Source organism: Notechis scutatus, chromosome Z (genome assembly GCF_049901735.1).
Source record: "Notechis scutatus isolate UNSWTSFEM ecotype Mainland chromosome Z, rNotScu1.2, whole genome shotgun sequence".
In the NCBI taxonomy this organism is placed as follows: domain Eukaryota; kingdom Metazoa; phylum Chordata; class Lepidosauria; order Squamata; family Elapidae; genus Notechis; species Notechis scutatus.
The window spans coordinates 94,610,376-94,754,554 of NC_142025.1; the positions used below are offsets into that span (position 1 = coordinate 94,610,376).

Below are 144,179 nucleotides of genomic sequence, written 5' to 3' on the forward strand. Positions count from 1 at the left end.
AAATTAAGCCCAACCACATAGTTTCATAGCAAAGCACGGGTATCTATCTAGTTACAGATAAAACTTCTCCCAAAGCCCAGTCGGATGTCATGTCATAGGCCCTAGCCATTCTGTAACTCTTATCCCCCCCAAAATTAATAGACATCCTAGTTATCAAATAATTTCTGCCTCTTCTATGCTGCAGGAACATGTGACTGTAATCTGTATATATATCTATACTCCAGAATTCTGCATCTATTGAGGTGTGCCACTTACATGTAAATGCTACAAAATATGTATCAGAGATGAAACTATGTGGATAAAGTTCTTTTATATAACTTTCTTTGAAATTTATCTCTCCTCCATAAACAGTAACCTATCATGTCCTATATATACTTCTAAAATCTGTATCAGGACTTCTGCTTTGGTTCCTGATACCAAACAAGTTATTCTTAACATTCCCTCTTGAGCAGACATCTTGTCTTCTAATGACATGAAAACATTGAGAGTAGAGAAAATGTTAGCAAGTTTGTGACAAGTGATAGATTTGTACATTAAAAATCCCAGTGAATGTGCCTTGTATAGGAGTCACAGTGTATAAAAACAATCTCCTGGGTTAATTCTGCTTGTTGCAGAAACACTCTGAAATATCAGTTTCCTACAGCACATGCAATTATTTAAAACAAACTTTTCCGACATGGTACCTTCCAGATATTTGAGACTGAAATTCATAACCTCCATTGTCAAGCAATGGTGGCTGAAAATTCTGATTTTTTTCTACCCCTCATCCTATATGGACTATGTAAACTATAGAATTAATAAGATGAAACAGCTTTTTTCATCTAATGATATATACAAACTTTCTCTGAAGTAATGGAATAGGATAGCAATTTTTTTCTCTTCCTCCAGATTCTTTGCTTTTCTCTACATTTAGCTCACCTCCTAGTTTTACATAGGCCAAAAGTTCTGTAATTGTTTTCTAGCAAAGAGAAAGTATCAAACATCAACATAAGCAGTTTCAGTGTTGATACTGTACTACTAAATGACCTTGTTCTCTTGGAATAAAGTTTAGGGAAGTAGACCTTTATACTTTTCCTCAGGTTTTTATTCCCCACCCTCACCCGTGAGATTCATTCTTTGGGTCTACTGGAGCAAATTGTATTTTTAATACCATCCCACAAGCCACTAATCTTTCTAGAATAACAAATGAAAGGAATCGGGATCAAAGGGATCTAGGAAGCAAAGTTGCTTCTGTATAAACAATGCCATCCAATGTCAAGCCACTTACTTTCTCATGCCAGCTTACTGGTGTGAATTAAATTTGATTTTCCAGAATTAGACATGGTATAATCAAAAGTAGGAGGAGAATAAGGAGAGTAAGATGGATAATAGAGTAAAGGGAAGATTAGAAGAACTTCACAGTTTTCCTTTCCAGCTACGGAAAATCTACTTAAAAGAGATCATAATGCTGACTGGGGTCTTTTCTTTATTTCTGTCTATCATGCTCCACCAGTTGCAATTTTAATGAAAACAAGAAGAAGCAACACAGTAGATCTGAAAGCAATATTTTCCTCAGTTCTTTTGTCTACCAAAGATCATGCTGACATTCTGGCTGTAGAATTATTAAAACCAACAGTTGGCTTCTACTTTTATGACTGCCTGGAAAGATAAATGCACAAATGATAATTGTTAGATGGTCAGATAAGATTTTGGAGGGGAATACTTTTGTGTTATTCTTGGCTTCTCTTTGATATATAAAATCTAACCAGTGATTGTACACAGAGAGGTTTACAAAATACTAATCCTAAATCTCAATTACATCACAATATTGTTACATTCAAGTTAGCTTGCTGTCACTGGTTTGTGACTAACTTTACTGAAAATCCACCCTTTGAGATATTTGATAGAAAATGGGAGGCTTCATTTATTTACAATTTGCTTGGTTATAACCAACCTCAGTTGAAAATGACAGATCTCAAAGTTGCGACTATGTCAGCAATGAGGGTGCTCCCTCAGTGTAGCAGGGGTTTAGAGTTTTGTTTGTTTTTTAGAATCAGTGGCTTTTTCTTTAGCAGAATTTTCTTTGCCCAAGGTAAATATGCTTATTACTTCAAATTATAAGACCTAAAACATCTGTATTCACCTGTATTCACCTTCAGTGTAGATTTCAGCTTATGTTAGGTTATGCTTCTGTTACTGATGGGCAATGTTTTGTACCCCAATATCTACATGCAAAATAATTAATAATAATAATAATAATAATAATAATAATAATAATAATAATAATAATAATAATAATAATAATAATAATAATAATAATAATAATTAATAGCTCCCTTTTCCATACTACCAATAATGAGCTGATATGAGAAATTTGAATAATCTGGAACAGAGGTGTCAAATTCATGTCATCACGGCGGCATCACGTGACATATCAGGACCTTTTTTCCCTTCACTAAACCAGGCATGGGCGTGGCCAACGTGTGATACATGTGGCCCATGGAAGTTCTATTTATGGAAATAACCCACAAATTTGTAAAAATAGGAAAATACAAATGTTAGTTTTACAATTATGTGATATGTAATATGAACAGGAAAGTGGAGAATATGAATTAAGATTATTGCAATGGTAGAAATGTTTTGGGAATATAATTTTAATTGTATTGCTTTGAATATCATAATATTCCACTTTTAGTGTATGGTGGGTGATTCAACACTAAGGTTGTTTTTATGTAATGGAACTTTTTCATAGTTCAACACCTCTATTTAATTTTCTTCAGATGTGTTAGATGACATATCCTATAATTCTTTAATAGTTTATTTTAGATATGACTAGGTGGGGTAAATTGTCCTTTCAAAGCCTTTGGATTAGCTATTAAATGAAACAAATGAAAGCTTTTGCTCATTAAATCAAGAAATTTCTTACATTTTAAAGGAAATATTTTGCCTGTACATACTTATTTGACAATCCAGTTTTGTTTTATAAGTGCAGGCAAAAAAAGTTCCTACATGCATCAATAACTCAGGATGACTATATGAACTGTCTACTGAACAACATTGTGTCTATAATTGTTGGAAAATTTTGCGTATTGTGACTGTCTCTTGATGAAATATCTATTAGTGAAATTCATGTTCATGCATCATTGCCATTAGCTGAAGAGGGTGCAATGCAAATGAATTGTGTGCTAGCACTATAATTTGTGAAAGAACATGCTACAGTTATTTTGCTAAAAGCTATGTCTCATCAAGAGAGGGTATCTCCATCAGTTCTTCTGGGGAAAACCATGGTTCCCAGTAGTCCAAAGAATTTCTCAGCCTTGGTCATTTTAAAACACGTGGATTTCAACTCCCAGAAATCCTCAGCCAGTGTGCTGACTGTTGAATTCTGGGAATTGAAGTTCACTTATCATAGAGAAGCTAAGGTTGAGAAACATTATCATTGACATACACTGGAGCTGATAACTTACCCTGTGCATTCTGTTCCCCATATCTCTGGCAGAGATATGGCCTCATCTATTAATTCTTCAACATTCTCTGAAGTCCCCATTGTGGCATAGCTTTGCTGTAATTGGCTGTCTATAACTTGATTCTTGAGACTTCTGCATTGCAAAATCAAGGGGTTGTGTTGAGGAGCAAGAAGGCATTATGCCAAGTTCTCCCATAAACCTCAGATTAGTCCTGATTTCATTAGCAGCTGCATGAAACAATTGGGAGATAACATATTTTTTACAAATTGTAATATTCCTGTAACATAATGTATTCTATAAACATGACAGATCAGCAAGAATGTACAGGCCTATTTGTTGACTTTCCCACTGCTTGTCCTGACAGTAGTAATTTATAGCTTTATCCAGAACTGTCCTGTGTTTGCATCAGTATGTTTCTCTGCCTCTTGTTCTAACTTGACCTGCCAGTTATTACCTTCATGTTCTCACCTGAGCAACAGGTCTTGTCAGTTTCATTTACTCAGGTGGTAGCAAGAGAAATAATTATTTTTGATGCCATCAGCAATATGTTATCTTGGCTGAATCAAGATGCTTCCAGCTTCTGTGCAAAATATGTTGAAAAGGAAAGTTCTAACATTCCTGGATCTGGCTCAGCCATCTTGCTGTTTCTATTTCTGCTCCTGTGGACAGACTGGAAATTAAATGTTGCTGGAAGAATCCTTTGAGCTATGTATTCATTTTCTACTTATTCGAATGTATTATTCCTATAATTTACGAATCTCTGTTTGCAAATACCATATATAACCTAACTATTTGTATTATTTTTCTTCCTTAGGTGAAACTGAAATACAACTTCTATTTTACCTTTTTATAAGCATAATCTTTCGTTTTAGTTTTTTCCCCTTTTTTATTAACGGTCACTGGTCTATAAAACAGGATTGGTCATTGTATATTTAAGCTAGATTCAGCTATTATGTAAAATTTGGCATGTGAAATATAGCTATCCATCACTTTTCAAAGCATTGTTCAAACTTGTCAAGGTAATACAGTCACATAATGGAGGAGCCTGAGTTTCCATCTCTGAATTAGGAAACAGCTCCATTATTTCAGAATTTCGACTGTGGTATGAATTCTAATATAACTTCTTACTTATGCTGCAGCGTATTGTTTCGATAATGTCCTTTTCCAGTTATGTTTTGCTTTACTAACCGAATAGATATTTGATTCAATGTACTCATTTGCTGTGAGATTTGTTCCAATAAGTGTGATATTTTTACTATCTGGTAGGTGAGCCTTTCTCAACCTGGTGCCCTTGGTATATGTGGGATGTCAAATCTCATAATCATTAACACAGGCCCCGTCCTTGGTGTTTGGGAATGATGGGAATTGCAGTCCAACCCCTCTGGTGAGTACCAAGATGGGAAGGCTTCTGTAAATCCTGACACATGAAATTATTGTTATGGTTTTTTTTTTGTTTTACTTGAGAAGTCTTAGTATTGGATTCACCACTAGTTGACACTGGTAGTATAGAGGTACAGGAAGCCCTTAAATTACAACCATTCATTTAATGACCATTTGAAGTTACAATGACATTGAAAAAAAGTGACTTATAATTGTCCTTGCCTATGACTGTTACAGCATCCCTATGGTCATGTGATCAAAATTTGGTTGCTTAGCAACCTACATGCACTTATGACAGATGTGGTGTCCCAGGATCATGTGATCACCATTTGTGACCTTCCAGCAAAGGTCAACAGTTAGATTTGTATAATAATCACAGCAAAAAAGTTGTAAAATTGGGGGTGAATCAATTCTGCTTAGCAACAGAAGTTCCAATTGTAATTATGGTTGTAAGTTGAGGACTATCTGTATATTGGTTTTTGAGATATAATCTTGTAATGGATGCTCTTAAATTCCTTGAGAAAGGCAAAAAAAAAAAGGGAGGGGGACAAATTTTCTCTGAAATATTGGTTCATGCATAGCATGCTGTTGCCACACAGTGGCTGTTTTGTAACATAACAGTAAAAAATATATCAAATTCTGGAGTCTGAGCTTTGGAAGTTTTTGAAAAGGATCTAAGCAGCATTACACCGGGTGAGCAACTGAGTTCCAGCCCATTTAGGCATTGTAAGATAAGTTGGAGAAAAATGTATAGGAGCACAGCTTATTCGGACCCAATTGGGATCTAAGTGACTTAAATCACAAAGAATGTAATTAATCAATGAGTAAGAGTCCTTCCACACAAAACTCTTTCCATAACCAATCTCTGCAAAGGATTTTCGAGCCAGCAATTATGATGATCAATCAATTGTTATCTTTCCTGGTGACCTATGGAGGATGAGAAGAAGCAGAAAGTACCATAAATTCATTCAACTGTCCAATAAGAGAAGGCAGAAATTGGCATTCAGCTACTGCCCTCTGACTATGTCATAGCAGCTTCTGGAAAACCATCCTTCTTGCCCATGACTCCATCCAGAAAGAAATAAAAATAACTTCTTGTTTCTGATAAATGTGGTATTCACTTGGCAAATTTATGAACTTTCTGATCATCAAGACTTCACATTTCTTGCCAATAAATTCTCATTGAAAGTTGTGATGAGGGCAGGACACTGCAGTGTTGCAACTGGAAACTTTTTCAACAGCTTCAGCACACCACCATTATCTATTGCTTGGAGAGATGCAGAGAGAGAAATGACTCACTTAAGACCAAAGGCCAGGAGATGGGATAAAGCAAAATTTTACATAGACTGCTTATATAACCACGGAAAATCAAGCCAGTTTCTTACCAAATCGTGAAATTTGCTACAAGAATATGACTGAATTTGTTCCTAAGGTGTTTGTAAAAACCTACTGGAGTACTCCATGGAAGATGGGGTAAGTCAAGAGAACCCGAAAATGAGAAAACAGTACATATCATTCTGCAGAACCCAGGAGCATCACAGATTTAAAAATATGGCTTGTCAATGCCAAAAGCTGTGCTCTTACTGAACCAAAATAAACCTTAAATGTGAAGGTGGAAGTTGGCCTCCAATCCATTTTAATTTTGGCCTGTATTGTTTTTTGTAATAAATGCACCAGCAAGAAGCCTGAAATTTTATTCCAATCAGAATGGAATAATGAGAGAGAGTGGGATTCAGCTGAATACTCAACAGTGTTCATCTTTGTTTACTAATTTTCTATTTTGGTTCTGATTCAGCAGTAGTTTTTGTTTTAACTTGGATACTAGTTTAGACAGAAACATATCTTAAGTATGAGCCAGCACTGTGTTGTTGCTGCCAAAAAATAATAATAATGCAGTCCATTAGGTTGCACAGAGGAATAGATTCAGGATCATATGAAGTGGCAGCACCATTTTATACTGCACTGGTAAGACCACACTTTAAATACTGCATCCAATTTTGGTCACCATGATATGAAAAGATGTTAAGAATCTAGAAAGAGTGCAGAGAATAGCAGAAAAATGATCTACAGCAGGGGTGTCAAATTCCCGTTGCCATAGCAGCATCACATGACATATTGGGACTTTCCCCCCATTTCCTAAACCCAGTGTGGGCATGGCCATATCCATGGACATAGGATCTCCTATTGAGCAGAGGGTTGGCCTAGCCTCTATGGATGGCTTCTACTTAAAAGATAGTATATATCAGAGCTGTCAAACCCTGCAGATTGGATGCGTCACATACTGGTCATACCTATGCCCAGTTTAGCGAAGGAGGAAAAAGTCATGATAAATCATGGGGCGTTGCCATGACGATGCGAGTTTGACACCCTGGCATATATGAAATTTGATTGCAGCTGATAGAAATTGAAAACTCAGCCTTGGTAGCATTATGAGATGAAAATTCATTTCAACTGTCTTTGCTTTTATTTTTAACAAGACCCTGATGGATAAAAAACAAAAACAAGTAAAGGCCAATAGTTGTGTTTTTGTTTAATTCTCACTTTCTCCCTGTAAAGCAAGGGTCTTCAAACTTGGCAAGTTTAAGATGTGTGGATTTCAATTCCCAGAATTCCTGAGCTAACATGACTCTGGGAGTTGAAGTCCCCAAGTCTTAAAGCTGTCAAGTTTGAAGAGCCTTGCTGTAAAGGAATAGCTTCTGAATTTAATTCAAGGCCATCATCTGAGTCAGCCAGATGTTCCTGATTTCACTAAGTAGATACCTGACCAGCCACTCTTTGAATCACTTGAAACTGATATTTTTTTAATCATTCAATTTAACCTCCAGTTACTATGTTAGCTTTACTATTCCATTTGAGGATGGGGTGGTGGTGGTGGTGAAATCTGAGCTTGAGGTCAAGAAAATGGAGGCAGGAAGACTATTATTGGATCCAGAGCGCTTCTCTTCCATCTCTTCTGACCTTCAACTTTAATTGCCTTGCTGTGATATGAATGGCATATTTAGGGAAACGGAAAATATTCCCCACATTTCTGCCAGCTGTCAGTTACTTGTAATGCATATGAAATAGTCTGGAGACTTATTTAATAAACTACCTAGTTACATCTGTATCACAAATAGAGTTTGTGTTACGTTATAATTCAAAAAGGTTAAGCTGGTAACTGGTATGGTGAAATTGAAACCACACTGGCTCTCCAGAACTTACTGTATAATAGCTTAGCAGCTTGATAGAGCCAAGCCATTCTTTAAGAGTTCCACTTCTTGATTTGATATTTATTTTGGGGTCCGTCCGTCCCCCACTCAGTTTGGGATGAGTAGTGCTATTTTTTTCCAGACCCCACCAATATTAACCTTACCCACTGCTACATTCAAACCAAACATTATGGCCAGCCACTTAAAGGTCGCATCTTTTTTATTTCAACTAATTGCAGGCTGTGAACCACCTTTCAAAATGAATACCCTGTATAAAGTAATTTAAAGTTATATGAGCAATTGTAATTAAAAGCACAATATACATTATTTTAAAATAACAGATATCTAGGATCCTTCTCTCAGGGAAGCTGGTACAAATGGTTGGCTATGGGAACCAGGAAAACCAGCTCCTTTGGTGGTGATGGCTAATGGATTTTCCCATCTTTAGTGTTCCTCTTTCTAAAGTTACGGGAAAAAGATTGACCACTTAAGTATCTTTTGAGGTAAGGTTTAGTTTGTTCAAAGGAGATAAGGATTGCAATTTAGATGGACTATATTTCTAAGTGATAAATCCATTATCTTTTTTTTTTTTTTAATAAAAGGACCTCCGCCATTTTTCCTGAGAAATATTCAGTATCCACATGAAACTCTTACAGTAAAATAGTGTCAATACTTTGCAAAAAGAAAGAAAAGAAAGAAAAAGGGGCATATACATTTTCATGGAAGCAGTTATACTTTCGCCTGAACTACTTAGTAAACCTAAACACCAAAATAAAAACAGAATAAAACAAAATTTGTCACTGATTCAAAACCAAAATAGAAAAGAAATACAAGCAGATCTGAGTATCCACTAAATTCCAAACTTTGTAATCGGTGGAATCTAATTTCGGACCTCCCTTTACGATTCCAGGGTTAAGGCATTTATTACAAAAAACAATGCAGATCCAAATTAAAATGCACTGGGAAGTCACTTAAGGTTCTTTATCCACAATAGCTGTGTTGATTCAGCATTGTCACTGACTTGTGTGTCCACATTATTCCCCTTTGTCGTCTTACAATAGGATTGTTGTAATTCTTGCAAATTTCAGCTGCATTTAATAGCATTAAACTTCATCTGCAACAGCTTATTTATTTGATGGACTGTCTCACCACTGTCATGTTATATTACCTTTTCTTAAATTTTAAGAGGTCATTATTTTAATTTACATGCCTACCACATGGGTATTAGAATATAAATGTATTCTTTGTGCCCTTCCTGTGACCAAAACACTGATATTGCAATATTGGAAGGATAAATGTAATGACTCAATAGACTGAAGACCTGGTTAAATTTGCCATCTATGAGTAGTTTGTCTGTAGATGTAGAACTTTGTATAGTCAAGTATAATGAAACATGGAACTCAGTTTTACAAAATGGAGTTGTTTAAAGATGAATGATAGTTATATAAATGTATTAGAAATTAATATATGTGTGCTTGTGTATTAGATAAGTATCTATAGAATTGTAACTCTTATACTGCAATGATATACTTTGGTTTTTTTTCTGTTGGTATTTTTCCTTTTCACTTTTAAAAAATTGCTTTTTATGTAGCTTTTATTTTGAGAATCTATGTATCTCTATTATAATTATAACTTTTATTTTTTGTTATTTTTAAAAGCAATAATAAATAAATATTAGATCGTTGCTATGACAAGTGTGCTGGCTGCTGGTGTTTTTTCTGATAGAATACTTGATGCTTGGAGATATCTACAAAGCCCTATATAATTTAGTGTTTAGTACATTATCTGCCTAAGTTGAGTGACCAGAGAATACCTGTGGAAGGTTCCCCTTCTTTGAAACAGTTTCCCATTTAGAAACAAAAGTAGCCCTATTCTTAAGATGTTCCAAAAGATAGTGAAACCTGGCTCTCTGCAAAGTTTTTTCTGGAGGTTACTATATGCAACAATCATCATGGCTCTATGATTACTTTGCATCATTATTGTACTGTTTATATCACTTTGTTACTGTGTCTGCATTTTGTCCAAAGTCCTTCAGGATTAGTTTGTAAGATTTATAAGTCTTATAAATGACAAAAGGGGTTTCTTTAAATGTTATACCATTGTTTGTAATCATGGTCTGCTGAACAAACTATATTAACCAGCTACATATAATATCAGAGTCGTATACCTCCATATATAAATTAATGCAGTTTTCAAACATATACCTAGTTGATTTGGAAAGACAGACCATCTCTACTTGACTGGACATTTACAGTAGAATTTTATTTATGTGTAAAATTTATTAGCTGCCCATCTTACCACATGGTAACTCTGGGCAACTTACAATATTAAAATATAAAACTGTTTAAAAATCCAAAGATATAAATACAATATTATAGAAATCAACCTCTCTAAAATGATGGGGAGGGAGAGAATATGATGAGAAGGGGAGGTGGTGGGATCTGTTGTTAATCTATCAACTACCACCACCATTGAAAACCCCTCAGTTGGAGCTCCACGTTAACTGGCTGAGCCAGATCTTTAAGTTCTTATGGAAGGGGTGGGTGTGTTTGGAGCCATCGTCACTTGGGGTGGATGTAAGGTATTCCAAAGGGCAACTGCAACTGGAGAGAGAGCTTTTCTCTTGGACCTCAATGGCCTGAATACCCTGGCCGATAGAGCCCATGGCATGCCTCCTCTGCCAGCACAGCTGGGTCAGGCCAATTCCAGTGAGATCAGATGTCTCTCAAATAGCTTGGACCCATGCCAGGAAGGGCTTTAAAGGCTATTACCAGCATCTTGGATTTCACCTAGAAGTAAACTGATAGCAGGGCAGCTCATGGAACAGTGGGGTTACATGGTCCATCCTTGGGGCCCCCAAAACTGCCTACTCCACTGCACTCTGCACCAGCTGCAGCTTCTGAATGCTCTTCAAGAATCAAAGATTTCCAGAAATGTATCTCTCAATCCATCTGCAACCACTGAGTATTATGACAAATGCTTGGAAGATGCTTTAAGAGTTCACTAATCTTCAATAAATCTAGCATACCACTGTGTGTAGTCTTAAATGGGAAGATTCTCTTTAGTTAAGACATAGCTCTGAATGACAATATTGGTTCAGAATGGTAAAAAATCAGTGGTGGGATTCAAAAAAATTTACTACCAGTTCTGTGGGTATGGCTTGGTGGGCATGGCGTGGCTTGGTGGGCGTGGTTTGGCGGGCTTGGCAGGGGAAGGATACTGTAAAATCTCCATTCCCTTCTCACTCCAGGGGAAGGATACTGCAAAATCCTCATTCCTTCCTCACCCCACTAACCTGCTTTCCAGCTCTGTTCCCCTGTGCAGGGCAACAAAAGAAGAGACAGCCAAACAGCTGGAACTCAGGGGGCAGAGAATAGATGGGGGCGGGACCAGTCAGGTGGTATTTGCCGGTTCTCAGAACCACTCAAAATTTCCACTACTGGTTCTCCAGAACTGGTCAGAACCTGCTGAATACCACCTCAGGTAGAAATCGTTTAAATAAAGAGACATGGAAGAATATTTCAGAATAATCCCATATAAGATTAAGGATAGACCACTTGATATTTAAGCTTTTCAATTTGTGGGATTGGGTCCAGAATATCTGGCACAGCCCACTTTGCCTTCTAATTTCTGATGAACTTTTGTTGAAATTTATAAAGCTGCATGCATGGGTTAGCAATACATATATAGATTATATAATATGCAAAACATTGAAAGCAAGTTTCAAGCTGGAGTGTAGCAATAGTAATAACAATAATGAAGAGAATATCCAATTCATTATGCACTCAAAATATTACAATGATCTCAGGATGTCATAGATTATTCCTTAAATTTAAAATGTGTAGAAAGAAAAAGAGACACAGCAGAAAATATAAGAAAAAATACAACAAAAGAAGAGCTACAAAGCTTCGGGAACTTTGCAATGCTAAATGCATCTGTCCTGATTCAGACAAGTCATAGAAGAAATGTAAGGGGGGCGTGGGGGGGGGGGAAGTACTGAGAAAATACCAGCGAAAATGCTGGAGTGAAATTGGACTACAATTCCCAGCTGGCAATGCGGCCAGTCTCCCCGCCTTTGCACCTGCTGGAGGAGAGGCTTTGTCTAGACTAGGGAAACATAAGGAAGAAAAGAAAAAGAAAAGTTTGTCAGTGTTTCTTCTGGGCTGCATGTGCCGGTTGGTCTTAAAAACACGAAAAAAAAAAGGGGGAGAACAAGAAAAGTTCAGGTAAACAGATTTGGCTGCAGTTGCATAAATGACAAAACAAGTAACTTGAGACTTCTGCTTGGGGACGAGGGATCGGGGAGGGATGCTTTTTAAAAGCGGGGAAAAGAGTCCATTGCATTCACATTTTGCGGAATTCATGCGATCTCGAGTCCCTTTCATGTCGCCTTTTGCATTTTAAGTACGATGTCTCCTTTGAGTAGCTTTCAAAGGGGGACAGAAATGGTTACAGCTTTTTGAACTATAACTCTATCGGAAACCGTAAGATTCCTGCTTTTAGGGCAATTATTTTCGAGGGGGAGGAGAAAGTGTGACGGCTTCTTTTTTTATTTGGTATGGCTTTTGGGCTCGGTTATGGATATCCCTTCAACTTCACCAATTTTTCTTTGCAGAAGAAGAGAAGGCTGGGTGGGAGACGGAATATATAAACCTGAAAGGTTCAGCAGCGGTTTGGCTACCAAGCCTAAAGACATCATCCTTCTCTTCCCCATCTCCCAGCGCTTCGGATTAGCCTTTGTACTTCTCCCTCTTGTCCCGCGGAGAAATGGGCGCCAATAAAAACGGGAATGGATGGGTTCCTCCCCCCACCCCCAAGGCTCCAAACTAAAATGCTGCCTTGGTTTTCATTTGTCTCTTTCTACTTTTGAAAGAAGTCCAAGAAAGTGCTGGCCCTGCTTTGCGTTCGCTGTTTTAGCTAAAAGTTAAATTAGCCAGGGCTTAGTTAATAGCTTTTCATGGTTCATCAGCGACATTCATAAATAAATTATCTGAGAAATATAGGCAGGCTTGCATGGCAGAAGATGTTTCTCCAATGGTGGTACAAGAGGACTTAGTTAACTTTTGGTGGATTTTGGTGGTCTCTCTCTGCCTTAGCCAGCAACAGCTGAATCTGTGCTATTTGAGTCAGACTGAAAGAGAAAGTATAGAGTAGCATTTTACAAACCCCACAAAATAGTCATATCATTTGAATTTGCCCTGCCTGTATTCAAAGTGATGTTCTATGGAAAATTGTTTCCAATTCAACAAATAAGCAATGAAAATTTTAAACATGTTTATATGTAGCTTAATAGATTTTTCCACTAAAGGATAAAAAAACCTTATAATATAACTGTATAAAAATCACAACGTAGTTATAAAAAAACAAAATGTTTTAAAAAAACCATAGATTAAAATATTTCTATTTCCCATTCTGTTTCAGCATAGCTAGAACTAGGTTTGTGTAATTCTATTGTATCAATGTTCTCTTATTTTTTTTAGTCTATACTGTTTTCCTCTGATGAAATCTTCCTTTTCTCTGCTTTGCAAGCACAAAATTAGCATCATTTAATTTCCAACTGCATCGGTACAACCACTAGTCTCAGTTGTACATGTGCCATCCTTCCTGCATTAGGTGGATTTTGGACTGCATTAATGACAACGTGGAATCAATTTTCAATGTACATTAAATCTAATATTGCATTATTTATATTTGGACCAATTGTGATCTACTTGTAGTAAATCACAAATCATTATTGCGAGCTGCCCAGAATTGTTTAAGATGGCCAGCTATATAAATATCTTATACATTCATCAAACGCAGTTCATGTTAATCTGGATTTTGCAGGACACATGTGATGTTACTGAAACATATCTGGAGTCCTGAGACTTTCTGGTTTGTTTCTAGCCACTGGGGATGCCAGAGAATTGCATTACTGCAGTTAGGAAAACTAACAGAAATTCAGGTTGTGTTTTTAGGATTAACAAAACTATTATGGGATACATTTTGCAGATGAAGGTCCAGTTTATCAAATTGATAGAAAGATACAATAGCAACCTGGTTTGTACAAACTCAGAATCATAGTTAAGTTAGATCTTCAGCGGACATGGTGGGCTTTCAATGCACTATACAATCTATTGCCCTATTTTTCATGTTTGTTAGTAACTGGATAAGCGTATTTTCCCACTCATCCTTTATCCCATTATTTTGCTCCAAGTTTTGCTCTGGGTGTAATCAACTTGCTAATAAATATTAGGTTACTGAGGTTGGCACTGAGACACAGTAAATTTGGTTAAGATGATCGAGCCAGGCACTTACTGAAACATCCTTAGGCTTAGTATCTTCTTCAAAAAGTTAAATTTTGATTGCAGAAGAAAAATCAGCAATCTGGATTCCCCCAGGCGTGTTGAACCCTCAACTCCTTTCAACCTGCAGGCATTCATGGCTAATGGGAATGGACTGTGGGAAATGGAGTCTGAAATATCTGCCTGTAAATCTGCAAGAGTTGAAAAGACATAACAGCTATTTCAGTTGCTTCAATTGAATGATGGTATGAAATCTTATATTAGCACGTCCCTCAAGAGTATGGAGTACTGATTGATTGAAATTTCCTTCACAATTCTGGTAGCCTTTTGTGTTTAACTCATAGTATCCAGGAGTACATCAGTAAGCTGGCATTCAAAGACGAACTGCTGAGAGGCAGCAGCAGACGTGGGAGGAAAACCAAGCAGAGGAAGTGCAGGATAGGACTCTGGGTGGGATGTATCATCAACAGATAGTGGGGGTGGCTGGCATTGGGAAATCCTATGAGTGGATGGAAGAGCTGGACTAAAACATCACTGAGGCACTGAACATAGCAGCACTGGACTAAAACATCACTGAGGCACTGAACATAGCAGCACATGAATAGGCACGAAGCACCAGATCCACAGAAGCAGAGGTTTACCACATTAGACAGGACCTGAGGTGCAGATTTTGCAGAGAAGCCTCAGAGATGGTCCAACATAATGGCAAGGTGTAAGATGCAGGCAGGAATAGCATATACTGAATGGTACAACCAGGTAGCTGGCGATGTGTACTGGAATATGCTCGTATTGTCATATCATAATATGCACAGTGCATGAGCCAGAGCTTCCCAAGACCAGATGAAAGATTTCATGGAAGGTCATGAGGAAGAATAACAGGACTGGGATCCCAAGGGATCCTATGGGATTACCAGAGCCAGATGAACAGGAAGTTAATGGCTAATCAATGAGACAAAGATCAAGGCAGTGGTAGTGATAGACAGCAGTATCAAGTGAAATCAAGAAGGAGTATGTCCCAAAGGTGCTTTTTTCAAGAGGTGCTTTTTTCCTTGTTTTTTTTAATTGAAGACTTTTAGCTTCTCATCCATTCTCTGGCTGGATGGTGAAGAATGGAAGGATTTATACTCCTTGCAGACAGCTGGCATTTGCATTCTTTCAGCTAGTTGTTAAGGCCATCTGGAGGCTTACCTGTATCATCAGAGTCACCTGAGTGGTACAAAAGGGTGTGGAGCCTTCTTGAAACTTCTTGGAAGGACTGGAGATAAATGATGTCATATCCCTCCTCCTCTGTTGAGAAAGGGCTGTTCAGTTTTGACATAGATGCCTTATTTAACCTCTCTTTCAAACCAGGGGTTCTCTCTGTCCAAAATGTGGACTTTGCTGTCTTCAAAAGAGTGGCCTTTGTTTTTTCAATGCAGATTGAAATAAATAAATCCAGCCAGAACTGAAGAAGCTTCTTGGATGAGAAGCGAAACATCTTCAAAGAAAAACCAGAAAGTCCAGTGGGCTCTTGAAAAAGCACCTTTGGGGCAACCATGACCTGGATGACTGAGAATCTCCACAGGAGTATGAGAAAATAGAAAAATTCCAGGGCCAGAACGACAAACTAGAGAGGATGTGGAAACTAAAGGCCAAAGTGGTCCCAGTAATTGTAGGATCACTCAGGATTGTGACTCCTAAGCTGGGAGAGTGGCTCTGACAGACCCCAGGAACGATATTAGAACTCTCTGTCCAGAAGAGACCAGTGTTAGAAACAGCTAAGATAATTGTGCTGAACCCTCAAATTCCAGGCCTCTGGTGGAGAACCTGAGATTGAGGGAGACACATATCACCCATAGACATGAGAAGAGAACTTTTTTTAAAAAAAAATATATTGCATAAAACATTTGTTTTCAAATTAATTTTTTCTAAATTTGCATTCATTTAACTTAGCAAATCTTTTCTCTTACCCTCTTTGTAATTAATGATTTCTGCTTCTTTGTCCCCCCCCATCCCATCTCCCCCCCAACCTATTGGCTCGTTTTGACTTCTGGCTCATTCACTGCCCTCCTTCTCTCAGCTTCTTCCTTAGGAACTTTACAATAGTTAGCCCAGTGCTGATCTACTGGCAAAATCCTATCAGCAGCAAACCCCTGAAACTATCCAATATTAGCTTCAAGGGAGCTGTTGCCAAGTCTTGTTCACAAAAGTCTAATCTAGTCATCAAATAGGCAAGTCTTGGCCAAAAGGTTACGCCTTCTGACTAGATCAGTTTCGCCTAGTGTAAGTTTCCATAGTTTAATTGCCAGAGTTTGCAGCAACAACAGTCCTGATAACCAAGATGGTGAGAGTTCTATTTCAAATACCTGAAGAGCACCAGAATGAGACGGTGGCTGAAATAATCAATTTTTTTAAAAAAATTGTTAAAGGCAAATGGCTGTTGAAAATAAGCTTTGCTGGGATTTATTTATTTGTTTGTTTGTTTATTTATCCCCCCTCCCCCTCCCTCCCTCCTTCCTTCTTTCCTTCCCCCCCACAAGAAATATCTCTGGTTGAAGCTATTCTCTCTGCTTCTCATTATCAATGAAAAATGGTCTGGCCGAAGTCTTTTGTGAGGTGGCTTTTGAAACCTCCTGCTAGATAATGGGTATAAACCTGTGGAAAGTTTCCACAAGCGATATTCTGATAATGAAGAATCGTAAAAGAAGACTCCGTGTACAAAAAAAGGCTTTTTAGCTAAAGCTACAGAAGTAAGTCTTTCCTGCTTTCAACTTGCCTTAACTGTGCTAAATGTTGGCTACCTTTTCTTGCCTGCCCTTATGATAGGGCTGGCCCTTTTCCCAGACAGTTACTATGCCATGAGGGCCAGATCAAGAAAAGCTGCAAAGCTATGTAGCACCAATCATTGAGCTATGGAGATATACATATATATTGATATATGTAATAAATAATAATTACTATGGATTTGGGTGACTGTATAGGAATGATAGAAGCAGTTACAGTATGGAGGATGACGGCCCAGGCTCCTCCAGTTTTGAATAGCAGCCAAACTAGCAGATAAATACCATTCAGGCAAAGAATTGTGATATGAGTTGCCAGCAGTTAGCAAAGATTTGTAGATCCACACGAATCATTGGCTTCTTGCATTACCTTTCCAGCTCAATATCCTAAAATGTCCTGCGTCAAAAGAGACGTTAGTTGCCAAGCCTTCTGGTCAGAGATTATTTGGGATGGGCGTCAAAAACAGCTTTCTTTTTATTGTCGTGGCCATGTTTGGGAATTCAAAAGAATGCTAATCTGCTTGTTGCTTTACGGATCCCTTCCTTGTGCTCCCTGATCGTCTTGGAGGCTTCTCGCTCTTGAAAAGATATGGCTGCTAAGATCTAGATCAGGGGTGTCCAACCTTGGCAACTTTAAGACTTGTGGACTTCAACTCCCAGAATTCCTCAGCCAGCAAAGCTGGCTGAGGAATTCTGGGAGTTGAGTCCACAAGTCTTAAAGTTGCCAAGGTTGGACACCCCTGATCTAGATTTTCTCAAGGACCGAAATAGAAGCTTAGAGCATGTGCGCTCATGGGATGCAGGAGCAGGAGCCCTATGGCCTCCCTGGTTTTGCCGAGTTTCCTCTCCCATCACCCAGAGCAGATTAGAGACAGGAGAGATTGGACAGCCATGCATTCCCCAGGCCTGACAATGAGCATGTCACCTCATGCCGGTGCAGAACGCCTGTATCTCTACATAAGTTTTCTCTTTGGGCTCATATGGGGGTACGTTTTGCTACTTTTTACTTATTGATTGATTGATTTGATTTGTCAATCGCTTACAAGGTAATAGATATAAGTATAAACATGAGTAAGAATACAGGAAACAGGTACGAATAAATGGGGACAATAGGACAGGGATGGTAGGCACGATGGTGCACTTATGCACGCCCCTTACAAACCTCTTAGGAATGGGGTGAGGTCAATAGTGGATAGTTTGAGGTTAAAGGAGTGGGGGTTTGAGGATGTAACAACAGAGTCAGGTAGTGCATTCCAGGCATTGACCACTCTGTTGCTGAAGTTGTACTTTCTGCAATCAAGTTTGAAGCGGTTTACATTAAGTTTGTATCTGTTGTGCGCTCTTGTATTGTTGTGGTTGAAGTTGAAGTAGTCATTGACTGGTAGGACATTGTAGCAGATAATTTTGTGTGCTACGCTTAAGTCTAACTGTAGGTGGTGTAATTCAAGGTTGTCCAAGCCCAAAATCTCAAGCCTGGTGCTTTAGGGTATTCTGTTGTGAGCAGAGGAGTGTAGTACTCTACTCGTGAAATACTTCTGGACTTGCTCGATTGTATTAATGTCTGATATGCAGTGCAGATTCCAGACTGATGAGCTGTGTTCGAGTATTGGTCTGGCAAAAGTTTGTATGTTCTAGTTAGCAATTCGATATTTCCGAAGGAGAAGCTTCATAAGATTAGATTTACAACTCTTAATGCCTTTTTGGCAATGCTGTTACAGTGAGCTCTGGTGCTTAGGTCATTTGATATGAGAACTCCAAGGTCCTTGACAGAGTGAGGATCATCAACGAGGTCATATCTGCCTAGTTTGTATTTGGTGTACTGATTTTTTTTAACCAATGTGTAGGACAGAGCATTTGTTGGTCGAAATTTGGAATTGCCAGATGTTTGACCATTCAGACACATAATCAAGGTTGCTTTGACAGATGGTAGCATTGTCAGTGGTGTTGAATAGTTTTACATCATCCACAAAGAGGACACAGTTGCTTATAAAGTGACCGCAAAGGTCATTTATATAGAGTATAAAGAGTGTGGGTCCTAGAACACTGCCTTGAGGGACAGCACTGTTCACTGGAGCAGGGTTTGATGCAGCGCTCCCTATTTTTACTATTTGTTGCCTGTTTGACAGGAACGCAGTAATCCACTTATTGAGGGATCCGGAAATGCCATAAGAGTTTAGTTTTAACAGTAGTTTGTCGTGTACCACTGAATCAAAGGCTTTGCAAAAGTCTATGTAAATTGTGTCTATAGCTTTACCCTGGTCAAGTAGAGAAGTCCATATGTTTTTGCAGTGTAGGAGTTGTAGATTGCAGGACAATTTTTTCCTGAAACCAAATTGTTTTTGGGAGAGTAGGTTGTTTGACTCTAAGCACCATCATTATGATTTATTGCAAATAAATCTCCCAAATATCATCCTCGTCCATGGGGTGATTAAGAGAGCTATTTCCACTCATTTCAGTTTTTTCCTCACTATCTCTTTTGCAGTCCCACAGGCAAGCCAATTGTGAGAACACATACACAGGTTTTGTGCCAGTCTTTTAAATAGTTTAAAGGAAATTCAGAAATGAAAAACATCGCTAGTGGCCATCATTCATTACAGAGTACTTATATTTTAATATTGTTTTTGTAACAGTGGACATTGTTCTTTGCAATAAAGCATTTAGTGCAACATTCTTGAGCTAGATAGTGTTAAGATGTTATCTGATAGAAAATTGGTACTGTAAGGTTTTCCATGACTTCTCCCTCTAAATGCAGTTCCAATGCAGAGCCAGATCTTCTCCTTCATGCTTTTTGAGTGTGTGTTCAGTGAGGCCAAGAGTTTCTGAACTTTGTATGCTTTGTTTTACTTCATACTTTCCATGATTCTCCTTTGTGTATCCATTTTTCTTTCAATCTCAATACTATTAACAATTCTAGTTTGATGTGAAGTACTCTTAAAGGGACTGTGCACAGTATGACAGGGATAGTTGCGGTTCCCTGGGGGAGCCGTGGCTTTTTTGCTGTGCTTCTGGGCCATGCTAGGGTTGGGCTTCGTGTTGTGAAGGGCTTCAAATGGCACTGCAGCTCAGGGGCTTCTTGAAGCCCCAGAGCCATGGCATGTCAAGAAAACCCTGAACTGAAGCATGGCAAGCAGCAACAGTACCACATAGTTCTGGATGCATGCTGTCCCACAAGATGGGGTGCTGAACAAAGGCAGAATTGGGAGAAAATAGGCTTTTGAGGGAGTGGAAGGGGAGGCAGACCCTTACCTTATTGAAGCTCAGGGCTGGAAGGGATCAACATCAGAATAGATTGGGTTGGGATGGATCCACAGTTAATGACTGGTGGGATTTGCTTGTTGATGCAATGAGGAGTGAGGGGACTGCTGTTGCTAAGTGATGTGGTTGTAGGATGTCCCAAAGGTCCTTTTTCCAAAAGCAGCCAACTTTCTAGTTTTTTTTTTTTTTTGAAGCTTCTTCAGTTCTTTTCAAAGGAAAAAAAAGCCACCTTTGGAGCAACCATGACTTGGATGATTGAGAATCTCCATTACATGATGTCCCACTTTATGATCACAATATGGTTGTGTGTGAAGGGCAGCCTTTTGGTTGAATCATAACCATGATGTGAAAGAGTGTAAGATTTATCTGGGCATCTGTCCCAATTGTTGGAAACAGAGTGAGAAGAGTTTCAAAAGCAAAATCTTCTTGCTGTCCAGAATTCGTCTCATGAATGAAGGCAAATATATGTGTCCCAGGATAATGTTGCAGGATCCAATCTGGGTCAGACACTGGGAGCAGAGGTTGAGTTTTCTGAGGCTTCAGACTTGTGCTGGAGCCCATCCTTAAGGAACTTCTCTCTCACCAGAATGTCTCTCTAGTATAGGGGTGTCAAACTTAAGGCCCATGGGCCAGATCTGGCTCACCAGGGTGCTTAGATCTGGCCCACAGGGCCGCCCTGGAAACAGCTAAGGACTGGCCTGTGGTGCCACTGCCAGTGAAAATGGAGCTTGGGAATACCGTGTGTGTGCGCCCCTCCCCCAAGCTCTATTTTTATTGGCAGAGGGCTAGCAAAACAAACTAAAAATTAAACAAAAGGAGAAATGTTTCCCCTTTTGCATTTAAGCACGGAAGAAGGGACAGAAAGGGAAAGAGAAAAGACAAAGAAAGAAGGGAAGATGGAAAGAGAGCAAGGAAGAAAGAAGAAGAAAAGCGGGGAAGGGAGAAGAAAGAATGAGAAGGGATGGAAAAAAGGAAAAGGAAGGAAGGAAGGAAGGTTGTAATGAGACTGAGGGAGGGTCTGAGGGAAGTCCTGCCTTAGCCCTTGGCCACCACAGGTATCCCCCGACAGGAAAGACATCAAGCTGGCTACATCTACCCTGGCCATGCTTACGCTGGCTATGTCCCTCCTGGCCTCCTGAGGTCAAACCCAACCCTGATGTGGCCCTCAGTGAAATCAAGTTTGACACCCCTGCTCTAGCAGAATGTTTCTGCTAGAGAGAATTTCCCTAAGGATGGGATCCAGCACGAGTCCAAAAGCTCCAGCATGAGCCCAAAAGCTCAGAAGACTCAACCTCTGGTCCTGGTGGCCGATCCAGATTGGATCTTGCAGAATTCATCTCTCTCAAATGTCATTTCTTGAAACTATTTTGGATTCTAATCTTAGAACCCCTGTTTGGCTTGAAGAAAAAGTGGAAAATAATTATTAAGCATGGGAGATTCACTTCCTTTTACCTTTTACTTAGATCTCTTTGCTCTAGTCCTCAAATGCTATGAATGTATAGTCCATAAGCTTTACCTCCTCTTGTCAAATATTCTATTTGTGTTTGGTTTGTTTGCTTGGTAAAAACTGTGCTACTCAATCTTGGCAATTTTAAAATGTCAACTTCCAGAATTCTCCAACCAGCCCACATGCCATAAAGTTGCCAAGATTGAGAAACGTGGGTTAAGACATGAGTTTAAAGCAGGCAATCCCCTTTTTCAGGCTTCAGAATTCCAGATCAATATGCTACCAAATTCCAGCATGATTTCTGAAAAATAGCAGCAGTTATCTGCCATTTTGAGATGGAAAATATGAAAGCTTCTCTGCCTACTGTCATGTGTTACTTTCATCCTATTCTCCTTTCTGTCCTTGATGTATCCTATTTGCCTTCATGCTTGCTTGCAAATATGTTCTGCTGACTTCAGTGAAGTAAAGGAAAGTCCTCGATTTACATTGGGCTTAGAGCCAATTTGAAGTTATGATGGACCTCCCCAGGGCTACTTATGATCCAGATTCATACCTGCTCCTCCCCTGCAGTCACATGGTCACATTTTGAGTGCTCAGCACATCTGGCCTACATTTATGGCCATTTTCTGTATCCCATTGAGCAGGACTGCAATTTAGGACATTTTGTTGCTTGGAAACCTGCATTGACTTCCAGTTTCTAGCAGAAATTCTAGAAATTTTCCATTGTGGACAATGGATTCACTTAATGGTCGTAATGTTCACTTAATGACCATGGCACTCACTTTACAACCACCGTGTTTGCTTTACAATTTAGGGCTCAATTACAATTGTATGTTGAGGTCTACTTGTATCCACACTAGGCATTTGGTGTGGAATTGCAACAGCATATTGATTCCTTTCTATAAGGCAGCCATATGACCTGTAAAACAAGACTTTATGAAACCAATGAGATTTACTTCCGAATAAGTGTATGCCTTGGATTGTCTTGTAAATTAAACAATGTACAATAGTTGGTTGAAACATAAATAGAAAACCTAAGTACCTTTTCTAGTCCCTACAATTTTAGTAATGAAGTTATGTTTGTTTTAATTATACACTTCTATACTTCTAATCAAAATAAATATTAAACAGGTGCAGAATAGCCATTAGGGGGAAAATGTATTTTTAAATAAATGCTATAGTGTAAATTAAATGTATAATGTATTTTTAATTAATTTAATTAGTGCTGTGCTAGAAACTGGTCTCTAATTTGGTGAGTCTTAGTCTTTACTTAGATATGAAAGCTGGCAGGGTGACTTTGGGTCAATTACCCTGTCTGCAGCCCAATCTACCTTAGAGGGTTGTTGTTGTAGGAAAACAGGAGGAGGAAAGAGTATTAGGTTATGTTCACCACTTTGAATTATTTATAAAAATAATAAGGGCAGGGTATAGATAAATAAAAAATTAAAATGAAGTAAAAATAATTGATTGGGATTTTTATGTAGCTGTAAACATATTTTCTGCTAACATGGTTGAAGCAAAGCAGATTTATATACAGAAAAAACGCAATGCCTTCTAAAGTGTGGGAACTTAATTGCAATTCTACTTGCAAGAGAGAAACAATTATTAAATGAATTTAAGAGCTACTCTTCCTTTTGGAACAATGGATTTTATAGCATCCAAATGTTGTTATTTATAGAACAGGAAGCCAGATTCTGCAATTATAAGTGAAAAAAAGGAAAATACAGGTAATCAGTTCGATTTAGTGACCATTCAAAGTTACAATGGCACTGAAAAAAATGTGACTTATGATCGTTTTTCAGTTATGAACTTTGCTGCATTCCCATGACCATGTGATCAAAGTTAAGATGCTTGGCAACTGGTTCATATTTATGATGGTTGCTGTGTCCCAAGGTCATGGGATCCCCTTTTGTGAACTTCAGTGGGGAAGCCAGATTCACTTAACAACTGAGCTTCTGACTTATCAACTGCAGTGATTCACTTAACAACTGTGGCAAGAAAAGTCATAAAATGGAGCAAAAACTAACTTAATAAATGTCTCAACAGCAGAAATTTTGGGCTCAATTGTGGTCATAAGTCAAGGACTACCTGTGTGTGGAAACTACCAGAAACTCAAGTGGGAGATAGTGTTCCTTGGTTATTAGATAATACCACATGCTGTACACAATGACTCTGAATAGAATTTCTGGCAGGAAGCAGGAAAATTGGATGGAGGCTAATATAAATTACAGAGATAGCAAAAGGGTTTCGTAAATAGAGAAGTGGCCTCGTACGTGTACACTCTCTGTCATGTGCTACTGCTGAAATAGTATTTACCAGGGAGTTATCTATTTGTACTTTCCAAGATATAAACAGAATATTTTATTGCACTTTTTTCAGATATAAACTTGTAAATGCATGGAAGGTAACACACCATAGTTCAGAAAGGAACTGCTTATACATTTTGGTGGAGGTTTTGCTTTGGAGGGTGGAAAAGAGATTGTTAGTGGGCTAGTGGATCTGTAGATCCAGACCTCTGCAAGCCTGAATATTGGGAATGAAGGGAACAATAATTATATACATGAAAGAAAAAGATAGCAGTCCCAAAACAAAGGTCAAGGCTGATGGCCTCCTTTTATAGAGCATTGAGGTTTTCAGATTCTCAACTGTGGAGCCTTAGACAAGCTGGTGCCAGGTGTATCTGTACTTCGTCAGAATTTCTGTATTGCATTCCATCTTAGGTTTTTCTTAATGCCTGAAACCAAAAGCACTTTCAGAAAAGCTCTTTTTGGTAACCATGTTATGCAAGAGATGCTCCTGCTTTAGCTGTAGAGGTACTCCTTAACTTAGAACAGTTAATTTGAAGTTATAACAGCACTGAAAAAAAATGATTTATGATTGTTTTTTACATTTACAGCCATTGCAGCATCCCTGTGGTCATGTAATCAAAATTCAGACCCTTGGCAACTGACTCACATTTATGACAGCTGCAGTGTCCTGGGGTCATGGGATCAACTTTTGACACCTTCTGACAAGCAAAGTCAATGAGAAAGCCAGACTCATTTAACAACCATATTAAGAGCTGCAGCAATTCACTTAACAATTGTGGCAGGAAAGGTTGAAAAAATGGGACAAAAACAGGGGTTGGATTCAACATTTTTAACAACCGGTTCTGTGGGTGTGGATTAGTTGGTGGGCATGGCTTGGTGGTCATGTGACTGGGTGGGTGTGGCTAGGTGGTCATGTTATTGGCTGGGCGTGGCCAACTCAATATCACTCACATCAAGGCACGCATCTCCTCACCTGGCCTCTCATGACTGTGGGGATGCTGCAACAGTCATAAGTGTGAAAAATGATCATTAATTACTTTTTTCAGTGCCATTGTAACTTTGAATGGTCATTCCACACAAGCAAAGTACCAGCAAAGGAGGAAAGAACAACTCCAGAGAAGTTCCTGAGACAGGAAGTCTAGTCCTGCCAAGAATGTAATAAGGGTTAACGGAGAGGCAGTTTCTGTAAGCAACACCAGAATGTTTCCTTCCTGCCTTCCTTACAGAATTAGGCCAGTAATTTCTTCTAACAGCCGGTTCTCCGAACTGCTTAGAATGTTAACAACCGGTTCTAGCGAATAGGTGCGAACTGGTAGAAACCCACCCCTGGACAAAAGTTACTTAACATCTGTCTTAACAACAAAAATGTTGGGATCATTTGTGGTTGTAAGTTGAGTACTATCTGTATATAAAGAATCCCTTGAATTTTGGGGGTGGATTAGCCCCCTTAAGGCTGAGCTGAAGAGAGATATTAACAGCAGCACAAGGTTAGAAATGGCAAGCATAAGTTCTGACTTGGTTTGGATAAAGACAAAGAAGCTGGTTAGGAACATTTGCCCTTCAACCAAATATCATCTGCTTTGAGTGGCAGGAGTTCTCCCAAACCCATTCCTTTTCTCCCACTGTTTCTTTCTACCTGATTATTTAACCCAGGGCCATTTCAGTGTCTTTTGTATCTTGGAGAACACATATATTTTAAAAACAATATTTGGCCTAGAGGGGAATGTGGTGATGAGAGTGACATTTCTGGGAAATTACAAGACAAAACAAAGTGAGGGGTTTCAAAGGTTGTCTATGCTTGATTTAATCAGAGAATTGATGGTTCTTCAGCAGCCATGCTTCTTTTGCAAAATTCCTTTACTAAGGAACTCTCCATTAAGTAATTTAGAAGCAAGACAGAAGAACTGTTTAAAATCTGCATGCTACACAATGGAGGAATTCCACTTCCTTAATAGACATTCTACTGTTTGCTCAGAGGTGTTGGCATCTCTAATGTCTCTTCAAAAGACTAAAAAGAAGGGCAGTGGTTTACCATAGATAGGAAAAAATGTTCCCGAAAAGTCAAGACAACTAGAACACACAACATCCCAAAATATCCACAGCCCTATCATGCTTACTCACTAGTTGGAATTGACTGCTTCCATCAGATGTTGCTGAAACAAATATTGTAAGGGGATATAGGCATTTTGGTTTTCAACTAGAGTCCTAGTTCTTTCAATAACTCACTGTTAGAAAGGCACAGAAGGGTGTTTTACATTGGCATTAGCATTGCAACAGAAGTTGCTAAGTTTAAGAGAGGGAGAAAAGGGGTCATTTGTGGCAGGAGAAATGGGTTTCAACCTTTTCCTCACTTATTAGTCCTTAATTCTAATCAGCTCTCCTGTGGTAGTTGAATTCAGATAAATCACAGCTAGTTGAAAAATCTGCTGTGTAGGTCCTTTTCCACTTAAGGTAAGCTGTGCAACCAAACCTTTGCATGGAATTGAGGGAGGCAGAGACTTAGTGAGGCCATTTTATTTATTTATTTATTTATTTATTTATTTGATTTGCCAATTGTTTACAAGATAATAAGTATAAATGTATACATAGTTGTGAATACATGAAATGGGTACATATAAGAAAAATAAAAGAATAAGAGAAACAATAGGACAGGGACCTACCGGTAGGCACGTTGGTGCGCTTATACACGCCCCTACAGACCTCTTAGGAAAGGGGTGAGGTCAATAGTAGACAGTCTAAGGTTAAAGTTTTTGGGGTTTGGGGAAGAAACTACAGAGTCGGGTAGAGTATTCCAGACATTGACCACTCTATTGCTGAAGTCGTATTTCCTGCAATCAAGTTTGGTGCGGTTTACTTTGAGTTTGTATCTATTGTGTGCTCTTGTGTTGTTATGGTTGAAGCTGAAGTATTCATTGACAGGTAGGACATTGCAATGTATGATTTTATATACCATGCTTAAGTCAGACCGAAGGCAGGCGTAATTCAAGGTTTTCAAGTTCTAGAATTTCAAGTCTGGTGGCATAAGGTATTCTACAACAGTAGAGGAGTGGAGAACTCTTCTTGTGAAATATTTCTGGACTTTCTCAATTGTGCTAATATCAGATACGTAGTGTGGGTTCCAGACTGATGAACTGTATTCGAGTATTGGTCTAGCAAATGTTTTGTATGCTCTGGTTAGTAGTGTGATATTACCAGAGAAAAAGCTACGTAGGATTAGGTTAACAACTCTTAATGCCTTTTTGGCTATGTAGTTGCAGTGTGCTCTAGCACTTAGATCATTAGAAGTGAGTATTCCAAGGTCCTTTACAGAGCTTGAGTCATCAACAAGATCTTGACTATTCAGCTTGTATTTTATTTTCTGATTTTTTTTGCCAATATGTAAGACAGAGCATTTATTTGTTGAGATTTGAAGTTGCCATTTATTTGACCACTCTGATACATAGTCAAGATCTTTTTGTAGGGTAGCAGTATTGTCTGTGGTATTGAACAGCTTTACATCATCAGCGAAGAGAAGAGCATAATTGCTCTTAATATGATCACAGAGGTCGTTTATGTAGAGTATGAAGAGAGTTGGTCCTAGAACACTGCCTTGGGGAACACCACTATTGACAGGTACTGGATTTGATAGTACGCTCCCGATTTTGACCATTTGTTGTCTGTTTGACAGGAATGCTTCTATCCAGTTATTCAGTTGTCCAGAGATACCATAGGATTTTATTTTTAGGAGTAGTTTGTCGTGTACCACTGAATCAAAGGCTTTACAGAAGTCTATGTAGATTGCGTCTATTGCTTTGCCCTGGTCGAGTTGTGTCGTCCATATGTTTTTGCAGTGTAAGAGTTGCAGATTACAGGATAGTTTTTTTCTGAAACCAAATTGTTTATTGGAGAGTAGGTTATTTGTCTCTAAGTGAAGGATGATGGATTGGTTAATAATTGATTCCATGACTTTACAGGTGACGCAGCATAAGGAGATTGGCCTGTAATTTTCAACTAGGCTTGGGTCTCCCTTTTTGAAGATGGGGATGACTGTGGCTTGTGACCATAGGTTAGGCAAGGAGCTGGTTCTGATTTTTCATGGAGAGTACCAGGCTGCAGTTCTTCAAAGAAGACAATGTTTTCTGTCTTTTGATTCAGATTGACACCACACCCTTGAAACCTGGTGACCGAGGGAACAAAGTTCATCTCTTCCGTGTGGCCAGCTGTTGCAAGTAAGCTTGGTACGTGTTGTTTTACACATTTTACACACTTCAGTTGCATGTGATACTAGAGTGAGGAGTCCACACTTTCAGTTTCATGTTTCAAATGATATAAAAAAATGACATCAGGGTTGAGAGAGTGAGCTCCAAATAAATGGTGAGAAAGGGATTTGATGTTTAGAACATCTGAATCCAGCTGTGGACTGACAATGGGGTTGGAAAGATACTACCTGCTGAAGACATTTTGCTTGTCTGGCATAGAACCACAAATTCTATCCGGCCCCTATCAAAATTGATTATTATTATTTATTAAATTTATTTTCTATCCATCTCACCACAAGGAAACTGCTTTCAGGGCTGAAAGCAATAAAATGCTATGCACATACATAGCAATACAATTGTAAGTTATGGTAAAAGGATGGGGAGAGAGGGAGCAAGGTGTGCAAGGAGATGAGGTGGGATTTGCTACTGGTCCATTAACCACCTCCAGCATGGCACTCCGTCATTAGGGTCCCAAGTCAACTGGCAGAACCAGGTCTTCAGGCCCTTATAGAGGATCAGGAGGATGGGAGCAGATCTCACTCAGGGGAAGGGCAAGATATTCCAAAGGGGGGCAGCCATTTTGCCTTATTAAACTTGTGGTCATGAATTTTAATTACTTTTGTAAGAACTCTTCTTGATATTTTTTTCCAACTTGGGATATAAGCAAAATGTAGTTTATAATATACGTGTAACATAACTTCTTAAAATATGAATTATGATTTTTATTAAAATCTCTTACGATTTTATACCATGGGAAAAAATATGGCACAGGTAATTATGACCATGCTATATCCCCAGGCTTACATGAACAAAATTCAGATGCTTGGCAACTGGCATATTTTTTTATGGTTGCAGTGTCCTGGGGTCATGTGATCACCTTGTTTGACTTTGGTACGCAAAGTCAATAGGGAAGCCAGATTTACTTAACAAACATGTTACAACTTAATAACTCTGGCAGGAAAGATTGTAAAATGGGCCAAAATTCTGTAACAACTGTCTCACTTAACAATAGAAATTTTGGACTCAGATGTGGTTGCAAAGTCATCTGACTGCCTGAATAAGACTGGTGATTAACCTTGGCATTTGTAGAGACAATCCCACAAGTTTTTTTTTCTCCATCTCCAGCATGAAAATAACAAATAATTCCTTGCTGCTTTTTCATTTAAGATTTGCCAGCTCAGACAGCTATTTCATTCAGAGTGGTAGAGCTGGTTTTGCTTATAAAGTAGGACAAGTAACATAGAATCAACTAGAACTCAATTTTTAAGTTTTGGAGCTTTATTGTTTAAAGCAGAATTCTTTAGTTCTTATTCTGCCTTCTGATATTTTGAGTCCTGCTCCATTCAAGGTGTTGCAGTGCTATATTTTCTGCATGATAACTGCATTGTCCGTGTGACGCCTGCCAAACTGGATGCAGCAGGGCCAGAAGAGGCCGAAGAAGGCAGGAGCCTTTCTAATGACAGCCATCCCCCACTTCTTCTCAACAAAGAGCCAGTTACAACTGACTCAACCTCCAGCCAGTTCCAGAATTGGTGTGATGCCTCTACCCTCACTGGTGAGTATTGTTCTACTACCTAAAGGCCAAGTTTAATTTATATCTCCTGAATAGTGAATATCTGTCTGCACCATAGAACAATGGAATATTTTTATTTTGATTTGTCAATCACTTACAAAATAATAGGTATAAGTATATACATAGTTATGAATACATGAAATGGGTACATATAAGAAAAATAAAAGAAACAATAGGACAGGGACGGTAGGCACGTTGGTGCACTTATGCCCGCCCCCTACAGACCTCTTAGGAAAGGTGTGAGGTCAATAGTAGACAGTCTAAGGTTAAAGTTTTGGGGGTTTGGAGAAGAAACCACAGTCAGGTAGAGTATTCCAGACATTGACCACTCTGTTGCTGAAGTCATATTTCCTGCAATCAAATTTGGTGCGGTTAACCTTGAGTTTGTATCTATTGTGTGCTCTTGTGTTGTTATGGTTGAAGCTGAAATATTCATTGACAGGTAAGTCATTGCAATGTATGATTTTATATACCATACTTAAATCAGACCGAAGATGGCGTAATTCAAGGTTTTCTAGGTCTAGAATTTCAAGTCTGGTGGCATAAGGTATTCTACAACAAGTAGAGGAGTGGAGAACTCTTCTTGTGAAATATTTCTGGACTTTCTCAACTGTGCTAATATCAGATACGTAATGTGTGTTCCAGACTGATGAGCTGTATTCGAGTATTGGTCTAGCATATGTTTTGTATGCTCGAGTTAAAGGTGTAATATTACCAAAGAAAAAGCAACGTAGGATTAGGTTAACAACTCTTAATGCCTTTTTGGCTATGTAGTTACAGTGGGCTCTAGCACTTAGATAATTAGAGATGAGTATTCCAAGGTCCTTTACAGAGCTTGGATCATCGACAAGGTCTTGACTATTCAGCTTGTATTTTATTTTCTGATTTTTTTGCCAATATGTAAGACAGAGCATTTATTTGTTGAGATTTGAAGTTGCCATTTGTTTGACCATTCTGATACATAGTCAAGATCTTTTTGAAGGATATGATAGTGATTTCTTTCCCTTAGGAAATACCAGGAGCTGTAATCCAGCAAAATAGGATTTGACTTTCATTAAACTCCCAAGAATTCCCAAGATTCTTCTTCCCAAGAAGAAGCTCTAAGGAATTAAGCCTGCAAGGCAGGGATGGGATTCAAATTTTGTAACAACCAGTTCTGTGGGCATGGCTAGGTGGGCGTGGCCACGTGACTGGGTGGGCATAGCTTCTTCTTTTTGGCAGCAACTCCCCCCTCTTTTTTGGGCCTTCTGGGCTGTAGGGGAGCCTCCTGGAGGGGTGTTTTTGCTCCCAGAAGGTTTCCCTGGGGCTCAGGAAGGAAAAAACAGAGCATAGGGGAGGCATGCGCGATAAAGACTGACGGGTGAGGAGGGGAGGGGCAGGGCCAGCCAGGGGAACTTTTTGCCGGTTCTCCGAACTGCACAGAATCATAACAACCAGTCGGGTGGGATTCAAATTTTTTAACAACCGGTTCTGTGGGCATGGTTTATTTGGTGGGCATGGCTTGGTGGTCATGTGACTGGCTGGGCATGGCCAACTCAACATCACTCACATTGAGGCACGCATCTCCTCGCCTGGCCTCTCAAGTCTTTGGGGATGCTGCAACAGTTGTAAGTGTGAAAAATGGTCATAAGTCACTTTTTTCAGTGCCATTGTAACTTTGAATGTTCACTCCACACAAGCAAAGTATCAGCAAAGGAAGGAAAGAAAACTCCAGAGAGGTTCCAGAGACAGGAAGTCTAGTCCTGCCAAGAATGTAATAAGGGTTAACAGAGAGGCAGTTTCTGTAAGCAACACCAGAATGTTTCCTTCCTGCCTTCCTTACAGGATTAGGCCAGTAATTTCTTCTAACAACTGGTTCTCCGAACTGCTTAGAATGTTAACAACCGGTTCTAGCGAATAGGTGCCAACTATTAGAATCCCACCCCTGCTGCAAGGTCAATAACAGAAGTGCCCTAAAAATGAAGAATCTATAAACTGTCATACATTGCAGAACAATTCCTAGGAGCCCCAACCAGCATGAAGACTGCTGGTGATAATTAGCAATATTAAAAAAGGCCTTCCATTTCCTAATTTTATAGACATTAATATTTACATCTGAATTGTGTGAAACCAGATTTGACTTTATGGATTCATATTTGACTCCATAGTTCTATAATGAAATTAGTAAGTGGGTAAGAGAAGGCACATGTTTTGGGAAAAATAATATACAATATATTTAAATCGGAAATCAGGGGGATTCTGTTAATACTGTTGGGAACTTTCAAAGATTCATTCAGTTATGTCTTGTTGAGTTTTATATAGAATATCCATAGACAAACCAAAGATCAGCAGTTAGTAACAAGAGCACACAATTAAAATTTTCTTTATTAAGTATAAAAACAGCAAAAAAGCAAATTAACAACAACAAAAATCCACAAATATATCCCAAATCACAATCCATCCTTTGATGGATGAGCTACAGGTGTTGAAAGTTGTGGGGTATTTGTAACCTAGTAAAATAAATTTTAAAAACCCCTACTGTTAAAATAAAAAATAGAATATAGAATATCAGTGTTGGAAGAGATCTTAGAGGTGATATTCATACTTCATATGATCTTGATTCTATCTCTCTATTGAAGCAACCTAGGACTGCCGCCCAGGGGTGGGATTCTACCAGTTTGCACCTATTCTCTAGAACCGGTTGTTAACCTGCCTCTCCGTTAACCCTTATTACATTCTTGGCAGGAATAGACTTCCTGTCTCAGGAACTTCTCTGGAGTTGTTTTCTCCTCCTTTGCTGGCACTTTGCTTGTGTGGAGTGACCATTCAAAGTTACAATGGCACTGAAAAAAGTGACTTATGACCATTTTTCACACTTACTACTGGTGCAGCATCCCCACAGTCATGAGAGGCCAGGCGAGGAGATGCGTGCCTCGATGTGAGTGATATTGAGTTGGCCACGCCCAGCCAATAACATGAGCACCAAACCACATCCACCCAGTAACATGACCACCAAGCCATGCCCACCAACTAATCCACGCCCACAGAACCGGTTGTTAAAAATTTGAATCCCACCCCTGCTGCCGCCTGCTCACTGTTGACTCATATTTAAGTGATTACTCACTCGAACTCCAAGATCCCTCTCACAGTTACTGGTATTGAGCCAAGTTTTATCCAGTCTGTATCTGTACAAATGGTTTTTGTTGCCAAAGTGTAAAATTTTTACTTTTATCCACATTGAATTTTATTTTGTTAGTTTTATTAATTTTATTTTGTTAGTCCAGTGTTCAAATCTGTCAAGATCCTTTGGGATCTTAAGCTACTTCTGCTAGCTTAGTGTCATCTGCAAATTTGATGAGTTTCCCTTTTATTCCCTCATCTAAACTATATATTATATTAAAGAGTACTGGGCCTAAAACAGAACCATATGATACCCCACAGCCCAGCTCTCTCCAAATGTATTTACCATATTTCTGTTGAAGACTACACATTGAGTATGGTTTATTAGCCAGTTACAAATCCATCTGAATATGGTAATGTGTAACCCATTTTTTTCTGACTTTCCAAGAAGTATGAATGTAGAATGACAATGAAACTGGCTTTTTAAATTTTTTTCAAATTTGTCAAGCAAGTATTAGATAACAGGTATAAGTATAAGCATGATTATGAATACATGAAATGGATACGAATAAAAAAGAAACAATAGGACAGGGACGGTAGGCACGTTGGTGCACTTATGCAGACCTCTTAGGAAAGGGGTGAGGTCAATAGTAGACAGTCTAAGGTTGAAGTTTTTGGGGTTTGGTGAAGAAACCACAGAGTCAGGTAGAGCAGGGGTCTCCAACTTGGCTACTTTAAGATTTGTGGACTTCAACTCCCAGAGTTCCTCAGCCAGCTGTGCTGGCTGAGGAACTCTGGGAGTTGAAGTCCACAAGTCTTAAAATTGCCAAGATTGGAGACCCCTGAGGTAGAGTATTCCAGACGTTGACCACTCTGTTGCTGAAGTCGTATTTCCTGCAATCAAGTTTGGTGTGGTTTAACTTGAGTTTGTATCTTGAGTTTGTATCAAGAGTTTGCTCTTGTATTGTTGTGGTTGAAACTGAAGTATTCATTGACAGGAAGGACATTGCAGTAGATAATTTTATGTACTATACTTAGATTGGACTGAAGGCGGCGCAGTTCTAAGTTGTCTAGGTCTAAAATTTCAAGTCTGGTGGCATAAGGTATTCTGCTACGAGTAGAAAAGTGGAGAACTCTTCTCGTGAAATATTTCTGGACTTTCTCGACTGTATTAATATCTATTATGTAATGCGGATTCCAGACTGATGAGCTGTATTCAAGTATTGGTCTAGCAAATGTTTTGTATGCTCTAGTTAGTAGTGTGATATTACCGGAGAAAAAGCTACGCAGGATTAGGTTAACAACTCAATGCTTCTAAATATGTATTCTAATATAATAAATAATAAATATAGTAAAATAATAATATAATAAATAGAATGTATGCATTCTAAAGATAAGATTGCATCTCCTTCAAAAATGTTCAAAAAATGACTATATTACTGCCAGGATGAGATGTCACATCTCATGTAAGCTAGTTTGGGTTATAATGGTTTAATAGCAAATAATTATTTTTATTGCTTTATAATTCATTTATGGAACTGTTTGGTAGCAAAGAAATTGCAGATGTACTTGAGTTCTTTTGGATTTTGGTCTTCTTCAACCAAAAGAACTATGCTCCATCAGGCAATGGTAAAAAATCTGATTGAGACTAATAGATTAAAACCCAGGAATGCCTATTGTATTTGAATGAACTTAAAGCTCCCAAGTCCAGCTGACTATCATTTGAGGATACTGAGAAAAGAGTAGGCAATAGTCTGGTTGAATGTTTATGTACCATCCCAGAGAACTGTCTCAGTATCAATTGGCTCAATAAAGACAGTGAAAAGGACTCAAGAAACTACAAACCACTCAGTTTGACCCCAGTACCTAAGGACATCCTAGAATTGATAATAAAGAAAACAGTGTGTAAGCACTGTAAAATTAGTACAGTGGTTACCAAACATGAAAGTATCAACTAATTTGCTCAATTAAGTATTTAGGTTTCCAGTAACGTTGGCTTGTGGGAAAGTTATAATTGCTATATATATGAATTTCAGCTACACACTTAACAAAGCACCCCATGAGATTTTCATCTGTAAGCTAATTTTATGGGCTAAAATAAATGAAGTAGATATATAGTAAGTTAGATAATCTTAGTCCAAAGTGTTTATTATCTATTATTCTTCAAAGTAGAGTGACATTTCAAGTAACATTATTTAAGGTTTGGTCCTAGGCCTTTTATAATTTCCTATTTTTATTATGCCGCTTTAAAGAATTGAAAGGAACTATGCACTTAGTATAAAGAAGAATGAATAATTAATAGATTTAACTCTGCAATACTCTTAAGTATCTTCATTAATGACTTAGATGAGGGAATAGAAGGGGAACTTACCAAATTTGCAGATGATATAAGCTGATAGGAATAGCTAACACCCAGGAAGATAGGTTCAAGATCCAGATAGATCTTGACAGACTAGAACATTGGGCCGTATCTAACAAAATGAAATTCAATGTAGAGAAAAGTAAAGTCCTACACTTAGGCAAGAAAAACCAAAAGTACACATATAGACTGAGTGAAACCAGGCTCAATAGCAGTAACTGTGAGAAGGACAACTAAGTTTTAGTGGAGAACTAGCTAAATATGAGCCAGCAGTGTGCAGCAGCAGCCAAAAAAGCTAATGCAATCCTAAATTGCATTAACAGAGGGATACAATCAAGATCAAGTGAGGTACTAATAACACTCTATAAAGCCTTAGTAAGACCACACCTAGAGTTCTGCATCCAGTTTTGGTCACCACACTATAAAAAAGATGTTGAGACTCTAGAAAAAATACAGAGAAGAGCAACCAGGATGGAGACTAAAATATATGAAGAACAGTTAAGGAACTGGCCATAGCTAGTCTAGTAAAGAGAAGACCAGAGGGGACATGATAGAGTTCTTCCAATGTTTGAGGGGCTGCCACAGAGAGGAAGGGGTCAAGCTATTTTCTAAAGCGCCTGTTGGCCAGACAAGGAATAATGGATGGCAACTGAACAAGGAGAGATTTAACCTGGAAATAAGGAGAAACAATTGTTCTACTTTACTCTGCTTTGGTCAGGCTTTACAAATTCTGTTTAAATCTGGGTGCCCACATTTTAGGGTTCAGACAAACAGAAATAGGTCCAAAGGAAAAACCAGGAGACCTCAACAAAGCCCTAAAAGAGACTGAAGTAACTGGAATATTAAGCCTTAAAAAGAAAATGGTGTGTGTTTGTGTGTGCACGTGTGCTATAATGGCATCTTTCATATGTTTCAAAAAACACCACACAGAAAAAGGGCAGGACCTTATCTTGTTCAAGTTTGCAGAATATAAAATAATGAATTCAAATCACAATAAGATAGATTCTAGTTGAGCATTAGGAAGCATTCTTTCTAATAATAAGAATTGAAAATGAAACCCAATTATCCAGAGGCTGAGAGACCATCCTTCAGAAGCTAAGCAGGGCAGTCACCTGTTGGAGACCCACTGTTAACTAGACTTCTGTGTGAGGGGGTGCATTTTGACCCTCACTTCATTAACCTTTTATGAAACTATGGTTGAACTCCTGGTCACCCCATATTTTCATGTGCCTAACATTGCGGGTTGCAAAGTCTCCATATTGCTTCATGCAGACGATGCTGTAGTTATTTCTTGTACGCTTCTTGGCCTTCGACGTACCACAAAAACTACAGGTAACCCTCAACTTACAATCGTTCATTTAATACCCGTTCAGTGTTACAACAGCACTGAAAAAAGTGACTTATGATCAGTTCTCATGCTTATATCCGTAACAGCATCCCCACAGTGACGTTTCAAACTTTGGGTGCTTGGTGTGTATTTATAATTGTTGCGGCCTCCTGGGTTCCTTGGATTGTTATTTGCAACTTTCCTAGGGAGCTTCTGATAAGCAAAGTCAATGGGGGAAGCCGGATTTGCTTAATGACCACATGATTCATTTAACAGCTGTAATCATTTGCTTAAAAGCCATGGCAGAAAAATCATAAAATGGAGCATGACTTGCTTAACAACTGATTGGCTTAGCAAAGGAAATTTTGGGCTCAATTGTGGTCATAAGTCAAGGACTGCATGTATTCCACATTACCATATTCAAAACAGGGTAAAAATAGATCACCAGAAATCCTATTGCATGTTTTTTTGTTGTTGCCAAAAAGCAAAATTAACCTATATAAGTAATTGACCAGAACAGATACACTCCTTTAAATATCTAAAAGTAATTTTTCATGAAGAGGATCCTGGAAATTTTATAATAAATAGATCAAGCAAATGGCATTGGCAGCCTATCAAAAGTGTTTTTTTTTACTTCAAAAGAAGTAAACTACCACCTTTTCAACATTAAAGATTTGTGAAGATTACAAAAAAACAACAACAACACTAGATCAAATATTTTATGTAGCTCAAGTTGGCCCATAGAAGAAGAAAGACACTATAGAAGTGATAACAAGCCAAGTTTTAAAGTTTTTCCTTTACTACAGGTAGTCTTCAACTTATACCCATTCCTTTAGTGACCATTGAAAGTTGCAACAATGCTGAAAAAAAGGAACTTATGACTGTGTTTCATACTTGTGACCATTGCAGTATCCTCATGGTTATGTGATCAATGTTCGGACGCTTGGCAACTGGCATGTATTTATGATTGTTGCAATGTCCCGGAGTCATGTAATTACCTTTTGCAACCTTTTGATAACTAAACTCAAGGGAAAGCCAAATTCACCTAACAACTGTGACAGGAAAGGTCATAAAATGGAGCAAAACTCACTTAATAATTTCTTGCTTAGCAACAGAAATGTTTGGCTCAATTATGATCGTAAACTGAGGACTAACTCTATACAGTACAGCCAAAGTTATTTTTGTAGCAGCTAAAATAAGCAATGATTAACATCAAATGTAACTTCCCAATCATCTTCATTCAATTTTTTTTATGTTATCTGGTTATTTTATTGCTGATCTTTGGCTCTAAATAATACATTTGACTGATTTATGCTGTTCCTACATCACCCATTGCCAAAACCCCTGGATGGCTAGAGGTCAAGGCCTATATTTTGAAGCACCTTATAAGTCAATGATCCCTCTTTTGAGGGGCTGAAAGTTAAAAAAAAGAGGGGGGGGGGGGAGGTTGAAAGAAGGCGGAACAATTTGGTGCCAAACCAATGGCAGCAATCCTTTTTAAAAACACATATTTCCTGCTAGTACCGGTACCTCAATAATGTATATTAAAATTTATCAAAATAGGCAAGACATCTATTTATCTTGCAAATTAGGGTCAGAGATAAGCATAATTTGCTTAACATTTGTGTCAGCACTGCAATCTTGGTCAGGCATTTCCTGGTTCACAGTTTATTTAGCCTTTATGTTACATCATTCTTTGAGGATACTGAGTTAATTACCAATAAGGAAATGAAACATTATTTTATGACCAAACTATACAACCTTTCTGTCCCAGTAATGTCCCAGTAAGGGCAACCATAAGTCTAACTCTCTGCCATCTTTAGCCTAGATTCTTTTTCTCCTGGACACAAACTTAGTATGTGTTATATTTGTATAAAGAAAGGAAGTGGATACAAAATGGTTGGTAGAGTTTTGTTACCCAGGAGTTCCAATAGTTTTTGAGTGTGGTGTGGAGGTTAGAATTAGTTTAGGATGTAAGGAAATTGTTTAGTCTTCTTTGGAAGGGGTCTAGGACAACTCAGCATGGTCAGCTCAGGACAGTCAGCTCACCATTGCCAGCTAGCTACTGCCAAGTCGTTGTAGGACAAAACGGCCATTTTTCCATGGGGACAACTTGATGTAGGCAGCCAGAAGAAGAGCTGGTGGAGTAGGTGAGCAGAGCACAGAGTGGTGGCAATGGTAGCCAGGGGTTTCCCATTCTCTCACACACACACCTCATCACCATTGCTGCCTCCGTGCCGAGCTCCTAGAACACTCCCAGAGATTGGCATATAATGGTGGTAGCAATGAAATGCGCCCAGCCTCCGCCTCTTCCTCACCCACTGCCAGCATTACCAAATGGCCTGAACAATGCTGTTGCTGCTGAATGGCCCAAATTCCGAATGGTTTGTAGCTTGGTGCATTGACATTGGCGGGGTGTGTGAAAACGGAAAGTCCCTTTGCTGCGCTCTGCCAACCCACTCGCTTGCTTGTCCACCTGGCTCTCCCTCTGGTGGGAAGTCCTTGGCCACTGCTGCCACTTTGTACTCTGCCCAGCCGGTCAATTGCCTGGCTCTCACTCTGGTTCCTTGCAGTGAGTTGTTCCTATGGCAAACTGGCCCTGTTGACTTGTCCTGCGATGACTTGGTGTTGAGTTAGCAGAGGTGGCTCAGGAATGGAGAGCTGGTGGCAGTGAGCTGGCTGAGTTGAGCTGACCACACTGAGTTGTCCCATTCTGTGCAGAGAAAGCTGCCATTCAGTTGAGGACTCAAGCTGTTTGGCAGAGTGTTATATTGTGGTGCTATTGCAGTAACTCCATAGATTTGCTGTGGAGCAGCAGCAACAATAGACCAAGTAATATTATGAATACTAAAATTACTGTTATTCTGTTATAGTAATGGAATCTTGAAAATCTGAAAGATCCCATCTCCCTGCTTTTATCTATGAAAGAAGTAGAGAGGGTCAAGTCTGGGATACTTTCTCAACTGCATTCCTGTTTTGGACACAGTTTTCTCTCATTTGACCATTGTCTTGGTTGTTGCTTTTCCTTCTCTTCCTCAAAGTCATCCTCACAGCCTAGCACAAAGCAACAGTGACGTATGGAGCTGCTGGCTGATCAATAGGAAACTCTCTTCTTGCCTGCTTAGTGGTATACCTTTCATGGTGGCCTCAAAGGAAATTATCCTCCATGCATGTGTCCTGCTGCCCAGATTGATGGAATTATCTCCCATGTTGTTTAACAAACTGGTTGCTCTCAGCTGGTCTTTGGATGTCAGGAAGCCTGAGCATGGATGAGTATGACAATGGTCTGGTTTTGGAGAGATTAGATGAAAAAAAACAAAACACAAATTACAGGTTAACCCATTGAATGGCTATGTGTCCTAGTCTCCTGGATTTGGAAACTGAACGCTTTCCCAATTGGTTCTGGATAGTATGACATTGTCATCTTGACTTGGTGTGCAATCTGAGGGTCTTCCTGGACTAGATCTTGTGGAAAGATGGCTCATTGCACCACTGCATCTCGTCCTCCAGTTGCACCCATTCTTGGACTAGAGGCATTGCTCACACCTTGGTTAGTTTCTGATTGGATTGTTACAACATATTATTAATGGGACCTCCCTTGAAGACCATTCAGAAGCTTCAGTTGTTCAACAATGTAGTGGTATGGATAGTTATGAGTGCAGTTTGTGACAACTCTACTCCATAAGCTGTACCAGTTTCCAGTAGGTTTCTGGGTATGATTCAAAGTGCTGGTTATCATCCTACATGGGATGGGATCAGAATCTGTGGGTGTATGTTCTCCTAAGAACATCTGCCCCCAGATACTCCCATAGGAAAGGCATGCTCCATATCCCCTCTTTTTAACATTGCCTTTTCAGTGGAAGCCCCTGTCTCCAGAAAGATATCTCTAATATACAATGGGCCCCAACTCTGCTTATATTTAGAAAAACCAATGACTTTTCCTCAGGCATTTGAGTCACATTGAGAGGAATTGTGATGATTGTGCCTAAGGGGGGGAGGTGAGGGGCAGTGGTGGGATTCAATTTTTTTTACTACCGGTTCTGTGGGCGTGGCTTGGTGGGCGTGGCAGGGGAAGGAGACTGTAAAATCTCCAGTCAGAGGTGGGATTTGCTGGTTCTCTGAACTACTCAAAATTTCTGCTATCGGTTCTCCAGAACTGGTCAGAACCTGCTGAATACCACCTCTGGTGGTGGGATAGTATGATAAACTACAATAAACCAGCAGTTTCCTGGGAAGGAGAGAGTCCATTCCAAGGTGGAGGGTAAGACGAGAGGCAACACAATCTGGAGCTGGATCAGAGATGGAGGAAGAAGACAGTCACAGAAGTTAGGATATCACTCCTAGAATATCCCAGGGTTAGGATTAGGGTGAGAAAAGTATAGGTTAGTCTGGCAAGATGTCTATTTGGTGTGAGCAAATAAAGAATTTAACTTTGCTAGATAGTTCTATGATGTCCTTGTGCTGGGCTTAATAGGAGTCCCCTTTTGGATAATTATCAAAATTAATTACCATGTTTTGTTGCCACTTCTTATTTAATGTATTGGGTTGTTTTTGAAATGTTTTTCCCCCCTTTTTTCTGTTTATTGCCTGTTATATCATCTAGGGTAACATTATTTGAGTTGAGTAGGTCTATACATCTGTTAATAAATATACTTGAAAGTAATTCTCATTCACCTGCAAAGAGGGGTTGTTGCAACAAAAAGAATTATTCCCCTCTTCCCCACATATCGATCTAAGCCTTTATAACATCCAAATAATATATTTGGTGGAAGAAATTAATTGAAAAGTTGCCAAGCCCACTGCGGAATGGAAAATAGCCAAGCAATGAGGTAAATATCTTTCTTTTCTTCTCCTTCTCCTTCTCCTTCTCCTTCTCCTTCTCCTCCTCCTCCTCCTCCTCCTCCTCCTCCTCCTCCTCCTCCTATTCAGCCAATTTAAGGATTTGTTGTATAAATTGAAAAACAGCTAAGTCCCAGGATCACAACTAATGCATTTTTAAAATTTTTGAATAGTAATGCCCAGGACTGCACTGTGAATTTGGTTCATCCACACAATTGGTTTTTAATGGACTTTGGGAAAGGATAATGGGTCAAATTTCAAATCGTATTAATCAAGCTCACTGCTAGTTCTGCAAGTTGATATATAGTTGATATATTGTAAGAAGAGTTTGGAGGAAACTGCATAGTGCAAACATTTTCTTGGGGATAATGTAAAATTTCTGAGAATCTTGCTATTTGTTTTGCTCATGTTTGGTAAGTAGAGGAAATGTTTAGTTCTTTTGGAAGAGGAACAAATTTTACAAGCTTGAGCAATGCTTGTGGGATCGCCAAATCCAAAGTTTTCTAAATAAAAGTTCTGGCATTTCACGGCTTGGTTGAGTTGCTTTTCTTTGTGAATACAAACTGACTTGAAGTCTAAAAGTATGGAAGGGAATAATTACAGCTTACTAAGCAGTAAATTTGTTGGTGAAAATAAATTGAAACCACATAGAATCTTGTGGCATATCAAAAACAATTATTTATTGATAAAATTTTCTGGGCAGCAGTCTCTGGGCATTTTATGGATTGTGATCCATAAAAGCTTATACCCAAGGGTGGGATTCTACAGGTTTGCACCAATTCGCTAGAACCGGTTGTTAACATTCTAAGCAGTTCGGAGAACCGGCTGTTAGAAGAAATTACTGGCCTAATCCTGTAAGGAAGGCAGGAAGGAAACATTCTGGTGTTGCTTACAGAAACTGCCTCTCCGTTAACCCTTATTACATTCTTGGCAGGACTAGACTTCCTGTCTCTGGAACCTCTCTGGAGTTTTCTTTCCTTCCTTTGCTGATACTTTGCTTGTGTGGAGTGAACATTCAAAGTTACAATGGCACTGGAAAAAGTGACTTATGACCATTTTTCACACTTATGACTGTTGCAGCATCCCCACAGTCATGAGAGGCCAGACAAGGAGATGCGTGCCTCAATGTGAGTGTTGTTAAGTTGGCCACGCCCAGCCAGTCACATTACCACCAAGCCATGCCAACCAACTAAGCCACAGCCACAGAACCAGTTGTTAAAAAATTGAATCCCACCCCTGCTTATACCACAATGAAATTGTATTTAGGGTGCTATAAAATTCTTTATTATTATTTCAATAAATATGGCTAGGTTCTGGCAACCCCAAAAAAGGCTGCCAGGTGCAAAATCATCTCCTTCTCCTTGAATATTCTTTTTTATTTCATTGTTATTTAGGTGCCAATAATTGGATTGATTCCTGATAACTACACAGTGTTCTAATAACTTTATGATTTCATCCTCCTACAATGTAGTTTGTATTTTTGTGTGGGCACAGTAATTATTGTTATCATCCCTACTAGCTCCCCCTAAAACATAAATTTCACAGACTCTACACCCTCTATGGAGAAATATAGTATTCTCCAATTTATTAATATCTATCATAATCTATCATATTTCTGCCCTCTCATTGGCAAACAGGAATTTTCTGAGAAAAAGAAAGGAAAAAAGAGGAGTCAAGTTGGTCTAAAGGCATGGAGTTCACCCAAAGATATTCCAAATATTAATTTCTAATAAGATTTGTATGACCAGTCAACATGGATCATTCTCTTTCACAAAGAAGTTGGTCTAGTTGAGTGCTTTCAACCCTGACTACTCTAAGATGGCTGGACTTCAACTGCCAGAATTGACAGCATTCTGGGGACATTGAAGTTCACATGTTTTAAAGCTGCCAAGGTTGGGAAGACAGATTTTGAGTGCAATCTTTCAGTGCAACAAGTACAGGCCTGCAGTTATCCACAAGATTGCACAATGACACTCCCAGAAAGCAGTTTGATAGCCAACTTTGAATTGAAATGAAACAACTTGCACCTGACTGGAGCTAATTGCAAAATTTTTCTAATTGCCTTGTGGTTAGTGCTAGATGAGATTGAGCTGACCTTGCATTTAAGCTTCTAGTAAGTTGGTAATGGCCTAGCAATTACTTGTTCTTCATTTTTGTCCTCATCTCTCACAATATCTAGTAACTCCAATCATAAAATGGTAACAAAGAATAGAATGGGGTTGTGAAGAATAGAATGGGATTGTGATATTGACTCCAATCCTCCAACACTGCAAGAAATAAGCTGTCTCAGCTCTGCTTGAAGCATTCTGGTAGGGAAAGATCTGTGCTGCATATATTCTTTTTTCCAGTGACTCAAATTTATTCTGATTTTTCCCCACAGGATTTGTTTTTCATATTCTCTGATCATTTCCTTCAGATTTTGAAGGAATAGAGAAATGATCTCTTAATGATAACCTCTTATTCTTATTCTTCAAATGCTCTTTGGAGTAAGAAGTATTTCATATATTCACCACCAGGAACATAAATCTTACAAGGTAGAATTACTGCCTTCACAACTAAATGCTTTGTAAGATTTGCACAGCTTGCAGACCTGCCAATACTGACTGGAAAGTTGGTCTAACATAACTGACAGTTGCCAGGCAGGGAAGGCTGTCTTGAAACTAAAATGTGAGGCAATTTACTTTCTTGGGAGCCAAATAGCCCTTAAGAAACCATTTAAAAGATGCTTAGTGTATGTTCTGGACCTTACAACTACGAGCTGATTATAAAGCAGACAGTTAACTCCACAAAACATCCATACAAAGTCTTTTTATTGGTTCATCAGGCATCCTCAATATAACTCACAGTTACGTCGAGATTTATCTCAATGTCCAACTCTTTGCATAACTGACTTTCTGGTGTAAAAGGATGGTAATCTCTTATCCTACATCGAAGGAGCAAGGAGGTGAGATGCCAGCATGATGCTGGGTTCAGGCAAGAGTGAAGGAACCTCCCACAACCTACCAAGGATCAATTCAGTGACCAATCAGGATTACAGATGTGGCCACATGACATGGACTACATTTCCCAGGATACCTTAACTACATTTGCCATGATGCATTCCCGTAAGGGGACAGCTCCTAATTCTTAACTAATTATCCCAGTTCCCTATGAACTATAACTGGCTGGACAGCACACTCCCCGCCTGTAATTATAAATTCCACTACTAACTAAATATCAATTGAACTATATAACAAAGATAAACAGTAAACAGTAATATGGCATCAAACAAAGCAAAGCATGCAAAGCTTGAGGTTCAATCTTCAAGTTCAGCCTTTCTCCGCAGCAACACTAGGTCAGCGACCGGTCTGGTGTAGAGCTTCTTGGCGAAAGTCTGCTGGTCGCAGGAAGAATCTTGTGATCTCATTATCAGGACCTCGACTTGGTGGACTAGTCCATCAGAGCTGAGTAGGACTTGCTGTACAAGTCCCATAGGACAGGGGTCCTCAACCACCGGGCCGCGGACCGGTACCGGTCCGTGGAGCACTCTGTACCGGGCCGCAAAGAAAATAAAATTTAAAAAAATGGCGGCTTTCTTCGCCTTCGGTGAATGCTGCTGGGATCGGGGATCAAGGACACAAATGAAAGAAGGGAGGGAGGAAGCAACCGAAGCCTGTCCTGCTCTCTGGCTCAGCAACTTCGGTTTCCTCCCGCCTCGTTCCTCTCTCAGTCGCTCTCTCGCTGCTCCACCAGCCCAGGAAGAAACTGCTTCAAAGAAGCCGGGTGGTGGTGGTGGTGGCTTTTCCTGTCGCCGCAGCTCCTCCCGGCGCCCGTTTACCCCACCCGCCCGCCTGCGGTTCAATTCAGTGCCCGTTCTGCCTGCCTGCCTGCCTTCTTCGTTTCGGGCAGCTTGGCTGAGAATAATAACTATTCACCTCTTTTTATCAGCTGAAGCTGCTCAAACGAAGAAGGCAGGCAGGCAGAACGGAGCACTGTGGATTGAAGCGCGCAGCGCGGGCAGGGGTGGGGGTAAGCGGGCGCTCAGAGGAGCTGCGGCGACAGGAAAAGCCACCACCCCGGCTTCTTTGAAGCAGTTTCTTCCTGGGCTGGTGGAGCAGCGAGAGAGCGACTGAGAGAGGCGAGGCAGACACCTGAGGGAGGGAGGGAGACACCTGAGGGATGGGGCTGAGGGAGGCAGGGCAGGCGCTCCCTGAACTTGGTGGTTTGCTGGCAGAGGCGTTTTATTACCCGACTAGGTAACAACATCAGATGTTACCTAGTCAGGTAATGAAACGTCTGCAAGCAAACCACCAAACTTGGATTCTCACCCCCACCCCGGTCCTTGAAAAAGTGTTTGTGCTTGAAACTGGTCCCTGGTACAAAAAAGGTTGGGGACCATTGCCATAGGACACAAGTTCCAATGCACATCCTTGTCTTTTAGCAAAACAAGGTCTCCTTCGAGGTTCGGTTCTTTGGTCTTCCATTTACAATGGTCTTGTATGGTAGACAGGTATTCTTGCTTCCAACAGTTCCAAAAGGTATTGGCAAGCTGTTGAACTTGTCTCCATTGTTGTTTGTACAAGTCCTTAGAGTCAAAGTTCCCTAATCAGGTATACAAGTACTTCATCGGGCTTCAGGTGTGCTGCCTGAATGTTGCGCATGAAAATTCTCTTCCATAGCAGATATCCTCTGCCTGGCTTGTCAGATAATTTGTATACACCGTTGGCAGCCAAATCTAGCTTTCCTCTCCTTAGGGCCAACTCTCTCCAGTATGCTGGATCATCTACTGAGGTGGTGTAGGGGTTGTAGGTGAGGGACATTGACACAGAGGAATCTCCCCTTGGATTCTCGTAGAGTAGGTCCTGGTTGTATCTCAACAATAGGTCATAGTCTTCCTCCCAGGACTTACTGAGGAGGATGTTCTGCCATGCCGTAGATGATGATGGAGCTTCACGCTGCTGTGTAGGCTGGCCATGGTTATCTTGTACCTGTGAGCTCGAGTAGTGTTGAGGTTGTGGAAGGAATGCCACTGCCTGTGGATTGAATGTGGCAGTTGTTGCTTGAGGTATGTCTCTCTGCTGAGAAATCTGTGTAGCAACTGGTGGGTTAAATCGCTCGCTCTGTAGGTCTGGAGGTGTAGGGTTAGGTTTGCTGTTTTGGGGAAGGGAAAGTTGCTTGCCCAGCAGGCCGTGAGACATTGGGGTAGGTTTGCTGTTTGTGGGAAGGGAATCTCAAATTTTAGGTCTTATAACGTCAGTTTTGCAACTGGCATTTAGAGTCTGTGGTTAAGATTCACCCCTTTGATTCCCTGGTTTTGAGAGACTGCTAACTACCTGTGCTAGCTCTACCTGCTCATGTCATAGCGAGTGCTGCTCATCCACGTAAGCCTTGACCCATTTATCTGGGGTCTCTTCTCCCAACTCTTCTAGGTTGAAGTTGAGGGAGGAGTTGTCGGCCACCTTCCGCCAGGCTGCAGCCCGTGCTGTCTTTGTTGCTGTGTCTCTTTGTTGCTCGAGCAACTCCAATTTGGCCTGAGCTTTGGCCGTTTCTGCCCATTGGCTGGCCTGAGCTTTGGCCTGAGCTTCTTCTTGAGCTGCAAGTGCCTCCTTCTGCCATGTCACCTCCTCTGTTGTGCGTAGATCTGCGTCTGCTACTGCCATTTCTACCTCAGCTTCTGCAGCCCGGTCGGCATAACCTGCTGCCTTGGAGGCATTAAATGCATCACTAAGATGGGAGGACGCTCTGAAAGGATGGTGAGAGTCAGCAGCAGAAATTTGTCATGAGACGCTGGAACCTGCTTGAGATCTAGCTGGCTTGGGGTGGAGGGAGGAGGGTTTCTTTGAATGGTGGGAAGAAGCCACTTGTGATTGAGGATCTAAGTCGGATATGGCCCTCTCCCCCGACATTTCCTCCAGCAGTAGCACTTCGTGGAGTGCTGCCTGGAGGGAGCATTTGCCTTGCCGAACGCAGTCTTTGTGTTCCTTGTTCATCTCCTCAAAGCATTGAATGTGTACTTGGATCTTTGGGTCACCCAGCTCGACTGGATGTACTAGAGTTTGCTTTCGCTGTCTCTTCTCTTCTCACCACGTGAGAAGGTCATCTAGGTCATTCTGCAATGTGCAGATTCCCTCGGGAGACAGCTTGCATGTTGGGGATTCACAGATATCCAGGAGCTCAGTCCATAAGTCTGCATAGTGGTGATACTGCCTTTCCCAATCCCTCCTATAGCATGACTCCATGGGTTCAGTAAGTTTCCTATGCTGTCTGAGGTCATAGGCTTTCTGAGGTATTGTCGCTTCTTTGGAGGTTGGGACATCTGAAACTGGGTTTTGGGAACCAGGCTCCACGTTTACATCGAGGGTGGGTGGAGGGTTCGAGTCCTCTGGTACATCAGAGACATCTGTCATGGCTGAAGGCATTGCCATGCTTCAAACTGGCAAAAGGTGAATGTTGGAAAATTTAGTGGTTTTCCGTGTAATTCCCTTTTGTCCACTACGGTGTGCTGCAAGCGGGTATCTGACTGTAGAAACTTCTGCAAAATTCAGTACTTGACCACGTAGATGGCACTGCAGGCTTGTGGCTGAATTGAGAAAATTCAGTAAATTTCAGTGGTTGACCACTAGAGATGTGCGTTGCAAGGTATAGAAGACGTTGGTGCAGTACACTGGTTGGCCGCTAGAGGGTGCGTTGCGAGGTCTGGAAGACGTTGGTGCATTGCACAGGTTGGCCTGTTAGTGATACTTGCTAGGTCTGGGAGACGCTATTGTGATGCACAGATTGGCCTGTTAGTGTTGCTGGACCCTTGGATTAATGTAACAAGAAGTTGCTAAAATTAGGAAACTTCCTGTAAATTCAGTACTTGCCACGGGATGGAGATCCTTGAGTTGGGTGGCAAGGGTTGCTGTAAGCTTAGTTTTTTTTTAAAAAAAAAAATTTGTTTAGAATTTTCCTGTGAAATTTTCTACTTGCCACCAGATGGTGCTGTAGGCTAGTAGTTGAATGGCAGCCAATTAGGCTGAGATGAAAAGTCATTAAAGAGATGAAATACTTTAGTACATTGCATGAACACTGTGATTAAATAATTTCTCTTTGCTTTTAGATTGCTTCTAATTTTGTTAAAGGAAAAAAATCCTTCTTGGCTTCATCAGTAAAGAGAAAGGCAAGCTGCTTTCTTTGTTTAAATTGCTTGCTAAATTAAGTGTCTCTCTTCAGTGGAGGGATGTGCCCATTGCTATGGAGATGGCTCTGGCAAGAGGAATTTTTATGACTTGCAAGATGGCCTCTTAATTACTCTCTTCCTGGCAATGATCAGAGGAGAATCAGCTCTCGTTTTTGTTTAAAGACACAAGCAAGATTCCTCAGACTCTCCCACTGCATTTGTAAAGGGTTTTAAGACAGAAGTTTGATTTTCCCTTGAAAGACAGGGAATTTCTGGCTCTCCCAGAAGTTCAAACACTCAGCCTCTTGTTATGCAAATTGAGTCTTTGAGATAGCAGGAAGACAACAGAGATGCAAATTGAGACAGAAAGGTAATAGCTTATAAATTCTCTTGCTGAAGAGAGGAGGGGATCTCAGACCCCCTGCCTGTGAATTCAAACAGATTTGGTAACTTTGTGGCTCAGAAAGAGAAAACTAATTCAGGGAGAGAATTCAGGCAATCTGATTGCTTATAACTTTGCTTTGGAGACTCAGATTAGCATTGTACTTTATTTTTCCAGGAATCCAGATAAACAACGTTCTTTACTGTGGAATTTTCCTTTTACTGTTGGGAATCCTGATTCATTCTTTTCAGATCTCATCATCATTTTACTGGGAATCCAGATTCATCCTTTTACTGTTCTGCACCTTACAACCACTAGCTGATTATAAAGCAGACAGTTAACTCCACAAAGCATCCATACAAAGTCTTTTTATTGGTTCATCAGGCATCCTCAATATAACTCACAGTTATGTCGAGATTCATCTCAATGTCCAACTCTTTGCATAACTTACTTTCTGGTGTAAAAGGATGGTAATCTCTTATCCTACATCAAAGGAGCAAGGAGGTGAGATGCCAGCATGATGCTGGGTTCAGGCAAGAGTAAAGGAACCTCCCACAACCCACCAAGGATCAATTCAGTGACCAATCAGGATTACAGATGTGGCCACATGACATGGACTACATTTCCCAGGATACCTTAACTACATTTACCATGATGCATTCCCTTAAGGGGACAGCTCCCAATTCCTAACTAACTATCCCAATTCCCTATTAACTATAACTGGCTGAACAGCACAGTGTATGTTTCTTTTATCCTGCTATTGTTTCTGGCTCCACCAGATTCTCCAAACCCAGTTTAAGTATATACATGCAATATAGAGATGTTTGTGGAGATTAAATATCTATGGAAATTCTCAGTAAACCAGGTCATGGTTGTCCCAAAGGTGCTTCAAGAGGCAACTGGATTTTCTGTTATTGTTGTTGTTTTGTTGTTGTTGTTGTTTTTGATGACATTTCGCTTCTCACCCAAGAAGTTTCTTCAGCTCTGAAGAAGCTTCTTGGTTGAGAAATGAAATGTCTTCAAAGAAAAACCAGTTGCCTCTTGAAAAAGTACTTTAGGGACATCTGTGGAGATTCTTAGTCATCCAGGTCACAGTTGTCTCAAAGATGCTTTTTCAAAAGGCAGTCAGACTGTTTTTTCCCTGAATTTTTCCCTCAGGAAAAAAAAGAGTTCAGTTGTCTTTCGGAAAATCACCTTGGGCAATATAGGAACTGAGAAAATTGAGAAACCTTCTGCGCCTAATCAGAAAGCTCAAACTGCCCAAGGAACTGCTGATACAGTTCTACAGAGGAATTATTGAGTCTATCATCTGCACCTCTATAACTGTCTGGGTTGGTTCTGCAACCCAATAGGACAGACACAGGCTTCAGAGGATAACTAGGACTGCAGAAAAAACAATTACTACCCACCTGCCTTCAATTGAGGACCTGTATACTGCATGAGTCAAAAAGAGGGCTGTGAAAATATTTACAGACCCCTCACATCCCGGACATAAACTGTTTCAGCTCCTTCCCTCAAAACTACGCTATAGAGCACTGCACACCAGAACAACTAGACACAAGAACAGCTTTTCCCCGAAAGCCATCACTCTGCTAAACAAATAATTCCCTCAACACTGTTCAACTATTACAAAGTGCACTACTATTACTGTTAATCTTCTCACCACTCCTTATCATCCATCCCCTCCCACTTGTGATTGTAGGACTGTAACTTTGTCGTTTGTATACTTACGATTTATATTGACTATTTCTTCATATGATTTGATTGTTTATTGTACACTTGATGAAGGTATTTTTTCTTTTATGTATACTGAGGGTATTTACACCAAGACAAATTCCTTGTGTGTCCAATCACACTTGGCCAATAAAGCATTCTATTCTATTCTTGCTATGTTTATTTGCTTATGAAAATCCACAAGAGGGCAGTAGAGTTCTTCCTTTACAAGAGCATTGCTCAGACCAGTTTTTTCAATCTTGGTAATATTAAAATGTATGGACTTCAGCTCCCAGAATTCCCCAGCGAATATGCGCGTTGAAGTCTACACATCTTCATGTTGCTAATGTTGAGAAACACTGGACTAGAATGTTTCATGATAGTTGAGCAATAAGCAGAAAAACAGAAGTACATTTTCCATGTAGGGAGAGAGAGTTAAATTAAACTATTTTAAAAGAGCTGTGTAGCACATAAGATACCCCTCTGGTTTTAAATAAAATTTCCACTGATTTGAGCTTCACTTATAGTAGTTTCATATCCATATCTATATCATTTTCATGGTAACAGTATGATATACAAACATTGATTTAGTGACCATTCAGAGTTACAACAGCACTGGATAAAGTGATTTATGACTACTCCTTGAGTAGTCATCACAGCATCCCTATAGTTACCGTATCTAAATTTGCACACATTGGCAACCAGTAGCAATGTCCTGGAGTCATATGGTCACTATTTTCAACCAGCTTCCAACAAACAAAGTCAATGGGGCAAGGCAGATTTGCTTAACAACGACGTGATTCAACAACTCAATGACTTGCTTAACAACCATGAAAAAAATGGTGGTAAAATCAGACAAGATTCACTTAAAAACTGCCTTGATTAGCAAAATATTGGTCCCAATTGTGGCCATAAGTCAAAGAATACTTGGAATTCAAATTCCTTTGTTTGTAAGTTTGTTTATTATTATTTTTTTAAAAAGGTTATAAATGATTCAAAGGCTTAAGAAACCTAATCATTATTTTTAAGAGATCATGTTTTTTATATCCCATTATATTGTAAGACATTATAATGTACTTTAAAATAAATTAAGAGTTGCATAACATTGTGGCCAAACTCTGGTTTACTTAATGTGACCAAATCACTTTGAAGATACAATATACATAATTTTATTAGCATGTAAATAATACAATATAAACTGGCTCCTAGAAAGCATTGTCAGCTTGCTGTGCAGACATGATCAAAAGCAGAACCTTTTGTTGATTACATTTCAAAGAAAAAGGCAGAGCCAGTATACAGTACTGTAAATTACAACCTGATATTGGAATATTTTTTGATAAACTCATCTGTGTGATTTTATTTATTCCTCTCTGACAGGCTAGCTATATATATCTGAGGTATGGCTGGTGAATATAAACAATTTGATTTCCTGGGCCAGAGACTTCTGGCTGATTCTTCCTTCTGCCACTATTCAGGGTCCATTCAGCAGGCTTTGAATGTTTAATTATAAGGTTTAATTGTAGGAACAACCATACCCACATGGAGGAATCTCATAGGTTTTGCCGTGAATGCAGCTCATGTGGGAAGGGATATCTTTTATCACTAGAGTAGATTGACATCTGCCGTCAATCTCTAGTTTTCTTGCCTTCCGTAGATTGCAAAATATGAAATTGGCTTAGTTTCCACAACATTCAAATCATACTATCAGTAGCACACTGGCTGAAATGGTGCAATGTGGTAAACTCAATCAAGAAAAACTTGTGATATTCTACAGCCAGGTGCATCTTAGAGACGGGTCAGTTTCTTGAGACCAAAGGCCTTACCTCACTTCCCCCTTTGCTAATCAAACCATCTCTCTTTGTCTCTCCTCATATTTTCTCAACAGACTTTTGCAATAGCAGCAATTTGCCAGAAGTGGAAATCATCAGCCTTCTGGGGGAACAACTGCCCTTGTATAAACTCCGGGCAGACACAGTATTTGGATATGACCACAAAGATTGGATTCAGACATCCCAGGTCTCCTCTGATGCTGCTACTGCCCTCACATTCAAGCAGATTGAAGAGACACTAGAATATTTCTGTAAGTAATCTCTGGGGAGAAGTCAAACCGATCTATAAGTCTAACAGTAATTTTTAGTTTTAAAATTTCTTTTTGACTCCTTAGAGCAGGGTATACATGCTGTTTTGAAAAAAAAATCACAATAACTTTATGAGGTAAGATGTTATTATTGATGTGGTGCAAAAGGAGGAGAAGCTGGGTGTCAGCCGTGAAGTCATGATCTGATTGCGGTGGTGTCCAGGAAATTCTGAAGGAACTGAGATGAGGCTTCAGTAAAATAATCCCTATTCCTAATAGCTATCTTTTTATGTTACTCATAGTGGTATATCTCTATACTACCATTGTAGAATTCAATTCCTGGGCTTTTGACTTTGTGGACCACATGGTATATCTTTCTTACTCATGAACATTTTAAACATATTTACAGTACTCAGAAGGGCTAGCTCCTTGCCAATCCTTTTTTATTTAATTAAGCTACTCCTTTTTTAAAGTAGTCATTGTGATAAAGGAACAAGAAATGTTTTCCAGAATTGCTATTATGAGAATCTGTAAAAAGAACAAAAGAAAGACCTGATTTTTCGCAAGAGGAGGTGAGAATGATACCACTGCATTATATACATTTTCATGGAAATAATTCCCACTATGTTCAGGAAGTTTTTGTTTTTTTAAACAAACTTTATTGATTACAAAACCAAAATATCAAACAAACGCAACACACAGAAGAAGAAGAAAAGAAATAGAAAAAAAGAAAATGATTAAAAAACTAACAATTCTACTATCAACAGTCTATGGTTCCTTGTTTGTTATCAATATTGGTGATACATTTACAAATACATCTTATTGGGAATATATAATTATGATTTACATTTTACGTTATTTACTAATATATTTTCTATTTTTGTTCTATCCAGTCATACCAGCATTCCCAGTTTCTATAATATTCTGATGTTTCTTTTTCCTTAAGTGCTAAGGTTAACTTGTCCATCTCTGCACAGGCTGTTATCTTTTGTATAGCCATCTCCTCTGTTGGAATATCTGCTTGTTTCCAACACTGTGCAAAGGTTATTCTGGCTGCAGTAAGAATATGCAGTATTATATATTTGACATTTTTAGGAATTTGCCTATTAAATATCCCCAATAGGAAGAATTCTGGTTTTAATTGAATTTGCTCCGCCGTTATTTCCTCTAACCATTTTTTTATTCTATGCCAGTATCTTTGGGCTTCAGTGCAGGACCACCACATATGAAAAAATGTTCCCTGTTTCTTTTTACATTTCCAGCAATTTGGATTCATGTTAGGAGACATTTTCGCCATTCTCAAGGGTGAGAAATGCCATCTATAAAACATTTTATAGGCATTTTCTTTATATGCTGCTGATCTTGTAATTTTATTATTCCTTGTCCAAACCTTTTCCCATTCTAATAATGTAATGCTATATCCTATGTTTCTGCTCCAAGCTATCATGTTGCCTTTGACTACTTCCTCTTCTTATTCCATCTCTAGTAAATAATTATAAAATTTAGTTATATTTTTTTTATCTGGCCCTAATAAAATTTTATCTATTTGTTGTGCCTTAGTATAAATTCCAAATTTTTTCTTGTCCTGGCTATATTTATTTTGAATTTGCAAGTAAGCCTACCGGTCTACTTATAGCCCCTGTTCTTGGAGATTTTGCCATGATTTTAAAGTTCCTTGCGTGTTGTAATGACGAGGCAGTCGAGGTGTTTGATCATGATCAAATGAATCATGATGAACTTTATTGGAGTCTAGTCTTGCATTTATACACATTTTTAGTAATCCTCCAACATTGGTTAACTTTGGTTACTGCTTAACTTTCGTTACTGTTTAGCATAATAATTAACACAATTAATTATCTCTAGTTAAAGTCTAACATATGTTTACTTCCTCTCTCTAATCCTCCTTTACATTAGTGACTTTGTTTGCCTGAGTTGTAATTGCTTGTAAACATTCCTTATCTGAGGTTTGCCACCCAAGATAAGAACATTCCTGCAATTACAACTCTACACTTGCGCATCAAGAAGGTCTTTGTATTTTATCATTTTATTAAGATCTAGATTATTTGGATGTATCATCGCCTCCATCGTTGAGATCCAAATTGGGATTTTTAAATAATGTTTTTTTTATTTTGTTCCAATTAGCCAATAAGGAATCTCTAATTATATGTCTGTGGAAATACTTCTGCTTAATTTTCCCAACGTCCCATAAAAATGCATGCCATCCCCTCTGTAAATCATGGCCTTCTAAAAATAAGATCCTTTTATTTGACAGATTTACCCACTCTTTCAACCAGAGTAAGGAGGCTGCACTATAGTATAATTCCCAATTTGGGAGTGCCATACCTCCCCTGCTCTTCATATCTTGCATTGCGTTTAGGTTTATCCTCAGTTTTTTCCCTTGCCAGATAAATTTGGTGATTATCTTGTTAAGTTCCACTAAGTAATTTTTATGTATTTTTATTGGTATTGTTTGGAATAAGTAAATAAATTTGGGCAGAATATTCGTTTTTATAGTAGCAATCCTCCCTAATAAGGAGATTTGCAATTTAACCCATATCTCTAAATCTTTTTTAATTTGCTGTAATAATTTATTATAATTATTTTCCATTAGAGTTTTGCATTGGGCCGTTAACCAAATTCCTAGGTATTTAACTTTTTTTACTATTTGTAATCCCATTATCCTTTCCAATTTTAGTTTTTGTTTTTCTGTTAATTTTTTAGTTATTAATTTCATTTTTCCCTATTAATTTTAAGTCCTGCAACTTCCCCAAATTGATCTAACTCTTTCAATAGTTCTTGACCTGTTTCAATTGGTTCCTCTATGAAAAATACCATATCATCCGCAAATGACTGGAATTTATATTCTTCTTTTTTAATTTTTAGTCCTTTTATTCCTGGGTTCTGTCTAATTCGTGTAAGCAATGTTTCCAAAGATAATATGAAGAGCAGGGGGGATAATGGACATCCCTGCCTGACTCCTTTCTCTATTTTTATTGAGCGCATGTACTCTCCATTAATTGTAATATTCGCCTTTTGTGAATCATAAATTGTAGTCACGATGTTTTCAAACTTAGTGCCTAGATTCATATTGTAAATTTGTTGAATTAGGAATTGCCAATTTAAATTGTCAAAGGCCTTCTGTGCATCCAAGAATACAAGGGCTATTTGTTTTTCCGGGTGGGCTTCGTAGTATTCCAAAACATTTAATACTATCCTTAAATTATTCCTGATTTGTCTATTAGAAAGAAATCTGTTTTGATCTTTATGTATATATTCATTCAATATTTTTTTCAATCTATTTGCTATAATTGTAGTAAATATTTTATAATCAGTGTTTAACAGGGAAATTGGTCTATAGTTTTGTATATGTCGTGAATCTGAATCTTCTTTCAGAATCAACAATATCAATGTCTCCTTCCATGAATCCAGCATTCTCGCTGCTAGTAGGACCTCATTATATACTTTCACCATGAGAGGTCTTATTTGTTCTATTTTTTTATAAAGTTCCCCTGGTATCCCGTCGGGTCCTGGGGTTTTACTGTTCTTTTGGTTTTCTATTGCTGCTTTTAACTCGGGCCACGTAATATCTCTAAGTAACATTTCCTTCATCTCCTCCTTAATTATTTTATCTTTAGTAATACCCAAATAGTTTCTTATCATATCCTCATTTACCTCCTTCTTTTTATAAAGATCTTCAAAAAATTTACATGCAATTTCTTTTTTCTGTTCTATCCCTTGTTGGGCATCCCCATTCTCATCTATTAATTGGTAGATCAATCTTTTTTGTTTTTCTTTTTTAAGTTTATAGGCCATCCACCTTCCTGGTTTATTGGCCTATTCAAAGAATATCTGTCTGGCTGTATTTAACTTTGAGACCATTCCTTCTTGTTCGATTAAATTTAATTTATGTTTAGTTATTATCATCTGTTTTTTCAATTTGCAATCTTTTGGGGTGTTTGCAGCTCAATTTCTAATTCTTTGATTCTTTGTTCTAATTTATTTTGTTGGGCATATTTTTCTTTATTTCTTTTAGCAGTGTATGATATCGTTATGCCTCTTATTATTGCCTTCATTGTATCCCAAATATTCTGTTTCGTAGTTGCCTCATTATTATTTCCTTTTAAAAAATAATCTAATTCCTCATCAAGTTTATTCATAAATTCTTTCTCTTTAATTAACTGTGTATTTAAGGTCCACCTTTTCCTTGGTTTCTTCCTGCCTTTCCACACTATCTGAATCGGGTTGTGATCTGCCCATTCGTTTGGTAAAATTTCAATCTCTTTTAATTCATTTACTAATTCACCATTCATCCACACCATATCAATTCGTGTCCATGATTGGTGAGGGTTGGAGTAAAATGTAAATTGCTTTTTCTCAGGGTTTAATTTCCTCCACATGTCTACCAAATTTAGTTCAATCATCATTTCTTCACATGTTTTTGGTAGTTCTCTTTTTTTCTTCTCCCCCCCCCCCCCACTATGATCTTTCTGGTGGTCCACAATAGCATTGAAATCTTCCAAGATACAAATATTCCTTTTATCTAATTCCACTAATTTCTCATGTAATTGTTTAAAAAATTCCTTTTGGTTATCGTTAGGGGCATAGGTTACCACTAGTAGAATTAGAATTGATTTAATCCAAATTTGTAACATCAGAATTCTTCCATTGGGGTCTATCCAAATTGGCTCTGCTTTCATATCGTCTTTCACATATACTGCTATCCCTTTCTTTTTCCTAAAATCTGCTGGCGATGTATACAAATTCCCTAGCTTGGGGCATTCTAAATATTTTTCTTCTTCCTTCCTTATATGAGTTTCCTGTAAACATATTATATCTGCATTTTGTTTAATTAATTTGGTTAATATTCTTTTCCTTTTTATCCTAGAGTTTAGGCCATTTATGTTAATTGATAGTATTTTTTTTTCTTCATCCATCACCTAATTGACTCTTGCTCTTTGTCTTGTAGTTACTCCTGTCTCTCTTTGTGGCTGATTGTGTGTCTTCGGTTCTTCTCTCTCTTGATGTTGTTTATTTTTTTTATTTTTTTATTTTTGGAACAAATTTTATTAATTTTTAAAGACAGGCAAAACATCATTAAACATTGAAGACATAAAACCTCTTTCTATTATAAATTTTTACAAGGCAGATAAAACATTATTTTATACAATATAGTTCTAATATATCCCATTTCCACTTAAATATCTTTTAGCAGATTTCTCATTGTTTCTCTTTGCTCTTATTCAATTACATTTCTTTTCTATATTTATCCATTTTATAATCATCATATTCATATTTCCCTCTGTCTTGAATTATTCTCTAGCTTTCCTCCAAGGTTTTATTAAATCTCAAACAAACATAAACACACAAAACACAGAAACATAAAACATCTTTTTAAAAAGTAGCTTGGCCCCGGATTACCTCTCTTTATATGGACTTTAATTAAGTTTATGCTCATCATATATACCATTACCTATCTTATTTACCATTCTATATCTTCATTATAATTTCTCCCCGCTTTCCACTCTTCTTAATTCTATTTTATTTATTTCATCTTAATTTAAATCATTATACTTGTATCTTTTGTCCATTCTTTTCCAATTATCCATTTATCTCATTCCCTATAGTAGAAACAAAAAAAGATTTCTCCTGAAATCACTAATCGAAGTATGATGCCTTTCCATCGCTCCCCTAAATTAACATTTAAGGTAACACCTGATTCCCTATCTGATTCTGCTTAGTACATTCTACCTACTAATTTTTATAAATCTATAAAGTAATTAAATATATAATTGAACATTAAATCTTATAACATTCCAATTATCTATTTCAAAAACAAATGCTACAGTAATAAGTTTATACTAACATCCACACAATAGTCAATTAAACTCTATACTTAAACTAAATATTTTAAACATTCCTTTTAATATTTTATTAAATCTTAAAATCTATCATTATTAAACCTTTAATGTTTTAATCTTTACTTAAGTCTTATAAAATTCTAATTTTCTATTTCTAATACAAATACTACAATACTATCTTATGTACCTTGCAGAATCCTTTTGAAAAAAATTATACATTACCCTTTATCCCTAAAAAAAAAAAAAATTCTTTTTCCCATCTTGTTTCATACCTTTGTGGCTTTTTCCCCCTTCTTCCTTCCTGTCTTATCCCATCTGGTCTTTTTACCCCCCTACTCCTAACCTCCTCCTTTTTAGCTTCCCCTCTCTGTTGTATTTCTCTTTTCTTTTGCTTTCTAACATTGTATTGATTTTGCATCTTATTTTTCTCTTTCTTGGATGTTTTTTTAACTCTTAAGTCCTTTTTCCTTCCTCTCTTTCTCCTTCCTTTCTTAATCAACTTTTTGGATTCGTTAAAGATGGCTTCTTCTTCTTCTTCTTCTTCTTCTTCTTCTTCTTCTTCTTCTTCTTCTTCTTCTTCTTCTTCTTCTTCTTCTTCTTCTTCTTCTTCTTCTTCTTCTTCTTCTTCTTCTTCTTCTTCCTCCTCCTCCTCCTCCTCCTCCTCCTCCATCAATTGTTGTGTTTGCTGATAAGTAGCAAGCGCCATTTCTAAAAAGCGAAAAATTTCTCTCAAAACGTCCTTGCCTTCTTCCTTTATTTTTCCATATTCCTCTCTCAGTTCATCAACAGATAAAGCCATTATAAACCTTTTCTTCTTCTTTTTTTTTCTCTTCTTCTTCTTAAAACAATCAAGATAATTCAAAGCTTAGAACAATTCCCCAAAATCCCAAAGTTATCAAGCAATCCAAACAGAGCACAAAGTTCTTCCCTTCACACTTTTTCTTCCTGGGGTAATATCGATTGGAAAGGGAAAAAAACCCCAATCTGTATTTTAAAGTCTTATTGCAATTAACTTCCAGTCTCAAAATCTTCCAGGCATCTCCTCCAACAAGATCTTAATATAAATTTCTCTTTTGTCCTCTCCCTTCCCACTTGTAACAAAGAGCTTTAAATTTTTACCTTCTATAAAATAGCAGGCTTTTCAGTGTCCATTTGTTAATTCCATAGGGAAGGAGAGTAAACTTTCTCTTTCAGCACTTTCACTCGCCGCTTATAAATCTCTTCTGGAAACAAAATATCGTTCAGAAAATCAAGGTTTTCAGGATATTAAATGCATCTTATAGTCCCAGTTCAGCCAAAAAACTTTCGCTTCAAAACTTTCTCCTTCTTCCTCCAGCACAATCTTGTCCAGCTGCCGGCTTCTTTGTGGCGGCCATTACTGACCGCGCTCCACCGCCTTGAGAAAAGGGGTTGTGCCGGGTGGGGAGGGGGTCTGCGAAAACCCCAAACCCCTGTCCGGATCCCCCTGTCTTCGGCTGCCTCTACGGGCAGCCTTATCCTCCAGACCCGTCAGGATCAGAGGCACCAAGACGGCTAGCGCAACAGGGATCGCGCAGGATCGCGAAACCCCGCCGCCGCCAAAGCCTGGCAAACCGGAAGTTCTGATGTTGTTTATTTTTTTAATTCCTACAATTCCCATCTCTATTTTTTTGGTAGTCTTGGTCGTCTTGCAAATTCATTTCTAACTCGTCTCTACTACTCGATTCTTCATGGCCTATCAATCGTTCGTAGAATTCTTGGGCTTTTTCCACGGAGTCTACTTTAATTTTTCTTTCTTCCCAAGTGATTAGCATTCCTTCTGGGATTAGCCATCTAAATATGATACCTTTTTTGTTTAATTGGTTCACCAAGCATTTATAATCTCGCCTCTGCTCTCTCACTCTTCTTGGGATTTGTTTAAGCACCAAGATTTCTTTCCCTTTGTATGTAATTGTTTCTTCTCTAGAAATTTTATATATAATATCTCGAATTGTCCTTCTGGCAAGTCTCACATGGACCTCTTTTGGATGTTTATGTCGTCTTGCATAATTTGTGCTCCCTCTGTATACTTCGTCTAACTCTTTCAGAATATCATCCTTATCTTTTTCCAATAGGTCTGCTAATATTCCTGTCATCACTTGTTCTAAGTACTCTTCTTTAGATTCCATTATATTTTGGAATCTTAGATATGCTGCGGCCTTATCCATTTCCAAATATACCAAGGAGTCATCCATTTCTTTACTCACATTTCTTAATTGCTGACCAACCATTTCCAGCTTCTTTTCCATTTTTTCCGTTCTTTTCTCAACCTCCTTTATTGTTGATTCATTCCTTTCTAGTGCTTGCTGTATTGTTTCAATTTTTTGATCCAGTTTTAGGATGTCTGGTTTCATTTCTGCCTTTAAGTTTCCCATCTCTTCTTTTAGTTCATTTGTGTCAGCTCTTGATTCGATATGATTTTTTACCACTATTTCCTGAAGCTTCAGCATGGACTCTTGTAAAGTAAGAAGAGTCGATTGAATATTGGCATTCGTGATCATAGGTTGTTTTTCTCCAGATAAAGTTTCTTCAATTGTCTTTTGTGCCATCACTGAGGTTGATGGCATTGAAGTTGTTTGTATTAAAGAAGTCTTCTTTTCAGTTTTAAGCATTGTATTAGTGACGGAGGTCATTTCTGGTAAAATTTGTTTTTGTTTTTGTATTATATTAAATATGTTGTCCCAAATTAACATTCACTATTAAGAAATATCAACTATAAATGGCCACTACGCTAAATAATATGATATGTTACAGGATTAACCTCTCTTATCAATATATATATATATTTTCCAGAACACTTTTACAGCTAATTTCTAAATCAAATATCTGGATTTGTAATTCTTAATAATATATCAAATTCCTCTATTTAAATTTAAATAATATTAACCGGTATATCTATAAATGCTATAGAATCCCAAATCTCAAAATAGTGTTATAAAATAATATTTCAAATACTTACAAATCTAAATATAGATATATCAACCTTACTACACAATAATTAATTAGTTAATCTATAATAATCACAATTAATCACAATTAATTTAATTCAATCTAATCAACACCTATACCTAATATCTATACCCAAATAATTAATTAATTATCACTTCCCTTTTTTATGTGTGTTATAACCAAATATAAACTACAATATTACTAATTATCAACTAAATATATATAAATTACATTTACCATATTCAAAAATCAGTTAAGTTGGTGTCAAGAAATAATTGTTGCAATCCGCAAATTTAAAAAGCTTAAAGTGTCTTAATATAATTGTTCAGTTCTTCAAGATTCCTTCACCGAGCGCACCGGAAGTACAGAGTTGCTGAGTAATGTCTCTGATTTCACTATCTCACCACACTTTCCGCTGTAGTCATTTCTCCTTTCGTTTGAAAGTTTAACAAGTCAATTTTTAGATTCAAATAGTCTCTTTCTTTAATAAATATTCTCCACTTACTACAGCTCCAGTCCAATAATCCAAAAGGAGACTAGTAAATTATTCAGTTTCGTTCGTGGAATATTTAAAGTTGTAATTTAATTCCTTACTTCAAGTCTCCCCCCATCTCAAGTTTGTCCTTCCAATTTTCCCAAAAGTCCACAATTCAAATCCTTCAAAGTTCCCTTAAATTAAATTATTGTTCTTTCTTTCTTCTTCTTTTCTCTCTCCCCCAATTATTATCAGTCTCTCAGATCCCTCCGATTCTCTTATCTTCTCTGTCCGATCGCTTGTGTCCTTACCCTCTTCCGTCTCATGAGCCCTTTCGCTTTCGCCGCCTCTCGTATCTGCTTTGGCCACTGTTTTCGGGCTTTGCTCCGACTAAGATACTCCAATATTCAACGCTCAATCAGGATTGCAAATTCTTTCACTCGCACTCTTCGTTCACCACAGTCTGTCACTCACTCGCTTCCTCTTGTATGCAACGATCAAGGCTTTAGGACCGCCATTGCTGACAGTCTCTTGTTGTCGGTCTCCACAGGGTTTCTCTACGTCACGATGAGAATCACCTTTTCCACACCACGACTTGAGTCTCCCCACACTGGCACACTTCTCTACAAGATGCGTGCACCCCTAAGGGTCACTCCAACAGCAAGAGGAGATAGCATGAAACCCAGAGCGAGCTTCAGCACCTCCGTTCGCCCATATCTCGTCACTGGAAGTCTATGTTCAGGAAGTTTTAGGAAGTTGTCTTAGTTCCTAAATCTTTCTTAGGACTCAGTGTGCCCATTATGCTATTCTTCAAAACATAGTTACAAATCTCAACCAGGTTAGACAGACTCATCAACAATGTGCTTCCTAAACTTCAAGCAGCTTTTGCTAGTCTTACTCCAAGGTGCTATGAACTTTTATGGGGAAAATACTGTCACGAGGGCTTATTAACCTCCTTCGCTTGGTTCTGGATTGCCCATCTGCTAAGCCTGCATAAATACAAAACATTGAATCATAATCACTAGGTTTAAATTGCATATGAAGCCACCAAAAAACTAATCATTTTTGATGTGGTCAGCAAACCATCACAGCCACCTCTGCCCTGCTGCTTTGTGAACTTTAAACCTGCTTTTATTTTGATTTTACCCTCTGAGTGCTTGGTAAATTTAAGAATATGCTTTCCAGTGAATTAAACTTTCAGACTGATTTTTGTGCGAAATGTCCAGACTGATCTTTGTGCGAAATGAAGAGGCTGGGGCTGTTTCTAACTTGCATTATTTGAAATTTTCCAGCTTCTTCAGAGATGAAAATGTTATGTTGTGCATTGATTTTACCATGTTTTAATTTTATTTTATATTTTATTTATATGTGTTTGTGTATGGGTGTATATCTGTATTTTTTTTTTATCCCTTATATTTTATAATGTGTACAGACATATATTGTGTGTGTGTTTGTGTATAAATTTTTCTTTTATCCATTCTATCCTGTAATGACAATACACCTGAAAACTGAACCCTGGGTTATTGCCCTCTCCTCCCCACCAACCTCCCTACATACACATAGCATCTATTCCACTGTCTTTAAGTCTAGCCTTAATGGTCCCTTGACTATTCATCTATAAAGCATAGCTAACTTTTCTTCCAAACCATTTTTTTAAAACCTCAGTTTTGAAATATGAGGAAAACCTGTCTGTGTTTCTATCTACCCTCTTATGTGCTTATAAAGTTTTACTTTTGTTTGCCAATTTTAAAACAACTCCACATGAAATCTTCTACATTTTTCCAGAGGACTGGATGCCGTTGTGTTTTTTCCCGTCACCTGTCATCCCTCTCCATCTTCCCCAGCATAACTGAGAAATGGTCTATGAAGGGGGAACTGTAGGAAGACGGTGGGGAAGAGACTGGGAGTCCCTACCACAACAATCACTAAACAAACAAAAAAGCAGTGGTGTGTTTTAGCTTTTGGCCTTTTGATTTTATCCTCTTGAGTACTTGGTAAACCTAGGAATAAGCTTGTGGGCCTTCTCATTAGGCTGCCAAAGAATGTTGGCCTTCTCATTAGGCAGCTTCAGTATCTGTCCTTCAAAATGATAGACAGGGTTGTTTTCCTTTAGGATTGACTGATTTGATCTCCTTGCAGTCAAGGGACTCTCAAGTCTTCTCCAGAACTACAATTCAAAAGCAATGGAACTCCATATAGGTATATATATTCTTAACTCTTTGTCCTGTCAGGGCAGCCACTGTGGACTATTCATTTAAATCTGTTAGTTACCCAATGGACTACCTGCAGCAAAGGGGGCAAATGCAGCTAAGTGATTCTCACTCCATATCAGACAATGGGCTTTCCCTCATAGTATGTGTGGATATTATAACAATCAAATGCCTTCCTTGCCAATTTTCTGGCCTTCAACTGAAGTTCTCCTCTTTTCCCTTACCCTGTGAGTCAAGCCCATATGAACAGATCAATTTAGGAGAGTTCTAGACTTTTGTAGAATATACTTGTATCTGCACACTAGTGCCTTCTTACTTCCCTATTTATGCCCCTTTCTGTGCTTACTCGTTGGTCGACCTGAAAGACCAGGTTGAGGATAGATCATCAAGAATATCTATGTGATTACTAAGAGTCAACAGTGACTTGATGGCACATAATCAGTCTGTGTTTCCTGGTTCTACAAACAATTCTTATAAGGAAGGAAAACACTTCTTTCTTAAGGATAATTTTACAAGCAGTTCCCTTATTCTCAAACGTCAAACTTTTGAACTGAAAGAGAGAACCATACCCATATTATACTGCTGCTTGGGAAGGATAACTTGATTCCCAATGAATTTTTTTTAAAAAATGCACGTGCTCTATTTCACTCTAGATAGTAAGTAGAGGTGTATAATTAAAGATTGATTATGCACCAGTGTTGCATCATTTTCAAGTTGTGTCATCATCAAGTTGTGCCACCAAATTGCAGGAGTGCCCCATTAGTATCAACATATAAAAAGATATTAATGAGTTTATCATGGATTTTTGACATATGAATGTCTGAAACTTACAGGAATCCTGGAATATGATCGACATAGATGTTAAAAAGCATTGGGGCTAGGATACAATCCTATGCAATACCATTATGGGTGATTATACTCTTGGAGAACCATTTACACTTGCACAGACTTTCAAATGGGTGTCTGAGTAGTGGGCCTTAACCATAAGTAAGAATCTGGGTTCCATATTTAAGTTGGCCAATTTCTTCCACAAAGAGGGTTTGTTTGAAGAGTGCACTGTGATCTACAAAAGTGGTAAACAAGTTTCTTGCCATTAGTTAATTGTTTTGTTATGAGATGGTGTAAAACAATTATCTATTGTGGAGTGCTTTGGTCTAAATGTTTATGGAGATTCTCAATCATTCAAGTCATGGTTGTCCCAAAGATGCTTTTTCTCCAAACAACAGGCGGACTTTGATTTTTCTTGAAGACATTTCTCATCTAAGAAGCTTCATTTCTAACTAACAGGTTGGGGAGTGGATAGGATTTATACTTGTTAAATCATGGGTGAGAGAATACATGGGAGCCTTTGACTATTTAAATTCTTTATTACATCGTTCAGAACAAAGAACAGCAGCCCCAGCAGCTCCTTTTCTACCCACAGGCTGCCGCAGCTGCAACCAGTGACAGCTCTTCAATTCCTGCCGCCATGGACCAACCAATCAGGGCATATATGTAAATATCTAACACCCCTCCCCACCTGGTCCAGCTCACCCAATCTTGTTCCACCTACTATATGTAATCACGCAAGTAGACGGGACTCTTATGGGTGCGACCAGACCTGCGCAGCTCCGTCAAGGTTGGTTTCCGAGCTGCTCGGTTGGAATTATTGCCTCTCCTGCTCCCCTCCATGGACCCTCCTGGAATTTACTCATCATGGAGGCCGTTCTATTTCCACTAGATGCTGCTCTTTTGCTTCCTTCCCTGGTTTGTTGCTGCCTGTGTGTGTCTGGTGTCTGGTGTGTCTGCTACTTTCATTCGGTTCTTCCAGAACGATTCTTAATGGTTGAGATTGTGTAGTTGTTAGGGCCTGTTCTATGTTATTCCTTATTTGATGGGTGGTTGGGGTCTTCCCCTTCCTCCCTGTTATTGTTGGCTGTGTGTGAAGGGTCTTCCCCTTCCTCTCTGTGTGTAATGTATGTGTATGAAGGGTCTCCCCCTTCCCTGTTTGTTCACTTTGTCCCCCGGCTCCATAGTTGATCAATGTGTCTTCTCCAGCTTCTGCCTTCTATTGTCTCGACTCTTTATGAACAAGGTCCCGTTACCTGTACCACCATTGCCAGAACCCATAATGGTTCCCCTGTTAAATTTTTAGCATACACTGAGTCCCCATTTTTAAATTTCGGCATTTGCTGGATGAATCTCGTGGTCTTTCCAGTGTGTAATTGGGATGTACTCTGTCTAATTGTGATCTCAATTTCCTTCCCATAAGAAGTTCCACAGGGCTTTTATTTGTTGCTGCACTAGGTGTTTTGTGCTTGTTAGGGATAACATGGTTACCTAACTTAGTTTGGGTAAAATAATATATATAGACTATGATTGTGTGTGTCACTTTAAATGTAAAACATGTATTTTGGGTGCGGTTGTAAAATCACCATAACAGGGAGCAAGAGAGCTCACTGTTTGCTGGCTTTTACTGGATTGCTGACAATGATGGATTGATGGTGATAACTGCGTGTTTTCCTTGCTATTGCTGAACAAAGAAAAGAGGTTTGATTTTCTTCATATCTCTACTGCAAAAAGAGATATATTACTGGACTGATTATTTGTAAGTTTCCTGACCTCTTTTTCGACACTGGACTTTGCTAATGGATAATCCCCGGACGGACTGAACTAAGTGTATGATATATGGACTGTTTGACTATGCTATAACTCTTACTGGAATAAAAACTATTTAACTGGCACAGTGTATCTGTTTTACTGAGTGTAAGCTACAACAACGTTTATCTCACATATCTGCCTGCCTGCCTGACTACCGTTGCACGTTCTGCTAGGGTGTATATCCCTAACAGTGCTGTATACTTAATAATTTGTCTACTTTTGCTTACAAATCACCTGTCCCTAGTTTCTGAAGTGTTTCTTTCATGTGACGGACTATGCGTTCAGCCAAACCATTTATGGACGCATGTCCAGGCACTGAGAGTGCATGTCTTACCCATTTTGTGCTAAGAATCCCTCGAACTGTGTGTCTGTGAATTGAGGTCCATTGTCGGATACTAGGATATCCAGAAGGCCGTGTGTAGCAAATAGTTTCCTTAGGGTTCTTATTACTGCCTCTGTCGTTGTGTATTGCATGATGCTGACTTCCAGTCATTTAGAGTATGTGTCCACTATGATAAGAAATGTGTGTCCCCTTACACAAAATCAATATGTATTCTAGACCAGGGTCCCCCGGGTAATTCCCACTCGTGTTTGAGTGCTATGGGTGGTACTGGTCAGTTTTCCTGACAATCCTGGCAGGTGGAGACCCAGGGCTCTTATTTCTTTATCCCTGGCCACCACACATAGCTCCTTGCTAATGATTTCATTTTAACTATTCCCGGGTACCCTGCATGCAACACCTCCATTATTTCATCTCTTAACATTGCTGGAATTATAACTCGATTACCCCTTCAGTATGGATAGTTCAGTTTGTCTGTTTTTGAAAGGTTTAGTTTCTTCGGTTTGTTCCTGTTCAGGCCACCCCCTCCCTACCCAGTTCAAAATGCACACCAGAGTTCTGTCTTTCACAGTTGCTCTCGCAATATCGGATGCTGTAACTGGTGTTCATTGCACTGACTCTATCAGTAGTGTAGTGGTGGCTGGTACTGGGTCTCCGTCCTCGATGGGTAGAGGACATCTGCTTAATGCATCTGCATGATCAATCTCTTTTCCTGGTCTGTGGATCAAGTTGTAAATTGTTTGCAGATAAGAATTCTATCCAACGGGTCATTCTGGGGGACACGATGTTTGGGGTGGTTCTATCCCCTGCAATGATGCCCAAAAGGGGTTTGTGGTCAGTGATCAAGGTGAAGTTCCATCCATATATGTATTCATGGAATTGCTTGATTCCGGTGACCACAACTAACACTTCCTTGTCTAGTTGGCTATAATTTCGTTCAGGTTTGGATAATGTCTTTAAATAAAATGCTATTGGGGCTTCCTTTCCATTTGGCAAAAGGTGCCTGAGTACCATGCCCACCCCAAACTCTGATGCATCGCAAGTTACTATTATCGGTAAAGTTTCATTGTATTGAATCAATAGGCGTTCTGATGCAATTAAGTTCTTTATTTCTTTGAACGCTGCCTCTTCTCTATTTCCCCAAACCCAGGCTGCTTTCTTGTCAAGCAGTCTGTGGAGTGGTTCCACTACAGTTGCCTTCTGCGGTAAGAATATATGGTAAAAGTTAATTAGTCCCAGGAAAGCTTGTAATTTAGTTTTATTCTTTGGTCTGGGAGCATCCCTGATTGCTTTGGTTTTACTGTCCTTGGGGTGGATGCCATCTTTGTCTATTGAAAACCCCATTTTTCTTTTTCTACTTTAAGCCCCACCTCCTTGAAATGGTTGAGAACTTCCCTTAAGCGATCTTGTAATTGCTCTTTGTTCTTGGCTGAGGACATCATCAAAATAAGGCATCACCCCCTTTAGTCTGTGCAGTAAGTGTTCCATGAGGCTCTGGAATAGTCCCGGGGCAACGCTCACCCCAAATTGCAAACAATTACATTTAAAAGCCCCTCTGTGAGTCACAATTGTCTGTGCTTCTGCTGTTTCAGCATCTGCTGGTAATTGCTGGTAGACTTGTGCAAGATCTAACTTTGCGAAAAAATTTCCCTGCCCCAAGGAGTGCAAAAGGTGTTGCACCACTGGAATGGGGTACATACTCTGCTGTAAAGCCCGGTTCAGGGTTGCGCGGTAGTCCGCACAGATGCGCAAAGATCTATCTGGCTTTATAGGGGTTATTGGGGTTTCCCACTTCGCATGATCTATGGGTTCTAGAATCCCTTGGAAAATGAGCTTGTCTAACTGCTCATCTATTTTTGGTTTAAGTGTGAAGGGAACTTGCCTTGCTTTTAGCCTGATCGGGGCAACATTTGGGTGCAAATTAAAAGAAATAGGGGACCCCAAGTACTTGCCTAATTTTCCGTCAAAGACATCCTGGAATTCCTCTATCAGTTGGTCCTCCCACTCGCTATCCATGATGCTGTGTATGCCCATGAATTCAACTCCCAATGGCTTGAACCACTCGAGCCCCAGCAGACTTGGCCGGTCCTGGTCGACCATGTTAAAGGCAGGATTCCAGAGTAATTTTGGAAGGATACTCTGAATTCTCTAATGCCAATGACTGGAATCTTGTTCCCTTGATAGTCTTTTAGGATTATTTTTTGTTTCTTTAGTTGCATTTTTGTCAGTTGGGGAATTATTCTTTTGATTGTATCCCACGATACCATTGATACAAGAGATCCAGAATCCACTTCCATTTTACATGGTTCACCTTCTATTGTGATGTGAACATGTACTTTCTTAGCGTTTGGTATACTGGAGTGTGTTTCACTTCTCTTTGTGCTCAGCTCATGGTTCCATCGATTCCTGCTGTTTTGACCCCCATGGGTTTCAGTTCGATTTTCTCTAGTACTTGGGGGTGTACTTTGTCTTGGTCTTCGGTCGTTCGGCTTGAATGCTCAGCATGCTCTTGCGATGTGCCTCCTCCGCTTGCAGCATTGGCAAATAGCATCTCGGAACCGGCATTCCGATCTAGGGTGATTTCCTTCACAACCCATACACCAAAATTCCTTCTGCTTTCTTTCTTGGCTTTTCTGGTGCTGCTCAGGGTGGAGTTGATTCACTTCTTCATCATCTGTTGACCCTGACCTGGATTTGAGGTCCTCATGGTGAATGGCAGCAGTGTCTTTTGGGTGGGTTGTGAAGGTGGGGTTGTGGATTCTTATTCATTTTTCTCATAGCTGCGGCAGACTTCTGTGACGCTTCTACTGTGGCTGCTTCCTTGATGGCCTCTTTTAGTGTTATTTTTGGTTTTGTTAGGAGCCTGCTCTGTAAGATCAGGTCTCTAAATCCCAGGACTACACGATCCCTCATTGCCTCAACCACATTCAGGAATTCACATGCCCTGGCAATGTCCCTCAGATTAGTGACAAAATCGTTTATGCTTTCTCCTTCCTTCTGGCCTCGCCGGTAGAACTTGTGTCTTTTGACCAGGCTGACACAGGGGGAGTGTAATGTGCCCTCAGAATTCATTCTAGATCTGGCCATGCCAGCGTCTTTACATCACTTGGGGCTGCGAGGGCTTTAGCCATCTTGACCATAGTGGAATCACAATGCATGAAGAAAGCTGCTCTTTTCCTCTGTTCCGTAATATTTACCAGGTCGCTGCTCTCTAGGAACATCTGGAAACGATTGACATAGGACTCCCAGTCCTCGGTCATTGGGTTGGTGTGGGTGGTGTATTGTTCCCGGCCATGTTGAGTTCTTTGCCCGGTTAGCTAGCCACATTGTCTCACTCCCTCTTCTCTTAGGATCCCACCTTCGTCGCCAGTGTTAGATCGTGGGCGGGAGGCTCTGACCATTTAAGTTTCTTAATTACATCATTCAGAACAAAGAACAGCAGCCGCGGCAGCTCCTTTTTTACCCCCAGGCTGCTGCAGCTGCAACCAGTGACAGCTCTTCAATTTCCCACCGTCTCGGACCAACCAATCAGGGCATATATGTAAATATCTAACAATACTCTTCTCAGTTAGCCAGCCATTAATATTCTGAAGGTCTTGAAACCATCTGGGGACTAATCTGTGTAATTTGTGTCCTCAGACTGACCTGAATCAGCGTGCAAACGAGTGTCGAACCATCTTGGAATTGATGAAAAGACTGCATTGTAAATAGGAGATAGGTGGGGATGTATCCTTCCTTCTTTGTTGAGAGAGGGCTGTTCAATTTTAACACAGGCAATCTATTTGACTCCTCCTTCAAACCAGTGATCTTCTTTGTCCTGAATGTGAGCCTTGTTGTCTTTAAGGGAGTGGCCCTTGTCTTTTAGGTGTAGATGGATTCCTGAATCCTCTCCTGATGAGTTGGTTGTGCCATACATTTGTGGAATGGTTGTTTTGTTTCCCAATGTACAAGTCTGCACATGCCTTGCTGCACAGCACTGTATGGACTGCATTGTTCTGTTCATACCTGGGTGTTTTGTCCTTGGGGTAGACAAGTTTCTGTCTTAATGTGTTCCTGGATTTAAAGTATACACTGATGTTTTGTTTGTTGAAAATCCTGGGGAGATTTTCCATTATTCCAGCCTAAATGCAGCTTGTTTCTCCCCTAAGAGATTTCTTTCCATTATCTACTTTTCTACAGTACTTGTTCAAAAGGTGTTTTGCATACATTTTAGCCACAATTCCAAGCTACTAATTTCTTGTAATTACACCTTATTTTTAAATTTTAGAATGTTTTTTTTTCATCTTAAGGTGTCACTGGGCCTGACATATTGCTGCCATCATTAACTTTTTGGTATGTGAACAGAATCAAACAAATTTGAATTTACTTGCTGTTAGCTTCTGACTTGAAGTTTATGATTAAAAAGTTTTCAGCAAAAAATACAAATTAGGGTAATGGCTCGGACTTTTATCTGCACTTTGGATAGAGGAGGAAATTGAGTTTGTCCAAGTGTAGGTATGTTCTAAGTTCAAAAAAATTAAAATTGAAAAAAAAAGGAACGCAGTGGCTCAATGGCTAAGATGCTGAGCTTGTCCATCAGAAAGGTCAGCAGTTCGAATCCCTAGCACCGCGTAATGGAGTGAGCTCCCGTTACTTGTCCCAGCTTCTGCCAACCTAGCAGTTTGAAAGCATGTAAAAATGCAAGTAGAAAAATATGGACCACTTTGGTGGGAAGGTCACAGCATTCCATGTGCATAGTCATGCCGGCACATGTCCAAGGAGATGTCTTCGGACAGTGTTGGCTCTTTGGCTTTGTAACGGAGTTGAGCACTGCCCCCTAGAACTGGAAACAACTAGCATGTATGTGTGAGGAGAACCTTTACCTAAATTCAAAAAGATGGATATAATCTTAGCATCAACCCAAGCCCAATTGAGCTTTCTATTCCATCTTACTTCAGAAGCCTCTTATGAAGCATAACTGGGATCAGATTTGCCTTAGAAATGGAGTATGATTGGTCCTCATCGCTATCTTCCCTCATGTGAGCTTGGATGTCTGAACAAGCCCAGTCTTGTTTCATGCAACATATATGTAATCTAACACTGCTATAGTTTCCTGGATAATATTTAAATGGATACATTAAGTATGGAATATTAAATTTATAAATCAAGAAAACCAATTCTGAGCCTGAGATATTTCTTTTAGGACAGAGAGCCAGGATGGAACATTTATAAGCTAATCTTTAGAAACAACACTGAGGTGTACAAAATCTTCTACAGAGGTACCCACCCTAGCAGTAGCTTTGGGTGATATTAGAAGAAAGTGGGAAGACATGTGTGGTGATAGATATATGTTCAGTAAAACTATTTTAGAAAATTTATATGAAATTGTACAGCTAAATAATGAGGAAAGTCACCTCCAAAGACCAGAGGTGATCCCTGTTCTTGCCAGCTTAGCTCTACCTTGGCAAATGTAGTCTGTCCTCCTTGCGTTTTAGTATTATATTTCCTTGAAGGAATAGAAAAGGACATAAATTCAAAGCATGAGAACTGATTTTTTTCCCTTATTTGTAATCAGCCATGTCTCTTGGAGTGCTACGAAGTCAGAATTAAAGTAGAACTCCACTAGGTCCCCATCCATTATTTTGTCCTTTCAGCCAGCAAAATTTCAAGTCAGTAACTGGATAGAACTAAATAATGTAATATTAGTGGGCATGATTGGGAAGGAATTTGAATTTTGAATAGAAGGACATGGGTTTTTCAGTCTTTGAATAGGTCAGATGTTATTCAAAATTCCTTCAGTATCAAAAAATCACATTGGTTTGAAATTCGTCTACTCTCACCACTGCCTTGCTGGTTATAAGCTTTAGTATAGGGTTTCAAAATTGCGTCATCACATGTCGTGTTGCAACTTCCCCTTCGCTAACCGTGGCATGGGCATGGCCAGCGCATGATGCATCTGGCCCACGGGCTGCGAGTTGGACAGCCCTGCTTTAGTAGCAATGCTTTAGCAGCAATTTGGGTGAGGTACTTTTGCAGTTTGGCAACTCAAAGTAACATCAAAGTCCAGTAGGGATAGCTTACTTTTAGATGAGGATTATTGTCTTGTTTCAGCTTCTCTCCTTAGCTATTGTAGCGGTCAGAAGAAATTGCCTCCAAGGGCAAGAGGAAGAAATTTGGATCAAGAAGCTGAAACAAGACAATTTCAGAAAATATCTCACACAAGCCTCTTCAGAGCACAATTCTATTACTATAGCTGTTTACAAAAAAAGTAATCCTGACCTACGTGGTATTTGTTTCTTAGTTTGGTCTACTTCATAGAGTTGACAGCTATGCAGCACTATTATTTCTAAAGCAACAATATATCTCAGGATTGTAATCAGTCTCATATATTTCAGAGTCTCTTGCAGAGAGTCTCTAACCCAAAAGTAGTGTAGCTGTGCAAACAAGAAACCAAAGCTGAAGAGAATGGGCTTTGGGTGGGATATTCAAGGCAGGAGGATAAGAAACAAACCTCTGGTTATTTATTTGTGGGTTTTTTGTTAGTATACAGCAATCTACAATAAATCATAAAATCCAAATTAAAGTTAGACATCTGTAGTAAAAGATACTATTTTAGAGATTCAGTTCTTACAAAGGTCACCTGGGCTTTTCTTAAAATGAATAAGTTTGATTAAATTGATTTGAAGTTCATGATGGATTGGACTTTAGCCATTAGACGACTGCAATGATAAGGGTTTTTGGTCCCTGCTACTTTACATTATGCTTTGTCTACTAGGTCCAAAAGATCTTACCAGTGTCTTCCAATTATTTATAGCCCTCTCAAAACCGGGCATGTCCTGTAAATGGCAAACATTGCCTTTTGTTAATAAAAGCTCTTTTCATTAACTCATTCCATTGTTAAAATCCATGTATTTTCAGCTGTTTTTAAACATTTTTCATATTGCCTGAAATGTCTTAGTTGCTAGAAGCTATGGGATTGCAGAAACATTATGAGGTTCTTGTATTTTTTTGGTTTGCTTAAAAACAAACCAACCCACATTTACCCCTCAAGGGAATTTTTACACCTTTCCTTCATCTGTAAAGGCGTATTAATTAACATTTGGCTTCCAATACTTCCCAATTTTTCCCTAAGTTACTGTGTGAACAATCCATGCTAGTCAGTTTTTTTTTTTAAAAAAAAGAAATGCTAATTCTCCAGGTTTAACCTTAAGAAAGAAGAGAGCGTTTAAGAAATGGCTGAAGTCACACCAGCCCACCCTCCCATTCAAAAATACTGCAGAAAGCTGGAGCTGGGATGGACCATTGTGCTACATAACAATAGGAGGAGGCTCAGCTTTACTTCCTCACCCACAAAACACCTTTACTATTTCCATTTCAGCTCTAGTATCCAATCCTAGCCTTCACTTCTCCTATAAGATCTTTCTATCTTCAACGTTTCCTCTCTTTTAATTGACCATGGCGGGATCAGATTTTCAGCAACTCCCCATCCCCCCCATCTTACTCCGAAAAATGGATTCTTCCTAAACAGGTGGACCTCATATTCTCTAAACGTAATTAGAGTGCTGGTAGGGCAAGGAAAGCCTGCAATGCAAATTAGCGCGCTGGAGGAAAGTGAGGATTTCTGAGCCGCGCAAGACAAGCATCTCTCTGACGGAGCTGATAGGCGTCTGCTTGGCTTCCCCGTTTCACCTCTCGCAAGGTGGAATCCTTGAACCTGCAAAGTTAATGTTGCCCACCGAGGCAGAGGCTTTTCTCGGCTCTCCCGGAATGGAGTTGTGGATCAGCCCTGCCACTTGCGACGAAGGGAATAGTGACCTGGATGGTAGTGAGGATATCCTGCCTGAGGAATTGGAGGAGGGTAAGGAGGAGGAAGGGACCCCCGGAGCGGGGGGGGGGGGGTTCTGTTGGCGTGGACCCTTCCCCTGTGGAAGGAAAAGCTGCTGCCTGTCTAGACCTTTTTATTTTTCTCAACTCTCTCTTTTGACAGAGGTGCAGTGTTTGGAAGGTGAGTTCAAACTCTAGACTGGTGTCTTTCAATCTCAGTAAGTTTAAGGTAGGTGGAATTCAGCTCCCAGAACTTCCAGCAATGTGTAGATGGCAGTTTCCAAAATTCTCTAGCCAGTATGCTGTCTGGGGAATTTTGGGAATTGACATCCACGCATCCTAAAATTTCTGCAGTCTGAAAAAACTGTTCTCGAGATTTTCCTTTCAGCAAAGTTATTCAGGTGTGTCAGATTATAACTTCCATCACCCCCCAGCCTGCAATATGTCTAATCCTGGAGAGGCCAATCCAGACCTGAGAAATGCTATGAATGGTCCAGAAAGAAAGGTAGGTGTGGGTCTACCTTTGCAGTACAAAACTCTGTTTGTTCCTGGTAACCCAGTTGCAGAATAAAACCTAGGTGAGGCTGCCTTCCTTTCTTCCTTTATAGGAGATTGCCAGCTTGTTTCTCTGTGGACTTACCCTTATAGTTTTGATGATTGCCTAATGTGTATAGATCTGCAGATTGCTACTTTATCAGTTTAATTTCAAGGCAGTAATATTTTGTTTTCCATGGATATGATTAAAAAATCCAATCTGTTTAGTTGGAAAATCTAACTCCCAAACCAGTTGTTTTAACCACACCTGCATAAGATTGGTTAAAGATAGTGAGAATTGTAGTTTTAAAAAAACCTTGAGAACAGCTGTTTGTTACTGATTCCTTCCAGCTGTTCTGAAGCTAACTTATCAGAATCTTATGGGCCCTATTTAGTCAGGTACAAGAAACACCTGCTGTTGCATTCAAATTCTATGAACCACCTGTCTTCAAGTTTTGTTTTGTTTTTAACTTATCCAAACAGGAAATAATGATCTTGGAAATAAGCCTAAGTAATAAGCCCAAAATTAGGTTAGTAGGTATGTGTGTAAGAAGGACGTTATGTTACTGATAGCAAGTACCCACACAGAGTAACAGGGCAAGTTCTGATGAAATATTTTAGAGAAAGAGCTGAGTAAATTCAAAATCCTAAACTTTCTTGGCAATTATTGGAGGAATTCTCTTAGAGAAAAAACTTGCTTTTAGAAAGGGAGAGGGGATTTAATGTCATTTTTTTCCCCATATGTGCTCATCTAACTTGAGAGAGGATGAAAACGCAGAAATCATTAAAATGTGCAAAGGGCTAATCTTATACAAGAATTCCCTCTTTAACTTAAGTGCAATCAAGGTTGAAGCCATTTTTCAATTTGCTTTAAATTTGAGTGGATTTTCTTCCAATCTGACCGTTTTAAAGGTTGAGATTTATGTGTGACCTCAATGATATTTGCAATGAATCTAAAAAATGTATTACATAAATTGCTGCAGTTTTTCTAATTCAATGTGTGCTTTTTTGCTTTTGCTGTACAATATGAAGCTTTTAGTTCATAGGAATGAATCCACATGTTAAACTTTTGGTTATTTGCAGTAGTATTAATTGCTCCTAGATGTTTCTCTGCTTCTTTAGGATAACAGGCAATACAACTAAAAGCTCTCCTGACCTTCCAATTGAAATGGTTCATTGATATATTACATGGTGATATTATTGAATGCTGAGCATCCTCTTGCAGACTGTACTGTATGTTGTATAATTCATTTTAAGAAATATTATGAAAGGAGGTTGACTTCCTTACTACTGTGCAGTCAGTCCCTGAACTGGCCATCTATTCATATGTGGAACAGGGCACCACTGATTCTGCCTTGGGGCTTGATACTCTGGTAGGTTACAGTCTACTGAGCAAGTGGAACTGTCTTACAAATAAACCCAGAGATGATACTATCTCCTAGCAAGCTTTTTCTTCCATTTACTTATCAGTAATCACCTCTGGAGTAAAAGAGGAAAACAGATTGTTAAAAACATAGCTGATCTCCAGGTCCAAACATAGTTACTCACATACTTGCTTCTCTCAGTTTTCTTTCTTGTTAAGCAGGTTACTGCAATGTTCTTTGATCATCAAAAGCAGAAATCCCGTAGAGCCATCTTAATTTTGTTTAACTATTATCACAGGGTTATAAATGAATGCTTTTGCTATCTCATTTTAATTATAGGTTAATGAAATGGCCTTAAAACAGATTACTTTTGTTTTTGGGGAGCTGTTTTAGTTATTTCTGTAGTGAAGAATGCAAAAAATACTATCAATTTAATATTTTATTTTTCATGGATGCCTAATACAAGGCATTACAAGGTGTAATAATGCCCATAGATAATTTTTTGGTAACGCGGCATATGTTTTTGATTACATGGCGTAACACGGTGTTGGGAAATTTAGATCAGCAAATCTGGAGAACAATGCATTCAAAAGGCTAATCAGAAATGTCCACCAAACCTAAAGTCAACATCCCATCAGTTACATCTTTTGCAGCTTTTTTTTTTCTCTCAGTACAAACTTTGGTGTCCAAGAAATCTGATGCTAAGATTTGGATTAACTGTCTATACAAAGTGATCGGCAATATATCACCAGCTCTCGTGCTTTCTGACAGATGCCCTTATCTCATTTGCAGTGAATGTAATCAGAGTAAAGAATTTTAAAAGTTCATCTTTCTGAAGTATCTATGAACTATTCATAAATTGTTGTGATAAACTCATTTGAGAAAGATACATTTGAGATATCTTTACTGCTATCAAATACAGGGTCATTTTCTCCCAGGTCACTGTAAATTTGAACTAAAAATGCTTTGGTTTGCTTTGTTCTACCATCTTAGGGCCTTCTAGTCCAGTCAAGAAGCATATACAGGAGTACCAACTCACTCTTTATTATAAAATTATAATTAACAAATTCTTGCAAGTGTGAAAGTACATCTTTCCCCCTCAACTTTACAGTCCGAGAAACTAAGAAACTTCTGAGATGTTTGCCACATGTCCATTCCTTTTGTGGGCTCAGCTGTCTCTTGTCTGACCTTTGTCTAGTCTGTTTCCCAAGGCCATTCTCACATACCATTGCATCCTCTTGTATGTTACATATTTTGAGTGAAATATAGGTAATTCTCAACTTACGATTACAATTGAGCCCTGATTTTTTTTATTGCTAAGTGAGACAGTTAAGTTAGTTTTGTCCCATTTTATGACCTTTCTTGCCGAAGTTGTTAAGTGAATTACTGTAATTGTTAAGTTAGTCATACGGTTATAAAGTGAACCTGGCTTCTCCATTGACTTTGTCAGTGTTCTGCAGGCTTCGTCAAAGTTAATAAAATACAAACTGAATTTAAAAGTAATACCTTTTTTAATGCGATGCTGGGAATTACTTGCATTCCCAGCCAAAACTCATTATACACAGTTCCTCCTGATAAGAACACGCTTTTCAGTGCTGTCGATGCTGCCAAGAAACAGAAGTCCTATTTAGGCTTACATAAATCAACCCAAAACCCTAGGAAAAAACCAACCAGAACACAGAGCTGAACTGCTTTGCTTCCTGCAAAGCTCTCTGTCATAGAGGACTGACTTTTATCCCTTATGGGAGGGGCAATCACCTCCCAGCCTTACTCCCAAGTCGCCCCTTCTGCTCCAGCTGCTCTTGCCTTCTAGCAGCTCTGCGCACAAGCGCACTGGGAACAGGCTCCCCTGGGTCCTCTGCTTCACTGCTGCCAGACTCTGAAGGCAGCACCCCACTTTCAGATGGTCCTGGCCCCATCTCTGTCTCGGATGCAGGATTTCGTCCAAATCCTCATCAGATTCCCTGACTGATTCCCTTTTGTCTTCGCTGTCCGATTCTGCTGCTGTCCGCACCGGCTGCTGGCGAACTACAACAGTCAGAAGGTTGCAAAAGGTGATCACATGACCCTGGGACACTGCAGCCATCATAAATATGAGGCAGTTGACAAGTGTCTGAATTTTGACCACATGACTAGAGGGATACTGTAACAGTCATAAGTGTGAAAAACAATCATAAATCACATTTTTTTCAGTGCTGTTATAATTTTAAACAGTCACTAAATGACCTGTTGTCAGTTGAGGACTACCTGAATTGTCAGTTTTTGAAGTTTTGAGAAAGAATGCTAAATGCCTAATTCTGTCCCGAGACGTGACTTCATTTTACTGACTTAAGGTTTCAACTAAATATATATTTCTCCCAGGTATTGATGGAATGTTTAATAAAATAGTGTTCTTCGATAATCACTTCCTTAAGTGGCATTTTAAAGAATGGCAGAGGTTTTGATGATGTCGTTTACATAACTACTTCTTTCAAGAGCCTTGTAAGATCATGCCTCTTATTGCTGTATAGGAGGAATTCCAAAGATGATTTAAAGCTGCCTTCTCCAACCTGGTGCTGTTACGATGTGATGAGATTTATCATGCTGGCTAGAATTCTATGAGTTTCCAACAGGAAGGACACTTGGTTGGGGAAGCCTGATATATAGTAAATCAGCCTTCCCATAGCTTGGGTTTCCTGTGGACTTCTACTCCCAGAGTTCTGAGCAATATTCAAGCTGGCTGTGGAATTCTGGGAGGTTGGTCCATACAAATTGGTCAGATAAAGTAAGGCCATAATAAACTGTCTGTTTACTTTGTTACTGAAACAGCATAATCTCAAATTATGTAAAACAAGCAGCATATATTTGCAGCATGCAAACTCTCTCCTTACATGAAGATGGAACAGGAAAGTAAGAAATTAAAAGCATATTTATAACTTCGTTCTGTAACTTCTGCTGCAGCATTTTTACTGAATTTAGTGCAATTTCTGTCCATAGTAGTTATCTATCCTTAGTCTCAATTACTGAATGCTATTAAAAATGGCATTCCCTATAAAGTAGTTATTAATTTGCAAGACATTGAGACAGAAACATTAAACAATTCAGCAATCCCAATTTTTATTTCCAGACTGAGCTTGTTGGCCTTGTCTGAATTAGAAAAGATTGAATTGCTTCTTCAATCCGAACTTCTGGGGCAGAGACAAAGAGAACAATAGGAGAGCTCCTATGTTAGACAGATGTTACACATGGAATAGCCAGGCAAAGAAAGCCTCTTAAAAGTTGCATAGCTCTTTGTTTATCCGTACTTTGCTGGAAAACGTTCATGCTCTAATTATTTTCAATTATGGTTCAGTTGGATGCTAACATGCCATATAGATCCCCTATGGAGCAAGGGGGAGGTCATTACACATGCAACCTGGAGAGTGTCTCTGATTGGCTCAAGATTGTGCCAATCAGCATGCAAGCAGAAAGGGAAGAAGGATTAGCTGACTTGTTAGAATAGCAAGTGGACAGATAGGACAGGATGTTCTCTAGGATTGAGAATCATAACCACTTTACTGTGACTTGGCTCTATATTGCATAACATCCACCTCCAGGAACAGCATAATGAGATTGAATGTCTTTATTGATCTGTTTATCCACTTACTGCTCATCAAATAAGGAACATTTTAATTTTGCCATATTAATGAACTCCTATCAATTACTGTAAGCATCTGGGTAGCGAACTGCAAAGCAAAATGGAGACAATAATAAGAATATCAGTGCAATACCTTCCAGGATGAATGGCTACAATTGAGCTGAACAAGCACTGGAATGCTATAGTTTTAACTGCCTTGCAGAATGAAAGGAGGAAACTCCCACCAGGAGGGAGTGGGTCAGAGTACAGATGCTATAGTAAGGTTGCTACTCAGCCCACCCTTCTCATGAGGAAGGAGTTGCCACAGGAGGTGTCTAGCAGTTTAGACTGTACAGTAGAGGGAAATTAAGTTCTGGTAGGTCATGTTTTATGTAATCCCATGCTGTACCTTACTGGGCTTATTTACCTTTAAGAAGCAGATTTATGTCTACAGGTAATAAGATATGCTTTCTAATCTATTAACCAGCCCTGGGTTTGGCCATGGGGAGGAGAGATTTTATTTAGCTTATTGCTAAATAGGTAAATCCCATGAGCCTTGAGTCTAATATTTCTTGATTTGTAGGGTGTTCAATATGAAAACTGAAATTTCAGGTCATTCTCCCTCCCGAATCTCAGTGCCAGAATTCAGCATTTGAAAAGACCACATGACAGCCTTAGTAAATTCTGCTTCAATATGTTGGAGAATTAGACAAACTTTTTCAGCTCAGTCTAGTGGCATGGTTGTTGCTTTTTTTTTTTTTTTAAAGGCTAAAATAAACTGGAAAGTAGAGATTATTAGATTATTGGTTATATTCAGTCTATAACTTCTTCAGTTATCACGGGGAAAGATTTCTGTTTGGAAAAATGATGCCAACCTATGCCATTAATAGCGAATGAGATGGAATCCAAACTCTGATTTTAAAGTTGTGCTTACCACAGGTCAAAGACGGACTTGCAAATGAGCAAACTAACCATGGCTGCTTCTGCCATTTCGTGGTTTGTTGTCTTCTGCCAATATTTGTAAGAAATATGGAGAATGGAAAAGCCTATTAGTATTTGACTAAGGACTACTATAGTAGTAAGCCGTTTTGCAGGGAGTCAGGATTTGCAAACCATGTTTTCAAATTATAGATTGTAGCCCCCCAAAATTGCTTTCTTGGGATGGATTCATACATTGAATTGTCACTATGGCTTAGTATAAAAGCTTCCTAATATTTCTAGCTTCCAAATAAAGTTTACATACGAAACTAATAAAAGCGACTAAAATGTGCATGTGTGTGTGTGTATCTATATATATCTACATTTAAGACCTTTCTAAAGGTCTGTTTTATGAGAATTTGTGTTGAGATTTCAATTTAGCTAATAAACTGAATATTAAAAATCGGCTTGATTTTGGAAATTTGTAATAAAAGGCTCCTTCAACATTTTAGAAACATTTTAGGGTATCTATTGCCTTTGATAATGCTGAAATATTACTTGAATTGTGCCTACAACTCATTAAATTACCTTGCTTTCTCTGACAGAGTCAGATCTGTTCCTGAGTTAAGGAGCTTTGAACACTGCTTGGGGCGGTGGGGATAATTTATGAACATTTAATTGAGTCTGACAATTGTCCTTGGAGGATAAATGGGACAGAGATGGCATAGCTTTCTGTGCCTTCCCCCAAATGTGTTTTTCAAACCTATCTTACTCTGGTAGTGTTTTTCCATTCCTTCTTTTGCAGCTTGAGGCAAGGTGCCTTTTGCCTAGGCAGATATGCTTGTTCAGCAGGGTAAAGCAGAATTTATCTTTGCCAGGAATTTATTTAATATATCAGTTACTCCCTCAGTAAATATATTTAACTCTGGAACTAGAAATATATTGGGATATTTTCTTAAGCTGTTAAAATACTAATGGTTGAACTGAATTAACATTCTACGTAGATAGCACTGCAGAGATGCAAACACAATATTGCAAATTATGTAAAAGGCTTTCAGAATTTCTCACCTGCAAAATCTGGTTCAAGAACATTTGAGGTGGATCATTCTGAGTTTTGCATTGCATCCATTGTATTTTTTCCAATGAAACATAATTGGCTATGTTAACATAACATACTAAGCCATAGCTTATGGTTTACCAATTACAGTGCTGGGCTTATGTAGCAAAGTGAACCATTAGGACTTAATGTGTGAATTGACCAATGTACAATTGTGCCCTGCAATCACAGAACTAAAACAAACCTTTTCACATTTTTTCAGACCTTGAAACCTATTAGTTAAAATGATCAAAGGGCAAAGCTCTAGTGATAGAAAATGGGCATGGATTTTTTTTCTCCTTAGTTTCTTGTGGAACCCTATGCTATGTGGGCCACAGTTTTAAAAAGAATGAACAGCAGTGAGAATTAAACTTAACATTCTAAGAATTTCTATTTTTTTTTGTTTTCTTTAGTTTTTTTAAAACAAATATTTACCTATTATAGGTATGAAACGTGCTAAGTTCCTACTGACATTCCAATTGATTAATTTACTATATACAATGCAGATGAATTCATGTGTTCTTATTATATGTTCATTAAACAATTTGCAATTTGCTTCTGTCAGTCTCCAAAAACCAAGTAATACATGCAGAGTTGTTTCTAAGCAATTTTCTTTTATTGCTCCTTATAGACAGAAATCTTCCTAAACTAAAGCAACTATTTCGTTATCATTAAGGATATACTCTGATAAGTTCTAGGAAGGAACTTTCTTGATCCTTTTTCTTCTAATCAAATTGTCTAAACTTTGCTGTCTCTTGGTTCTCTGGAATGCAGCCTCTTCTTCCTGAAAACCCAGACTACACTCCACCACATCTTCACATCAATGGAATATTTATTACCGTTTTCAAAAATTATTGAATTTTGCACATCGGGTTCTGTGCATATGTCCTTGGATCTCTGCCAGGCTCCCGGCCCCATAAAAAAATCTTTAAAAATAAAATTGAAATCTTACATATTGTGACACTGAGTACTACTGTCCAACACGTTTTAAAATCTAATTTAAATTTACTTAGAAAATGAAAATGATATGGTTGTAGTCCAATGATTTCTTTAGAAGTTGACACTTCCCATCAACCTCCCTTACCTAGCAACAATAACTGCAGAAACATCATGGGAGGTCAAGAGAAGTCTACAGAGCAAGCTGTTTTTTTCTCAATAAATGGGGCTTCTCTGGCAGCCCGTGGTCACCATAGAGTCCATTTCTAAATGTTCAAGGCATGATGTGAGCGCACATAGTTGGCTCTCAATCTACATTCCAAAGTGCCTGTGCCTCTTATGTGTACCATGTTCAATTCTCCTTCTCTTTGTTTTTTCCATAGTAATGTGTTCTGAGAGAGTTGAGAAGATCACCAAGACATATCATGATATAGATGCGGTCACTAATTTGCTGGAAGAGGTACCTTTCACCAATTGTTTTTTTCAGAATCTTAAGTCAAAACATTGTGCAGCTTGGTAGAGTGGTACGACGCTCAAGGTGGTTTTGGTCTTTCCTAACAGCTGATTCTTATGACATGGCGTGGGCAGGAAAAATTCTACAAGGAAGTTCTTGGTTTAGGGTGGATGGGGAAGGCACAAAGAGGAGAAGAAATTGATTTAGGAGTGGCGAGCATTGAAAGAACTAAAGTTGTTGAGAAAGTGATGATGTTAGAAACCAGGTAGCATGTGAGACGAGATAGAGTCCTATAAGGTGAAACTTTGCTCTCTTGTCTTCCCTGTTCTCACAGAAGCAACATGATTTGGAGTTAGCAGCCCGCATTGGGAAAACATTGCTCAAACAAAATCGGAGTTTGTCTGAACGCAATGAGTTCTTGGAAGAGCAGTTAGAATTAGCAAAAGAAGAGGTAAGGAAGAAGTCTATTCTGCATATGTACTGTTAAACAGAGAAGAAACAAATAAGTATTGGGGAATGGTAGATTTCGAGTTTGTTTTTTAAAAACAAACACATTTGGAGAATCAAGTCAGGAATTATTTGAGTCTGACTCAGATTCTGAGATATCTACATTAGCTGAATGATGGTTTATGCAGCGCAACATGGCCTTCTCCAATTCGAAGAGACACTCATTCGGCAGGCTGAGGCAAAGAGGCAGTCTCAGAACCAGCGAAATTTGGGGGCTGGATAGGGGACATACTGTATCTGTCAGTGTGGAAGGGATTGCCACTCTCGAATTGGCCTTTTTAGCCACACTAGATGCTGTTTTTGGACCTCTTTTCAGAACACAATACCATAATCTTTTGAGATGAAGGATGCCAATGTGTGCAAATGAATGATGGTTTAAAGTTTTATAGCTCCATGTCTTGTTGTTTATATCTCATTTCACTGTTTCTCCTAGAAGTTTGTTGATTTTTCATTCTATTCTTCCCTATCTCCAATAAATTTTACAATAGCTTGTACATGGTTTAAGGCAGGGGTGTCAAACTCGAGGCCTGCAGGCTGGATTTGACCCACAATGTGATCGGATCCAGCTCGTGGGGTCATCCTAGTTTACCCAAAGTGAAGAGGAAAGATCAGGCCAGGGTAGCTTTGGCCCAGTCTACCGAATGTGAAAAGGAAACATGCCGCAGTTTGGGGAGTGGTGTCAAGCTGGCCACACCCACCCAGTTGGCCACGCCTACCCAGCCTCCCAAGGTCAATCACAGCCCTGATGCCGTCCTCAATAAAATTGAGTTTGACACCCCTGGTTTAAGGTGAGAAAGCAGCTGGCTAAAATCACATGGTTGGCTTCATAGTCAATGAGGATTTGAATGTGGATCTTCCAAGCCCCTTGTCCAGTGTTCAAAACTAGCCATTTCCAAACTGCTGCTCACCCAATGTCTGTCCAGAAATTCTTGAAATTGGAGTTCCAGCATATTTGAGGTGCTCCACTTAGGGGAAAGCAGAATCATAGGGTGTTGGACTCTATGGGGAATCCAACTCACCTGGGGAGAGCCAACTCATCTATGGAAGTTTCTCTTGATCCAACCTGACTTGCAGAGGTGGTATTGTGGGAAGAATGGAAAGACGAGGGCAGTGCTGTATCAGTCTGTGTTCCTGAACAAAAGGTACAATATAGATTTAACAAGTAAATGTATGACATATTTAGGGCTAGTGCAAGGTACGCATGCCAGAGTACAGGTAATCCTCAATTTATAACCATTTATTTATTGACCATTTAAAGTTTCAACAGCACTGGAAAAAAGTGACTCATGACCAGTCCTGGCACTTAGACCACTGCAGCATCCCCATGGTCATAAAATCAAATCTGCACTCATTTAACAACTGCATATGATTCACTTAACTGCAGTGATTTACATAACTAGGTAAAAAGGATTGTAAAATGGGGACAATTTGCTTGCAACCACTTTACTTAGAAATTCTGGTCCCAATTGTGGTCAAGGGCTTTTTATGTATATTTTTTCTGATTAACATTTTTATTAAGTTATAAAGTATTATAAAATACAAAATACAAAAGTAAATAAAAGACCAGTGAAGAGGGAGGGGAAAAGGGAAAGAAAGTGAGGAAAAGTAGAGAAAAGAAAAGAAAAAAAGAAGCATTGACTTCCGACTCTCTCTGTTGCAGTAGAATAAGGCATAATAATATGAACAAGTCATTTCTATAAAGATCAATCAATCTAATCTATAGGTTTTTTTTATCTGAATGTTTTGTGTTTTTTAAACCCCAGATAGCTCAGTTGAAACATGAAATATCGATGCGGGATGATCTTCTCCACATGTTTACCAACAGCACTGAAGACAGTGAGCCAACTTCCATCATTTCTACCCCGTGAGTATTTAGACAATGTTGTAGGGTGTATCCTCACTCCAACATATCCCTTGCAGAGAAACATCAGTGAGAAATGCTTGGAGGAAGGGTGGAACATAAAGTAATTCTCCAATTCATTTAGGATACCATATTTGTATAAAATAATCAGATTTGGATTAAATGTGATATTTGAAATGAAGTTAGTGGTGTTTTTTCTGTATGTAACCAACAAGAGAGGTGAAGAGAGATGCCACATCAAGCACAAAGAAATAAAAAAAAATATTTCTCTTAATAATAAGTTTATTGTTGTAACCATAGATCATAATATAGATCATAAATCATCATATAATGTACTTCAAAACAGAATAAGCTAACTGTAAAATTGTAAAGTAATTAAAAATAGTATTAGATGTAAACAGGTTACAGCAATATAAAAGCAAAGCTACAACTACAACTAAGAACTAAGTATTTCTAAATGTAAATAACATCAGAACGAAAGTAGCAACTTAATTGCTCACAGTTCCGGACATGTCTGCTGTATTATTGGAATGTTTTGAGTGGAAACCTGAATTACTGGAATGCTTTGTGTGTTTCACAATGCATAAGGCAGCTTTCGTCCATGTGTTCCCTTCAGGTTTATGTTGACTTCAATCATTTTCCGCTAGCTGGATGCAAATGAAGGTAGTTGTTCTATCAAATACTGTACTTCTCATCCCCCCCACCCCCGATTGGGTTCCATGGACCACAACGTTTAACTGTAACTGAAATTAAATATTGTGCAATTGCAATATTAGTGTCAGAATGTAAACAATTTCAGCTGTGGGAAAGAAGGTGGGAAAGTGTTGTCCAAGCATCTCTTCTCACCTCCACCCCCCCTTTTCTCTCATCCTGTCTGGAGGTTAAGCAGTAGATTAAGCAGCTGTTATATCTATCTGAGACAGAAATTCTCAACAGTCAATTTCTTACTCAGCTGTAAAGTGATTATAGGTAATCCTTCACTTATGTCCATTTAATGATGGTATGAACTTACAACGGCCTCAGAAAAAATTACCACCTTCCAAAATTAGGACTGTGGGACCACTTTGCAATTTGGATGTTTGGCAGTCGGTTCTTACTTTGACAGTTGCAGTGTCTTGTAGTCCAGTGATCCCCAACCTTTTTTACGCCGCGGCCCGGTATCCCCAACCTTTTTTATGGCGCGGCCCGGTACCGACATCAGCTGGGCGCCGCCATCTTGTTTTGATGAAAAAGTGCTTCGGTGAGCTTTCTACCCGGAAAAGCTCACCGGAAGCACTTTTCATCAAAAAGATGGCGGCGCCAGCAAGCCAGCTGCCCGGTAGGACTTGTTCCACGGACCGGGACGGTCCGCGGACCGGTGGTTGGGGACCCCTGTTGTAGTCCACATGTTCACAATTTGTGACATTCACAGTCGGTTTCCGACAAGCAAAGTCAATGGGTTAATGACCACATGTTTTGCTTAATGACCACAGTAACAGTGATTGTAAAATTGGATTCTGTTCATGTTATGTTTAATAACATCATTTACCGAATCAAAAATTGTAATAACTGATTTGACATGATGTATGGACCCAAATGCTATAAATCCAAGATTCATATGTGGAATCAAGCTACTATGGTTTGTTTAATAACCCTCTTTAATACAAACCCTGTATTAAACCCTGACTGGCAGTGGCTCTCTAACCTCTTGGGCAAGTGGCTCTCTGACCTTGTGGAGTGACTAAACCTTGAACTTTTCTGTGTACAAAGCTCTGTAATTGTGCTAATGGCTCCATCTCCTTTCTCCTGTGATGATTGTCCCACTTTCTCTCCAATAGGTTACGAAGGAATGATTCTTCCCTCTCTTTGCATCAGTGCTTGCAATATGATCTTCTTCAGCAGAAACTTAAAGCGTTGGAAGAGGAGAACCAGAAACTGCGTGTTGAAGTAAGACTTGGCTGCCTGTTGTGTATGTGTGTATGGTCATCAGGCCTAGCAGTTTACTGTAAGATGAACTGTTTTATTTCTATTTTACGTTTTTAAATAGATAATCCCATACATTAAAAAAAGATGACTTTAATACATTTAATAAATTAGGTTTGGTTTCAACTGGCTGGATCCCAGCAGCAGCATAAAACTGAATTTTTTGATGATTTGGAATCTACAAATACTTTTATTAAAAACCAACCAAGCATGCAAGTTTCCACTAGAATTCTCTCACTTGATGCAAATTTCTGGAAAATTCAATCTTGCACATTCATTGTTACATATAAGGGTGCCACAAGCCTTCACATTTTCCCCAAATCCAACAAGCAGAACTTCAGTCAAATATAAGCTAAGTGTCATGTTCTATAATTTGAGGAATTCTTCAAAAAGAATTTTCCCCAGCCTCCTATTTATTACAATATCCACTTTTGCAGGGTTTTTAATCTTAGGCTACATGCCAACAATACTCTTCAAATACTGTAAGGATATGTGGAGTCCTGTTGCTTTCTGAGCTTCTTTGTTTGCCGGCAGATGTTTTCTCACTCAACTAGTAACTCCCATCAGTTCTTTCCAATTGGAATATTCTAGTAAACCAGCCTTATGGTCAATATGGGGATGGGTCAATAGAGTATTTGAGCCATATGGTCCCACAATCTCCTTTACAGGGACTCTAAGATGATTCTCATTTATCCCATCCTGAAGACATTTCCAGGCAAAGAACAGAACTTCTATTTGTTGCTCCTCTTATCTGATAAAAAACAATATACACTGCTCAAAAAAATAAAGGGAACACTTAAACAACACAATGTAACTCCAAGTCAATCACACTTCTGTGAAATCAAACTGTCCGCTTAGGTAGCAACACTGATTGACAATCAATTTCACATGCTGTTGTGCAAATGGAATAGGCAACAGGTGGAAAGCATAGGCAGCTAGCAAGACACCCCCAATAAAGGAGTGGTTCTGCAAGTGGTGACCACAGACCACTTCTCAGTTCCTATGTTTTCTGGCTGATGGTTTGGTCACTTTTGAATGCTGGTGGTGCTTTCACTCTAGTGGTAGCATGAGATGGAGTCTACAACCCATACAAGTGGCTCAGGTAGTGCAGCTCATCCAGGATGGCACATCAATGTGAGCTGTGACAAGAAGGTTTGCTGTGTCTGTCAGCGTAATGTCCAGAGCATGGAGGTGCTACCAGGAGACAGGCCAGTACATCAGGAGACGTGGAGGAGGCCGTAGGAGGGCAACAACTCAGCATCAGGACCGCTACCTCCGCCTTTGTGCAAGGGGGGACAGGAGGAGCACTGCCAGAGCCCTGCAAAATGACCTCCAGCAGGCCACAAATGTGCATGTGGCTGCTCAAACGGTCAGAAACAGACTCCATGAGGGTGGCATGAGGGGCCAACATCCACAGGTGGGGGTTGTGCTTACAGCCCAACACCGTGCAGGAGGTTTGGCATTTGCCAGAGAACACCAAGATTGGCAAATTCGCCACTGGCTCCCTGTGCTCTTCACAGATGAAAGCAGGTTCACACTGAGCACATGTGACAGACGTGACAGGGTCTGGAGACGCCATGGAGAACGTTCTGCTGCCTGCAACATCTTCCGGCATGACCGGTTTGGCAGTGGGTCAGTAATGGTGTGGGGTAGCATTTCTTTAGGGGGCCTCACAGCCCTCCATGTGCTCGCCAGAGGTAGCCTGACTGCCATTAGGTACCAAGATGAGATCCTCAGACCCCTTTTGAGACCATATGCTGGTGTGGTTGGCCCTGGGTTCCTCCTAATGCACAACAATGCTAGACCTCATGTGGCTGGATTGTGTCAGCAGTTCCTGCACGATGAAGGCATTGATGCTATGGACTGGCCCGCCCGTTCCCCAGACCTGAATCCAATTGAACACATCTGGGACATCATGTCTTGCTCCATCCACCAATGCCACGTTGCACTATAGACTGTCCAGGAGTTGGGGGATGCTTTAGTCCAGGTGTGGGAGGAGATCCCTCAGGAAACCATCCTCCACCTCATCAGGAGCATACCCAGGCGTTGTAGGGAGGTTATACAGGCACGTGGAGGCCACACACACTACTGAGCCTCATTTTGACTTGTTTTAAGGACATTACATCAAAGTTGGATCAGCCTGTAGTGTTTTTTTCCACTTTCATTTTGAGTGTAACTCCAAATCCAGACCTCTATGGGTTGCTAAATTTGATTTCCATTGATAATTTTTGTGTGATTTTGTTGTCAGCACATTCAACTATGTAATGAACAACGTATTTAATAAGAATATTTCATTCATTCAGATCTAGGATGTCTTATTTTTGTGTTCCCTTTATTTTTTTGAGCAGTGTATTTCATCCCAGGTTGTTTTGTGTTCTTGTCTATATGTGCTATTTATCTTACCTGTAGTTAAAGATTCTCATTTTCATTTCCTTACATGCATTTTATGTTGTGTTATTCATTATTGTATTTTTATCCCTCTACTTTTATATTCCATTCTTATTCCTTATTACAGATCTTATATTTACTACATGTTAATTGACATATATGCATATTTATACTTATTTCTTAGATTTTACATCACTGTTTTCTGGCTTTATGGCTGTAATAAAGGAATTGGATTGGATTTTATTTTCTCCAAATATTGTACCAATATTGTACCAAATGGTTAATCTTTGTCTTTCTCAGGCTACAAACATTGCCACAGAAACAAATCAATACGAGGAGCAGGAACAGAAGCTCATGCTTGATTGTGTGGAACAATTTTGTAAGTTTTTTTTCTCAGAGAGAGAGAGAGAGAGAGAGAGAGAGAGAGGGAGAGAGAGAGAAATGTTGATGTGGGAGGGAAAATAGGAGCAATCTCTCAATAACTTTAAAGTTCTTCATTTTGTGGTATAAAGCAGGGGTCCCCAACCACCAGTCCGTGGACCGGTACCGTCCGTGGAACAAATCCTACCGGGCCGCTGGTTTGCTGGGCGCGCCATCTTTTTTGATGAAAAAGTGCTTCCGGTGAGCTTTCTACCCGGAAAAGCTCACCGGAAGCACTTTTTCATCAAAAAGATGGCGCTTAGCGCACTCCGGTGAGGTTTTCCGGGTAGAAAGCCATTTCTACCTGGAAAAGCTCACCCGGAAGCGCTGGCGCTGCCATCTTTTGGATGAAAAGTGCTTCCGGTGAGGTCACCGAAGCACTTTTCATCAAAAGATGGCGGCGCCCAGCAATGCCGGTACCGGGCCGCACCATAAAAAAGGTTGGGGATACCGGGCCGCGGCATAAGAAAGGTTGGGGATCGCTGGTATAAAGGATACAATGTAAGATGAAATGAATTGACTTTATGTTCTCCTGAGGCTCCGCGGTGCTTTGAAGTGTAATAATTATTTCATTTATCTTCCAAATGCTCCCAATTGATTAATTCTTCTACACATTCCCATCTTGTTTGCAGGCGGCTGCCCTGCCAAGGGATATTCATTGTATTAATCCAACTATGTTTGGTGGCAGTTAGGTTGGGAAAAGTTGACACAAGCCAATCCATGAACAGTTTTGGTTATGCCTGATGTCAATAACAGTAAAATTATCTACAACTGTATCTCCCTACTGATGATATGTGTGTCAGCATAAATGCATATACGCCTCAGCAGATTATTGTACCTATCTGATCTTGCTGGACTTAACATAGAAATTAAGCAAACCCATGCAATATAATTGTTAATATAATCCCATTGTCTGAATTTAACTGCGGCTGCATTGGAGACAACTTTATATGCTTAGTAAAAGGATTCAATTTCAGCACAAATGCCAATTGCCTCCTTTGTATTTGAAGCATTTTCCCCAGTGTAATAATACATGCACATACAGCATAGTATTAACCATTAGGCAAGTGAAAATGAGCTCAATCTGTGTATTCTCCCAATAGTCTGGATGCTTGAAAGGGGATGGAGGTAGAGCATAAAATGTAGGACAGAAGAAAGTAAATGTTACCTATTGCTATGCAATGCAGAATGTTGTTGAGTATTTCAGAAGCTGCTCTGTATTCCAAATAATAATAATAGCCTTATCTCCTCTCCTTTAGCTGATAGCAGTCAGCAAGTTCTCCTGATTTCCGAGGAGCTGGCTCTCAAGACAGAGGATTCAATCCGGCAACAGGAGGAGATTACCCAACTTCTAGCTCAGATTGTAGAGCAACAACAGAAGTGCCGTGCAGTAAGCAGAGGAACTGAGCAAATTTGGCCAGTTTTTGTTCTTTATTTCTTTATTTGATTGATTGATTTGATTTATATAACCTTCCATCTTGCATACAAGACTCTGAAGAATTTATAATGATTTAAAAAGAGTTTAAAAGAGAATGCAGTCTAAAAACACATAAAATCATATTAACACTCTACAGGCGATCTTCAACTTACAACAGTTCACTTGAAGTTACAACGGTACTGAAAAAAGTGACTAATGACCATTTTTCACACATGATCATTGTTGCATCCGCATGGTTACATGATTGAAGTTCAGGTGCTTGGCAACAGACTCATATTTATGACGGTTACAGTGTCCTGAGGTCATATGATGCAAAGTCAATGGAAAGCCATATCCACTGAACAGCCATGTTACTAATTTAATAACTGTAATAATTCACTTAACCAATGTGGCAAGAAAAGTCATAAAATGGGGCAAAGCTCACTTAACAAATTTCTCATTTAGCAACATAAATTTCAGGCTCAATTGTGGTCATAAGTTGAAGACTACCTGTATAACAGTAGTGGAGATACAAAAACAGTCAGCAACATTCAACATAGTGACATAGCCATGTCTTAAAGGACTTATGACAGCCAGTACAAATGGGGCCTCCGGGAGATGACATTCCAAAAGACAGGTGACATTTCAGAAAAGGCTTTCAGTATAAGCCCTGCCACACATGCCACAGTCTAGCAGACTCAGGGTATATGCCAGAGTCATTAAACAGCTCCATTCTTAGTGTGTCAGTAACAATTCAGTCACATGGGAGATACACTCTGTGTGTGTGTGTGTGTGTGTGTGTGTGTGTATATATGGATCTTTGGTTATTCGGGTTTTCTCCCGTGTAAGATTGGAAGTATCTAGGCAACGTTTCGATGAAGTCTCATTCATCATCTTCAGGCTTCTGTCTTCAGCTCTGTGCTTCTCAGAGTGATGTGAGCTTGCAGCTGCTTCTTCCTTTAACTGCTAGTGGGGGTGTGACAGATTTTATGGGTAATAGTGGAACATTTAACAGCATATGTTACTCTGCAGTCTTGAAGCCTAAATTCATGATAATGATCTAATGCCACCCGCATAGAGGACCGCTGTGGCTCATGTGGTAAAACACTGGGTCTGCACACCACTGAGGTCAGCAACTCGGCGGCTCAATTTCTGTGAGCGAATAAACCACTGAGGGGCTAGAAAGGAGCCTCCCTTGATTGCCTACCGGCGTTCAGGCATCCTGATAACACTGCCCCAAAGAATTCCTTTCACAGAGGCAGCCAACCACCTTGATGATCGATCCCTGGCTAACTTGTGCCATACGCTAAATAAATAAATAAACCATCAGCACAGAGAAAACATCCAGGGTCAAGATAGATAAGGAAGCAAGTTTGCCTTGAGAAGTCTGTAAATTCCTTAGAAAGAAAGAGGGGTTCTCTTTTTGCTTTTTTTCCACTTCAAAAATCTATAGCAAGAAGGCAAAGGCCCCTCTGGTGTGTGTGTGTGTGTGCAAGGTAAGCTTCAGATTCACACATTTCCTTCTGCAATCCTAGTGCAAGTGTTCTTCCACAAAAAAAGATATTCAACACAGACATAAGATAGTAACTGGGCTAGTAAAATAGTGTTATTTTGATTACCCCGATGAATCTACCCAGATGAATTTCTGTAGCATTGCTATGCCCCATGCCAGATGTTAGGGTTCATTTGTCATCAACCCAACCAGTTTGGCTAATGGGAAAAGCTTGTGGAACATGTAGTCAAACAACATCTGGAGCACCACCCACCTGTCCTCAGACAAATAAAACATTCCTTCCAGTTTGAGTTGTTTTCATAATATCTGTTGTACAATTTTCAACTAGACTAATTTTTAGTGGCTTTGGGCTAATAGGATTGTTAATAAAACTGGAGACCCATTGTTCTTGGGGAGGCATGTATTCTGCTTCACCATGTTGCACATCGAATAGAATGGAATTCCAAAGGTACTTTTTCTGGCTTTTCTTTGAAGACGTTTTGCTTCTCATCCAAGAAGCTTCTTCAGCTCTGGATAAGAAACAAAATGTCTTCAAAGAAAAACCAGAAAGTCGAATTGCCTTTTGAAAAAGCACTTTGGGGACAGCCATGACCTGGATAACTGAGAATCTCCATAGACAAATGGAATGAAATAGAATTAGGAATAGGACGAGAGTGATTGGACACACAAGGAATTTTTCACCATTGCATAAGCTCTCAGTGTACATACAAGCAACAAAGTAATATAATCATAAGATATCAATAGGAGAAGGTAGTAGAAAGGGTGAGAAGGATAATCATACTGTCATACTGTAAAAGTAAATATACTTAGACATAAGACTGTACTGTGAAGATTAGGTGTAGGAGCAGAGTGATGGCATGAAGGAAAAAACTATCTCTGTTTCTGGTTGTTTTGGCATGCAAATGCCCTATAGCGCTGCAGTGTCTTGAGGGGAAGAGTTGAAATATTTTATGTCAGTTTATGGGAATAACCATGCATTTTGAAGTGTTTATATTGTAAATTCTGTTGTGTACATGTGTAGTGGTGAGGTGTTTTTTTTTTTTTTTTTTGCAGTGGGGATCTTAAACAATTTATTATAGCACCCAAATTACTCACCTGAAAAATATATACCATATATAACCTTAGCAGTATAAACCTGATGATTGATTTTTTTTTGCTCTTCCCTTTCTCCTTCAGTATTGTGCTGAAGTGGAGCAATTGCAACAGCAACTCACTGCATCCAAAGAAATCCAATCGCAGCTTCGCAGAGAGGTAGGTCTCTTGAGCAGCAAAGGGGGGAGAGAAGTGGTTGTGTGGAAAGGATGGCAAGGAGCTTTGAGCTTTCCATAAATTAACCCAAATGGCTTTATGGCAACATGTTACAGTTTTCTGTACAAACAGTGCAGCCTTTGATGGAGGTGTGTGTGGGTCAGTCACAGTAGAGTTGACCACTGGGTGATTTTAAGTACCACATTTTTAAAAATAAGCAGTGCCAGGACAAAGCAGATAGTTGGGCAGAACTAGAAGTATGATTTAAAATTATATTAGTACTTAATTTCATCATTTCCCCACTTCTGCCCAGCCTAGAAGTTACATCTATCTTATTTAAATTGGCAGAAACTTCTGAATGAAGAAAGTCAGCCTACACAAACGTACATCCAAATGCCATAGAAATATACATGCATAAAACAAATTGTTCTGGTAGTAATCAGTTATAAGATATGCTAAGATGCCTTGGTTAGATATCTTGTTTCTGTAGTCACCTGGTTTCAATCTCTGCTGAGCAAAAAGGAAAAGAAAACATCATTGATGTTTTTTAGACCCCCTACATAGCAAAAATATCAGGAAATCATTGATTACTCAGGTGACATCTGGAAATGATGACTTGGCTTTAATCACCCATGTTACATCAACGTCATCAGGCAAACACTTGCTACATGATTTTGGCTCATAAAATGGTTTAAAATAGCTCTGTGGGAGAACCCCTTGTTTTTAGTTAGTGTTTCTCTTTATTCCTTTGGCTTGATCCCATTAAATATGATGTTCCTGACTTTTTGTCCTATTCTGTGGTATCATTTCAGTTCCAGGACATACAGGAGAAATACATACAATGTGAAGCAATGTTGCATGAAGCTCAGGAAGACATTAAAGATCTTCGCAAGCGCAGTTTGCCAAACAGCACCATCCACCACAGTTCCCCCACCTTCTTACCCCTGGTAAGGATAGATAATGCATATATATAGGATAAGAGAATATGTGTATACATGTGTGTGTGTATAAAAGTAGAATATATATTACATATACAGGATATGAGAACAGATGCACATACAATTATAAATAAGATATAATATAACATTATATATATATATATATATATATATATATATATATATATATATATATATATATATATATATATGTATATATATTTGTTTTTGTAGATTTTCACGGGTACAGGTATGTAGGTCTAGGTGTGTTCGGGCCTTTTCCCATGTAAGATTAAGAGTATCTTGGTGACGTTTCGGCAAGGTCCCACTCGCCATCCTCAGGCTGGTGCTTTCGGCTTCATGCCAATGCAAGCAGAAGCACTGGCACGGCGAAAGCACCAGCCCATACACATACACATATACATATACATATACATATACTGCGGAGCCAGATGTATATAGTGTCAGGCAGCAGGCTAGAAACTGAGATACTATTATTTCTAGTTCTGCCTTAGGCATGAAACTGGCTTGAGCCAGTTCCTCTCTCGCTCAATTCTAAGATGGAGGAAATGGTGAGCCAGTTCTGAAATTTTGCCAAGAAAAATACAAGGACTTGTTCTGGCAGCTACCAAAAATCAACACTGACTTAAAGGCACCAACAAAACAAAATAATGCTCCATATACATATATAAATATCAATATATAACTTGGTAGGATGACACTTGTGGCAGGAATGAACTGATAGAAGGATATAAACTACTCAAAAGAAACAGACCTAACAAAAAAGGAGGTGGAATTGTATTATATGTTAGAGATCACTTCCTCTCCATAGAGATGCACAAAACCAAGGAAAGCCTGTTAGAATGCTAATGGGTCAACATAAGAGGAAAAAAGAATGATATTATCATAGATATATACTATAGGCCACCCAACCAAGCAGAAAAAATAGATGAACTTTTTGCTAAGCAGTTAACAAATGTATGTCGGAAATACATCACAGGAGTAGTGGGGATTTTAATTACACAGACATTAACTGGGAAACAAACTCAGCAACAAGTGGGAAATTGAACAGGTTCCTGGCCAACCTAGCTGACAACTTTGTTATTCAAAAGGTAGAAAAGGCAACTAGAGGGACAGCCAGAGTGGACCTTATTTTTATTAACAGAGAAGAAGTGATAGAGGGGATTGAAGTTACAGAAATTTGGGAGAGAGTGACCATATTACAATTCAAAACAAAACAGACATAAGCAACAGAACATTATCAAATCAGAGTCTTAGACTTTTAAAAAGTTTAAAAAAACTCAGAGCTTGAGAAGGATTCCATGAATGAAAATCTTAAAGGGGAAATCAACTCAAGAAGCTTAGGAAACTTTGAAAAATATGATTATAAAAACCCAGTCCAGCTCAATACCATTGAAAAAGAAAAACAAGAAATCCAAGAAAAAACCCCAACGTGGTTACATAAAGAACTCTCTGACTAACTGAAAAAAAAAAAGATAAGTACAAAAAGGTGGAAAGAGAGACACATAACTAAGAGAGTTTCAATAAATACCCTGGACCTGCAAGGATGAAATTAGGAAAGCTAAGGCTCAGAATGATGTAAGACTTGCAACAAATGTCAAAAATAGTAAAAAAAAAAAAAGTTTCTTTCAACACATAAAAAAACAAGAAACAAGTTACAGAAGCAATCAGTTCATCAGTGGGAGAAGATGGCAAGGAAGTATCAGGCAGTAGAAAGAAAGAAGATTCTCTCGAATTCATTCTTTGCACCTGTCAACCAAACTTATCAAAAGCAGAACTGCAAAAGACAGGCTAGGAATGCAAATTAAAATAAGAAAATAAGCAAACATAAGATAAGAGAAAATCTGTCAGCTCTAGATGGATTCAAATCACTAGGTCCTGACAGATTACATCCCAGAATTCTGAAGGAACTGGCAGATGTTATCTCTGAACCATTCAACCACATCTTTCATAGTTCTTGTAGGATTGGGGAACTATCTGAGGATTGGAAAAGAGCTGATGTGGTTCCCATCTTCAAATAAGGGAAAATAACAGATCCAGGAAATTACAGATCAATCAGCCTGACATTAATACCTGGTAAAAACCTTGGAAAATATAGCCAAGCAATAAATTTGCAAACATCTAGAAGCGTTAACCAGTAGCCAACATGGATTCATCAAAAACAGATCATTTTATTCTTTGACAAAGTGACTAATTTAGTGAATCAGCAAAATGCTGTGGACATAATAAACTTAGATTTCAGTAAGGCATTTGACAAAGTAGACCACAATCTACTTCTCAGTAAGCTAGGAAATTGTGGGACCAGAGAGATTTGTAACTGGCTGACAAACCATGCTCAATATGTAGCCTCAATGGAACTACATCCACATGGAGGGAAGTAAGTAGTGGGTATCTGAAGGTTCTGTTTTAGGCCCAGTATTCTTCAATATCTTCATAAACTTACCTAGATGAGGGAATAGAAGGGAAATTAATCAAATATGCAGATGACACAAAGCTGGTAGAAATAGCCAACTCCCCAGAAGATAGGCTCAAGATCCAAAAGGATCTCAATAGACTTGAACACTCATCCTTACCTAATAAATGAAATTTTTTTTTTTTAAACAAATTTTATTAATTTTTTTAAAGACAAACAAAACATAAGACATAGGAACATAAAACCTCCTTTCTAAAAGCTACTTATAGGTTTTAACAAAGCAAATGAAACGTTATTTTGTACAGCATAGTTCCAAATTATCACATTTCCATTTAAGCACATATATATCTTTTCCAAATTTCTCGTTATTTCTCCCGTTACTTTTATTCAATTATATTTCTTTCTATCAAGGTTTTCTTCATTCTCAATCAAACATAAACACACAAAATACAAAACATAAAACATAAAACTTCTTTTTGGAAAGTGGCTTAGCCCTGGGTTACATCTTTTTTACAGACCTAAATCAAATTCATGCTCACCTTATATACCATTACTTATCTTATTTACCATTCTATATTTTCTATATAACTTCTCCCCTCTTTTCACTCTCTTAATTATATTTTGTTTATTTCATCTTAATTTAAATCATTGTACTTGTATCTTTTGTCCGTTCTTTTCCAATTATCTATTTATCTCTTCTCTTTAACAGAAAATTTCCCCTGTAATCACTGGTTGAAGTATGACACCTTCTATCTTTCCCCTTAATTTAACACTTGAAATAATACATAATTTCCATTCTGATTCTGCTTAGTACATTCTACATGTTACATTTTAAAATAGGAAAATGATAAATTTATAATATAGTTAAATATATAATTTCCATTCTAATTCTGCTTAATACATTATTTAAAAAAAATGAAATGATAAATTTATAATAACATTAAAACAATAGCAGATAGTTAAACATTTTACACATTCCCTTTAATATTTTATTAAATATTGAAATCTATCATTATTAAGCATTTTAATATTTTAATATTTTGTTAGATCTTATAATATTCCAGTTTTCTATTTCAAATACAAATACAATACTATCTTATGTACTTGGCATAATCTTTTTTAAATTGTACTTTACCCTTTGTCTCTAAAAAAAATCTGCTTTTTTCCATCTTGTTTCAAGCCTTTGTGGCTTTTTTTCCCCTTTTCCCTTCCTTTCTTATCCAATCTGGCCTTTTTACCCGCCCCATCTCCTAACCTCCGCCTTTTTAGCTTCCCCTCTCTGTTGTATTCCTCTTTCCTGTTGCTTTCTGACATTGTATCGATTTTTCACCTTATTTTTCTCTTTCTTGGTTGTTTTTTTAACTCTTAAATTCTCCATTTTCCTTCCCCTCTTCCTCTTTTCTTTCTTAATTAAAATTTTTTGTCCATTAAAGATGGCTTCTTCTTCTTCTTCTTCTTCTTCCTCCCAATCCTCTTGTTGTTGTATTTGCTGATAGGTAGAAATTGCCATTTCTAAAAAATGGAAAACAGCTCCCAAAGAGCCCTTGCCTTCTTGTTCTTCTTCCTTTAATTTTTCAAATTCCATTTTTAATTCATCCACAGATAATGCCATTGTAAAAGCTTTTTCTTCTTCTTCTTCTTCTTTTTTTAAAACAACCCAAATGTTTTTAATCTTAGAGTAGTTTCCAAAAGTCCCAAAGTCATCAAGCAATCCAAACAAACACAAAATGTTTCATCTTCTTCCCTTTACACTTTCTCCTCCTGGGGCAGTATCAGTTACAAAGTTCCAAAATGTATTTTAAAGCCTTATTACAATTAATTTCTGGTCTTATGATCTTCAAGCGTCTCCTCCAGCAAAGTCTTAGTATAATTTTTTTTTGTCCTCTCCCTTCCCACTTATAACAAAGAGCTTTTAATTTTTACCTTCTATGTAAAAGCAGGTTTTTCAATGTCCGTTTGCTATCTCCGTAAGGAAGGAGAGTGAACTTTCCCTTTCAGCACTTTCATTCACCGCTTTGACAGTCTCCTTTGGAAACAATATATCGTTCAAAGAGTCAGATTTCTAGGGTGTTTGGATATATCTTTTTTTTTTTTTAAGCAAGTTTTATTAATTTCAAAAAACAAACAAATCATCATCAACCATTACATATTTGAACCTTTTTCCATTATAGATTTAACAAGTCAGATAAAACCTTATCTTATACAATACATTTCTATATTATTTCATCAATTTCTTTCTGACTTGATTATCATCACTCTCTTTCTATGTTTCTACAAGGTTTCACCAATACTCTCAAAGACATAAACAAACACAAACATACATATAAAAAATCTTTTAGTAAAGTAACTTGGCCCCAGGTACCTCTCTTTATATGGGCTTTAATTATATTCATGCTCATCTTACAGATCATTACTTATTTTATTTACCATTCTATATCTTCCATATAAACTTCTCCATACATTTCACTCTTCATAATTCTCTCTTATTCAATCCATCTTAATTTAAATCATTATATTTATATCTTTTGCCCAACCTTTATTATCCCTCTATCTCATTCCTTATAATGAAAAAAAAAAAAAGAATTTCTCCTGAAATCTCTAATCAGAGTATGATGCCTTTCTATCCTTCCCCTAAATTAATTAAATTAACATTTAAAATAACACCTAATACCCAATTTGATTCTGCTTGGTACATTCTATCTACTAATTTTTACTTTTAGTAACAATAAAAACAGAGTAAAAATCAAAAATGTTTAAATACATAATATCCTCCTAAATACGTAGTTAAATAATAAATCTAAATAATAAATCTTATAGCATTCTCATTGCCTTTCCCTTCAATATTTTATTACATTTTAAAAATCAATCATTATTAAACATTTCAACATTTTAATTTCTTATTAACTCTTAAGCCATTCTAATTTTCTATTTCTAATACGAATGTTACAGTACCATCTTGTGTACCTTGCAGAATCTTTTTTAAAAATTTATGCTTTACCCATTATCCCTAAAAGGATTCCTCTTTTCCCATCTAATTTTAAAACTTTGTGGCTTTTCTCCGCCTTTCCCCTTTCTTTCTTCCCCACCAAGTCTTCCTACCCCCTTCTTTCTAACCTCTGTCTTGCCGGCATCCCTTCTCTGTTGTATTCCCTTTTCTCTTGTTTGCTATCATTGTATTTATTTTGCATCATATTTTTCTCTTTCTTAAATGTTTTTTTAGATCTTAAGTCCTTCATTTTCCTCGCTTTCTTCCTTCCTTCTTTCTTAGATGAATTTTGGGATTCATTGAAGATGGCGTCTTCATCTTCTTCTTGTTGCTCTTCAGCTTCCATCTGTATTGTCTGTTCATAGTTAACCAACGCCATTTTTAAAAAAAAGAAAAGCTTTTTCCATACCATCTTTACAGGCTGCTTTTGTTTGCTCATATTCATCCCTCAGTTCCTCCAAAGAAAAGCCATTATAGATCTTTTCTTTTCTTTTTCACACCAACCAAAATATTCCAAAAGAAAAACAAGACACCCCAAAGTCCACAATCCTCAATCAATCCAAACCAAGCCAGAGTTCCCCCTTTCTCTTCCAGGGGTAGTATCAGACAAAGAAAAAAAAGAAAGTTCAAATCTGTGTTTTGAAGCCTTATTAAAATTTTATTTCTGTTTTCAAATCCTTAAGGCATCTCCTCCAACAAAATCCAACCAGATAAATATATTTTTTGTCCTCTCCCTTCCGACTTATCCCAAAAAGCTAGTTTTACCTGAAAAAAAAACAGGTTTCTCAATATCCATTTATTAATTCCGTCGGGGGGGAGAGTAAACTTTCCTTTCAGCACCTCAGAATTGCCGCTTATTTCCTCTTGTGGAAAGAATCATCCAAAAAGCCATCATTTTCAGGAATTAAACTAAATATATCTTAGAGTCCTGGGTCAACCAAGAAGACTTTCACTTTTTAAAAACTTTCTCCTCTTCCTCCAGCACATACTTGCCCAGCTGCCGGCTTCTTTGTGGTGGCCATCACGGACCACCGCTGCACCGTCTTGGTAAAAGGAGGTTCTGCCGGCTAGGGAGGGGGTCTGCAGCACCCCCAAACCCTTTCCCGGATCCCCCACCTTCAGCTGCCCAGGCAAAGCCTTGCTCGATTGCCCTTTCGGGTCGGAGCCCCAAAACGACTAGCGCGGCAGGGATCGCGCAGCTTACGCCATCGAATCCCTACCACTGTAAAAGCCGACAAACCGGAAATCCCGGTGTTTGGATATATCTTAATGTCCCGGTTTAGCCCAAAAACTTTCACTTTCAAACTCTTCCTCCTGCACAGTCTTAACCGGTTGAAGATTTCTTTGTGGCGGCCATTGCTGACCGCCACTCCACCGCCTTAGGAAAAAGGAGTCTAGCCGGCTGGGGAAAGGGGTTGCGATATCCCCAGACCCCTGCCCGGATCTCCTCTGTCTTCCGTTACCTCTCCGGCGTAACGACAACCCCCAAATCTGATTGGATCGGGGGTACTTCAGCGGCGAGCACAGCAGGGACCCGCAGAGTCGCGGATTCCTGCCACCGCCGAAGCCTTGCAACTGCAAGTCCCCTAAAATGAAATTCAATATAGATAAAAGTAAAGTTTTACACTTAGGCAAGAAAAAAATTGCACAGATATAAACTAGGTGAAACTTGGCTTAATGCCAGTAACTGTGAGAGGGATCTTTGAGTCCAAGTGGACAATCACTTAAATATAAGCCAACAATGTTCAGTCGCCACCAAAAAAGCAAATGTAATCCTAGGTTTAAGATCATGTAAAATAATTGTACCACTTTACAAAGCACACTTGGAATACAAGCACACTTGGAATACTGCTTCTAGATTTGGTCACACAATATGTAAAAAAAAGTTGAGACTCTTGAAAGAGTGCAGAAAAGAGCAACAAAGATGATTAGGGGGATAGAGACTAAAACATATGACGAACAGTTACAGGAATTGGGTAAGTCTAGTCTAATGGGGGAAAAAAAGGATTAGGGGAGACATGATAGCAATGTTCCAATACTTGATGGGCTGCCACAGAGATTAAGTGGTCAAACTAAAGCACCTGGAGGCAAGACAAGAAACAATGGATGGAAACTAATGAAGGAGAGAAGCAACCTAGAATTAAGGAGAAATTTCTTAATAGTGAGAACAATAACAACTGGAATGGTTTGCCTTCAGAAGTTGTGGTTGCCCTAACACTGGAGGCTTTCAAGAAGAGACTGGACAGCCATTTGTCTGAAATGGTATAGAGTCCCTGCTTGAACAGGGGGTTGGACTAGATCAGTGGTCGCCAACTGGTGGGCCACGACCCATTGGTGGGCCGTGAGAAAATTTTGGTGGGCCGAGAAATCTCACCTCCAGAGTACCTCCCCCAAAGCAATTAATCAAGGCTGCACAGAAACACAAGGCTGTGCCGCCCACATGGCCCGCGGGAACCCACCCTGCTCACTCCTTACCTGGCAACTTGCCTGCTAAATTGCTATTTTTCCTTTTTTCGACCATCATCTGTTCTGCTGTGCCGGGAGATTTAGATTAGCTAGGAAGCAGGAAATGGTTGGATTTCTTGCTTTCTAGCTAGTCTTTAGACCTTTAGCTCTGCTTTTAAGCACAGCCGACCCACCCTTAGGACTGTTCTATTATTCAGTGCAGACTCACGGTAAGCAAATTTAAGAGACTGAGCTTGCCAATGGCAGATAGATGATTCTGTGAGCAATTCAATCTGCCTGCCTGCTTTGCCTGATTTTGGATAAAAGTTGCTCTTTTTTAATAAAAAATTCAATATTTACATATATGGTGTGTTGTGAGTTAATTTTGTGAGTTAGCTTGTTAGTAAATTTTATGAGTTTGCTTGCAAGCAAATTTTATGTGACAGACTGAGCTAACCATTGGCAGATAGATAGATTTCTGAATGAATCTGTAATTCTGTGAGCAACTCAATCTGCCTGCCTGCTTTGCCTGATTTTGGGTAAAAGTTGCTCTTTTCTTTTTAAAAAAATCAATATGTATATAAATATTTATAATATTTACATACAAGTCATGCCCAGCCAGTCACATGACCACCAAAACACACCCACAAATTAGGCCGTGCCCACAGAACCAGTTAGTGGTCCCTGAGGTCCAAAAGGTTGGTGACCCCTGGACTAGATGACCTCCAAGGTACCTTCCAACTGTTCTGTTCTGCTCTGTTCTGCTCTATTTTTAGTGATGAATAACTTCTAGCCTTTACAGAGTGGGGAACATGGGGGGCAGGGGGGGGAGAAAGCACATCTAAGAGTGTGATTGTTTTAATTTATCCAAGACTCAGTTGCCAGAACTGTTTTGCAATGAACTGTTTTGCAGGTGATAGAGGAATAGCATCTTTGAGTAATGGCCAAGAGAACAGTCAATGATTCAGTTTCCATATCACACTGAGTCAATGGTTTAATGAATACATATTTCTTGACTGGAGACAGAATACTATGCCATGAATCTTAGTTTGCAGAACTGGATTAATACATGCTGAGTTTTAAACAATCACACATATTGTGGCTGGTGCTAATGTGTCTTTCTGGTGAGAGTTTAGGAGAACACTGTTCAACTCTGTGTTCTCACTTGGGAAGCTCTAGTCCAGTAGGAATAGAAAAAGAGAAATATCTTTAAGAACTTCCTAAGTACTATTACTTTTTGCTGCCAGAAGAATAGTCTGCCCATGGTTACTTTTTGTTACAGGATTCCCTGGCTGCAGAGATCAAGAGCACAATGAGAAAAGGGATGGACAGCTCTGGGTCATCTGAGTTCAAGTGAGTGGAGAGTACAGTAGCATTCATAGATTGGCAAGAGACCTGAATTTAAAAAAAAAAGCAGTTTATAGCTCTAGGGATACCATGGTGATGAAGGAAGAAGTAAGGGATGCTTACTACCAGGAGGTGATATTGTGCAGGAGGTGCTGGAGAAGGCATCAAACTTGTGGAGTTGAACTGACTTAGACTGCAGATAGGTGGAGCTTAGAATACTTCTTGGCATTATGGGCAGTAAAGGCTATGATTTTATTAAAAGCAACACTGGGGAAAATTGGCACCTGCAAGTATTTCAAAGATGTGACTTTTGAATCTTTTGACAAAGAGAGTGACTAACCTTCTCTTTGATTTCTATCACTGATTACAATATTTTCATCTGTGTGCTTATTTTCAGAAGCTTCCGGCGTGTATTTGATACAGTGAAGGCTGTGAATCGAGCAATAAAAGCTAAATCAGGAAGGGCGACCCCTTTGAGTCTTCCTCCAGGTTCTCCCAAAGTAGCTTCAGTGGCCTGCAGCCACTTTAGCACTCCACGTAACAACCGCTATGGTTCAGGTAGCCCCATTATGCTGGAAGAAAAGGGACATCTTGCTTCTGAAGATCTCAATGATACCCAGTGAGTATTACTGGGATCTGGACTCCTCTGTGGGAATACAGCCTTGCAAATCCTGTAGGAGATATTTCATGGTTGAGTTAGCCCAGTTCACCATCTGGCAATCTTCAGGTGAGTTAGGACTAGAGTTCTGGAAATTATAACCCCCAAACTATCCAGAGCATGCTCTTAGGAAGGTTGGATTACATCTTAAAGGCCAAACCTATACAATTTCTGGCTCAGCAGCCTTGGATTATACCTATTTCCCAGGATTTTAAGTTCCATCCTCATTCCTTGCCCATAGTTATTGGTGGGACATGAATCTATCCAAACAATTTATGGGCACCATATATTGCAGAGAAGTCTGTTTATCTTGATTCCAAACTTTCCAGACCATCCATAGTTTGAGGTAGTCCCATTGAAAGAAAAAAAATATTTGGGGACTACCTTAAGGGACATCAAAAGATTTATCAGTATTTTGTCCGAATGGGCCTTTGATGAAGAAAAAGCTGTCAAATAACTATATTCCTATCTCTAGGAAGCAATTCCAGGCATGGGCTTTGAGATGAAAAAGCCATAAAAATGGGTAGCTAAAGAAACACAAGTCTCCTCATTCCTTCCTCACATCACCTTGGATTTTTCTAACAAAACAAGGGGAACAACTCTTTATCACCCTATTTTTCTAATAGCTATGCCTATCCTAGCAAAAGCTTTCAACTAGACTCCTTTGACACTGTTTTTTCAAACTTTGATTTGCAAACCAACATAATGTCCTCTTAACACCTTGCATTGTTGGACACAACCCATCAAACTGCTGATGTATCCAAAAAATCTCCTGTCAATCCCAGGGAACTTACTTTCCATTCATGGTATCTTCTGCCTCTAGTGAAAAATGTCTTGGTCGAAGTCTTGTAAGTCTGCAGTTGCCAAAAGCCTAGTCCTTGTTCTTACTGAAATCAAGACAAAATGTCAATGTCTTTGTTGGTTCATTCTAATCTCTTATTGCTATATTGTCTCTCCCATCCAGTTTCAACAAAAAGCTTTTAGAGGCAGAGATGTTTCTGGGACAGATGTTTATCTTTTTGTTGACTTAATGATTGATCATGGTCAGTCTATGCTTCTCCAAAAGATGTTGAACGATAGTTTCTAGAATCCCCCGTTATCACTATGCACATTGGAGCTCGAGGAGCTATCATACAGCAACATCTGGAGAACCAGGAATTCTCCCTCTGATAACATGCTAATGGTGATGCTTTCTGAATCATATCGCCTTCACAACTCTCTTTATTTTAGCAGCAGCGTGGATGCTACATCAGGTATACCTGGCCATCATGTCTTGGAAGCTGCTATCCAGAGTTTGTCTGCTCGCCAGAAGAACCACAGCACTGAGCATTCATTTTTTGAGATGGAACGTGAATGCAAATTGAAGCGCCTGGCTTGGGAGGCGGAGAATTTCAGTGGGTGCCTGACGCCCAGCGAAAGCATCACATCCATAGGCACCAACTATTCAGGCAGTTCTGGCACGTCCTTGAGCTCCTACTCTTTCTTCCCCGAAAAGCTTCAAATTATCAAGCCTATGGAAGGTTAGTGCAATGGGGAAGCCCAGGCCTCTTCACTTGGAAAAACAGCTTACTTTGAGTTGTTCATTTATTGTGTGTCCGTTGGCTTTCCAAGTTCATTATTTTCAGAGTGCCATTTCTGAATAATACAGGTAGTCATTGACTTACAACAGTTCATTTGGGGACTGTTTGAAGTTACGGCATTGAAAAAAGTGACTTTAATCGGTTCCCCCGATTAATCACCCATCAACTTGTTCGTTATGACCATTTTTCACCCTTTATGACTGTTGCAACATCCCCATGGTCACGAGATCAACATTCAGATATTAGCAACAGATTCATATTTATGACGTTTGCAGAGTCCCAGGATCACATGATCCTCTTTTGCAACCTTCTGACAAGCAAAGTCAATCTGGGGAAGCCAGATTCACTTAACAGCCGTGTTTGCTAACTTAACGACTGCTGTGATTCACTTAGCAAGTATGGCAAGAAAAGTCATAAAGTGGGGCAAAACTCACTTAACAAATGTTGAGCTCAGTTGTGGTTATAAGTCGAAGAGTATCTGTACTACAGTTCCGAAAGTAATCTTACGACATTCTATAAGGGAAGGGAATTTCTACGGGCAAACCTTAACTGGAAGGGTGAATTCATGGCAGTTCCAAGATCTAGATTTGGGGGGCGGGGGAGGGAAACTCTTATAGGACAGCGCTTCCCATTTAATGTTGAGAAAAGTACAGACTTTGGGGGAGGGTGTGTTTCTTTTTTTATTTTAAGCTATGTTAAATTCCTGGTAAGACTTATATGTGCAGTACTTCGTGTAACAGTTGTAGGAGTAATCCCCAGATTACCATGTAACCTAATGATTGGAACAGATTTTCCACTTACTGAGGATTGAACTCGGGAAAGGATTCAAAGTGGGGGCTAAGATACTGAGAGTAACCACAACAGCCCAATCTAAGGAGGCAAGAATGGAGCAGAAATAAGAAGGGAGGGAATCTAGGACTCTTCCCAGGCATCCCGATTTAAAAGGAGATGCCCTAGAAAGCAACAGCGACTCATAGTGACAGAAACTCCAAAATGTGAAATTCACCAAGGACCCTTGCAAAGAAAGACCCAACACTGTTGGTTAGCAGGAGAAAAGGAGGGAAACAAAGAGACAATACCCAGATTCCAAGAAAAATCAGGGCTGCTGTTTTGAATTAGTTTTCGTCGAAATACAGAGAAATGGTATATAGTAGTATAGTAGTTCCTCGGTAATATTGCAAGGCTATATTGGAACTACCTATGAAAATCCACAGCTTGGACATATGGGTAGAGATAGGACCACATACAGAAGTTTGGGTTTTATTGGCCAGGCATTTGTAAAGATGTGGCACATTACTATGGATCCTGCCCTGTTTATCAATTAGTGAAAGTCAAAACTGGAATATAATAAAGCTCCAATGGAGAGAATACATTTAATTCCCATTCCTTTTTCTAAAATAACCCTGGACATTGTAGTCCTTCTGCCATGATCTAGTAAATGCAGTGAATATATCCTAGTTGTTTGTGATTAAGCAACTTGGTACCCAGAACCAGTTCTGCTGAGGACTGTGTCAGCTAAATGAATAGCTAAGGAACTGCTCAAAATCTTCAATAGGATAAGCACACCAACTGAGATCCTCACAGATGAAAGATCCAATTTCTAATCAGCACTGTGTAAGTGTTTTGTGGAGATTTAAGAATAAAAAGCCCTTATCATCCGCAGGCAGGTTATTTTACTGAAAGGATGAACCAGACCCTGAAAATTATATTTAAGAAATATGCAGGTCAAGACCCAATATTTTGGGTTACATGGCTGTCTATGTTGTTTGCATTCAGGAAAATTCCCCAGACATCCAAGGAATTTTAGCCCCCTTCTCCTTTTAATAAGAGATAATTTTAAGGTCTTTAGACATTATTAAGAAATGTTGGTAGGAAAATATAGAAAACCCTAAGAACTTAATATATGTATTACAATTCACAGAAATAAGTTAAAAGCACTTAGAGATAAATAGAGAAGGACAAAAGAGAGTCTGTGATAAAGGTTTAAAGGCAAAGCAATTTACTATAGGAAAGCAAGTATTTGTTGTTATTTCCCAGTAATGAAAGCAAATTGCAGGCTAAGAGGCAAGTCCCCTACATAGTAAAGAGAAGAACTGAGTCAGCAAATTATGAAATTGAACTGAAAGATAGAAAAAGCAAATCTACCATGCTAACCTCCTGACAAAAAGCCAAAATGGGTCTGGAACATGGGATGGCTTTCCTTGTACTGAAAAAAAGCCATCCAGAATTATTGAACCAAGTGGTATGGCAGCCGTCCTATGGAAAGATCCATATTCATTCTGACCGAGGCACAATTAAAGTATAGATTTAGAAAAGTTGTTATGGGACTGTAAACATACAGCAGGTTTTCATGCAACCAGGTTTAAATGCTTTAGTAGAGCACAGAATAGAAATGGGTGAAACCCAACCAATTAGACCAGGGGTCCCCAACCACCGGGCAGCGGACCGTGCACCGGTCCGTGGATCACTTTGCACCGGGCCGCAAAGAAAATAAAAATAAAAAATAAAATAAAAATGGCGGCTTTCTTCGCCTTCGGTGAATGCTGCTGGGATCAGGGATCAAGGACACAAATGTAAGAAGGGGAGGGAGGAAGCAACCAAAGCCTGTCCTGCTCTCTGGCTTCGGTTTCTCCGCCTCGTTCCTCTCTCAGTCGCTCTCTCGCTCCTCCACCAGCCCAGGAAGAAACTGCTTCAAAGAAGCCGGCAGGGTGGCTTTTCCTGTCGGCGCAGCTCCCGAGCGCCCGTTCACCCCCACCCCGCCGCCAATCAATCCAGGTTCAATCCAGTGCTCCGTTCTTCCTGCCTGCCTGCCTTCGTTTCTGGTTGTTTCGGAGCAGCTTCGCTGAGAATAATAACTATTCGCCTCTTTTTCTCAGCTGAAGCTGCTCCAAACAACCAGAAACGAAGGCAGGCAGGCAGAACGGAGCACTGGATTGAACCGTGGGTGGCGGGGTGGGGGTGAACGGGCGCCGGAGGAGCTGCGCTGACAGGAAAAGCCACCCTGCCGGCTTCTTTGAAGCGGTTTCTTCCTGGGCTGGTGGAGGAGCGAGAGAGCGACTGAGAGAGAAACGAGGCAGACACCTGAGGGATGAGGCTGAGGGAGGCAGGGCCGAGAGGTGGGGCTTCTCAGCCGTCCTGCAGGGACTTGTCCTGAGCCGCGGAGACAGCCGTGGGCCGCCGCCGCCAGCGCTCAGTTTTGAAGGCGCTCCTCAGCCCGGCGCAGTTCCTGAATCTGCAGCTGAAACCCTCCGTTTTAAATGTCCCAATAGAAGAGAATATCTGTCGCTCAGGGTTGCAATGAGGAGGCATTGGCGCTCCGTGAACTTGGTGAGTTTGCTGGCAGACGTTTTATTACCCGACTAGGTAACAACATCAGATGTTACCTAGTCAGGTAATGAAACGTCTGCAAGCAAACCACCAAACTCGACTCCCCGGTCCTTGAAAAAGTGTTTCTGCGTGAAACTGGTCCCTGGTACAAAAAAGGTTGGGGACCACTGAATTAGACAATGTTCCTATCGGATGTTCCTATTGGAAGTGTTGAAATAGACAGATACCCCAGATGACATTGTAGAACTAGCTGTAAGTGACTGGTGCCCTTCAATTGAGGCTTAAAATTTTCAAGATTCCCTCCTGCCTTTCAATGTTGTCCATGTAGTTTGGAAATTTCTATTTCTCATTAAAATGTTGGCCTGAGATTCCCCATACTTCTGTTTAGGCATGCTATAAATGATTTCTGCAGGGATTTGCCACTAGATCCAGCAAACTCAAGTAGACCTGGGTGCCTTTTCTTAGGTTCAATGACTCTGCATCACTGGCAGCAGCTGGCCCGTCCTCACCTGGCAGGAATCCTGGACCCTCGACCAGGTGTCTTTACCAAAGATTTCTGCCAACTTGACACTGATCTTGGAGAGGTCCACAATCTAAATGACTTAGAAGAAGATGACATGGATGCCAGCGCCTTGTCTTCCCTTGCTACCTCAACAATTAAAGCCAAAGAAACGCCAACTGGTGAGTGGGCTAAGCGGGATCACTGCTAATGGTATAACATTAGCTTGTCTTGGTAAGATTTGAGGAAATCCTGATTTGAAAGTTAATAAACATCACCTCATCTTTCCTGCAGGAAAGCAATCACAATTTATTGGCAGGTGTGATAGTTGGAATATGTGCCTATTGGTGAGATCCAAACTCAGCATCACTAGTAGATATACTATGGGTGTTTTGGCAGTGTTCCTGTGGCAGTGAATCAGGGGGTCATGAGAATGTGTCTGAGAGAAGGCTTCCAGGAGTAACTTTCTACTGGAGAACCTGTTCTCTTCTAGTTCAGTGTTTATCAATCTCAACAAATACATGAATTTTAGTTCTCAGAATTCTCCTGACAGCAATGCTTGCTGTGTAATTCTGGAATTGAAGTCTATGCATCTAAAAAGTGCTGAGGTCTAGAAACACTGCTCTACGTTTGCAGACAATCATTACCAGCAGATTCAACCAATCTTAGCCACAGTGAGGGATGCTGGGAGTTGTAGTTCAGTAAAATCTTGGGAGCCATGAGTCCTCCACCCCTTTTCCAGCTGGAGGTTATTAATCATTGCTGACAGATTGGATGGAATTTAATACCCTATTGTTTATAGAAGCTTTTCCCTTCACTTTTTCCCTTGATGTTTGTCCACCTCCATGACTCCCCTCCCTATTCTATTCACTCATTGACCCTTTGTTTTCCTATCCCGTTTAGTTTTTCACTCCGTTAACAATCTGCCCCAGACCCCGCCTACTTTCACCATCACCACCTGTTGCATCACGCACCCTAGCAAAGAGGTTACCATGGTGACACCCAGGTAAGCATCCTGTTGCCCTTCCCTTAAGCTTTCCAACCACCTGTCCTTCTCATTCATGGGAAGGCCATTTCCTACATAAAGGATGTGTACAGGCACATCTGTTATTTTTGTTTTCTACCTCTTGTCTTGCATTCTCCTCCTTCCTCATTGTCAAATCCTGACTTTAGGCATTCTCCTGATATGCGCAACTTCTGGGCACATGGATGGGAGCCCTGAAGTAAGACATCCTTGCTTGCTGCTTTCTTCCTCTCCATCTAGCAACAGAACTTTCCTCTTTGATTCATCACCTCCCGAGTGACCCTGGGTGGGAAAAAAGGAGACCCAAGCCCATTGGATAATGGCTACAGGGAGGAGCAAAGCCTTGCAGAAAATAGAGAATGAAAGTTCATAGAACTGGCCTGATGAAGCCCTGGCTAAGAAAACACCTGCTGGGCAGCCCATAAAAAGTCATTGTGGAATAATAAAACACAGGCACCTGCCTTCGGTCAACATTAATGTTGGATGCAGTTGCTCAAATACTTCTCCAGAGGCTTTTAGTTGCTCTGAGCCTCTTCTTTCCCTTTATCTTCCCGTTCAGTTGACAGTTTGGAGGAGCCAAAGGTTCTTAGTTTAGAGGCATCAAATGAGCAGCCTTCCCCTGTTCTGGATACCTTTTACATCTTGTGCTTGGTTAATGTAAAGAAGGTTTTGCTAAAGGATAATGATGAGGATTTGAGTGATAAGCAAAGTATATGGGTCTCCTTTCTCTTAAAAGCTCATTGTAAGAAAGGAACAAGGGAAGGAAGGAAGGGATTTATTTAAGTCAGTTTTTCTCAGTCATTCACTAGAAAAAAATGGACTATAGCTCTTGTGATCCTGGGTTACATGGAGATTTATGAAATTATCCATAACATTGTGACTGATTGTATATGACAAGCTTAAACTTTCAACCAGGTCAACAAAATCGAAACAGCTGTGTCCAGATCACCATATTATAATTTAATTAATGAGCAATAGTGGAGCTTCCACTGTTTGTTAAGCCATATGCTACTCAAACTCAGTGAAGCATAACCTATAGCAGTTTGCAAATCCAGGAGTCATTCTCGGTGGTTGAGATGGGTAGCTAGATTCAACCTCTCTGGGAAAGTAAGATTTTAACCCACTAATTTATTTCAGACTTCACTGCCAATCTCTCTGCTTTTCTGCAAACTAACTGAAATGAAATTTGTGATTCTGACTTTCAGGGCTGAGGCTTCAACTAATCCTGTTTTCAGAAAGATAAAAATGGATAGCTAACAAAACTAATGCTGTTGAGATCTTTTCCTAAATAAAAAATGGGCAATCATTAATATTTGGAGAAGGGTGGCAAGGAGACATTCTGTTGTGGAAAATGATGTCAGTGGTGGTGTCATATCTGAGCCTGGAACATCATCTGTAAGTTTTGAGTATTTCTTTATACAAAGCCTATTTCAGAACTTTCCTTTCTTCCAAGGTGGGTAAAATGAGGACCCAGATTGTTAGGGGCAATATGCTGACTCTGAAAACTGCTTAGAGGGCTGTAAAAGCACTGTGAAGCGGTATATAAGTCTAAGTGCTATGCTATTGCTATGCAAAAGAAAAAAGAAAAAAAATCCAAACAATTGGAACCTACAGATTATTTATTTACTTGTATCCTGCCTTTATTGCTTTTACAAATAAGTCAAGGCAGTGAGCATATCCAACACACTTTCCTCCTCCTTTATTCCCCATAGCAACAGCCCTCTGAGATGGGTTGGGAGAGAGAGTGATTGGTCCGAAGTAACACAGCTGGTTTTTCATGGCTAAGATATACAGAGTGAACCAGAAGTCAGGCCTCGTAGGCCAAACACATGTTTTATTATTTATTTATTTATTTTTATGACACCCATGTCTCCTATAAGGTGCCTCTAAGTGGCTTACAGGCTATTAAAAATAGAAAAATAATTAAAATATGTTAAAATATTAAAACCATGCAGATATAAATTTATAAACTATAGAAAACTCAAAATGGCACAGGGATGAGGTCTTCTTACCCTATCATGTACCCATTAATAATTTTAAACAGAAAATGTTCCAGTCTTAGGAATGTTCCAACATTCTGAGTCAAAGAATTAGGGAATTTTTTAGAAGAACATGTATGTTATATTTAATGTAATTTATATAGTAGTCAACATGGCCTAATGTTTAGTATGTCCTAGGAATATATGTATGAATATGTTTGAAAAAATATATATTAGTCACTGAAGAAATGGAAAGAAAGGGGCTAAATAGCCAGTAGTTGCCTACCTATGGCCTCAGTGAAAAAAAAACCCGCAATTGGTAATAATGTTAGGAGCCACTATAGTATTGATAGATGGGTCAGAGCTTTTCTGTCTTCACCATCTTTTTCTATCAGGTACCAAGATGGAAATACCTTCCTCCTGGACACCAAGAACAGGTACCTGATTTTAGAAAGCAGGCGCTGCTGGACTCATGGCATGACTGAGGAATTTTGGGAAATGTAGTCCCCACACACAAAGGGGGCCAGGTTAGGGAAGGTAGCTCTCTCTGTAGCTCAGGAGAGTGCTAAAAAGAGTGTGTTACGGCTGACACAATACTGTTGATTTCACATGCTAGTTTGAACCCTTCTTTTGTTTTGCAGAAGGCCCAATTAAAAATAAAGTTGTGGTGGATTGGGCCTAAAAGAGTGTAGTTCTCAGTCAGCCTCGGGTACAACCAGAGTCAGCCACTGTTCATGTGAATTGCAAGGAGCCTGCCTCAATTACCTGAAAGGGAACCAAAAAGTACCTTTTAAAAATGCTGCTGTTATAATTAGCAAAGAAAGTATGCAATCAAACTCCAAAATATCAGGGCAACTCTCTTTTCCTATTCACAAGCAAGAGAAAATTGCTGAAATGGAGCACTAGCCCACATCCTGCAAAGCTTTCCTCCGTTTTCACTTTGCAGACTGAACGGAAGAGGGCAGAGTAAGCCGTTTTTTTCCATTCGGTTTGTTCCATTATGTGGACCTTTCTTATTTTATATAGAAAATTAGTATTTTCAGGGGCCAGTTAATTATGGGCATTTGCACCTAGTGGAGAAAATGCTGTGTAATTTAGACATTGCTCTAAAGAGTTTCTGTGAAAGAAACTTCCCAGTTGCCAGAATTCCCAGCCTGTACAGATTGAAAGGCTGTTGCAGAAAAAAACAAGGCAGGTTGGGATGTATGTTTATAATTAAGCACCTAACCTAAACCTATTAAAGTCTTAAGACTAAATGCTTGGTATTTTCTTCTTCTTCTTCCCCCTCCTCTTTAGTCTTTATAATACAGTTGTGCCGTCTTGTGGGCCCTGCACGGGGCTGAGCCGGTCTTCCCCTCCTCAGTCCCACCTTAAGGAACTATGCAGGCAGGAGAAGAAAGAAAAGAAGCTTGGACTGGTGACTCTACTGGCAAAACAAGGCATTTCTGCACAGAGCAAAGGAGTGGCGCTTGTATCCCATGCTATTAGGGACCCAACAGTCTCTTCTTGCTTTTCTCCTTCCTTGTTTTCATTGTGGCACTACCACTCGGATAGTTTTGCTGATTGGACTTCAGGACTGCATCTGCTGCACCACAAGAAGCCTGAAAAGAGCCCAAATAGCATCTTCAGCTTGAATCTGGTAGAGAAACTGCAGCAACTAGGGCTCAATAAGGTGTTGGCTAGAGGGGAAGCATCATACCTAACCTTACATCAGCAGGAACTTCACCAGGGAAAGAAATGTAGTTCTGGATTTGGAAACCAGCAAGATCCAGTGGGGCCTCAATGAAAATGAAGGGGGTGTTTGGGTGTCCTACTGCCTGGTTTAGGAAAGCTGGACAAGACTCGGTTGTACTGCTAGAACACTGGGTGTACTGGGTTGAGGAGCACTTACGTTCTGCTTAGAGCATTGTTTTCTTCACTACTTGTGAATCACTGTTGTTCTTCAATTTCTTTTTCCCTCCTTCTCTCCTCCCCACTGCCGATGGAACACACCGATTCTCACACCGATATCTGGTCGTATCCCCGATCCCAAACTCATTTCTTCTGCCTTCCGTTGTCAATCTTATTCTACTAGAATTTCACAAATCACAGAGCCTTCTGGGTTAGGAGGCATGGGGCAAAAGGAAGAGGGAAACCCTTGAACTTCCCAGCTAGAAATGGTCACGGACAGACTGAGCCTTGGAAGCAGCAGCTGGAGTAGATTATTTTCTGGGATGAGAAGCACAGATTAGCAGCTGCTTTTCTATATCATTTTAGTTCCTTGTTTCCACCTGTCTCTGCCCTCTTTATATTTTTCAAAATTCTGCAGGGATGGCAGGCTAAGTAGAAATTTTGGTGGGGAGTTTTCTTTTATTGGGAGGAATTGATTGAGAACATTCCTTCATTCTTTTACTACCAGTGCTGGTATCCTTGACTTTTGTTAATTGTGACATCGTGTCTGGGTCTTCATCTTGAGGAAGCCTGCAGAGATTTTCCCACTTAGAGACATAATCACAGTTTGTTATACAAAAAAACATTGAAGAAAGTTCATCAAGCTTTGGTTGTGGATGTATTATATTTCCGAACCAAGTGGCAGTTGCTTTATGTTTTGCGCATGAGAATTTTGCTTGGGAATGTAGAATTTCCTGCTTTTTAATTTTTTTTCAGCACTTTATTTCTCCTTCCAAACTACTATACAAGCTGGATTTGTGTTTATGTTTCACCCAAGGTAAAACAGAAATAGTTCATGTTCCTTCCAATTCCTCCTGAATGACTGACTATTCTTCTTCTTTTCAGAGTTAAGCCAAGTTTGCCATGGCTTCCATATGTGTTGTGTTTTTCTTTCTTCTCTTGAAAAGAATGCCTGCATTTTTCTATTTATGAATGTTAGGTTAAAAAGCCAATCTCATCCCTCTTGGACCTGTCTAGTTCTGTACTGCTTGCATGCTTGTATGTGTGTGCTTCACAAAATACCATTTGCACTCCTGCTCCAAAGGCCAGTTTGCACTCTTCCACATGTAGTTCTCCTCCTGTGACTTGGAAAAATTAAATGATGATGCTGTTTCCCCAACCAGTCTTCGGTGTTTTTGCCTACATACACACATTCAAACATGTACACATTTCACCTGTTGGAAAGCTGAGCTAGAACATTTCTTTCACTCATTCATATGGCTTAACTGATTTAATGTCAATGCCATTTAGACTTTGCACCATTCTTAGGGCAGTTTAGAATGTTAGCATATTGTCCCCAAAAATCTGGGTTTTCACTTTATCAACTTTGGCAGGGTGGAAGGATCTTGATGTCAAGATTGACCTACACAATGGGCAGAGTTGGTCTGCAATGGTGTATTCTAACCACTATACCACAGGAATCATTTAATTTAATATAGTGCTGAACTACCCATTGTTATTTATAAATCATCCTTTATTATACTTCGATGTTAATCCATGAATCATGCTCACAAACTATGGTTAAATGAATTATGGCACAACATGACCAGTAATTTGATGTGTCCTACTTTGGTACAAGTGCCTTTGAAATTTGCAGGTAGAAAGAGTGATCGTACACTGTTACTCCAACAATACGGCCTCTCCCAATAGGAAGTCCCAGCATGTTTTATAGGCATGAAATGAAATTAAGCCCCTCCCCCCAAATTAAGGCCTATATTAAAACATGCGAAATGGAGGGAATGGTGGGGGGGCTTGCCGTTAGGAAGTACTTTTGTTGCACACCCCAGATATGGTGCTGCCTACGTTGACCCCGATACGAAGTGCCCCACCAACGCCGAGGTCAACATCCAAGCCGTCGCTGCCTGCCCGCCCGAAGATGAATTAAGTCACCCCCGAAAAGACGGCCTAACCATTTTTTCGGGGCTCAAAAAAAAATAAGACCCAGCCTTATTATATGAGAAACACAGTAGTAGATAGATAAGAAGCTAAGTTCAGAGAGACATGTCAATCACAGCCTCATGTCCTGGTCATTTTTCAGGCTTTGTGCATTCAGATGAATGTTAGAAAGGCCTGTAATGGGGAAAGGTGGGTAGATAATGTAGAAATAAAATGTGTGACTTCTTCCGTATACATTTTTTGATTCTGATCACGGTGATTCTGATATTTTAGTCCAACTTGCCTAGAAAATGCCACATCAGGAGTGGTTGGTTAGACAATAAAGGTTATGTAGTTGTATTATCTCTCCACCTGCAGAATAGACGAGAGAGAAGAGATTGGGTAGATGCAATTGCTTGATCTAGCCAATAGGGGGTGGGGGAGGGGGGCTGTAAAGATTCATTGTTGCAAAGCAAGATCCTTTGCTCCAACCTTTCTGGATTTAACTGTCTTGGAATTGTGTACTCCATCATATGACTAACAGCTCTCCCTTCGTTTACTCTCTATGTGACTCAAAGTGCAGCATATTTGTTCACACAGAGAATATTTTCATTTAAAAATCCAGCAGACTTTCCAATGGGAAGGAGGTTCCAACATAACTTTGATCCATTGGAGATTGTCCCCAAAGTGCATTTTCATTATCATTGCAAACTTACTCAGATCAGTACGTTAAAGTAAATCCCCTACATGGGATTTGAACGATGGATCTCATGTGGAACCTGCCCACCCCCATGTGTGGCAAAGCACTCTTTAAATCACGAAACCCCATCTAAGATTAATCATCATTCTGTGAGGACAGTTGAATTGGAGTTAGAAGTTGAGTTGGGCTATTGATGGGTTGAGATAATTTTATAATAATTTACCCCTTCTCCAAAAGTTCCTCCAAGAAAAGGCTTAGTCTGCTGGAATGAGAGAGAATCCCTTGCTAAGAAGCATCGTATTATACTTCATCGAGAGATCTCTATCAGCCACTTTCCAAGGATGCTGAACTTGGGGCTGATATCCCTGAAGCTTTTCGCTGCTTGAAAGTGGGGTGTTACATGTTGTAGAGGCATTTACAGCTGATTTCAGGGAAGGAATGAGTAGCCATTAAGGGAAGATTACACTCTACAGAGGAAGATGGCGTGAGGAAAGAAAACCTTAAAATTAATTTCAAAAGCCCAATGCGGTCTAGTGGTTAAGACACCAATTTATTTGCCAGGAGACTGGAGTTCTAGTCATACCTAAAAGCTATTTGGATGTCTTTGGGACAGATTCTAACTCTCAGACCAGTCCACCTCATAAGTTTATGGTTGTGGAGAAAATAGGATAGGAAGAGAAATACCAGCCATGTTCACTGCATTGAGGTTTTTTTTTTTTAATAAACAATAATTAAAAACAGGATAAAAATCAAGTAAAATAACCCTACTTTGATTTTGTTTGATACAGGAGCACATCAAGAAACTTGGAATGTTTCTCCCTTATGACAATAAAGAATATTTCTGGAATCCCTGCTGTGCCTGCTTCTTAACCTCACCTAACTTGATAACATTTTTCTCTAAGCTTGATTTAAAAAGAAAATATACCACAAAAGCTTAGGAGTCATCAGTAACGGCATCAGTACTCCAACCTTAATTCCAGCCGGGCTTGGTGATTCCGTTCAGGCAGATACTGCTTACCTGCCCCGTATTATCTTAAAAAACAACAACCCTGAGCCTCTGTTCCCTGTCACACCTGCCTGGCCCTTTCCCCAACGTTTCAGAGAAACAATCTCCTCAGAAAAAGGATGTCGCAGCTTGCCAGCGTTCAGAAGCACCGGACTCCATCCTGTCTCAGGTGCAGTAATTAGCAGGTCCACTGCTTAGTGGAAAACTCCATCAGGCCAGTCGAGTGTTCCCGTTCCCTGCAGCCTCCTGAGGATGTTAATGAAGGTGGCCTCAAGTAAAGAAAACACGGGGCTCGAGGTTTCGGTTATTTCAGACATAGGGCGGCCCTAAGGTACAACAGGCCAGATTGATTTGTCTACACAGAGTTTTCAGACGGGTTTGAACAAAAGAATGGCATGTCAGGAAGCCAGTCTCTTGTGTTTCTCCTTCCTGCCCTGCCTCAGCATGCTCAGCTACTTAACTTCTCTGTGTTCTGGCTTTCTGTAATGCACTGAAGTGTAAACAATTTTCAAACTTTGGCAATTTAAGATGCGTGGACTGAAACTCCCAAAATGCTGGCTGGGAGAATTCTGGGAGCTGAAGTCTATAAATACTACTGTAAAAAGTTGTCAAGTTTGAAAAATTGAAAAAATCCTCGACGTGGATATGAGGAGACAGAAAAACAGTAAACTGATAACTTGTATATACCAGAAATCCAAGCACACTAACCAAATCCTGAACTTCACAAGCAACCACCCCAAAGCACATTAAAAGCTGTATCCACACCCACTTTAAGAGAGCCAAAACACATGGCAGCACCAAATCCCTAGGAGAAGCAGAGGAGAAACATTTTTTCCTCTCCAATGACTATCCCAAGAACTTTACATTGTGATGCATGGCACCCGAACCCCAGAAAACCACACAGCAAGATGCAACATGGAGACAAGTCCTGCCATACATCAAAGGAACATCAGGAGTATCTGACAGACTACTGCAGTCCCTAGGAATTGTAGTTTGCTGGCAGCCGGTGCAGATAGCAGCCGATCAGACAGTGAGGAGGAAAGGGGACTAGTCAGGGAGTCTGGAGAGGACTTGGATGAAGGTCCTGTGTCTGATGCAGGGATGGGGCCAGGACCATCTGGGAGTGAGGTGCTGCTTTCAGAGCCTTCAGAGTCTGGCAGCAGCGAAGCAGAGGAACCAGGGGAGCCTGTTCCCAGTGCACCTGTGCGTAAAGCTGCTAGAAGGCGAGAGCAACTGAAACAGAAGGGGCAACTCAGGAGTAAGGCTGGGAGGTGATTGCTCCTCCCATAAGAGGTAGAAGTCAGACCTCAATGACAAAATATTTGCAGGAAGCAAAGTAGTTCAATAGATTCTGAGTCCTTGAAGTTCTGTGTACTCTTTTTTTTCTTCTGGTACTTTGGTTGGTTTCTGTTATAATTAATTGGATACTTCTGTTTTTGACAGCATTCCAAAGCACTGAAAGGTGTGTGCTTATCTTGGGGAACTGTTTAAGATTAATTCTGGCTGGGAATTAAAGTAATTCCCAGCATTGCAATAAAATAGGTTTTGCTTTTAAAACAAGTTTGTGTTTCATTGCGTTTGACGAAGCTTGGGTCAGAACAGAAATAACAATAGCACACAAACCACTTTCGCTCTCAGACAAGAATTAACAACGATCAAAGATAGAACATGGAAGGAAAAAAGCACCATCTTAATATACAAAATCAATTGTAACCAGTTCTATGTTGGATAAACAGGACAATTAAAAGCCAGAATTCACGAGCACCACCTGACAGTCAAGCAACATGACCCAAAATCCTAGATCCAACCATGCTGACAGCAAATAACAATTCCTTTTCAACTGGGACAAAGTTGAAGTTGTCGGCCACACCAAAACCATCATATACACAAATGGCACTGTACCAATGGATCCATCAACAAACACATTGACTTTGAACCAGCATATTAACCAATAAGGAAACAGATCACCTGAACCACCAATCAACGACAAAATTGACCACTTCCTCATGTCAGTGATTGATATCATGGATACTTTCTGGATGCCTTACACCTCACCTGTGAATTTCGTGCCCCAGAACAATCAGTCACACGAACAACTGAACACACAAACAACTCATCACATGAACAACTGACCGCAACACCAAACAGTGTGTGTGTTTCTTCTCTATGTAAGCAGAGAAGAAACCAGATGAGACATTTTATCCAAAACCCCGCTGAAGAAGTTATCTAGTGTGGGAGCTAAACAAAAAGCTTAGGGAACAGATTACTGCCAAAACCTAAACTCAAGCTATAAATATTCTCAACAATTTCTAATAAGAGTTTGTGTATGTGTGTATATATGTTTAAAGCAGAGATCCCTACTCCTTCTGGAAAGTGAGCTGCACAAAGGGTAGGCAAGCGCATGCAGCATCATTTGCACAAATGACACACACGTGCGCAAAACCATCCCCTCCCCCCTCCCATCCGCCAAGCCAGAAAGGTTGTGGACTGCTGGTTTATGACTGGTTCTGAATGGGGTTATCACAGCTTCCTGATCCAATGTTGCCCCTAAAAACCTGAGCAGCCTCTGTGACAAGAAATAAACATTCTTCATCAGTTTTGGCTGATAAACTAGTTCAGATTTTTTTCCTGCAGGTGGTGGCAACTCTTCTACTCTTCATCCTGCTGTGATTATGTTCCATGGTGTATTGTTTTCAAGGGTCTTGAAATTTCAGTTGGCCAAAATAATGCTACAAGATTTTTTTAAGAGACTGAGCAATTTGCCATGCTCCTCCAGGGATATATTAGCTGCACAGAATGCTTGTGGGCTCCATTGCTTTTTGGAATTGAGACCAACATTTTAGAAACCTCACATCTCAATTTGCACCCTAAAAGCCTTCTCAGAGGTTGTTTTCAGGTGCTCCTGACAAATGAAGTAAAAAAAAATACGTTTTCACTAAAAAAGGAAAATAGTCTTATAAAGTTAATTTTGTTATTTTGCCATTAAGTGATATTGCTTTATTACCCAGCCTTTTTAATATCTACTATGTTTTCATTTTGTACTGTAAATGTGAATTCTTAGTCACACACTGAGTTTTATTTCACTCCCTGTTACTTTTTTATGTTATAATTTATAATCATATTTATAGTTAAAAATATACACAGATACCGTATTGTGTATTTGGAAACCTGAAAATATTATTGAACATTTTACAGAGATGCAATAAATAAATGCGTACATGGGAAGGTAATCTTGGCTCCATACAAACATCACGTGAAGGTCCTACACATTGGTAAAGCATCTTTCTGGCACCAGGAAACTATATATTTTATCAATCATATGGCAGTCACTATGGCTATGAATAGTAAGAAACTTAGCCTAACGTAAATGCAGTTGTTCCAGATGGGATAATGGCTATTCTGAAACTTTTTAAAGCATTAGCATAAGGATATCAATAAAAAGATACATGTCAGATAATATATTTAATAATATTCAATATAAACCACAAAAGAAAATTTTACAGTGGCTTAGGTGATATACAGCTTTATTCCAGCTATATATCAATATAGTGTGATAGGTTTTCTTCACCTCCCTCTTCTTCTCTTGAACTTCTGTAGATATAAAAAGAATAAAAAAATGACATTACAATGTGCTTATTAAACTGCAGATAAATATTCTTCCAGTCAGTCCAGCTTTTGTCAAGTATTATCACTTAGGTAGATCCAGTGTCCTTATTCTCAGATGGTTCTAAAATAATTGTCTATATAATACTGTATATCTCTATATATATCTGTATAATATATATTGAGGTGCCATTATTTTTTTGAGAAGAGAAAGAATTTTGGCATTTCATAGCTATTGAATTTCTGCCATGCAGAGTAGCTAACACACAGAAAAGAGCAGAAGAGAGTAACTGCACATAGCAAAGATCAGAGGAGTCCTAAGACAGGTCTGTCACAATTCATTGGCTTTTCCAATTGTTCAAGCAGATAAAAGTAGGAAGATAATAGAAAAATCAAAAAGGTAAAGATTTCCCCTGTCCAGCCATGTCTCACTCCTTTGTCCGCTCATTTCAGTTTCTTAACGGGAGCCAGTTGTCCGAAGATACTTCCTGTCCCCTGGGCAGCATGATTATACACCAGAGGTGTCAAACTGGTGGCCTCTGGGCCACATGCATCACATCCAGATCATGCCCACCCCAGCTCCGCAAATGGGAAAACGTCATGAAACATCATGTGATTACGTGACATGGCACGTTTGACACCCGTGTTATACAACAAAGGCACACGGACCACTGTTACCTTTCCACTGAGGTGGTACCTATTTATCTACTTGCGTTCACATGCTTTTGAACTGCTTGGTGGGCAGGAACTGGGGCAAGGTACGGGAGCTCATAGTATCAGATGGCGCTCGGGTTTCGAACCCAGGCTGTCAGGTTTCCAGCTGACAAGCTTAGTGTCTTTTAACTACTGAGCCATCGCGCTCCTTCGATAGAAAATTACCATCTCTTTTTTCGATTTCATGTACCAGCCAATGATACTGCCAAAAAGAGCTTGAAAAAAATATTGAGGGATTATGAATAACTAGGCAGGATGGCAAGAGTTTAAGTGATGCAAGTGATGCTTTCATCCATATTTCCAAAACAAAGTAGAATGGACATGTTGCTGCTAAGAACCAGAGCATCAACAACGTTGCCACTATTTGCTTTCCTAGTAGGTTTTCCGACTGATGCCCATTTTGCTAAGAGCTTTATTGGTACAACACACTGCCTCGTTGAGGAAGTGAACTCATTTACTGAATTAGCCCAATTTCCCACATTGGCACAACACATGGAACCATCAAATAGCCAAGCATGATTTGGCCTAGCATTTCATGTGAACCCAGCCTAAATATAGTTGCTAAGAGGACAATTCAGGTCCCGAGAATGTTAACTGTTCGAGAAGTTTTTAATACAGAACGAAGGATGAAAAGCAATTTCAACAGCATTTCGGTAGCCAGCGACTCTAAGAGAAGAGGCCTCGGTAACCACCCATGGAATCTCCTCATGACAGCATCACTTTCTACCTGCGGTAGGGAGAGGGAAAGAGAGAAATGAAGCTCTAAGGTGAGCAGGAAAGCAGAGGCTTCGGGGCTGAGGAAAAATCTGTGCTCAAGCTTCTCTTTCTTGACCTGCTTGAATGAAAGTAATCACTTACAATATTAATAAATGTTGTAATCCCCCTGGAGTCACTTATGTGTGAGTTGGGCGACTATATACATTTGTTTAATAAATTTAAAAAATGAAATGCATGACTACTTCTCTACCCCAGAAAACAAACAAATTTGATGTGCTAAATAAAATTAGTTCTACAAGTAGGAGGAATAAAATGGATCCAACTAAAAACAGAGCTCTGTTTTGTTTATTCCTGGTAAACCAGTGTTTGGAAGGATTCTTACTATGGCATCGAAATGTAAGCTTGTTTAGGAATAAAACACAATATAATCTCTGGGGTATATCTGTGAATTGGTTATATAGACTCAGGATGCGTATTTTTGTATCACAATCCCAGAATTATAACAGGCAGAATACAATAATCTCTTGTCTACTGAGATATTTTAAGCAGTCCTTTGAGTTTCTGTTTGTTTTCCACTTTTTATTTTTTCTCAACAGTCTGACATCTTTTTCTCCAGTTTACCAACTTAACCTCATCTCGCAGCTTGCGGTACATTCCATCTTGAGTAGTACAGCTAATTATGTTGCAAGATAAACATTTTTTTTGCCAGAAAACGAAGATTGACTTCAAAATCTGCATTTCCAGATACTATTAAACATCATTATATATTGGGACTTCCTGTTTGCGAGGCTTCGGCGGCGGCAGGGTTCCGCGATCCAGCGCGATCCCTGCCGGGCTCATCGACTAGGTTCCCCCGATCCACTTGGATTTGGGGGATATAGCTGCCCTGTAGGGGCTGCTGAAGACAGGGGGTATCTGGAAAGGGGGTAGGGGTGTCGCAGACCCCTCCCCAGCCAGCTAAACCCCTTTTCCCTAGGCGGAGGAGCGGCGGTCAGCAATGGCCGCCTCAAAGAAATCTGCAGACGGATAAGAATGTGCAGGAGGAAGAGAATCGGAGAATCGTGAGAGTTGCCTATGGTCCGGGATAAAGTTGCTAAGCAAGGAACCTCCGGGGATCAGAGAACTGTTGGAGAAGTTGCTACATTGTTTCCAGAGAGAGTTACAAGCCGCGGATAGAACTCTTAAAGGGAAAGTTTTTTTTTTCTTTTCACTCTCCTTCCTAACGTGACAGCTGTGGAACAGTAAGAGAAATCTGAAAATCCAGGTAATTAAACACTGAAGAGATAAGGATTTCTGAATGATTTTTTTCTTTCTTAAAAGAAAAAACTTTTAATTTTTTTTTCTTTTTTTATGCTGTGAGTGGGAAGGGAGAGTGAAAGCTGGACTATAATTTGGAAATGAGGAGTATGCCTGGAATTTTAAGGAGATATAAATATTAACAAGGCTTCTGAAGATATATATTAAATGCAACTTTGTGATCCAATTTTAACCCCAGAAAGAGAAATTGAGGAAGGAGAAGGTGCCTAAAGAAATGATCTACTTGGACTGCTTGGTGATTTTATTACTTTTGAAAATTATCTTTGATTAAAAACATCTGGGTGGTTGTTTGGGAAAACTTTTTCTCTTCACAATGACATCATTTGTGGATGATTTGGAACTTTTACGTCAAAAAATTCAAGAGGAAAAGCGAGAAGGGAAGGATGTTTTTGATACTCTGTGTCAGTATTTAGAAATGGCGGTTTATGCTTACGTGGAAGGGATTGAATACCAAGAAGATTTGGAGGAAGAAGAAGCCATCTTGAGGAACAAGTCACTTTGGCTGGGCAAAGAAAGGAGAAGGAGAAAAAGGAAAAAGAGACTTTAAGATCTGTAAAAGCAATCCAAAAAAAGAAAAATAAGATGAAAAGGAGGTATTATGTTAGAAAACTGCAGAGGGGAGGAAGCTGCAGAGGAAGAGAGGTGGAGAGACGAAGGGGTAATGAGGACAGAGAGAAGAACAAGCAAGGGAGAAAAGGGATGAGAGGCCTCAGTAGTAGAGAGCAAGATGTAAAGAAACAAATCTTTTTTAGAGACAATGGGTAATCTTATTGATGAAGGGATTCTAAAGGTACACAAGATTGTTTTTTTATATTTGTACTTAGAAATAACTTTTAGAAGGTTGGAAATAAAGTGTAATTTAAAATGTGGTAAAATATTTAATATAACTTAGTGAAATTGGTGTTAAGGAAAGGGGAACATTTTATGAAATAAAGATTGGAGATATGATGTGGGGGGGGAATAACTGTGGAAAATATAACTATTATTAAAAAGATATGATATTAAATTGAATGGATAAAATAGTTAAGGTATAAAAGAATGTTGGGGAGAGGAGGAGAAGGAGGATTACCTTAATGAAATAATGATTTAAAATATGTGATGTGGGGGAGAATAATTGGAAAGTAGGTCCTCCCACAAAAGTATGTTAATTAATTGAAAAGCAATGTGCTAAGTTTTTTATGTTATAAAAGAATATGAATATTAATGAATAGATTAGATAGGTAGTGATAATATTGTATAATTTTTGAATGTACCAAGCAGGATCCCAATGTAAGTTAGGTGTTTTATATTAAATATTATAAATGTAGAGGAAAGAGGTAAAGGCGTTATACTCCAATTAGTGGACAGGAGAAGTTTTTTTATTTTATTTTAAGGAAGAAAGCAAATGGATAGCTGGAAATAAACAGACAAAGAATAATAAATATTATGATTTGAACTGAGATGAGATGAATAAAATAAAATTAAGAGAATTTAAGAGAGAAAAGAAACTATATATAAAAGTGAAGATGGTAATAAGATATGAATTATATATAAAATGAATATGAATTTGAAGTTGTGTCTCTATAAAGAGTTTTGACCCGGGATTGAGCAACCTTCAGAAAAGATGATTTTTTATTTTCTTTATGTTATGTCTTATGTTATATGTATTTGTGTTTGTTTTTAAAATTAATAAAACTTGTTTTTTTTTTTAAAAAAAAACATCATTATATATTTTAGCATACATTGACCTCCCCAACCTGAATATATTAAGAAAACCTGGAAAGTCAGGCATAAATATGCAAATTCTCATATTCCCTCTCTGAACTGCAATGTTGCTAAGCTAGGTATTTCGGAAAGGACTTATATTTTCTCTGAGGAGATCTAGATCTGACAAACATAGGAAAACCACCTAAAATCATTGAAGCATGAAGCTAATTTTTTCATCTCTGACTGGAGATTTTACAGTATCCTTCCCCTGCCACGCCCACCAAGCCATGCCCACAGAACCGGTAGTAAAAAAAATTGAATCCCACCACTGCCCTATACGCATTGAATTATAGTTCTCATCATTCTGATCCTTAATCAAGGATCATAAGAGTTAAGGTCTGACTTCAAGAAAACAGAAATATTGTTTTAGTTCCTTAATCTCTGGCATGATTTTTTTTTTTAAAAAAATCCATTTTATGTTGTCAACAATGTTCACTGCTCTTTCTGAAATAGCCAATCCTTTATAATATGAGGGTTTTCTAGTTTTTATTTTTCCTACTAGAACTTTGTTCAACTGTTGAACAATGAAATAAGCAAGTTATGAGGCATTTTACACATTGGGTATCCAGTAAATGTGGATCTGCAGATGCATTCTGAACCACTTTAAAAATTCTTGAAGAGAAATAATCCTGACTTGCACACTGAGGCTACTTACACTTTCTTTGAAGTGTCTTTGGTTCCTCTTCTTCTGCTCCTGAGGTACTAGTAAAAAAATTAAAATTAAGTATTGCTCTAGCAGCAGTTTGTTTCATATTGTTTCAAGGCAACCCTAGGTGATTTATAGCATTAAAAGTATTAAAACCATAAAATATTATTATTTCTAAGATGATAAAAATGAAGTTACAATCAAAGATAAAATTAACAAATAAAAGATAACTAAAAAGATAAAACAGGGAGGGAGGGAGGAAGCAGAATGTCCACTGGGTGGGAAGTGGGATTGCCTCTTAATTAATCAACCACCTCCATATTATGCTCCCCTATTTGGGCCCCAAACCATCTGGCAGAGCCAGGCCTTCAGGCCCTTATGGAAAGTCAGATGGGTGGGATCTCACCTCAGGAGGTAAGATATTCCAAATGGCAGGAGCTACAGCAGAGAAGGTCCTTCTCCTGGACCTCACCAACCAAAATTCCTTGACTGATGGGCCCTGCAGCATGTCTCCCCTACTGGCATGAATGGCGTGGACCGGTTCCATTGGGGTGGGATGGTTCCCCAGGTAACTTGGACCTATGGCATACAAGCTTTTAAGAATAATAACCAACACTTTAAATTGCCTTCAGAAGCAACCAGTGCAGCTTGCAGAGCAGTGGTGTAACATGAACGATGCTAGCCCCCCCACCCCCAAGAACAGCCATAGCAACTCTGCACTAGTTAACGCTTTTATGTAAGGTTGCTTCTCGTATGTGTTCTGCATGCATTGGATATAACATTTTAGTCCTTTGCTTTGCTTTCTTTGTCCCTCCAACTGCAGTCATGAGGATTTTATGAATGCAACATGAGCAAGAAGGTATCCTTTCATCTCACATCTCGTTTCTTCTGTTGGGGTTGGAGGAAAGTCAATCTCATATCTAGGCCTTATCCAAGTCCCAGTGAACTGGAACACACTTTCTAGGTAAATGAATTTGTGGCAGGCCAGCCTCAAAACCTAAATTGTGCAAGGCACTTCTCCATTCCTATTATGCCAGGAAGCAAATAAATTTTGTAGCATCATTAAATCAATTCAATTCAATTCCAGCTAGAGAGAGAGGGAGACTTTCTCACAATATTCTTTCATTGGCGCAAAATAAATTAAGCCTCCCTGGGAGAGAGGCACTCTCTGCTGCTCAAATTTGGGTAGCAAATTATTTTGGGTACTTTCCTGCACTCAGCTAGAAACTCTCATTTGGATTTGGGGGAGAGCAGTCTGACTTTCAACCAGCTTAGCAAGGTGCTAGAACTTGGAGGCATCCTCTGATTGACTTTCTGCCTACCCGGACCTGAAGTTTTAATCAAAAAAGAAAGGTGTGATTGTGAGGGATTAATGTAAAGATTTTTCACAGTAAAAAAAAAAAAAAGGAATCAATGACTGGTGCAGAGAACAATTTCTTTTCCTCTGTTTCTCAGTAAGAAACTTGCTTTTTCCCATCTTCTGTTTGTAAAATGTTATATGACTTCCAACATGGTCTTGGTAAGCCTAATAAGGTCTTATGGATCAAATCAAGCCCACCAGGTCCCCTATCAGAACTGGAGATGGAATGAATCCAAGCTCAATACATCCATTTAATTACCCCTATTTGCCCCCCTCACCAATAATTGTACAAAAATCAGTTCCATTCTTTCTTGTGATGTTATTATATCTGCTGTGCCTCTTTGAGGTTGAACATATTATATTACATCCTGGCTGCAGCAGTGTGGCAGTCTTGAGTTACAGAGTTTAAGAAAATATTAGCTCTTCACTAAAGCAATATATTGAAAGTTTGGAAAAATTTATCTTTTCATTACTGGACTTTGAGATATAATACGTTAGTATATTGATATAAGAATCTCTAGACAAATATTATAGCTTACCGTAATCAAAACAATTATTGCAATCATAACCATCATCACCACTGCCACTGAAATACCCAACAGCAACTTTTGATAATACCCAGATTGTGGAATTCCCTGCCTTCCTATCTACAAGGTTAAACAAAGAGAAAGAAAATGGAAGACAGGTATTCATGTAGTTCAACATCTTCTCCATCCTGACTAATGATATAGAAAGCAACCTGTACTCATTAGTATGTATCAGGCTGCCGTATAACAGCTTGGTTCTCAGATAATGCTATTGGCTTAATTTGAATATCTTAGCACATATCACCTCACTGTTCAATTTTTAGCAGCAACTATAATCTAAACCATAACTTAACATTTATTTACTAATCCATAACATGTTTTAATCATGGTTTATCTTGAACATAGAATACTGGTTTATTAGTGGTTTATACTTTGCCATACCCAAGGCCCTTGTCAATTCATGGTAAACTTAAGACAAGACAAAGGCAAGTTTCAGAACTCTCGATCTCCCTCCACAGTGACTTGTAATTTTTCCTGGCAACTTTTTCGTCATCTTAAATACTGGACAGATGGAAGAATCTGGAGTCTGTATACAAAATCGTCTATTAGCCCCACAAAACACCAATTTCATTAAAAAATGTAATTATACTGGGGAAGGAACCCATAGGCAGAATCTTATAAATGCATGCTCATAATAAACCCACTTTGGAATTATTACATTACAATGAACATGCGTTTTACAAAAGATATGTTTACAAAACATTAACCAAACTCTTCATAAATCACTGACAAAATGTAGTCCTATAAATATAGATGGGGAAAGTATTATTGCTGCTAGGACATGGAAGATACCATATGTGTAAGAGTAAAAATATTTTTAAAAAGTAGCGAGGAAATAGATAAAACAAGTGATTATTACTTTCCTTACGTGAAGTACTGTGTATAGCTTATTGGGAAAATCATGATTAAAGCAAATCTTATTTAATATAGATATTATGTTTATTATTGTCCAAGTTTTCTTTAATCTACTATTTAAAAAACTTTTTGCAAAATTTAGCATTAAAAATATTTAGATACTAGCTCGATACCCTGCTTCACTACGAAACTATGTGGTCAGGCTTAGTTTTTGGGGAGGAAAATAAGGGGGAAAAAATTCTGCCTCTGCCTGTCAGCATCCATTGGTATCCTGTCAATGTGTGGGAGTTGAGGGCTGTTTGGAAACTGAAACAGTATTTGCTGTGTGAGCAAGAAGGAGACAGCAAGGACCCTGGGCATGTCTTAGCTCAACTGTTCTGTACTAAAGCTGCTTGGTGCTGTGAAACTAAAACTCCTCTCCTCTGCTTGTGTTTTGCATTTGGAACAGATTTCTTTTCAGGTGGGGAGAGGGAATAGAACTCCTTAGCATCAGAGCATGTGAATAATATATGAAATACTAATACTCTGATGGTCATTTCAAAAAATCCTTTCTTAGTGAGCACCAAGAAGCCAAGAGGAACAAACATGCCAAATTTCAAGTTTGTAGGCTTTATAGTTCTGGAAATTTTGTGATGATGCATGAGTGGTATTTCGCTTTTATATATATAGATTTCTGACAATATTCATTCTGTTCCTTTGAAATAGCATGTAAAATTTCAAAAGCAGTTGATAAATCAGGACAGAGACAATGATGTATCATTATCATCACTGTTATCTTAGCAAAGGGAACATTTGGCTATGCCATTGTTCAGTGCATCCATTTTCTTTAATGACCAGTTATCATCTTTATGAAAGAAATATTGCAAACACTTGCAGTTCTTCTAATACATATAAAAGCTTCCTTCCCTAAAAAAGAAGTACGTTTGGATCCAGCTCCCTTTTAAAAGCAAAAGCAGTTCTTACAAATCTAGTTTTCTTAAAACCATATCATATCCGAAATCTCTGATTTAATTCTGATAAATTCTGCTTTTTTTTCCTTTTCACTTTCACTTTAGTTTTCACTTCACTCTCCCAAGATGCTGATCACCATTTGTAAGAACTTTACTTATATATACCTGTCTCTTCCCCTTGAGTACAGACATGGGAATCAGGCAGAGAAGTGGTCTTCGCCCACACACATTACTTTAAACAACCTAACAAGGCTTTTATCAAAAAACAATAATTGCCTTTACAGAAATGCACGTGCAATTAATTTACACCAATTTGGTCTCCTGGGGGAAAAAGACATATCTAGGCAATCAGAGATTGTTAAAGCTCATAATAGAGCACTTGTTAGGACAACTTATCTAGGTTTGCCTTTACCTCATCAGATTTCTCCATTTTTCTAGAGCTCACCGTAATCATATCATTTACATTCTTAGTGGGCCAAAAATAGGAGTTCCATAGAACAGATGTCTCCTGGCTGGTTTTCACATTGAGGTCATTCATGACAAGATCTATTGTAGAGATTAATTTAGCACAAGCTATCTGGATGCTGGGATCTCTGCAGTTCCTGTCCACAATACGCATCAGGAGGGAAAAGAGTTTCCTCATAGACTCATTTGGGAAGACAGGTGCCAACTCTCGATTTAACTCAACTTCATAGAGTTCATCCTCAAGCAAATTGTCAAAAACGTCTCTCAAAAGATGAAGCAAAGGGGGAGCAGAGATGTTTTGTTCATGATGCTTCCAATGTGTCTCGTGAGACAATGTTATATCAGGCAAATGTTCCTTCAAAGTTTCTGAGTCCTCAGCACCATCCTTAACTACAATAGAAGCAGTCAAGGGAGGCAGTTTAGTTGGAAGATGTGAAATGGAGTGATTCTGTAAGGAATGAAGTGCTGCTAGAAGAAGCCTGTTAAAGGAAGCAGCCTTCTGAAGTTCTTGTTCCCTTGCTAGCTTCTCCCATTTTTCTGCCATGGCATACAAAGCAAGTTTTTCTTGTTCCCCTGCAAGTTTTCCAAAGGCTTTTGCAAATTCTACATTTTTTCTGAGCAACCTAAAAAATAACTCTTTTTCCCTTGGATTTTTTCCAAGCCAGTGATCTCTCTTTACTCTTTTCAGATGGTTCTTTAATTTTTTCCTATGGCTTTTATTGCTCAGGATGATGTGGCCATAATCTGAAATTTCTACAGGCAATTCCTTTTGGACCTCCAAGTCTTGGGTCTCCTCTTCATTTTCTGCTAATTTTGCTTTCAGAGCCACCTGTAGCAAATTTGTTAACTTGTACAGCTTCTCCAGCTCATTTCTATCAGACCACTTGATATCCACATATTCATCAGGAGTGAGTTCACTTACTCCACTGACTGAATTTAAAACATCTGGTGTGTCTTTATGAAAATGGATACCTAAATGAGTATGTCCGTGGGTCACCAAGAGTGATAGGGTGACATTATGATGTTCAGGTTTTTCAGGGATAATATTTAGTATGTTGGTGTCATTTAATTTTCTGGTTTCCAGTACTTTCTTCAGTTCATCTTGCATAGTTCCCCAGAGTTCCTCTTTTTCTGCTCAGAAAGAAGAAAAGGGAGAAGGAAAAAAGTAATCAGGATTTTTCTTTCACTGGTAGCAAATGCTATGGGTGGAACAAATAACTGAGTTTGTTAGATATAAGCCAGTTTAGTCAATTAGCATTAGATGTGGCCTACAGTTCAATCTGGTACCTATTTAACTCAGTATTAGTTCCAATTATTCTTAAGAAGACATGTTTCAGATTACACAATGGATGTTAAATAATCGGTGCAGGAGAACATCTTGGCGTTTGAATGATCAGATGATACTATACTCCAAGGGAAGATACTAAAAAACTGGCTTGCTTGGCCTAACACAAGAGTTTGTGGTGACAATCTGTTTGAAAACTAGAACCATATAGCTACTTATGGTACAGTCCTAACTGAGAAAGAAAGTACAGTTTGCCACAGATAGTATGTGGTCATTATATGGATCAGGTTTGATCCATGGACTGTACCAGTCTTTCTCAACTTGGTGCTTTCCATACAAGATTGAAAGTACATATCATAGAAATCCCAGCTAAAGGATATCTAGAAAGTATCAGGTTGGGCAATGCTGGACCATTTAACATAATCTTTGGATTAAAATTAAAAAATTAAATCCTACAAATCATAAATGTTTCTACTACGGTATTTTCTTCTAACTCAAGGAAAAATAAACTGAGAATGAGAGCTATCTCAGTTATCACAAGTCACAAGATGGAGAAGGAAGACCACTCCTGAATTTCTGAGTTGTTCTTTAGTTCCCTCATAGTTAATGACACCCCCTCATCTATTTTGCTTAGACTGAGCAATTAAGAGTCCTGGACTGGGTGACCAATGGTTCCAAGAAGGCAAGTCTCAAAAAGACAATGCAAGATCTTTTCAATAGAGATGGAAGGACCCCATGTAGCTATCGGGAGAAGGGGCTCTGTTATCTAGGAGTTTATCATCTTTGGTCTTGGATGGACTTTATTTATTTATTTATTTATTTTGTCAAACAATTGTTAGATAACAGGCATAAGTATAAACATGGTTATAAATACATGAAATGGATGCGAATAAGAAAAAAAAGAAACAATAGGACAGGGACGGTAGGCACGTTTTGGTGCGCTTACGCACGTCCCCTACAGACCTCTTAGGAAAGGGGTGAGGTCAATAATGACTTGCACTACCCCAGGTAGATCTGCTCTTCAAGTAGGGGACAGTTTTTCCTAGGAAGGCCTTTGGTTCACTTTGCGTTGTGGACTAGTTATACCCTTTCCTGGAGTATATACTGGAGGCTCTTTGCTTGGTTATTCACATGTTTGGACTATTGCAATACTCTACATGAGATTATCCTTGAAATGTATCTGGAAGCATCAGCTGGTAACAAAATATGGCCATGCAAGTAATCTTGGGTCTCCCTAAGAGCATGTAAAACCCCTACTGGGTGCCAATTTGTTTTCAGGTCCAATTCATGGTTTTTGTTATGACCTTTAAATCTATACATGACATAGGGTCAGATTACCTGCAACAGTGTCTTTGCCCTATTGTATCGGCCTATCCCACTCAGTCAGGCAGAGAAGGTATGTTATGGATCTGATCAGATAAACAATTTTGACTGATACGGTCCAGGAAGAGAACTTTCTATGCTGCTGCCTCTGTGGTTTGGAATGATCTCCCCGCAGAGGTGAGGTGGGTCCTCATTCTGCTGGCCTTTCAGAAAAAACTGAAGACCTGGTCTGCCATATTGCTTGGGGCTCAAGCTTGCTTGAAGATATTTCCCTCCGTCTATTTCATTTTGACTTTACTATTTTGCCTCCTAATATTCATATGCAGTTTTTATGTTTTTAAATTTTACTGGTACACTGCCAAAGTTGCTCTCTGAGGGAGATGGGCATTTCCAAATTTGATATAGTAAAATAAAAATAAAAAGTGAAATGAAATAAAACAAATCTATCACTTCCAAAAGAATTAATATTTGGAAGCAGATACCAGAAATGATAAGAATTTAAGGGGAAAAAACCTCTTTCTAGCGTAATCAATTTTATGGTGCCTGCCAATGTTTGGTTATGCATCCATTTAATACACAATCGGTAATTTGTAAATAAATTATTCACATCTCATGTATTGTTCTGTCCCTAAGTCCACCACCCCCCCAAAAAAACCTAATTTACTTAGAACTGTGAAAGGATTGGAATCAGTGGTGGGATTCAAAAAATTTCGCTACCGATTCTGTGGGCGTGGCTTGGTAGGCGTGGCATAGCTTGGTGAGTGTGGCTTGGTTGGTTGTAGCAGAGGAAGGATACTGTAAAATCTCCATTCCCTCCCCACCTCACTAACCTGATTTCCAGCTTTGTTCTCCTGTGCAGGGCAACAAAAGAAGACCCAGCCGATCAGCTGGGACTCAGGAAGCAGAGAATAGATGGGGACAGGGACAGTCAGAGATGGTATTTGCCGGTTCTTCGAACTACTCAAAATTTCCGCTACTGGTTCTCCAGAATGGGTCAGAACCTGCTGAATACTGCCTCTGATTAGAATGGATACAAAGTATTTTGGAAAAGTGCTTTTAACCTACCAAAGTCAAACACGTTTGAAATACATTGTGTAGCGCAATCCAACTTGATAGTATTAGACAAGGTTTCAATGGTATCCTGATTTTGGCAAAGGCAACAGGTCATTTTCCTAGGCAAAATGCTGTGGATGAAAAAGGACAAGGGCTTCACAAACTTTTATTATTATGTCTACAAGCTCAATTTCAATTTAACCCTTTTAATCAGGTGTCAGTTTAGAACAATCACAAGGAAAGCTCTCTCTGTCCATGTGGTTCAGAACTGGGTTGAAGTAATGAGTTAAGGTACAGATAGCAAACAATGATGATAATAGCTCCTATGCATGCGAGTATAAGACTATATGACCACTAGTCAGATATTATATTTCTATGCAGCAATAGACAGTCAAGAGGATGAAGCAAAGAGCTATCAGGAAAAGGGCTTCATTACTAGATTTAAGTTGTGCAGGCAGGAAAACAAGTATTGAGGGGAAAGTTTCTTAGGTCTTGTGTATCCGGTACTACAACTCAAGACTCTTCTTGAATTCAGAATTTAGGCATAGTAGTAGAATCTTGCTGGAATCCGGCTTTATCAGATCCTTGTACATTTAAGTGGTACAATTGCTCAGGAGTTAATACACTGAGATTATCAGATTTTTATGCTTTCTATATTTTTTATAAATATATTACTTATACTATGATTTGATCTCAGGGATTACTTTCTATATTAACTAGTCTTTTCCAGACCTCCAGACACATCTGCCACACAATCAATATGTATTTAGAGTATTTTAGGCACTTTTAATCCTAAACTCCTTATCGGTGTTCACTGTTGAACATTAATGGAACATACCTTGGATGTCCCTGCTCTCCTTCTTGCCTGCAGTTCATACTGTATGTATGTGAATGAACAAGACTGACAGCAATGTACAAACTATCTCTTAAGGGATTTTTACCTGCCAGTTCTGATGTTTCCATTAATACATTTTAGTTGGTAGGTTCTAAGGAACTCTTAGCTTTTTTTTTGAGAACTAATGTGGACAGAAAATGTTCTGGGACAACCACCATGTCCACGGTCAACATTCATGATAATTGAGCATTCTTGTTGGGAAATGTGAATTACTGGTGGCTTGAACAACTAGTTTTAATATTAGTAAAATGCTCCCTATGAGGAAATGACAACATCTGCATTGCCATTTTCAAAAGGAAGAGAAGGGGAGAAAGGGATAATATGCCCCCCTTCCCATTTTGTCTTGGAAGTTACAGAAAAAGATCAGGATACTTACAGAGTTTTCAACTTGAAGGAAATTTTGAGCAAATTCTCTAGTATGTCTGTAGTTATTTCTGTATAACCAAGGTCCCTGCAAAAAAAGGACATGCAGCCTTTTCAGAGATAGGGAGAGATAGATAGATAATTTTCAAAACAGAGCCGGGGAAAATAAATTCATGAAATTGAGTGAGAGACTTAGTCTCATTGGTTATCCCTTGACCTAGTTTACGACTGGGCTTACAACACAGTTAACCAAGTTATGACCTAGAATCTACAGTCAATAATAGGCAAAACTAAATTATGTTAAATCTTACTTTGTGCTTTTGTTGTTGTTGTTGTTGTTGGCTTCACATGATATGCTTACGGTTCAGTACACCGAGCAAACACAATACACGGTTTAGTAGCCATTTTTTAATATTCAATAACTAATTTAAGTGTCGTGAATTCAGTTTATCTGATTGGATTGCTCAAATATAAAATGAATAAATATTACTATTTCACTGCTTTGAGCTCCTTGAGGAAAAGGACACAAACAACAATGTGGTAATTTAAAAGTAATCAAATGATGTGACCAGCTGCTGTAGTGAGGTAGGAAACAGATTGTTTCTGCTGAACAATACTGTACACAACTCTTCATCATGCAGAGCCAGAATGGAAAGTTGCCATGACTTAGCCCTCAAGCTGAGTTTCAAATGCCAGGATGTCGATCCTGCCACATGTGAATTAATGCTTAAAATAAGAAAAGAAATACACATAAAGATCTTCCTTCCTATTAAATAAGCACAGCCCATCATTGAGATTGTTGGCACTGCTTTCCATAGGAGTGTCAGAGTGATTAAGATGCTAGCCTGGGCATGGGAAGACCCAAGCTCCAGTCTCCACTTAATTGTCTGAATTCCCTTGATGACTTTGGATCAGCCACTCATTCTCAGCCATTCTAACCCATAAGGCTCTTGTTGTAGGGGAATACATAAGTCTTGTGATAAGTTCACACCAAATAAAAATACTAACTGTTGATTTTGAAGAAGACTTGAGCTTTAATGCTTGGTCTAAGAATTATCTTTATAAATCAATTTGCCCAAAGTCTTCCAGTGGGTACAAAATATATTGGGATATTTGCTGTGTGCTGACACAAAAACAAATGTAAAATTAAAGCAACTTCATGTAGTTCCATGGATGCATTCATAAATACCGGCCTAGGCATGAGATCCAGGATTAAAAATCTATCATTAATGTAATGAAATGCTGACAACTGCAAATACAAAATATACAATGTTTTCCTGATCTTTTTCTTCTTTACATACACATATAATTCATGCCTATTTTGTTTTCTCCTCACAAAAATAACCTTCTGAAGTGATTACAGTTACCAACTTTTCCTTGAGACCTCAAGGCCATTTACCTAACCATCTCAATGAAGAGTAGTTCCAGTCTTTTTGTGGGATCTTTTTCCTGATCTAGACAATGTTAAAGTGCTGACAGCACTTGACTAATCCATGGTTACCTATTCCATGACTGTAAGAAAATCTGGACCTAGGTAATTATGACCCTGATCAAGGACCATATTGATCTTCGTATATACTAGCCCAAGCTAAATTAATTAGGAAAAGAAAAGCTGCATACATTCCAGAGTAAATAACCCTTAATAAAGAACTTCACACATACAGGAATTCCAGTGAGGGCAATTTATAGAAGTAGGAATCCTCAATCTTTCTCAGTGGATTACGGTTGAGAATCCTGAAAGACGAAAGAGCTGGTTATAAATTTGGCACAAACATAAAACAGGAAGAATTCAGGTATAAGCAACAAGTTATTCATTATTTTTTGTTTTTGACCTTAAATAACTTTATTACTAATTACTAATCCTACTAGTAAGAAATAATTAGCAAAAGAAATTAAAGGTAGTAGATATGAAAAAAAGAAATATAAATCCAGTTTATATCAGCATTTTTACTTTATGTCTCCGTATTTTTCTACCTTAGCAAGCATCCTTGTTATTACAGAACAAGAGGAAAAAGATTATTATAAAATTTGGAATTTATTTTATGAATGGCTATATAGAAGAGTAAGAAATTGAAATATGTAAGTACAGTATAATATTTATTACTGATAAACGAATGAATTAGACATGGTAAGAAAATGAATGTGAAATATATTATTGAAAATCAGTAAATATGTTAAGGCTAATATAATAATAAGTGATATATGCGATATAAAATACTGATTAGAAGGATTATATATATATATATATAAGTAAAATATGTATGATAATGGTATTATGTGCACAAAAAATATGTACCCAACTGACACACTGATGAACAGAAAGGTTTTATTTGTTTGTTTTTGTTGTTATAAAAAAAATAAAAAATAAAAAAGCAAGCTTCCTTGTTGCTATGCCCATCCCACATGTTGCCTTTAAATTTTCCCCTTCTCTTTTGAGACCCTCATCAACTCCATCCAGTTATATTTACCATTTCTCCCAGTCGTCTTTCTTCATGTATTTGTTTTGCATTTCAGTTCCCATTCAGTTTAACAAACTGCACCTCTTCCATACTAGCTAATTACCTTTGTGTTTAATCTGTGTTTAATGAAAAAAGTTCATCGTCAATTTCTTATGGACCCTATTATTTCTTTTTAAGAAGTAATATACTTCTTGAGTAACTCGTTTCCAGGGCATTCAATTTTTTAAATATTTATCTGGAATACTTAATTCTCACTTCCAGTAAAAAAAAAGGCAAGGGAATGCTCTTATACCGAGCAGCATTCCCTGAATGCTCAAGACTAGTAGCCTTTGATGGATCCTTTCTCCATTTCCCTTTAGAACTACCCAAGTTCTAATATTTGCTACTTTTTATGATAAAGAATTTATCTGGCTTATTTTGCATCAGATAAAATGATATATGAGTCATGGTGGTGCAGTGGTTAGAGTACAGTACTGCAGACTACTTCTGCTGCCTGCTAGCTGCCTGCAATTTGGCAGTTCAAATCCCACCAGGCTCAAGGTTGACTTAGCTTTCCATCCTTTCAAGGTAGGTAAAATGAGGACTCAGATTGGGGGCAATATTCTGACTCTGTGAACTGTGTAGAGAGGGCTGAAAAGCACTGTAAAACGTCTAAGTGATATTGCTATTTTCAAGTGCCCTAAACCTAGTTCTGATTGTCCTATTCTTCCCTTTCATTTTTTCCATTTAATTAAATAAAAGGTTCCTCTTGCCACCAAATTTATTTAAAAGCTCCTAATAAGGAACTTTGCCTCTTTTTGTAATCAGTACATCATTTTGGAGTGTTTCTTTTGAGCTCAATATGATTGCATGTATGTTAAATGTAGCAAAGCCACACTTCCCTACTTGTTCTATAAGATCTTGTACTAGATTAAGGGCAAACCTAATTTTTTATTCTTTGGGATCATTTCTCCCAAAATGATTCTATTCCATCAAAGGCTTTTTCTCACATGTTAAGACTGAACATTAATATTAAAGCTACTTAAAAGAGAAAGCGGAGCTGACGTCGCGACGATACGGCTGCAATCTCGGGGCTCTGAGACTGCAGCCGATATCTTCGCCCCTGGTCGGTCCAAACGGACCTAAACCGTCCCGTAGAGACAGTGATAGTGAAGGGCACATCCTGTGGATCCCAGGGACACCGCAAAGTCCCTGGCTGATTCAGGAGAAGCCCTTTTGCCAGCGGTGGAGAGGCAGCCATTAAGCTGCTGAAGTTGGGAAAGCTCCGGAACGGAAGAGACTGAAAGAGAAAGTGTGTCGGTTTGGTGAGAACTTTTTTTTTTACTATTATTCTGAGACTTAAAAGGACACCCTAAGAAAAAGAAAAAATCTGTAAAAGTTTTGACAGAACTGAGTAAGCGGCGGTTTTTAAATGGAAACGTCAAAGTGAGGCTTGGCTTTTTACTTTTTTACTTTTTTATTGCTGGACTTCTATCGTGATTTAGCTTTGTTAACTGGACTGGTTTCTCTTTTATATATATTTATTTTTTCTTCTCTTTTTTGATTTTTTAATCTTTCAGATTAGAGGCTCCCTTTAGTTATTTTTCTTATATATATATATATATATATATATATATATATATATATATATATATATATATATATATATATATATATATATATATATATATATATATATATATATATATATATATATATATTCTTTCCTTTTTTAACTTCTATTACTTCTATCTGGGAAAGGAGGGGAAAGTGAGAATAAAGAAACTTTGTAACACTGCCAACTAGAGGCTTGAAAATATTTTACTTGAAGTTGAGAGAACTGTGAAAGACTCCCCTTTCAAGGACACTGCAACTTGATAAGATAGAGGGAAGAACACGAGAGTGTTATTACAGGTGTTCTTCTGGACTTCTATCAACAATTGAAGTTTGGCTTTGAAGCTTGTGGAGAAGAGACTTTTAATAAGAGTCTTGGATAATTAAATAAAGTGCAGTGTGTTCTTTTTATTTTTCTTTTAGTTGTGTTACCCCTCCTTACCAGCTCTACTGTACTCCTTTCCTTTTTTAAAAAAAAAGAAAGAAAACCTTTATTTTTGTAATATTTTTACCTTTGCCTTTTATTTTAAAGGGAAAGCCTCAGAATTTTTCTTTTTTCTTTTTTCATTGGGATTTTTGCTTCTTCCATCCATATTTTTGGTTCATCTTTATGGTTTTTTTTATTTTTATTTTTGAGACCTCTCAATTGGATTAAGATGTGAAGAACCTGAAGAATTTTTCTCTCTCATCTTTTTTATATTATTATTGGGCTTTTTTCTTCTTCTTCTTTTTATTTTTTATCTTGGATTACAATTGACCATTTCATAATTGGATTAAGGTTCAGAAGAACCTGAAGAATTTTTCTTTCCTTTTTTTACACTACTATTGGGTTTTTTACCCTCTACCACCTTTATTCCCCATTTTGGATTATAATTGGCTACTTGAATTTGAAGATTTCGACGTTCAAAATGAGTAGGAAACTCATACCTTCTGGTGCCTCAACTTCTACTTCCGCCTCCCCACCATCTGAAGGACAACCTTTAATTCAGACAATGTTAAAGCAAGATAAAGAACAAGAAAAAGTGACTCTACAGATGATTATGCAAGGAATCCAAGATCTTAAAACAAAATCAGACACCATTGAAAAGAGAATAGAGAATACTGAACAAAAAACAGAGAACATTGAACAAAGAACAGAGAACATCCAACAAAGAACAGGGAAGACCGATGAAAAAATTGAAAATATTCAACAAATGATGGCGAAATATGATGAGAGATTCCAAAAAATTGAAGAAGATAAACAAAGAGACGAGAAGATTGGAAACATTGACAGTAGATTAACAGTGGTTGAACAAGATAAAAGTGGGATGTTGAAGTGGGAGATGGACAGATCAGAATTCTATTTTAGATTTCAAAATATAGAGGAAGAAAAAGGACAAAATCTAGCTGCGATAATGATAGAAATATTGGCTGAAGCCTTGGAAATAACAGAGGAGAAGATGATGGATGGAGTAGATGAGGTATACCGAGTTTTTACAAGATATGTGATGAGAAACAACCTGCCAAGAGAAGTTCATATCAGATTCACAAAAAAAGCTATTAAAACACAAATATTACAAGTGGCAAGAGAGAAAACGTTGAAATACAAAGGCAAAGAGATTGTGGTTTTAAAACAAATACCTAGAAGAGTGAGAGAGATGAGAAGAGAATATCGATTCCTGACTAAAATGTTATTAAAAAAAGAGGTGAATTATAGATGGCTGATTCCAGAAGGACTAAGGTTTACATGGCAAGAACAGAGACATAGAATTGATTCAATTGAGAAAGCAGAATTATTCTACGCAGAATTTTTGGGAAGGAGAGAGGAAGAGGCAGAAAAAGAGATCTCACTAATTGAATTCCAAGAGGACCAAATGGGGACTGAAAAAGAAGAAGGCGCAGTAGGTGGACAGGTGGAGATCCAAGAACAACGTGAACCAAGATCTACAAGAGCCGTCAAACCTAAATACAAAATATAACTACGGAAGAGAAAAAACTGATTACAATGAATATAAATGGACTTAACTCAGCTGTTAAAAGAAGGAAAATTTTTCATAAATTAGAGAAATTAAAATTTGATATAATTTGTCTACAAGAAGTACATATTAAAAAACAATATGAACAATTGTTGGTGCAGCCAAAATTAGGGAAAATATTTACTTCTTTGACTCAATGTAAGAAAAGAGTGGTTTTATACATTAAAGAGACTATCCCAGCAAAATT

General features: G+C 38.9%; 2 protein-coding genes across 17 annotated transcripts; one reads left to right on the forward strand and one right to left on the reverse strand.

The window, feature by feature from the left end:
* The first annotated feature begins 12,085 nt into the window (after positions 1-12,085).
* On the forward strand, positions 12,086-117,585 carry HAP1 (huntingtin associated protein 1). Of its 16 annotated transcripts, none has more exons than XM_087945475.1 (19): positions 12,086-12,240; positions 28,203-28,285; positions 29,655-29,861; positions 52,622-52,816; positions 83,933-84,009; positions 84,338-84,454; positions 86,274-86,374; positions 88,189-88,297; positions 91,022-91,100; positions 92,401-92,531; positions 95,248-95,322; positions 96,132-96,266; positions 105,405-105,475; positions 105,867-106,088; positions 107,358-107,647; positions 111,500-111,715; positions 112,437-112,539; positions 114,932-114,973; positions 115,833-117,585. In XM_087945475.1, the coding sequence occupies exons 5-19, from the start codon at positions 83,935-83,937 to the stop codon at positions 116,320-116,322; spliced, it is 2,256 nt and encodes a 751-aa protein (XP_087801601.1). In that variant the 5' UTR covers positions 12,086-12,240; positions 28,203-28,285; positions 29,655-29,861; positions 52,622-52,816; positions 83,933-83,934; the 3' UTR covers positions 116,323-117,585. The 16 variants fall into 16 exon arrangements, with proteins under 16 accessions (XP_087801601.1, XP_087801603.1, XP_087801604.1 ...); XM_087945477.1 differs by having other exon boundaries at positions 107,361-107,647; XM_087945478.1 differs by lacking the exon at positions 114,932-114,973.
* A 5,994-nt stretch (positions 117,586-123,579) lies between these two features.
* On the reverse strand, positions 123,580-138,030 carry LOC148129009 (leucine-rich repeat-containing protein 37A3-like). The gene is made up of 6 exons (XM_087945489.1): positions 137,939-138,030; positions 136,680-136,798; positions 132,954-134,137; positions 130,689-130,796; positions 128,799-128,845; positions 123,580-123,637 (listed from the first exon to the last, which is right to left on the reverse strand). The coding sequence occupies exons 1-6, from the start codon at positions 138,028-138,030 to the stop codon at positions 123,580-123,582; spliced, it is 1,608 nt and encodes a 535-aa protein (XP_087801615.1).
* Between the last annotated feature and the right edge of the window lie 6,149 nt (positions 138,031-144,179).

What these genes read in the sequence shown, in the direction of transcription:
- HAP1 (XM_087945471.1), top strand. Translation starts at nt 75,008, where the DNA reads ATGTTGCCCACCGAGGCAGAGGCTTTTCTCGGCTCTCCCGGAATGGAG. An exon ending in AACAACAGAAGTGCCGTGCA is followed by an intron (nt 92,532 to 95,247) that starts GTAAGCAGAGGA and finishes TTTCTCCTTCAG; the next exon opens with TATTGTGCTGAAGTGGAGCA. An exon ending in GAAGATCTCAATGATACCCA is followed by an intron (nt 106,089 to 107,357) that starts GTGAGTATTACT and finishes TCTTTATTTTAG; the next exon opens with CAGCAGCGTGGATGCTACAT.
- LOC148129009 (XM_087945489.1), bottom strand. Translation starts at nt 138,030, where the DNA reads ATGTCCTTTTTTTGCAGGGACCTTGGTTATACAGAAATAACTACAGAC. An exon ending in TTCAAACGTGTTTGACTTTG is followed by an intron (nt 134,138 to 136,679) that starts GTAGGTTAAAAG and finishes CTTTCTGAGCAG; the next exon opens with AAAAAGAGGAACTCTGGGGA. An exon ending in CAATAATTGTTTTGATTACG is followed by an intron (nt 128,846 to 130,688) that starts GTAAGCTATAAT and finishes TTTTTTTACTAG; the next exon opens with TACCTCAGGAGCAGAAGAAG.